This window comes from Chroicocephalus ridibundus, chromosome 2 (assembly GCF_963924245.1).
Source record: "Chroicocephalus ridibundus chromosome 2, bChrRid1.1, whole genome shotgun sequence".
Lineage (NCBI taxonomy): Eukaryota > Metazoa > Chordata > Aves > Charadriiformes > Laridae > Chroicocephalus > Chroicocephalus ridibundus.
In genome coordinates, this window is record NC_086285.1 from 31,133,448 (window position 1) to 31,277,626 (window position 144,179).

At 38.9% G+C, this 144,179-nt stretch overlaps 1 long non-coding RNA gene across 1 annotated transcript; it reads left to right on the forward strand.

Moving 5' to 3' along the window:
* Window positions 1-29,530: 29,530 nt before the first annotated feature.
* LOC134510919 (uncharacterized) lies at window positions 29,531-115,773 on the forward strand. The gene is made up of 3 exons (XR_010069755.1): window positions 29,531-29,663; window positions 113,503-113,547; window positions 115,660-115,773. It is a non-coding gene; the product is annotated as an uncharacterized LOC134510919 (long non-coding RNA).
* The last annotated feature ends 28,406 nt before the right edge of the window (window positions 115,774-144,179 follow it).

Here is a 144,179-nt window from a genome sequence, read left to right on the forward strand (position 1 = left end):
AACCTGAAGGTCTGGGAAATGGCTTAGGTTGAATTCTTAACCCCGTGGCCTTATATTTGCCAGTGGAAATAAGGCCCAAGAGCAGGTTTTGCAGTAAAAAGAAAGTATTTAATATAGTTTGTTTTAGAAGTAACTATAAAGACCATGCTGTTCTTCTGAAGGGAGACCATTTTGACAGAAAATAACTTCTATTTTCTCAACATGCATAAATATTTAAGTTTTCTAGCATGAAATTTTAACGATGGGAAGAAAAAAGATACTATCTCAGTTTTGGTTTGGGTTTTTTTTGGCCATAAATGAGAAGCAAAAAAGAGAGTTTAAATAATTCAACTCATTCTATTAAAACAATTACAACTGTGTCTTCATGTCTGATAAGTATTTTATGTATCCTTATGTATCATATGTAGGGGTAAGAACTATGAGCTGAGCAGGTTTCATTCTACCTTGTTGGAAATATTTCTGATCAAGGATTGCTGAACAATCCTTGCAAGGGTGAATACATGATAGACTGCTGGATCTGGCAGTCCTTAGAGATACGTTATGTACTGTTTTAGGCTGTAACTTGCCATTAAAATTCCTTGTATGAGAGTTGAATGATGATGACTATGTCATGACTGGGAATAAATGCCCAGGGGAACCGAAGGGGGCTACAGTCCCCTTAGCCTTTCCTCCCTGGCAATCCAAGAGAGGAGTGCATTTCTGGTTAATCTTGACCTGAAAATTAGGAAATTAATTTTTCAGGGATGGCTCAGTCATTTTTTTCTGATGACTGTGAAAAGCATATAAAATGCATATACTGTTCTAGGAATAAAGGTTGGCCGGGAGCCTCCCTTCTTCTGGATGAGCGTCTTATGACAATTTACAGAATTAGTCTGCTCCTCTTGGTCCCATGAATCTTGTTTTTATGTTTTTTGTTTTTTTGTTTTTTTTTTTTTTTTAATTTTTTTTTTATTTTTCTGAATGACAGGATAGCTTCACCAGGCCTGTTAGAAAAGCAGTCTCCTGAGAAACAGGTACATGGGTGTTAGCTCTTCTGATTACCTTTCATGTTGTCATGCAAGTACCTGACTTAATGTGTCAAATACAAGAACCTCAAGGTTCCCTAAATAAAACATCTGCATCTTCATTTTTTTTTTAAGGAAACTTGATTCTGTCAAAAAGAGATAAATGTGCTCTGAAATTATATACCAGGCCAGGTGTCTTGGGAGTTTATGCGGAGGTGTTGCAGACCCCTGTGCAGCCTGGCTGGGAGCCTGGTATTTGGTGGCTCAGCCCCCAGAGGTCCTGCACCTGGGCAGGATCAGCATGTGGAGCACCTGGTGAGGTCAGGTAGGGTTACGGTCTGGTTTACAGCTTTGGATTTTAAGTATTTCTTTTCCACCTAGGTTCTTTATTTGATTTAGCCCAATATCTCTGAAGATGTCTTCAGAAGTATTTTGCAGATTAAGGTGACAGCTGTGTATCTACCTTCATTTAAACAAATATAAATTTCATGCTACAAGTCATTGTCTCATTTTTTAGTTCAAAATTCAGACTGGTGTTTTTTAAATCTTTATCCTGATTCTGTTAATATGTTTTACCCAATGCTTCTAAACTACTGAAATTCCAGTTTTCTGAGTTCCCTTGACTAATGCGAGTAGAATTGCACTTTTTCTAATTTTTTTTTCCAAATTTCTAAATGTTACACTTCCACAGACAGACTAATTTTCAAAGGCTCTCCAAGTTTGTTTTGTTTTGTTTTTATTAAATAATATTCTTGTTATTAAACTAATTTGTTTTCTGCCTCAAGTATTTCCCTACTGCTATTCCCTAGCTACTAGAGACTACAGCTAGCTGGAAGGAAATCAGGTACAGTTTAAAATCCCTTCGTGAATTATTTTGTCACATCAGTGACAAGAATAACCTGATAAGTAGTGGCAGTTTGTTTGTCAAATGAAATCCAGAATGAAGCTTTCTAGATAAATACAATGAACACTTAAAGCCTGAACAGTTGACCATAAAGATACTCTATTTTTAAAATATATAGGTCTAATAGCAATGCCCAAGCTTCAAGGCTCTTTGTGCTGAGTAGCAGCTCTTTAAGGAAACCCAGGTTCACCTTTTCCCAGGCTCCTCACCTGGTTATCAAGTGCTAGTTGCCTTCCCACACCATTAAGATGTTGAAGAAAGCCATAACCAACCTCTAACGATGGAAGCCCTATCTTTAAAACTTTAAATAATGCAGACAATTGTTTTCCTTATTACAAGGAGGAAGAACCATGGATTGTTTTGTAAGAAAGTACTTCAGACTGAGTTATTATAAAGTGCTTAAGGACAGATCTCTCCTGATGTGATCAGTGCTAAGGAATTTGTTTGTGGTACTTTCAGGATGAACTGTAGCTCTAGTTCGCTGGAACAGGGTGGAGTTATTTTAATGAAACTGAGAGCAACCTGTCGTGGTGTAATACCCGGGGACTACGTGCTGTTCCTCAGAAACGCTCGCAGGCTCTACCAGTGCTAAAGGAAAAATTTCCTAGTGTAATCCCACTGAAAAACATTGAAGTTGACCATCTCCCACTTCCCAGTCGCCCCCAGAAGATCAGAATCCATTTGGTAAGAAACTCTGGCTGGCATTTCCTTGCCATAGGAGCTCCATGGGAAAGACTGTCATATCAGAAAGCTTACTTTAGAAAGAACAAGAAAAGCCAGCTATCCCTAAAATATTTTACCCACGTTGTACAGGTGGCGATTCAAAGATTTGAACAAAAATCTGATCGTTTTGTTCTGAAAAATAGATCCTCGAAGGCACTTCGATTTTCTGAGATCATCTGAAAGTTTTTGTGAAATGCTTTTGTGAGAAAGCAGAAGAAAATTTGAAATTCGTTGCAAACCAGGAGCGTTCTCATGTTGGTCATACCAGTAACATATTGCCGCAGCTTTGGACAGGCCTAAGTCATTAAGAAAGGTATATGGCAGTAGAAATGTACATCCTCAGTGCAAGCTGCAATTTCATGTAATAGCTTAGATGGCAAAAGTTCTTTAAGCAAGTTTCTGGCCAATCCTAACTATTGCTTTCCTAACCCCAAACCACATTTCTCTATCGGTTGCACCGGTACAATTGGTTGTGGATCAATAAACATCACCTGATGCACATCATGGCCTCACAGGTGGTTCTGCCAGAGTGTTGAGGGGTGAAAGGCTGTGGTACAGAGCGGGGAGGAGCAGAGGGGTTAGTTCTGTGCTTCAGCTGGGCCACTGACGCTGGCGTTGAGTGTAAAACTGCTGCCGTAGACCAGCAAAACTTGAATCTCAGCCAAAGTAAATCGTAGGCGAAGCTGAAAATGGCAGTGCTGTGTAGACTTAGATTGTTCAGGGTTTGGCTCATTGATTCCTCTCCTCTCATTTGACCCCTCTTGTCTATTTCCTATAGAAGTGGTGCGCGTTGGGCTGATGTGGGTGGCTGGTACCTCTGTTCCAAGCAATTTACTGCTTCATAGGGCAAATTTGAGAAGGAAAAAAAAAAAAGTCATCTGCTGTTGTGTCTTCTAGCCTTCCATGCTGCACTCAGTCTGCTCTTCAGTTTTGTGCCCCCTGGACAATTTGAGCATTGAGGATGTTTATTTCAAAAGGCTTTTCAGGTGCAACAGAATGATTTTAAGTAAATGTGACTCTTGGAGTGAAGGCAGCCTAGTTTTGCTCTGCTTGAAAACAAGCAAAACAATGATGCTTTGACAAATGTTTCTCTTGGCTATGAAAGTGGGGAGATGGGAAAAATACTTGGCTAGTCTAGGAAACACCTGCATTATAGCTGTTGATGTATACATGGATCTTGCACGTACTCTTATATCAAAGTGGCACTAGAAACATTGAAGCATAACTAATTTTAACAGAAAGAGGTAGCCTTATTTCCAGTGTAATTTCTACACTAGCAGATTACCTTCCCACCTGTCATGCAAACAGGGCACCATACAAGAAGCTTTAGTTGGACGAGCATGGGTGTGTCTCTAAATATTTTAGAAGCGTGGAAATGTCTTCTAAGTGAGTATCTATTTAATATTTGCTAGGGCGACTGTGTTGCAGGTGTACGCACCACAGCTGCTGACGGTGTATGCATAAGCAAAAAGACTGCCCTCCTTTCTGATGGAATGGGGTGACGATACGCACGTTAAGCCAGTTCAGTGGCTGTCCCTGAAAGGTTGTCCTTGCTTCTTCCCCATTTTTTTTTGCTTGTCCCCTGCTCCCATTGCTCTGCTTTGCCCTTGCTCTGGGGCTTATCAGACTGGTTGGTGCTTAAATCCACTACCCTAACGAAAAGCTGTTCATGGGGTTGGGGTTTTTTTCGTTATTTTTTTTCACTGAACTAGTGAGTTGAAAGAGTTTGTTGTGTGTATTTGGGTGTATTTGTTCCAGTGCAGGCGCAAGGGAGACCATGGAACGTGTAGCTGGAAGTGAGGGGAAGGAGATGTGGAGGGAGGGCATCTGTCTTTCTGCAGCCTTGAGATATTAGACTTGTTCAGTCCAGTATTGTGTAACTGCCATAGGATGCCCTAGGACAAAAATAACTGACTAATGCTTAGTTTCAGCTTTAGACAGAAAAAAATGAGGAGATCATAGAAGGATCACCTATTATCTCTTGCTTCATGGGTTTAATTTCTTTCCTGCCTATAATTCACCCTCTGTCTTATAAATAGCATCTGGTAGTTGCTGCAGAAAGCATTAGCCAATAAATTTCATGTAAATTGAATTTGTTCCATGAGTAATCATAGTGATCAGATTAGTTCTCAGTATAATTTGTTATTTAATAAAGGGTTGTCAATAAATCTGGTTGTGAAAATTCTGGTCAATATACCACAGCATGCAGGTATTTGCACAAACTTATATATAGGCACAAGTGCTTGGACTAAAATTGTTTAAGTCACATTCCTGAAATCTTTTGAACTTGAAAGTAATAGAAAGTAGTGGAACAAAACTGCTTCTCTCTTGTGGTCATTCAGTAGCTAATATAAAAAATAATGTTAGTGATGAATATTTAGTGAATAATCTACTAGCTGAAACATGTTTGTCTTTATTAAAAGGCTGGCTTAAGGAAAAAGATAGAAACAGCAGAAGGCTTGTAAATTAGCGTGAACTCTACAAAGATTCCTGGCTTGGATAAATCAGTGTCGCTTCAAGTGTTTGAAGGGAGCTAAGCCCGTTTATATCAACTGAATGTCTTCCATTTTCACTGGGGACTAATATTTGACCAGCTGTAGCTCTAATAATTGTATAACTTATTCACATTCTACAAAATTATGTATTCGAATGGTGTTTGACCAGTTTGGTAAATAGCAAATTAATGTGAGCAATTCCGAGTATGTTCACAGAATTCACACACGTTGGGGGAAAAAGAAAGCACTTTCCACAAGTCTGGATTTTAGCCATGTTCAGCAATATTAGGTAGCCTGCTTTTTGCTTCCCTGTACAGGCTGGCTTGTCCTTCAAGTTAAACTGTTCAAAAGCAGCCTTTGGGTTTTCCCAGTGAATTAGCACAATCCTTTCTCCCCTCACTCTGAAAAGGCTGGTTGGAGGTTGCTCACAGGCTCTTTGGCTGTCCCTTGTTCCCATTGCAAAAGTAAAAGCAGGTTAAAGCTTTGGCCAGATCAGGGTTATGAAAGCATTTAGATTGACATATGGAGCATTGTTAGCTGACGTGTTTGAGGTAAGACGCTATTAGGCAGTGGAGGGTGGGGAGGGAGTTTCCTTGATCAGCGTGGTTTCACCTGAAGCCTACAGAGAAGTAATAAATACTGCTTAGTCCTATCTTAATCTCTAGTCTGTCTAGTCTAGTTTCTGTCTTTCCATCAGCTGCTTCGTACCATGATGTGAATATTTTAGTAGGGGTCTCTGAGGCTCGGTCTCTGATGAGTATTTACCTGTAGCAGTGGAAGACGTGACTCCTTTTCCCGGGGAAGTTTAACACAGGGGGAAGGAGAGGGTACACGTGGCTTCTGCAGGTCACAGCCTGGCTGATAGCCCTGGGCTGCCGATGAAGACAGCGTTGTAGCAAGTGACAAGTTGTGAACAGAGATCCAAGCAACGTGTCCTTTTTTGTCTGCTCCCCCCAGCAAGCAATACGCTCTGGAGAAAGTCCAGGGCCACCCTTCATCACGTTCATCTTTCCCTCTAGTTACTGCCTCAGGTTACGATTATCAGTTTAAGGCCTAGCAGGATAGACTTCAAGCATCATTTAATAACTCTGTGGGTCCCAAACTCAACACAAAATAGAAATGAAACGTAACTTGAAATATAGTCTCACCAAGTAGTGCTATATTGGACAACCTTCAGGAAAACCCTGCTATTTCTTCTTGTTGGCACATTGTTCATTTCCTTTGCTGGCAGCATTCTTACAGGTTCTGTGATGGAGAGGATGTAAAACATGTGTGATTAAAGGTGTAATTTTTTTGAGTTTTACTGTTAACATTTTTTTTTTTTTTTCCCCCAGTTAATCATCTGCCTCTCTGTGGAGAAGAAAGACCAAAAAAAGTTTCAAATATGAGGTTATTTCTAGTGCTGAATTATTTTTATTGTTTGAATGGGTAGTGTTAAAAATTGTGGGCAACTGAGAAGATCAGACCATAGCTCACCTAGGCCTTTGTTTGCTACAAGAATGTACTGATGTATTGCAAGAAGTGTACTTGTGTGTGTTTGCATTTGTTTTTTTTTTTCCCTTTTTTTTTTTTTTTTTTAAATACAAGCACCTGCCCTTATATCCATTGAGCAAAATGAAAAAGGCTGCAAACTCAGGTCTGAGGGCAGAAAGTTTCTGGTGAGATTTGAATTAGGTTTAATGCTGTTGATGGGGGTGCTTGAAGGTACTTGGCCCTTTGAGGCAGTTAAATTGAGCAGTACTGAGACAGGAAGGCATCTTAAATTGGCTCTTCCTCATGCTCCGATTCCTCCAGTTCCTCATTAGCAGCACAGCCTTGTTTGCAGTCCGGGCTGGTTTCTCGTACCACGCTCATGTGCTCGCTGTGCGTGTACCTCTGGCTATCAGTGCTCCACTGGTACTGGAGGCACGCTAATCTCTCCCTACCAATAATAACTCTGCTTATAAGATTGCCTTCTCGTTGAAATAGTAGCCCTTGGGTTTCTGCTGGAGAAATCTTACGATGTACTTCATTGGAATCTGTTAATTAGCGTGGCTTAAAAAGAAAGGAAAAAAAAAAAGCTGAAACTGTTCAGCAGTAAAACTGAACGATGCACAGCTGTGGGGCTGGGACCGATAAGGATATGATTGCTGTGTTTGCTCTGAATTTTCGCGGGTACAAACAGCTTTGAGGTGGAAAGGCAGAGTTCAGGAGCAGCTAGCTGTGTGTAAGCCCAGACCTTCCGAGGTTAAGGGAATGCATTAAACCCTCTGGGTAAGCTAGTTGTGTGCAGGGAGATAGGCACATTTAGAAAAAAACTTAGAAAAAACCCAATCAACCTTGCCCTCCTCCTCCCTGGAGCGTATCTACAGATAAGAACCTCTCCTCAAAAATGGGGGTTAATAGCAAGCCAGAGGGATGGGTAATATTATAAACTGTCTGTTTTTCAGAAAACAAGAGCATGTTGTGTACTTGCTGCTTTTTGTGCTTGTTCTCTGTGAGTACTGGAGTTCTCAGGCTCAACCCCTTTTTCAGGAAAAGTGCATTTTAAACACATGCTCTTGATCAGTGGAGTTGCAAGTTGTGCCTTTGTGTTGTGAGACCACTTGATAAAGTAGAAAGGTTCACCAGAAATCTTTTCCAGAGATTCAGTACAAATCTTCTAAAATGATCCAGGAAATGTAACTGTCTCCACTAAGGCTGGGCATGGGAGGAAGCGTATTTAAACTTTGCATTCAGATAATGGATTTTCCAGAAATGTAAATTAAAATTATCTTTCCCCATTTATGCTGTACTACTACTTTCCTTTAACTGGTCTTGCCTAATCTGTGATAAGCAGCTGCAGCTTCTGGATTGTAACCAGAGGAAAGAATTACCCGAGTGATTGCCTTATGTGTTTTTAGCGAAATGAGTGATGTCTGTGCAATATAAATGAATTGCCATTCCTATTGAGCATTCTTTGCTACTCTGTTTTGGGATAATCATCTAAATGGGAATAAAATGTTGACCCTGTCTAACGAAACATTTGCTACCACGTTCTGGCTGGTTACTTGGGGAACAAGGGCGGTTCTTCCCCTTTCCTTCTGAGTGTTAGAGGAAGAATAGATAAAGATCAAGAACTGAAGGACCTGTGGCTTATAGGTTTTTTACTACTGCTGGATGCAGGTTGCAGGAGCCCTGCTCCTGCATAAAGTCGGGCGTTTTGAACTTCCATTAACATTAGGAGTTATTTAAAGTGGGACTTGGTAGGATAAAATCAGTGGTCCTCTTGGAGGTGGTAATATATTTTCATCTCGTGGTGTTTGTCCAAGCTCAAATTAGTACCTCCCATATGGAGGAGAGGGCAGGAGAAAAAGGAAAAAAAAAAAAAAAAAAAAGGAGCTATTACAAATATTTAAATCGCAAAAAAAAAAAAGCTTTTCTAAAAGTGATAATAATGTGCTTTAAGCTATGAATATTCACTAGTGAGGCACTGAGTATATGCTAAAAATGTACATCTCTTCTTTGCAAGAGAAAATAATGACATCACTTTGTGAAAATTCCTGAGTGTCTGAAAAGTATTTCCATTCTTTCTGTCTTTATAATTCTCTCTCTCCTGTATTTAACAGGAGAAAAAACGTAACCAAACCCAAGAGTGAGTTTCCCAATGCGGCTCATTGCATGGCTGCCTGAATGCTAGTGCTGCATGGAGGGAAGGGGTGAGCAAAGGACTGAACAGCCAAGACACCAAGGGGTGGGAGCACTGGTTTTGGCATCAACACACAAAACCCCACAACCCACTCATTTTAAATGATTATGGAACTGAAGATACAGCTTTAGGATAGCGCTAAGGAGACGTAACCACAGGCTACTGCTGAAAGAGGCAGTCCTGCTGCTCTGCTCGTTCCTGCTCTGCCGTGTGCTCAGCTGCTTCCCTTGTTCCATCCAGCACTAGCACTCAGCTGACCCCACTGCAGACCTGTTCAGGCATCTCACTCGCCAAAGGCATGTAACATCTGCAAGAAAATGAATGGTCTTTCTCTTTGATTTCCTGAACCAGTGTGTTATGGGTGCAGGGCAAAGCAGGGAGTACGGACACACAGCACAGAACACATGGATTAATTATGGACAGTGGAAAACTGTGAAAGACTTAGCTGTGGAGTGAAAAGCAGGCAGAAGGACTAGCTCTGTGGATTTGAGTCAAAGCAAGAAATTGAATTTGGGTGTCCTACTTGCCGTTAATGAGCGCAGCTTTCTAACTATTGGCTAATTTGAGGAGTAAGTTGGTATGCATGTGGGTGACAACTAGGAAAAAAAAATAACTTGGTTTTAACTTTGCTATGTTTTTGACAGAGGTTGAATCTCTGTTATATAAAATGTCACACTTAAGTGGTTATGGTGTTTTATTATTCATATCCCTCCTTCTTGATACACAGCTTCTTTTTATGGACTTGCATTTACGCATGCTGCATGTGTAGGACTTTGAAGATGCTCACACACATTATTTCAGTACATGCTCTAGTCTCAGGCTAATTTGTATTTCTAAGAGTTTCCTAGCTCTCCCTCTAGCTACTACGGTTAAAATGGAAAAGATGTTAGATTTGAGGTTCAAATTCTGTAGTTCACAGTGGATCCTGAACCATTTTTCTATTTTTTTTTTTTTTTTTTGTTACTACTAGACACAAAAACGTTAGGGACTTCATATTAGCGTTGTGCTGGAATTCCTTTGTACGGACTTCTTGCTTTGGCTTGTTTTGTACAGCAAAAGTTTTTGCTGGACGTGTGGTCTTCAGCATGTAGTGTAAGGTTTTCTCTTTAGAGATTATTAGCACCTTTTTACACTCTGTCTGTATTAACTGGACAAGCAGATGGACAGTTTTGTATAATTGTCTTTAATTTAGCCTAAGTTTGGTTTCTGGCCAAGTACTCATCACCTGTGGATCAGACTTGGCAGCCCTTTTGTTTCTCGGCCAGATATTTTGTTCACAGGATTATTTCCTTTTGAAAGGCCACACCAAAGTATAGCTGAAAAGCATATAAAACACACACTACTGGATTTCAAATAACAAAGAACTGCTGAACACATAATTTCTCTTGTTTTGGTCCTTTTAGGATCATTATTCAGTGCTTTTATTGGCACAACTGCCAAAAAGTAGGACATAAACAATTAGCTGGAAATCATCCTTTTTTTTTTTATTTTTTCTTTTCCCCCTGCATACAGGAAGTTTAGCACAGAACATCCCGTTCTCTTAGGATGGACTTCTGCTTTGCTTATTGTTCTTCATTTTCTTTAATAATAATAATTAGTACGTCACAGGCTAGTAACAGTTGTACGGGATGAAAACATTGTTGTAGTACAGTCAATAGTACAAGCTTGTTTTTTTTTTTTTTGTAAAACACCCTGGATTGGATCCAACTCCACCGCTTCTTACAGCAGTCTAATTTCATTGGAGTGACGTCCCCTATCTCTTGTTTACAAACACTGAAGCTGTGTGAGAGGTCTCATATTTTCCAGTACAATCGTCCCTGAGGGTGTTTTGCTCTCCCTGTCCACTGCAGGGCAGCTGCCAGTGCATCTGGAAGAGATGGTTAGGAAATAGAGACAACCCAACGGAGCATTCGCTCATCTAAATCACAGCTATGCTGGCTGATGTGACCGCTTTGTGTCATAAGGAGATCACTCGATGCTAGTCTGAATCTCAAGGGTCCTGTCACACTTGTGTTAGATCACTCAGTCTGGGTGACACAGTATAAATGGATCAGCAATAAAATATGGTCTATCCTTCTCCATTGAACTGTAATAAGAAGCTTTTTCAAAACCACACACGTACCTTTGTGTAGCAAAAATGATGTGGTGACTGTGTGTTGGTTCAAGGAAAGTTCCAGGAGACTTAGTACGTTGAGGTGCACCCCAAACCCAAGTATTCTTCCAGCGGCACAAACTGCATGTAGTTAGAGATGTAACTTTTGGAAACTTGCAATGGAAAGGGTCACTCTAGTTGAAGATGTCTCTGCTTACTGCAGGGGGGTTGGACTAGATGACCTTTAAAGGTCCCTTCCAACCCAACATATTCTATGATTCTATGAAATGTAGAAGCGGATCTGGGCCTAACACTGAAAAGGCGATTGGTTATTGATATCTATTTGAACAATGGGGTAAACATGCTAGGTAGCTCCGCGATATGCAGCAAGACAGGGACAGAGAACTAACTCCAAATTTCTCTAAAGAAAATAATTGGTTCAGGTGTCATTATTAATTATATTACCTGAAATAGGCCTTATGCAGGAACAATTTAAACAAGTAAAGGATATTCTAGTTTTTTCTTTAATATTCCTAGCTTATAACTTAGAATATTAAAGATATAAGAAGTCTAAATGTGACTCATACCTATCATAGTGGTGGCATTAAACTCATAAAATGATCTTTTGCCCATTTGTCTTGGGAAATCTTTTGTCTACTTAAGTCACAACACTGGAAAGCAAGATGTCATATATAGCTTTTCTAGCCAACAGTTCCTACAGATGGTACTAAACAAATCTTCCATCCAGGAACACATTTTATAAGGCAGCTTTTATACTGGTCAGTAGGATGCACTTTAGTAACAGGTTTGTGCATTTCACTCCTTTTTGACGCAGACCTGATAAAATTCATTATGCTCCTCATCTCACTATGCGTAACCCTTTCTACCTGTCACTGATCTTTTACTTTGCCCCACTATTTCGGGTCTCCTTGCCCCTCTTTTATTACACTCTTGTGACTCAGCGTACCTCTCTGGAGTCTACCTTTCCCTGGCCTGGCAGAAGCACTGCCATTACGCGTCTGACTTGGGTATGGCTTGCTCCTCCTTGCTTTGCCTGGCTCTGACAACAGGTTAACAAACCTTTTTATCCATCTCTGAACCAGGCTACGCAGCACTCTGTTTTCCCAGAATCACAGCAAATGTGGCTAGAAGGGACCTCTTGAAGCTCAACCTTTCCTTCAAAGAGGGATTATTGCCACTGCTAGTTCTGATTTTGAAAACTACCAAGGATGTAGATTTCACAGTTCCTCTGTGTCACCTGCCTCAGTGCTGCATAGCCCTCTTGGGTTTTGTGGTTGTGGTGTTTTTTGCAGGTTTGTTGTTTTTTGTGGCTTTTTTTTGTTGTTTTTTTCCTTGTGTCCTAATGCTCAGCTTGTGGCTCTTGTCCATGTTTAGCTTGCTTACCACTACCCACAAGAGTTTGACTTTGTTGTCATCTGTAACTGCCCTTCAAGCAGTAATAGAAGCTCAATATGCAGCCATTGACAATGGCTCTTCATGCAGCATGCAAAGGTATAGCTAACTCACTTATTTGATTTATGTATTTCAGCTGAGACGTGTTCGTGCCTCTACTCTAAGACGTCTCGTCTATGTAGTACAAACAATGCTTCTAAATTTTCAATTCTTCTAGCTCGCTTACAGCCCAACAATGACCATGGACCATTCGAGACCTGTCTTTGCTATAGAAAACAAACATTTCTGGCTATGGGAACGTTAGTCAGGAATATTTAAGATAAATATATTCAGATGAAGGAGCCTCAGGCAGATAAAACTATTTTGTCAAAACCGTTGTTTTTGTGGCTGTGGTTTCTTGCCCAGGAAAGAAGCCTTGAAAAGGCAGGATTAGCCACCGTACAGAGCAACTGGAGCGGGGCTGCGGGTTTCTGGTATGAGCTGCATTTGCACTGAGATGCTTGGAGTTATACAACAGTATCACTGGCGAAATGGTCCTGCTATAGTCCTAGTCTCAAGGTTTATAAATCCTTCCTTTCACTAACTTGTGCATTTACTCTTACCAACAAAGGGCCACTTTTTGACAGAGTGTTCCTTGCTTTGCTGTGGTTCCTCTGCCGCTGGGGTCAATGACTTTGATTATCTGGGAAAGAAGCGAGGTACGTTGAGTGCTGTCCTGAGTCCCTTCCATTGCAGAAGCACCAGTACATAGTAACTGTCAGAAAAACCCACTGTAACTTAAAAAGCTTCTCTGATTAGTCAGTCTTTTCTCCATTTATCCCGGAAGATGGAATTAGCCACAATGGAAGAGAAAGCCTGAAATGGGTCAGTTATTTACAGTGCATTCAGCTTTCTTTTGTGTCTGAAAAGATTTCTATTTAGTTTTTATATGATTAAAATAAAAGACAGAGGAAGCTGCCAGGGGGAAGAACCCAGGATTTTGGGTAACTGCTTTTAGCAATGTAAAAATAGTAGTGAAGCAAGGCTACCGGATATTTAAGTCTTGCTGGAACAAACCCAATTTTAAAAGACATTTCTAAGCTGTTTAATAGTCCACTCTTTCCCCAGATTCCTGTTTTCACACCTCCTTATTGACATAAGGATATGGCTGGGGTCAGTAGCAATTTGGGAAAGAAAGCAGAACAAATTTCCTGATCGCCATGTGATAGTACATCTGTCGTTTCAATTTAAGCCAGCATCTGAAGCTACTGCATTTGTAGGCATTTGGCCAGATTCTGATCTAACTGGCGTCAGTTTTAGACTTGTGCAACTACTCTGTAAACCAGGGTAACTCCAGTGTAGTCAGCTGTATCAGAGGAGAGTAAGGCCTATTTTTACCAGGTCAGCCTTTTTTGTATAATGTTTTGTAGAGTCTCAGCAATTCAGCTTAGTCTTATAGTTGCCTCTTATCTGTTGCAGTTAATCTGCTTGAACTCTCTCTGCGGTGTCCCAGTTTACTCAAATCTTGGGCGTAGAAGACAGGACGCTATCACTTGTGATCTGTATCTTGAGGCACCATTATAATCTGTTATGTTTTGAAGGTTGTCTTTATGGGGTCCGAGCAAAATTTTAAATGTAAGAAGGCCTTAGCGCAAGTGATTAAGAGCTGTGGATAAAATGTCCATATGCAGCAAGAGAAGTGCTCTAATATATGGCCTAATCATAAGTCTAATTCAAACAAGTAGTTGGGGTGTGTAGACCCCCCCCCCCCCCAAGTCTGTCAACTGCCTGTGATCCAGGATGTCTGTTCTGACTAGGACTGAGGGGGGAGGCAAAAAAAACAGTGTTAATTTATCTGGTTATAGGGAAGTATGTGTCGTGACATTGTTCCGAACAGGAGACTAAGAATCAGGGTTTCTATATTGAAACTCAAGTAAATCCAGTTGTGGAGGTGAAATATAGTGTGGATGTGGTAGAAATAAACTAGATTCTGTCTGAATAACCAATATGGGATAATTTACCTAATTCCAAACAATTTGGTTCAATAGGTCTGAATAATGCAATAAATAAGAAAGTAGAACTCATTTGGAAGGGAAATAGTTGAGAATAAACAGAGTTATAATGCCACAAAATATCCCAAAGTGGTTAGCGCTCCTGTTTATTAGATTTACTTGGGAGAACTTGGACCAATAGCCCTTGTAGAGCTATTGACCAGGTCAATGACATTGCTTGTGCTGATCAATACACTATGAACACTATTACAGGCAGCCCTTAAGTGGCACAACTGTCTGAATCTTAAATGTCAAATGATAAAAAATGGCAAAATCTGATAATAGGAATGTTTCTAAAGGCACAAAACTGCACATGAAAGAAACTGTCATGTCAGAAGATGGTAAATCACAGAGTGGTCCACTGTCATCTTTCAGTGTGACATCCTTTCAGTTTAATCTTGATTTAGGCTTTTTTTTTTTTTTCCTCCTCAGTGAATGTTTATACTTTTCTGTAGCTAGAAGGGACCCATGTAAATCTCTGAGAGTTTTGCTAGGGCTCTGTGCAGATGCAGCTGCTTGTCATGCGTTGAAGTGAACAGCAGATATCACAGGGACTAATTGTTTTCACTGATCACCGTGTTATCTCCTCACTGTATTTTATACTCGCTTATTTTATCACTCCTAAAAAGTAATTTTATAAGTTCTTAGGGTAAGCAACATAGCTAATGAGACTTTAAATTAATCCAGAGATTTTCCTTCCAGGTTATTCTGTGTTCTATTAGTGCTATAACACTTTCTGTGTTTTGCATAGTCTTCTAAACAGAGATAATCATAGTCTTAATTGTGGGTTTTTTTTAGGGAATAGGAAAGCCACGTGATCATCTTCATTATCACTGATACTACATATTAAAAATATCTCGAGATAGTTGCCAAAGGGTGAAGGTATCTTGTTTCTTTCATTTTTTATTTTTTTTTGTTGTTACTCTTAGTTTCAGAGTTATTTGCTTTCTAGTTTCTGAGCATTTAATAGCTGAAATCTTTAATCTTTTCTCTGCAGTCAAGTAACTAGTGTGTATCTGTTGAAAACAAAAGCTAAACTTTTCATATCGTCTCATCTGTTCAGGAGCTGGTACTCTAATTAAGAAGTGCAGTCCAAAGTCTCAATATTTGACATTCACATTTGTCTGTAGTCAGTTTCACTTTTTTTATTCTTGATTTTCATTTAAACATGGGCACATGAAGACTACTCACAGCAAAATTATATTTAATTTTGAATGTAATTTTGAATTCAATTTTGACAATGAAATAATGCTTTGAGTGCACGTATTCAGAAATTGAACTGTTCTCTGTCCATTTAAATTATATGTTTCTTGCCTTTCATCTTTTAACTGTCTCATCTGGATTACACTAATAATGTAATTACTAATTAGTGATTACTAATAGTTAGCTCCAAAGAGTATACCAGATAAAATGAAACAGGTGGTCTTAAGGGTGTCATAGTCTTAAAAATACATATGTCTTGGAGACTTTAATCTTGCTCTAGGTAAGAGCTTGACTATCTGTGTGGTAACCTGCAGGCAGAATGTAGATGTGTGCAGAAAATATTTTAATGATATGGAAGAAATCCTGCCAGTGGAAGGGGAAGAGCATGTGATCCTCCCCTCCTGTATTTTGTAATCACGAAGGGAGTAGCTTGGGTCATTTCCTGAAACACAGTGATCAGTGTTGATAGCCGTGGGCCTTTTCAATAAAAGGTCCAAAGCTAATCCTGTAAGGAATCAGTAGCAAATGTTCCACTGGACGTGCTTTCCCCATGTGCAGGGCCCTAGGTCCATTCCACACAGATCAATTTTGAATCCAGGGCATTTCAGCAGGTTTTCTGAGTGTCTTTAGAATGCAACAGACTTCTGCAGTCTTTGGACACTTACAACAGGAGGATGGAAATATTTGGATGAATTCTAGGATGTGAGTTTACTGTTTTGGCAGATCAAGATCAAAGGGATGAGAACCAGTATCCTCTCGTCCTTTTGGTGGCTCTGAGGACAACAACAAGAAGACTACACACTTTGGAAGCAGATTTTTTTTTTTCCTACATTTTGTAAATAAACAATATTGAAACGAAGATATCTTTATAATTTGGTAGTGTTTTTTTTTTCTTCATCTGAAACAATTATAGAACCCTGATTTTTTCTTTCTGTGTTCAGAGAAAGTTAATTTGTAGTAGCAGGAAAACTATAAATGAAAAGATCACTCAAATAGGAAAAAAACCCAACTTTTAGTTTTTCTTTCATAAAATTAACAAAAAATTTACTTCTGTGGGGCTAGTGGAAATCTTCTTGGTGCCATCATTTTCCAGCTTCGTGATGTGTGACTGAGACATAAAACTTCATTAAAACGACTAAAAAAGGAAGAAAACAAAAACTGCTACTCATGATTGGAAATGTATTTGTCTCAAAGTGTGAAGTTGATAGTTGAAGTCTGCCTGACAATGAAATTGGTAAAATTCAGTGGAGAAGAACAAGCAATTTTTGATTCTCTAGTTCTTAGGTATCTTGCCTTTTGACAACTCACATTTATTTTTTTAATAATATTCTTGAATCAAATCACTTGTATGTGAACAGCGGTCATAATGGTTTCAGTTTGCTAAGTTGAGAAGGTTAACAGTACCTCAGTCTATAGCGTGTGACCACTAATTTGTTATTTCACCATTGTGGTTAAAAAAACTTGTGAGGTTCAGTGTTTTCTTTTTATAAATGTACTCTATAGTCATGATACAACTTAATGGAGAAGGGCCTTTTGTCAGTGACTCCTCATGGTGCCGTTCATGTCTGAGTTGGTCCATAGATCTGGATTCCACAAAGATCCATCCAAAATGCTTTTGAAGTGAGTAGAAGTCTTGTTAGCGGCAAAGGCCCATTTCTCAGCCTGAATAGTTCAGGTTGTAGCGAGGAGATGACAAAGAAGAAGACAGAGAAATAATCCTTCTGTAGGGCTGCAGCTGAGTCATCCTACAAGCACTTGCTTCAGCCCTGTGCCCAGGAACACCTCCACAGATGTTGCACAGATGATGACAGCAGCAGCTCTACTGAAGGAAAATGAAAGTTGACCCTTAATAAATTAAAAAAAATATGTTCTCCTTAGCTCTTTCTTCTCTGTTGTGCAGCTGAGCACTTTGAGAGGTTACCTTGCCTTTCACAAACTGACTTCTCTTGCGTGGTAGAAGAGCTAATCTTATGCCCGGGGTCCCTGCTGTCTGCACATCTGGGAGCAGACAGCAAATATGTTATTTCTCTATGACTTTTGACGCTGCATTTTCTCTTCTTTAGAGTCAACTCTTTCCTGTGAGAATACAGGTATTATCTAATAATACTGAAACATTCAAAATGTTTAGCAATATTCAAGACTGTTTCCTTTAGACATCTATAATTTACTCTTGTTCTTCTCCAGCCCGGGTGGGCCTTGCTGCCCTACAGCTTTGTAGATTCTCTTAGTCTGGGATGAAAAACTAATACACAAATTCTCAGCAGCCATGGCACATCATCCACGTGGTAGGAAGGATCAGCCTTGTAGTAGAATGAGGGTGAGTGAGTCATGCTGAAATACGTATCAGTATCCTGAAAGTCGATGACAATCTTAAAAAAAAAAAAAAAAAAAAAAAAAGTTGAATGAATGAAGAACATTGTTAAATGTTTAGCTTGGTGTACAAAGATTTAGTCTCAGGGAGGAATGCATTTCAAAAGACTTGAAAGTTGAGTTCAGTTAAAAAAATGCAGTATCTTTAAAAACTTCCACAGGCCCTAGGCATGCAAAATTTGGTTAAAATTATTTAGAAAGGGTCTTTCTTTGTTTTATTATAATTTCTGTTCTGATTCAGAAAGAACAATGGAAATAGGAAAACATATTCTTTCAGATATTTCAGGCCTTCAAAAACTTTCAAAGGAATGACAAATCTTTTGTCTAGCTTAAACTAATTTTCTGTCTCTCAAATTGCTTTAATGAAAAACTAAACTAGGAATTAAGGTTTCAATTCTTCAGAAAACATGAGCTTTGGTCCAAATCAGAACTGAATTCTGAAGTTTCAGATTTCCATTAGAATGAAGAAATACTGATTTAGAACAACTAAAAAAAAATCCCTTTGAGAAGGTAGAAAGTTGTATCTTCACCATGTTCATAGATCAAAACCAATCTTAAAATAGTTAGGTGTTACATACAGAAGTCACAATAAAAAAACAAATTGTAAACAAAACCCTAACTATTTTTACAGACATCTAAATTGATAGATTTTTTTTTTTTTTTTTTTACTAAGCTGTTAGCAAATAGGAATAAAACTGAGTCTCCCTTATTTTCATTTGTGCTCCAGTTTTTGGCTAACCTTAGTTTTCAAATATATTTTGTCGCCCTGCTATCATTCAGAGAACAAATGGATGTTTTACATGGAACTTTGATTTGTCACTTTTCTTTCTCCTTTGTGTAGTTATTTTTAGGACCCCTTGTGCATTTGCTCAAGTACAGAATGAAACCCACTTCTGTTAGACAAAATAATTTATTCTGCTGCATTTGTCCAGCCCCAATAATAAATTACTAATCATTATGTAGCATATGTTTTGTATAGGGTTAGGACTTACTCATATGTCTCATTTCTGAGTGGAGGACGTTGCCTTGTTTGTGTTCAGGCATTTAAACTGTTTTTTTGATACTTGTGTTTTCAGAAGGCAGAGAGAAAGCAACTCATATCTGGTTATGTCCAGCTGGGGAGACATGAAATTATTTTAGGATTTTTCCATGCTTTTTGGAGTCACTGATTCAGGCTGTGAATGAAGGTATATGAAGTATAAAGTTCAAAGAAGAGAAAGAGGTGCTATATGGGCAGTGTAGTTACTCATGCTCATACTTTACATAGAACAAATTAAAAAAAAATAGTCTTTTCTGAGAACTTGTTAGAAGGTAGAACTCACAGCTCAGAGAAATATGAGGTGCTGTGTTCCTTTTCAGTATTGTGAGTTTGAAATGTAAATAAATCTTTAAAATACTAGAATAAAAAACAGTGGGAAGAGGTTTTCAGGCTTTCTCTGCTTAGTAAATGCAAACAGCATTTATGTCTATTTGGAAATTCTTGGAAAATGTGCTTTTTTAACAGAATAAAACTATTTCTGACACTATCAATTACTTCAGATACATCTTAGACTTAGTTGAGAAAACATAGAAAATATTAATGAGAAAAATTATACAGGGAGTTATCCAGGGATATCCCCTGGATACCCAGAATTATCCAGAGGTTCCCTCTGGGAGATGTAATGTTGCTTTTGGATGTAAGTTATACAGTCAGTTTTTAATTCTGGCCTTGTCCTTGTTCCTGATACTTGGATTAAATGAATCTGGAGTGTTTGGAATACTTCAGTTCCCCTGGATTTGTGGTCAAAACCTTAGGAATTGCTGACTTTTATAAGTTTTCCATTTACAAACCATAAATAACAAATGCTCGTGTGAAACTCTGTCCAGACACAGGTAATGGCTGTTTCAACAAACCTAGTAGAGCTATAAGGGAGGAGCGAAACCTCCAAAAAAATCATTATACTTGTTTTAGTTCTTTTGTACATTTTCATCCTGTTTATGCATCACTTGAAATAATACCATAAAACTCATGCATCTCCACTTTCCCCATGAAAAATGTAATGGAGAATATTTTACTTAGCCATTTTAGCTAATGTTTTTCAGAATATTCCCATTACGTGATGCTCCTTCTGTTCCTCTCCTTGATTCTCAGCTCTGTTGGTCCCACTAGTTTGCCTCCCTAAAGATTTCCAGATCCTTCTTTGATCTGCTTTACCTTTGCAAAAGAGCAGCAAAAATACCTAGTTGTTTGGTGTGTTTTTTTTTTTTTTTTCTTTTTTTGGTGTTTCTGTGTTTGTTTGTTTGTTGGGGTTTTTTTGCTGTGGCATTTTCTACCTTTTTAACAACGATGGCCAAAACCCCAGTTCTCAAAGATAGCCTGATGAGCTGATACAAAGTAAGTGGTGGAGAAGAGAAAGGTGGGAAGCGACAGGAGGAACTGTACCTTTCGGTGGTGGTGGTGAGCTGTTACACTACACAGCGAGACCCCAGGCTTCTGTATTTGAGCTTCCTTTATGTTTGGGGAGTATTTACAGGCCACCAGGTCCCTGGTTATGAATACAGGCGGTGCATAGTGAAGTCTATGGTCTAGTGCTGGTACTAGTCAAATTAAATTCTCTCCCTTGTTGCTGCAGTCGCATTTGGGACTGCAGTGAAGACATAACTTTTGCCTGGTGGTATCCAAAGACTTCTTAAGCCATGGCATGTGTAGCTGCTAATCTAAGATAAGCGTATAGGAATGCAGTTGTTACAGCCTGTGGCTGCATGCAATAGGAGATAAAGAGAGGTTAATAACAAAACTGGAATTTGGCTGACGGGTTTTGATAATATTAAAAACTTTGAGAGAAGTGTGCACAATGATCGTAGTATGATTGAATTACATCATTAGTGGTCTTGCAACCCATTCGAGCCTATATCCTTTAATAATTGGAGAAGCAAGGAAAGTGCCTGCATCCTGAAAACTGCTTTCAGGGACCTTGGTTTAAGGGGAAAAAAACCCCAACAAAACAAAACCAAAAAAGAAAATACATAACTACAAGTATTTCAGAGTATGCAAATGACATCATGTTGATGCTAATGGGCATGTTTTTCTTCCTTATCTTTTTAAATGCCTTGCTTTCTGTATCTGACTATTAAAGGAACTGTTTTATATTCTTGTGATTTTTTCCATATGTGACAATGTCATCCTTGAGAAACTAACCATAACTCTAATAGATTTGTTCTCATTAATGCCTCAATAAATATCTTTACTGAAAAAACTGCAGACCTTTCTCAGCTTCTGCTTCAAAGAACCAGTGTGAGGTATAAGGTTTCTCACTCTTAGCCCAGGCCGGGTTCTGTTCCCTGTATTAATTTCACCATTAATGTCATATGCAAGCGCATCAGCTAACCCTTGACTTCATAATTTTAATGAAAACAGTGTAGAAACAAAGCAAATATATCATTATTGATTGTTGTTTGTGAAGTACTTTGAGATGCCATATTTGGATGAAAGCCAAGCATACAGACAAACTTGTCTATTGACAGGAGGAGATTAAATATCTTTATCCTTTTCTGCTTTCCGTTAGTGAAATAATTGGAAGGAATTCTCAAAAGAATACGATATGTTATTGTTCGGATAAGCAACCAAATGTTTGGCTTGCTATCTGCTTACATGAACTAACCAAAGTTTTGTATTGAAAATTGGCTACAAATCTCACAGGAGCTGGCAAGCCATTGAAGTTTCTGGTATTCTATGTTGGCAGGAAGACGAAAATAAAAGAAAAGGCTTATCCAAAAATGTCTGTCTTCCAAAAATAATTCCGTTTAGTTCTGCAACCTGTTCTTGGTTTGGAACATGCAAAATTCTGCCAATCGTAGCCCTGCCAAACAAGACCATTGCTGGACTCTGATGCTGATTTTAATAGGTAGACTCCCCAGCAAAAGTGTTATGCATTGCAAAGGGACTGATAAAATAACATCTGTTTTCTAAAGGTAACTCATCAACTATTTCAGACCATGACATATCCTGCAATACTGGTGGTTTATTGAAACCACAGTGCTGAGTGAAAGTGCTGAGAAGCATAACTGATGCCTGCCATGGGATATGGCATTTACACCACATTGGGTTTTGCCAACAAAGGGAGAAGGTTCAGTATAGCCATGGCATTTATAAGTTCAAGTTATTTTGTAACATTAGCATCTACTTTTCTTGCTTAGAAACAGTCAAAATATTTATTTTAATTAGTTATAGGGTTTGAACAGCTTTTCCTTTCTTTATAGGTGAGAAAATCTTGAAAACAATTTTGAAATATCGGTGACACCAGTCAGGTTCATTTTCTTGTGAAAATGTACCAGAAAGTTTATTCGAATAATTTCAGGATTGAAAATGAAGCAGATGAGATGACATTTTTATTTATTTACTTCAAAAAAATAAATCTGAAAGTGGCAAAACACCAGTGCAAGAAATCACTTGAGACGGGACTTTTTTTTCTAAGGCCACGGCTTACGTCTCAGAGACGTACATCTAAAGCACCTGATGTCTTCTCAAAAGCGCCAGCATCCCTCAGCCCAATTTCCGTCAAGATCTTCAGGTACCTTAGAGGGGTTCTGAAACGCTGCTTTATTCATTCTCATTACAACAAGATGCCAGACATTGGTGAATCTGGCTTATCTTCTCTTTATGCCTTAGTGCTCATGAAATGACGTGTATCCAACGCTTCTCATTACCTGCACCTCCGCAGTATCCCAAGACACCATTCAGCAGGCAATAATCTAGGGAACCACTGTAACACTGCACTGATTTATAAAGGTCAAGACCTGGTGCTGTCTGTCCACAGAACAAGTAATTGCCACGCAAATTGGGACAGATTGAGTGATCTGAACTTTAGATGGCACCGTTAATTTAGGTAAGCGTTGCTCATCAAATTAATTAAGCATAATTGCTTTTTTTTCTTTGAGCGTGGAACACCATGGCCATTATTCCGATGCTAACCTTTGAAGAGTCTTTACTCTTCGTAGAAATTTAAAATATTTTTTTTTTTAATAATTTTTTATCACACTGCTGATGAAGGACAGATCTGAATATAATTGGGTGCTTTTCTCAGTTGGAAATGAAGATTATTATGGCCAAATGCAGGGAAAAAATCATGACAGCTCATTTTGTACATCATGAAAGGCACTTCTTAACTTGATGGTTACTTAGTGAGGCTGCTTGACCTTATAAAAATAATCAGGTAGTTAATGTACCAGCACTGCCTCAGTTTTAGGATGTGAAGCTATTACTGTCTATACTGCTTGAAACTGGACAGCTTCACTTGGACTACAGTGTCTGGGGCAAAATGGGTCCATCTGTGCAGACCTTTAGTATGTGTATCTTTAAAAGGATCTTTAAATTCTTCAGTGCCTGATGGCAATTCTGTGTTTCATAGATGTTCCAACTGCTTCTAACCAATGTCGGAGACTCAAGACCAGAAACTGGATTTATTTAGGATTAAAAGTTTACCCAGGTAATGGGAAGCAACTTTTGAACAAAATCCCTTGTCCCAGGTTCTGCATCCCACAGTCTTTTTTTACACTAGAGTCCAGGAGGCAAGACGTGTATAGTTTATGCTTATCCCTGGTGTCAGTTGTTTGCATAGACATCCACGTTGACAGCAAATTCCTTGATACAGCGTACAGAATTTCTTTAAGGATCCTTAAAAGAAGAATTCTTGAGAACAGTGTTCCAGCTAAAATGTAAGAAAATGTTGGAGCATGATGAATTTTCTACAAGGATGTTACTTCATTCACAAATGGTTTTGTCTCCCCGGATTACCAAGTTCAAAATGTGTTCAATCAAGCAAAAGGAAGCTTAGGCTATTTTCCCCAAGACAGTAGCACAGCATTCACAAGCACTTCCTCACGTCTCAGGTATCCAGACATCCTTACAGCAGCGTAAGGTAGCGTGAACTGTCTTGGACTGGAAATGGAAATACTGCTTAAAATTTACATGAGATCAGGTTTGTCTGAATTTGGACTGGGATTCAGTAAGTGCCCAAACAGCTGGCCATTGGTGCCCAATGGAAGTGAGAGGGAAAAAAAGTAAAAACCAAAACAAAGTGTGTGTTAGCTTATAATTTTTCTGTTTCCTTTGTTCTTTGAAACCAAAAATTAACAGCCTGGAGGTCACGTGATCTTTTTGTTTCCTAGAGATGTTTCTCCAGCACAGAAAAAAATAAGTTGGCAAATTAGTGAGGAAAATGTACATTATTAAATTTGTGTGCTCTGTGGGTAAGTGGGAGATTCGTTACCAAGTCTTCATGATAAGACGATTTGATTTATTTAAAATTTAGATCTGATTTTTTTTTTTAAACACTTTTTTTGGGAATGTGGCTGTGAAGTTCAGAAAGTATTTTAGTCAGCTCTGCTTGATATTACTTTTATTAAATATGATTATGTAGGTGGAACAGGTTGCCCAGAGAGGTGGTAGATGCTCCATCCCTGGAAACACTCCAGGTCAGGTTGGAGGGGGCTCCAAGCAACCGGATCTAGTTGAAGATGTCCCTGTTTGTTTCAGGGGGGTAGGACTAGATGACCTTTAAAGGTCCCTTCCAAACAAAACTATTCTATGATTCTGATTATAAAAAGGTACAACTTTAGCAGTTGGACGAGGTTTGTAGTGCTTTCTGGGTGTACTCTTCTATTTCGACTGTTCAGTGCACTGAGATTCTCCTATGTGTATATTTACAACAGAGCAAAATTTTACTTAAACTCGTTGCTTTCAACACTTTTGTAAATAATTGCTTTAGAATACGTGAACATGGCCAGACACGGACAGGAATGGACTCTCCCAAGCCTGGAAGCCCTCTGCCTATGATAGTGCACAAACGTTATACGTCGAAGTGTTAAGCCCTGGCTCTTGGAGGTTATCAGCCTGTCCCAGGGGTTGCTGGTCTGATTACAGTGCTGTGCTAACAGCTTCTGTACCAGTTTGGCTGGTGTCCATCCAGCATGGAGCATCAGAACAACATGTCCGTATCTTTTTGTGATGGTCCTTGTAAATACACGCTTAGATTTTCTGGAAGGCTTTGGATTTGCTGGAAGACACGGTGATTTCTAGCTCTGATATTTCTGATATGAGATTATCTCAAATAAACATATATGTAAAAACATATATTTATAAAACTATACAAATATGCATGTGTGATAGAGATAGGATGTGATAAATTGCAAGATTAGAATATTATTTGTTGAATCACGAATACGATGTATGGAAACCTTACTATTTTAAAAAGGAGCAGCTGCAATGATTTTTGTTAACAGATGCACCCCATGCTAGTAGGAGTTTTTCCATCAGAATAACGTGTCAAGAAGAGGGAAGAAACACCCTATCTGTACTAGTATTTTTTTTTTCTTATTTCTGTTTACTATAATTTAGCTGGGTAAGAGCAGAAAAGCAACTTAAAGCAGTGTATAAAGGAGGGTAGGTTGTTCCCCAGAAGAAATTTTAGGGATACAACTCTAGCTTTCTGCATGTGTATCACGTCTCCAGCTTCAAATTTAATAGAAGTTAAACTGACTTTGATAGTGAGGATTTGATCAGCGTGTTAGTGCTGCTACATAAGCATATAGGGATTTTTGACTTTGGGTAACAGTCAGCACCGCTCTTTAGATTAAGTCCCCCGGAGCTGATTCCTTGTTTAAAATACTTCTAAAGGTATTTAGGGGCTGTGCGGTTCCCAGTATTTCTATTACAGGCTATTTTCAGGAGAAATGTCCTACTGTTTAAGTTGTGTCTAATCTATATTCATGTTAACAGCTAGCTTGGTACAACACGTGTGGATCTGTACCGCAAACCAGTTGGTTGTGTGGAACTGATGTCCACACGATGCTTTTTTTTTTTTTTTTTTTTTTTTTATGGCTTGCTTTTGGGTAGTTTAGCCTGGTCCCTTAGGCTGAATATCTAGTAGAGGATGAAGCATGTTGGGTGCCCTCCTGGAGAGCATCTTCCAGTTTATTTTCTCAGAAAGAAATCAAATTCATGAGATGGTTTTGCAATGCAAAAGAAAATGCAGGAAACAGGCGTGATTGGGAGATCTGCTTCTATAGTGCAGTCCCGATTTGAGTAACAAATGTGGACGTATCTGCACCCCTACTTAACTCTGTCTCCCTGTTGCAAATGCGATCTGTGTGATAATGGCTCTTTTAAGTTTTTTGTATTTTTATTTTCCCTTTTCAAAACACACCAGAGAAGCTGGGCAGGAAGTGGTTTCTCATTCTACAAAGTACTTTGTGATTGCAGTTTTCCTGTTTCACCACCCAGGATAAGGTTGGCAGCTTTTAAATGTCTTCATGAAAAACTAGGTTAAGGGAGAGAGACTCTCTGAAAACTGCTAGCAGCGTATTTTCTTCTGAGAAAGGTGGGTCTCCAGAGAAAACTTTCAGTTCCAGTGAACGAATTTGGCAATTTCGACAAAAATGCTTTATCAGCTTAAGTTTCCATTGCAGATTAATGATGTTGATAAATGGACTTTGTGAACCAAAGTTGTTGAGCTTCTGTTACAATTCTGGTTCTTACTTTACAAATAAAATCCAAAGGAACACAAAGCAGCGAGAGAGAGAGAACGTTGTTTCAGTAAATACAGATGTAAAGATATAAGCCAGTTGCCTACAGTACTCTCTCATCTGGTGTTATAGAAAGATGCACAGACCTGAAAATGGAAAGGAACATGAAATACTAATGTAATTCCCATTTGCTTGTAATAAAACATGTTACTGAAATCTATTATCCATAGAAATAGTGTTAGCACTGACGTAAATTGTCATCCATTTACTAAATATTTAATATATAATCATGATTAAACATTTAATATATAACCATTAATATATAACCATATAGTATTACCATCACTGACGAGTATGAAGACTTTCATTAAGAAATGGATGTCTCTAAACAGTAATAAACTTGTTTGTAAATTTTCTCCTGAAGAATATATAATGAAATAGAACCAGAAGAGAACACCTATGCTATCTGGATGATCTCTGAAAAGGGTTCTGCCGTTTTTGCTTGTCTTCATATAGATCTTTTCCTAGTACATACAGTGTGTTTTACATTTGTTAGGTGGAATGACTGGTAATTCTTTAGCTCATTATATATGAGAATCAATAAATGTAGAGCTGAACATCTGCAATAAGGAAGTTAATTAAATACTGTTAGATCTTGTTGGTTATTTGTTTTTTGCTGTTTGGTTGGCGCTTTTTCCCCCTCTTAATTACTGGTGTTAATGATACTCACCATTGAAGACAACTTGTTTAGTAGTTTGATTACTAAGGGCCTTTTCTATAAATAAAAGTGTTAATTCACAGGACTAGCTGCTCCCTTATAGAGGAAAAGAGTTGAAGATTTTATGGTTGGAATTTTATTATTTCTCATTCTGGGCTTCTGTCTGTGCTTACCACGGAGCTCACCAGAGACATCTGCTATTAAGGATTACTTCAAAGGAAGTGGGAATACAAGGGGAGTGCTCCACATGTATTTGAACTCACTGTTAAAGCTACAAGTGCATGTTTTCTGGACTGATCTTCCTCCATATATTTGCCCTGGCAATAAAGAAAGCAAACAAAAAAATGTTCTCTGTTCCTTTGAGATGTTAATGAGTACTCTTGACCCATCATTTCAGCAGGCGCATGTACTGTACAGGTAGTGAAGAGATGGTGCTCATACTCTTTTCTGTTACAAGACCATATATATATTTAAACATATATGCAATATTTAAATAGCATTGCCTTGAGCCTTAATCAACAAGGAATTACACCTTGGCTTTGAAGTGCTTTATCACGCCATGTTTGAGTATCTGATCTTCTGTATCTGTGGTGTCTCCTGAGGTCTCCAGTATGGCACAATGGATTGGTGGTCCCTGCTTCTCATAAAGTGCAAATGCTGATGGAGTTTGCTACATGTCTAGAATAAGAGGCATGCATACGCATGCTATCAACCAGGATTATTCTGTGTTTGATACCTTTTGATTCAGGAGTTGTTTAGCCTTTTCAGAGCAGATGTCCAGGTGCTGATCTGAAAGAGAGGTCTAAAACATAGCGTCTTTGAGTTAGAAAATGGCAGTCTCTTCTTTCCCAGTAGATATGGCAACAGCTGAGGATTTATGGAGGAGGAATTTCATTCCAAAAGTTTCAAAACAGCCACAGACTGCGTGTTTGCATTTTTCTCACAAGTTTCTTCTATGTTGCACTGCAGAAAATGCATTGTTACAGGATGGAACTGAAAGCTTCTGGTAATATGTCTTATTTTAAGACAGTTTTGTTGTATTGGCTTGGAATGAACTGATAAGACACATGCTAGAAACTGCACCGGTTTAGATTGTTTGGAATAAGAATCCAGCTAAAATAAACAGAAAAGATCCAGTTCTTTGAGGGACTTACATGGTTTCTTTTGCTAATGAGATTTGTGTACTCAGACAAGTCCACTGATGTGTTTGGAGCCTCAGGGTTTTAATTTGGCCAGGCCCTTTGTAGCAGCACAAACTGAAATCAATCTCAATACAGCAGGGGAAGTTGACAAGAGTGCTATTAAGTAGGGTATTGATTCAGTGAACATCTTTCGGGCATATCAGAATGACCATAGGAAACTTTGGTTACTTGCTTGCGGTTATCTTTAGGCCAACCTTGTTTAGGAGAAAAAATTCTTTTTCTTCCCTTGGTTTTCATTGGTTCATCAGTGTATCTCCTGTCCTTGCTCCCCCCGTTAGCACCCGTGCTGTGAAGTGATTACTGTAGGTGACGAGATTAAAATCTTACTTGTTAGGTTTCAAGTGCATCCTCACACTTCAGAAATCTTTTTAATTAAATCCTCTGAAAAATGTATTTACTCTTTAAATTCAACACTTAGCAGCTGTCATGAGGAGCAGGCCCCTTCACAGGAGAACGGCTGAACTACGTGAGAGAGGACAGAGCTTTGAAAAGATTACATATGTCCAAAGAGGGCAAGGGCTAATTTGCTACTGATGGAGCTTTCTAAAGCAGTAGAGGCCACTTAGCTGCTTTAGTTTTAACGGCCTTGATGTGACTAAATTTCCTGTACTGCTGTGGCAACAATCAGTGACTTGCGACTTCCAATGTCCTTGTTATGGCACAGTCAGTGGAGAAGACATTCCATTCAGACATACAGCGGTGATGTGGATCAGCTCTTGTATCAAGGTGATTAGTTCCTAAAAGGCAGAACAGATGACTCAAAAATGCACTGGAAGGTTATGTGAGACCCTGCCTGAACTTGCTGCATTTAAGCTACCAGCACGTGAGTGGTACCACCTACACCCTTTACATGAATAGATAAAATTTCTGTCATCTGCAGTGCACGAGGGACATTTTCTCTCTGTTCTGAGCTGAGATAAACTGCATTAGTATAGAAGGCAGTTTTTAGAAATCTGATATGCTTGTATTGAGGCTGCAAATTAGCTATTAATTGGCACTATATTTACATTCTTGCTATAGAGAAGTCCTGGAGCATATCTAAACGAAGGCAGTAATGCCCATGCTCTACTTCAGTGTTACCTTATCTTAAGAGCAGGGGTCACGTTACAGAGTGCATTGACAACAGGAAGAGGACGGCAAGTGAGAGCAGTGAAAACAGTGTCACACATCGGTACTCCTCCACCTCCTCCGCTTCTCTGTGTGTGGTGCAGACTTTCAGAGGCAGGATAACGTGATTTCTGGAGTTTCAGGAAACGGTGCCCTCTGTGAACTGTTTTTCAGCGTATTGTGGAGAAATGTGTCTGTTGCCTCTGTGCACGTGGCATGCGCCAGATAACCTGGTGGGTAAATCTGTTCCAGAGTGGCATATGTTGGACTGTTGCCTGGTAGTTTTAGGGTAGCATGCAAACTACGTGTAAAATTGAAGTAAAGAGACAGCTGGTGCAGTTTTTCATGGCTGAGGGAAATCTCCATTGTTGACCAGCATGTATTGCATCTGTCATGTTATTTTTTGATTCTAGAGAATAAAAAGACACTGCAGTGTGTCTCTAGCCACGCTACTGTTTTATTTATAATAAACCAAAGGGCTTTGTGGCATTTATTATTAACACACAAATCAGCCTGTTTACAAAAATTCATTTCCACTCTTTTCTTGCTGTAGTGGTCCACACTTCACTGTCTTCATAATCCATACCAAATCCTCTTATAAATATGTATTTTTTTGTCAATTGATAGAGTTTTTGAAGGAAAAAAAAAAGAAGTCTGCTCGGTTCCTTAAAATACGTTACTCTCAAATTAAAAAAAAACAAAGCAGTTCTCTGAATTATCATCTAACCTCATCCAAGGATAGGAAGAATTTCCTTATGTAAAACGTACTCCATCAGAATTGGCTGTCAGTGACAAAAGTGAAACTACGATATATCTTTCTATATGACATTCAGAGCAGCTTCTTTTTGGCAGTTACTACCTTACAACCACACGGTTTCATACACTTGCTGACACATCATTAAAAATCTATCATTGTTAGCAATCCGTCATCATAGAAATCAAGGGATGAGATTTACTGATCCTGTGTTTATCCTGCAGAGCAAGAGCATATAACAAAACAATAAGGAAAAAAATAGATGCATTGTGCTGCATAATTATTAATTCTAAAGCAGATTGCTGGAGCAAAAATTGCAAGTTAGAAATGAAGCTGGTAGAGTGTACAATCTGAATTCTGAAATGTTCTTGTTTTAAAATATCAGGACTGCATGACATAGGAAATTCTTTAACTGTTTGAATAAGGTGTTTGCTCTTGGTGTTCATTTAAACTAAAGATATTCTAAATACTAGCTGTGGTCTGTGATTTGTTGGGGTGAAGATTCTTCTGAGCGCACCATTTAAAAACTATGGTTCAGGATGTTATTCTGCAAATTTCTTTTGTTCCATGGAAGAATAATCTTTACCTTTGCATAAATTACTGGCTTCGTCATAATTTATTGTATCTCCTGACATATAGCCACTGAAAATATGTTTTCTCCCCAGTATGAAGGCAAAATAAGAAACAACTCCAATATACGAATTTATACATGTAATTTATATGTGTAAGTTACTAAAGATGTAAGAGGAGGAAATGGAATAATACAGTAGAAATTAGAGCAGTTATGCAGCTATCAAAAATTTATAGAAAGGACCTGCTTTATACAGCTGGTAATACCAAGAACACAAATCATCTCCTTGAAAAAAGGTCCCAGGGCTTTTCCAGAGAAAAGATGTTGACTAGTCTATGTCTTTTCCTTACTGTACTTAATCTGAGACAGTTGCTTATTACTACATGCTAGAAATCAGAAACCTGCTAATATCTGATTTACTAGCGTTTATTCTGGGCTTTTCAGTTGCTTCACTCTAAGAAATAGTGTCTCTTTCAATACCAAAGCAAAAACCAATGGGCAAGGATAGAGCAGCAAGCCATAGGTAATATAATAAAGCCCATCGTTTTTTGTGAAGGGATGAAGTGCATCTCCTGTGAAGTTTTGACACTGCAGAGCGCCCAGGAAAAGGAGAGGAAATCTGCTGGGGTTAGTTTCGTTTGTGGCAGAGCAGTGGGATCTAAAGTATTTGGAAACCTAATTTACCTTCTGCTGGCCTTTAGACAGACTTATTATATGATGGTAAGTAGTAACAGAGCTGATCTTTTCCCTCTGTCCTTTTGCATTTTTAGTATCAATGTGGACTCCAGGACAAGAAATGTATCTCATTTTACTTTCCAAAGCCTTCCATATTGAGGTCCAGATATTACTTAGCTTCTGCAAGAATCTCACTTGCAGTTCCTCACCGTGAGTACCACACAGAAAGCCATTAGCGTAGCGTAGGGCACGGGACTGGCCACTCCTTTTTGGTCAGGCATCATGTTGGAACAAATTAGACAATTCCTGCCCAAGTCTCTGGAAATAGGGAAGCTGAGATTTTCAAATATCAGAAAACCGTGCAGAGACCTTGCTACAGAGGGGTGGTGCAGGAATCTCAAGTCTATGGGGGAATTAAAAGAGTTGGTAGATTAATTGAGTGTGATATTTTCTGCATCTGTGTACTGCTGTCCTCAGTTCTTCCCTGCAGAGGGTCGGCATAGCCAGCTTACATTTCCATAGCAGTGGGACAGTTATCTCCTATACTGACTGTGCCCGACTTTGAGATGTGCTGTACCTGGGGATTCTACTTTAGCTGTGCATATATAAGACTTTAAGACACCTTCAGACCAAGTACCAAGCGTCTTAGTGGAGATTAGGCTGCTCAAATTTGAAAATGCTGGTTAACCGGAATCGCATCCATATAATAACCTAGTTCAATTTCTACTTCGATATTTGAAGGTGAAAAAAAAGCTGCCACAAAAGGTAAGTGAAATATCTCTAATGTCTTCTAGTTTATGGATTGACCTTAAAATATAACAACTCAAAGCAGAACTTTTTAATCAGAAAATAAATGGCAATCACTTAAAAAGAGACACGAAGCAAGAAAGAAAACGAATATTTAGCCCTGTAATCAGACACAGACTTACAGTGTACGTTAGCTGGGTGTTACACTTTCTGTATTTCCATTTACTCATGTATCTGTTTTTTTCTCAAAAGTATAAGAAATAAAAAGCTACTTATTCCCCAGTAAAACTGCTCTATCTCCTTAAGAGATAACGTGGGATAGGTGATCTGTCCCAGCTCTCCAAATTGAAGTTAGTGAAGGAAATAAATAGGAGAGAAAAGTAGACTTGGGAGAAGGAAGAAAATATAGTAAACAACTAAAGAACATGCAACGTGAAAATAAAAATTGGCAAGGATGGTGAGAAGAGTAAAGAAGGGAAGGACAAGTGAGAATATTAATGAAAGTTGAAAAGGGCAATTTAAAACAATTGGAGACATAAAAATGTCTAGACAAGTGAGAAAAACAGTAAGGAAGTAAAAGAAAAGTAAAAGCAGTATGCCCCAAAGGTGAGATTTTCAAAGGGAAGATGTGTAATTAACTAGAGTTAATAAAAGTTGGACTATTAGCTGTTTTCTGAGTCTCTTAACATCTCCCTCATCTTTGTCATGGTGGTTGTTTCATCATAAGAGAAAGAGCTTGTTAGGAATTCTCTGGTTAAAGTTGTACTGGTTTTGACACATGTTAATTTGTTAAAGTATTTTATTGAAAAGGATAAACTCTGACAAAATATTGTTTGGAATTGGGGATAGGAAAGAGAGTGGGAAGCCCATAGCTGTAAGGTGAGAGTACGCCCCACTGGCATGTCAGGACCCATCCTGCAGAATGGGAATTTAAAATTGTCTACCACAAACTGAGCGTGTCTCTCAACTGCTGGGCTGGCGGTTTTTCTGGGAATGGCCTTTTTGCTTGGCTTTGTTTTGTGCTATTTTGCCTTTTGCAAAAAACATTTGGAAAGGGCAGATCCAAAGTGAGCTCCCAAATCTGTATTGGGTTTTTTGTTTTTGCTGTGTTTTGGTTTTGTTGTGCGCGCACGAATGAGAACTCCCATTGTTTCATCAGTTGTATGTAGAGCATCACCAGGTTATGTTTTTGGGTATGTATTCTTTGCTACAATTTAACTCTAGACGTGGTTTGTTTATGTGCTCTGTTTGAAAACCCTGGGGTACTTCACACTCTGGGGTTGGTTGGTTAACTAGCACCCTGGCTTTGGAAGCAGTGTTTGGAAAACATCCTGTTTTCCTCTCCTTTAAAGATAACCTTTTGATTTCAAGCTACTCTGTATTTATATGTAATTCATTACATTGGTCCTGCTCTAGTTTTTGCCTCGCCTTCGATATTGAGCTCTGTTTCTCATTGTCACTCCCTTTTTCTAGTCCAAAGTGTCTTTTCTTTTTATACAACTCCTTTTTCTCCAGACAACACCCTTTCTCTAGGCCTTTATTTTGATTGTAGCAAACACTTCAGATTAATTCTCCGCCTTCAACAGGTGCCTGCAGGACAGGAGACTGGGGAAATGAATGCTCCTCATTATCCCTTTTGTGCGCTTGCCAACCACTGTCTTTGGTCACAAACTTTTTGTCTCAGCCTTTTTTTGTTGTCTGAAAGGGCAATTTCTGTGTGTATGCACATATATATATATGTCTATATAGGTGTATACACACGTACACACACAAATATGTATACATACGTATTTGTGAATTTAAATATCTCTCTAGTTCGCAGTTAATAGTCTGCTCACTTAATAGTCTGCAGTATTTGTTTTTTTGGAGAGCGAAGTGAACGCTTTGAACTTGTTTTGCTTTCACTGGAGTTGCTAGAAGGGTCACATACGAATTTGGCTGGCCTTCAAAACATTGCCAAACCCCTTCTAATTACTGTCATCGTGTCACCACCTCTGGGGCGCTGCCTTCTGGCAGAGTGGGTGTGCCAGGGTTAGCCTTTGTTTTAATGCTATTAATAGGGAAAGCACAGAAAGAGATGAGCATGTATGAACTCTTGAGTGTGGTACACGTAGCTGGGAGTGCCCGAAGTTTCCCAGTGTCAGACCCATTGCTCCCCAAGCAGCGCCATTTGTTTATAATTGCAATAATAAGCACGTTTTGGCAGTCCTCCATGTGAGGAACATGTGTAAGAACCAAGTGTTAAGCCAAATGCTAGTGTTACTTGAAGCCTCAAATTAGACTTGAATATGCAGTTATAAAAGGGTGTTTTGAAACATCCTTTGTCCCAATGAAGTCTTTTAGTCTCAATAGCTCAAAGAGCTGACGATCAGGGTTTTGCAGACTCTGATGTTATTGCATTATTTTTCTGTACGTTTCAAGAGCATCTTTCATTCAAAACTAGAATTGCGAGGTATTACTTTGACATTGTGTTGACAAAAATTTGCTTTTTTGGGGTGAAACCCATAACTTTGTTCCCTTGAGTAATAATAATAATAAAAAAATGCTGGGCATTTAGCTTGTTCTACCTCAACCTGGAGCTGCTTCATTTTCAAGGCTTCTGGTGGCTGTGAGAGGGAGGCTGTCAGGAGGAGAAGCCCTACAAACCTTTGGCCTTTTGAACTGGGTTGCAGAAACCTTGCATCAAATCGCAGTGCTCTTGCGTGGTGTTGTTGAGTAACTAGGTGACAATGTTGCATGGCGAAGGGGAGCTACATGAGCGGAGTAATATCCAGCTACCAGGGAAATGGTCAGCAACTGGATGTTGAGTTTGAAGGAGGTGGGTTGCTTCCTCTTATCATACAGGAGGACTCCGGGTTTACTCTGCACTCATCACTTGTATAGTTCTAATTTCTTTTATTACTTAGCTTCTTAAGTACTGTAGTACCCCACTGAATGAAACAGTTTCTTAAGGATTGATCCTGCTTGAATTGAGGTAGGGGCATTCAGGAAGAGAAAGTTGATAAAGGCAAAAGGCTGAGATACACAAAAGAAAAAGGCAAGTGTAACAGAGTTCCTGAACCTTTTAAACTCTTACAATGCATAAACAGAGCCAGTTGCAATATAGTTTATAAAGACTCTCACTGAAACTTATAATTAGAGGTTACACAAGGGCAGGTAACATTTCAGAAACAGGTAAGACATCTGACCCAACATGCCTGCTGACTGAAATGGAACGGCCTTAGGCTCCCCTGAGATCATCGCAGAGCAACTCCTCAGATTTCGATTAAAGGACTTTCCTTAACCTCTGTGCAGGTTTGTCCTTTAAGAAAAGGAAATATTGTGTCAGTCTTCAAACTTCTGATTTTCTGCAAGCGCCATTATTTAAAATGTTTTAAAAACTGGCAAAATCGCTTCCCAGGCTTGTGAAAAAAAAAAAATAAAATCCCTTCTGCATTTGGCCTTTACTAGTTGGTGTGCTTATTTAGCATTCGTGTTCTCACACCGTGTTCTCTCGGTGGCAGCACTTCCCCCCACCTCAGCTGATAAAATTTAGCTGCATGCTTTTCCTTTATGCTTTTCAGCAGCTGCTGTAGAGGCTTTACAACTGGAGGCATTTGAAATTGCCTGCCAGCCTTTCACATTGCTGGGTTTTAAATCAGTCTGATACTAGAATACTTGCACCTTGCCACCCCTTTGATGGCTCTGAGATCTCAGAACACTGTGTACAAGTTTGAATTTAGCATCACAATCCCATGTTGTCGAGAGGTAAACTAGGTGACCCATCTGCCCAAGCTGATAGCATGTCACCTGCGGAATTCCTGATCTAACTTAAACTGATTGAAACAGATAAAAACGTTGTTCTCATTCACTTCTAATCTTTTCAGTCTTTTAATCTCTTTTTGGATAACTGGTGAACCCATCAGACCAGTTTCCTTGGCTACTGTCACCACTTTTTTTTTTCCCCACATGAGTGAAGCACTGAATTCCTTCAGCACAGACGAGAGGGAGGGAGAGGAAGGCAGCTTCATCTGAGGATGACAGTTTGGGAGCAGGCTGCTGCCCTTCTCCCCAGCGGACAGAGAGCAAGAGAGCGTGCCCTTGGCACCCGCTGGAGAGGCGCAGGTGACAGAGGGTGCTAAACCCTGGGTAGAGCCGAGCTTACATCCTGGCTTTAAGCCCATCTTATTGATTGCACACATTTAAAACTCAGTCACCAAACTTGGCAGTGCAAGGTGAGGGGCCTGTAAAGCCACATAAATCTCTCAGAGACTACGCAGAAGCGGGAATGCCAGGGTGGAGAATCTGCTTCTCCTTTGTGTTTTAGAATACTATCCGAACCAACCATTAGATTTTGCAAGTGTGTCAGAAATAGACGCTCAGGGTGAGATTTTACATGCCAGTTGCCCTGATCTAACACAAATCTGTCATTCTTCTTGTTACTTAGTCTTCCACCAGGTTAGTGAGCTAAACCATCTCCAAGCTACTGAAAACAGTGGGGCTGCATCGTCAGGGGCGGGAGGAGAGTGAGATCACCCTGTTTGGCTGGCAGCAAGCCATTCCATCTGTGAAATGCCACTCCCATTCCTGAGCTCTGGAAAGGGGCAATAAGCAGTATTCCAAGATGTATGCACTTATTTCAGTGATGTACCTTGTCTTAAGGAAATCCTGTGCACGCTGAGAGTCTCCCCCACCCATAACCTCCAGCTGTGTGTTACCTCCTGCATAGCATCCCTGAAGTTGTGTCAGTTCGACTGTTTATGAGGATGTGAAGGAAATGGACCAAGGAATCAACCTGGCTGGAAACAATCCCATAAAAAATGTTATGCTTAAACTCGATTGGTTCTAGGTTAAAAATTAGGTTTACTATAGTTACCTTCATTATTCCTGCACAATAATATTCAATTTTTGGGTCGTCTTCTGCCTTTCCTTGCTTTTACAAAACTGTAGGGATCCAATTATCTTTCCTTTGTTTAAAGCGTTGAGAATTCTGTTAGGTCTGTGACCCAGAAAATAACAGATTTAGAACCATTCAGCTCCCCCTTCCAGAGGTGTCCATTCAGGGCTGGGCTGCATGGTCACTGGCGTGGGGACAGACCGAGGCAATGCCTGACCTTCAGTAACCGTGTAGGAGAAATTTTTTGTGCGGCATTTGTATGTCCCTATTTAGATTCACCCCTTTGCTGGGGAGGCTCGTTATTTCCCCGCCATCTGAAGGTCCCAATCCGAAAGGAGTGTCATGTAGTTTGGGTGATAGGCCCAGAAATGTGTGATGTGAATAATCTAGTTGCTTTCTGATATGAATAATAATGCTATAGGAAAAATGTATGGGTAGCAACAAGGACTGGGAGTGCGGAGGTGCTTAAATGAAAAATAATGCAGGAAATACATATCTGCACACAAGGTAATATACTTCTTACTGGTTTTTCTCCTAGAGTTATTCCAGTTTGAAGGAGGCGACTTGTATTTTTTTAGCACTATTTGATGGGTATGTTTCAAAAGATTACTGTGGGTTTCAGAGCAATTCTACCCTTTGTGTCAAAACATGGTGATGTTTGACACATTGCTGTGACCTTGCACTAAAATTTTCTTTGATTTCACATCCATGTTTTTCATATTATCATGTTTCACACTAACACAGATTCTACAGCCTGTGAAAGGCAGGATTGTCCTAGTAGATGTGTTCAAAGAAGGGACAGTCTTTCTAGATGGGCTTCTTATTTTTTCCCCAGCATAAATGCAATCCTGTTCTTCTTTTATGCTCCTTATACTATTCTAGAAGGTGATCCTATCTTAAATCTACACTAACACAAAAATGGCAAAGTTTTGTAGCAGGTTTGCTAATCGTGCTCATTTAACTCTCAGGATAAAGCTGCTTTTAGATGTCAAGGCTGTTCCACATAGCCTACTGTTAATATGTGGAATACTCTGCCATGAGCAGTACTAAAGCTGAATATTTTTAAGCATCATAACCAAGTAGCTTTTGACTCTTTATAATGTACCAAATCTTAGATCTCTATTCTATGAAAATATGTCTTCATACTCCTGTTGATGTAGGGATACCGATATGCCATAGTTATGCGCGCACTCTGCTCATTCTCTATGGGGATTTTTCGCTCAGGCAGAGTCAGGAATTTTGTACATTGTCTGGAATTTCTAGATACATGACTGAGCTACAACCAGGCAGAAATCCATATACACTGACTGAAGGTGCACAGCTAGGTTTCTAGGTTCCTGTTCTAGAACAATCCTGTTCTAGAAGAACAGGATTGCATTTATGCTGGGGAAAAAATAAGAAGCCCATCTAGAAAGACTGTCACTTCTTTGAACACATCTACTAGGACAATCCTGCCTTTCAGGATATTATTCTAATTAATTTGTGCTTCTGCATGGTGTCAGATCTGCTCTGTGTGCCTAAGTTTGTATGTGCCTCAGAGAGCTCAGACTTGCAGTGCTGTACAGAGCACGTGTCCGTGTTTAATTCTGTGAAATCCCAGAGAAAAACTATCACAATTCTATGTTTACCTGAGCTACTTACCTTAAATGAAGGGAAATGGAAATTTTAGCTTACAAGATAAAGATATGTTGAACACTGAATGCAGTCTTCCAAAGGCTGAAGTGTTCTCTGAAATGCTGAGGTCTTGGTTTTTTGCTGTTACTCTTATTTGAAACAGATCTCTTTTGTTCCAGGATGCTGTATATTGTAGTGACTGATCCAACTCAGTTACTTTGAAATGAGTATGTAATTATCCACACCCCTACTAAGAGTGGGATGAGCCTTTGACAGCCACCTTTTTTTTTTTTTTTTTTTTTTTAAAAAAAAAGCCATGTAACAATAACAAATTATTTCTCAAGCAATCTACTTGGAGTCTAAATTTAGGAAATGTTTCTCAAGCCAGCTGTTCTCAGTACAATTGACAAATGGAGTCGATTTAGTGGTCTGGTGACCAAGAGTAAAGACTTCCTAAATGTTAAATATTGCAGTGTTTGAAAACTAAATTTCACTCCCAAGCAGTCCAGCCTTGCTCAGAAATAAGAGTGATAAAACATCTGTAGAGGGGAATGACAAAAAAAAAATAATCTAAGGTTGAAAGTAGGAAGGACAATTCAAGTTAATTTCTGGAAATTTTTCTCTCCAAGAAGTGCTTAGATTGGGTAGAAACAGTATTTTGAATTACTACTATGAAAACTATAATCACTCACTAAAGGTGATTATCCTTTAAAGAAACTACAGTCTTTGCCGTTTAAATGATGCAGGGCAATTCTGAAATGAGTTTTTATGCCAGCATGGCTTTCTGTGGTTTATTTTTCCTGGCAAGAATAGAATATGAACTTACGTGGCATATAGTACATACGCAATTGCGTTCAAGTGTATTTGCAGAAGACAGGCTTCTTCCAACATTTAGTACGTTAAATGGATATGTAAGCAGTGATTGCTTTATTTTCTGGAGACTCTGTAGCACATACAGCTATAACACGAAATCCTAAAGCAAGTGTTTTCCAACTTGGTTTGCTACTGTATTGGCACCACCGTAGTAGTAATCAGCTATGGAGACGGATTTGTGCAAGGGAGGAGGACCAGCTGCTCGGGAAGCATTGTATACCAGTTTCAACTCCTTGCGCCAGTTTTGTGACTAAGAGAAGGGCATGGAACCGTGCTCAGGTTCTCAAACCACAAGTGTGCTGCTTGTAGCAGAAACTGGAATAGCCTGAGACTCCTGCAGAGGTACTCTTGGGTAACAAGCTTGCAAATAGCCATACTTCAGCAAAGAGGTGTGAGGGGGTTCTTTTGTTTGTTGGTTTGGTTTTTTTGTTTGTTTGTTTGTTTTGGGATTTTGATTTTTATCTTTTTGGTTTTTTGTTGTTTTTTTTTTTGTTTTTTTTTTTTTTAAACCTTGCTATCTCTGAACGAGGGGCATAGGTTTAGTGTGGCAGACTTCACACCACAGACACCTTGCTGCAGAAAGGGAAAATCACCATCTGTGGAAGTCTAAGAGGAGTCCTGCCCCGCCGCAGCTGTATGTAAGGTTGAGAGCGGGGCAGGGTGCCTAAACCTCTGCCTTACAAAAGTGCTATTCTAGACCACTGTTGTGACCTATGTTTATTTTATTTGTGTGTTTGTGTTTAATTAGACCGGTCCTACAGCAGTCTAAACACCTATTAAGGCTGTCCTGATGCCTGGTATTTTCAATCTTGCATTTGCTTACAATGCAGTGAGATTAAAAGGAAAACCAAAAGTATTTGTAGGCCTATTTTCAAAGGACTTGTACGTAAGAATGAGGTATCCGTTCTCATTACTTTAGCAATATTAGCAGGAAATAAATTAAAGAAGAATGGATTATTGAGTTTTTCTCTTTTAAATCTGTTTCCTAGTCCTATTTCCCTTTCAACCACAAAATCTTGCAAAATGAACCATATTGCATAGTTTTAAACAACTGTTCCCCATTTTACACCTCACGATGATTTTCTTTTGCTTATTGAAGATAACACAACACCAAGTAAAAGCTCTGTCCCTGCAAGGCATTTCTAGTCCTGCAGTGTTAATGAAGAGAAGTTGAAATAATTGGAATCTGTACAGCTGAAGTACCTGTGTTGTATTGAGTTCACCACTCTTGTCTCTGTTACTTACCCCTACAATAAATATTAGAGATGTGGGCTGTACAGACAAGGCCATGAAGTATCTACAGCTATATTGGAAATAACTTGGTATGGTAATTGCTGATAATCTACAGGTAAACAAAGAATCATTGGGAGTGGGCGTGTAATGTGGTCATGATCCAATTCTTTACGTACTCATAGTGTATCCTGTAATAATAGCATACAATGCTGTGAGACACTCTAATCCCCTCTAAGCCGTATGGAGTCATGCTGCTCCATGTTGAGAGCATGGATCTAGTGCCAAACACGGATGGCCAGCTCCACCACATTCCTCCAAAATAGTACTTAGTAGATGTGTCTTTTCCTAGGTTTGTTTGTGGTTTGGTTTTGTTATGTTTTTGGTTTTGTTTTTGTTTTTTTAATTTTATGTAGCCAGTCTGGAATTACTGATTGAAATTGTGAAGCATGTGATAGAACCAGACAATTGACTTTTATTTTCTTTTAAAGTCATACCACTAAATGAAACCTATCAGCTAGATCAATACTGCATTTCAAAGGCAAGCTTAAAGTCACCCTGCATGAGTTCCATCTCTAAATTTTAGATGACTATACAGGAGGTGTCTGCAGTTGAACTGACCATCTGATCTCTCAGCATCCGTGTAATATGTCTATAAGGAGGGCAAGAAGGGGTTGCCTGGTGTTGCCTTCGTACAGCAAGGATGTTGTGCACTGACCTGCCTGTACCTTAGCTTTGTGGCCAGGCAGAGCCACTGCAGGCAAAGCGCCGGGTGCTGACTTGGTTCCTGGCCTGGCCACTAGTGATACAGTATAAATTACAGTTAACTTTGAGCCTGGGTTGCAAAATTCCCCTTTCTAGGTCTTGACTGTCTGTACATGAAATCTGTCAATGAAAGTCAGCAGAACATAAATTATGCTAGCTGATCACAGCGCTGAAAGGCCACTGACTTCATCGTCCTTTTGTTCCAGCAGCAACTTCTATTCTGGCAGCTGTGAGGGACCTATTGTTCATTATTACTCTTTCAATCTGCTGAACAGAATCCTTCTGTTCTAGTACCAGGTATTCTGCCAGCTGTCCATCACCAAGTGGCCATGATATACTGGAGTTCTGGTTTATTTTCTTTCCCGTTTCCATCTGTAACATAACTTAATTGCTCTCGGTGAAGGGTAAAATACTGAAAAAGCAAACCTTCCTTAGCTGCTGCTGTTAGGATACTGTGGAATGGGGTTCCAAAACTTACCTACTTGATTTTGGTTGGAAAAATGAGTTATTTTCTTTTTTCATTGAGTATTTACTCTTTCTATAACAGGCTTCTAGAAGGTTATGATGCTGTATTGGCGAAACATGAAAAAGAATAAATGCAATTATAGTATTTTTTTTATTGATTGCAATCTGACATTCATAAGCTTGTGAAATGAGCACTTTCCCTCCTCCTGCTCTTTCTTGGTCTCTGCAGTGCAAGAATTCAAGCTCCTTCTTCTCCTGTCTTCCTTTGAAAGACATTTATGTTACTATGGTGAGGAAAGCATGTAGCACTTAGAGCTGCAGACTAAATTTAGCTATTTTCATAATCCATTTTAAGTATTATGCCAATAATTTGCTGGATTAATTCATATTACAGCAAGCGCAATCTAGTTGCCCTAAGCATTATGCACATACAGGTGCTTAACTAACATCCTAGGAGATCGCGAAGGGAAACCAGCCCTGGCTTGAAACCAGCACCCACTTCTCCTGAATCCAGAACCAGCCAAGTCTAAAATAGCAACCTTTTCTTTCCCAGAAGCGCTTTTCTGATAAAAGTAAGGGAGAGGAGAGATGTTTCTAGGCTTTCACAATTTCTTCATTCTAGTCACTTTCTTTGCTTTCTTTTCGTAGTGGGTATATGCACGCTAACTAGCATGACTTACTTGATCGGTGTTATAACATAAAACAAATCTAAAAGCAGAAAATAGTGATATTAAATCCGGAAAAAACAGTAAATTTAAAGAATAATTGGGACTCCATAGGAACAAAGTGCTGAATTGTATATTATCATAGTTTAACAACAATAATTTATTGAGGGTCAGTCACTCATGCAGCTCCAAAATAAAACTGGAAATAGGCTTTCCATTTTTCCAACTGGTTTGCTTGTGTTATATTAGAAGATACAGCTGGATAATTGTGCTGGAATTGTTTTCTGGTATGTATTTATAAATACTGGCCATAGTATACATAGATTATTTGGATGGATGATCCCTTAAGTTACAACCGTATTCATAAATAAACTAACAAATGACCTTCTCAGTTAATGGCCACTAAAGATCTTAATGCATTAAATAGAGCCTCTGAATAATTCACCCTTTCCTTTTTCCTAGTATGGCTAATCAGTGTACTGTGAACTCAGAAATGTTCTTTCCAAGAGAATGGTCAAGGGTAGGCTCAGGGGCGCTCAGCTGATCTATTTGCATGCTCGGTCAAGTACATTGAGAGTATCTGAAGGATCTGCGTCCTTAGATGGTGTATAATATCACTTAGGAAAGGCTGGAGGAAAAATTCACGACTGCGTTACCGCATTTTGTGCAAAGGTTTCCTGAGAAATTATCCTGTCAAAAGTCCGCAGCATCCTGGTGGTGAATCAGACCTTCAGTTTCTGGACAGATCTGGTGCAAAAGCCCCAGCCATGTGTAGTTTGGTGTCGGTGGCTGCTGAGGCGTGGGCACCCCCACCTCGGAGAGGCACTGAGGGCTACTGAGCTGTGAGGTGGCTGCTGAGGAAAGGGTGTCTGAGCTGGGAGCTCTGGCTGGTGGGATGAGGCTGCAGCTCCTGGGGCGAGCTCAGGCAGGGGCTGGGAACTGCGCCGTGCACCTGCACAAGCTGGAGAGGAAAGTCCCACTGATGGCTCTGGCTCACTGCGTTAGGTTTTTCATGTGGTAGATATATGATGTTGGAAAACTTTCAGCTCTGTTCATTGTATCATCCACTCAAGCCAGGCACCTAAAAAATGGGATGTGCATGATTAGCAACCATATTTGAGGAATTGTCTGAATGATCTCTTTCTCATCACGCATGAGATGAGTGGGACAGAACCTGAGTCTAGAGAGGGTCATTCAGTCACCCCAGCCACAAGTCTGTCCCTTGTCTTCTTTCCTTCCTCAGGCACAGCACACCTTCTGTCTTCAGTGTTAAATGATTTACGAGTCCTACGCGCACCTTAGCCTCCTGATCTCCCTGGTCTTGCTTCATCCCCTACCAAAAGGAACTTGAATGAAACTGTGGCATTTATGCAGTGTGACCTTACACTTGAGTTGATCTCATGGGAAGTGACACTGGTAAGGGCCAGCTGCTCATCATCCCATGCAACAGGTGACCTACCATCCATGGATCCACAGATCTTGCAGACTGTCTTCGGGGTGAGACAGCTGTGTGCAAAATCAAAGAGAAGATACGCTTTTTTTTTTTTTTAGTAGGGTTAATTTTCTCCTTAAATATTTATTTGCATATTCAGGGTCCCTTAATTTAATGGAAGGGAAGTGGCAGGAGAACCGTGTCCTGGCAGAGACAGAAAAGTAGAGTGGCAATTTCAAGTAGAGTGGCAATTTCAGCAGTGTGTGCTTTATGCCGGCTTAGCCCTCACGTTGGACCTTGTGTCTTGGCTGTGACCAGAGTGCTCTGCAACCGTCTCGTGTGCTGTATGATGTGGGTGTGTTTGCTAAACACTGAGAAAATAAATAGGTATGATAAAGCTGGATTTCAGGACCTTCTCATTAATCAGGAAAACCTGTGGCAAAGCTCTGACAAACTAAAATTGTGGTGCTATGAAGGCAAGATCGTTTCCATTCAGCATACTCCAGTAGTCTCCATTGTGGGCAATCTTGTTTGCAGAATTCCACCCTAGCTGGAGCTTTGGTAGGCTGTTAGGCATTGCTCATTTAATTTGATTTTTTTTTTTTGAGCGATATCTGAAATACGAAACAGCGTTTTCTACTTACACTTCTGAAGTTCCCACCAGCAAGTCAATCTTTCTAGTTTGCCTGTACTTAAACCCTGGGAAGGTTGGTGAAGATTGCGTTAGTGAAAGCCACTCAGACTAACAAAGCCAAGAAACAAGTACAGATTGTATTATTGGACAGTAGGCATGGCAGCGCTTGTCAGTGAGATAACAAAAGGGAAAAATAAATAAGAATGACCTGCTTTTTAAAATAGAGCGTTTTCCTCTTCTCGTCAACACGACTTGATCTATACCTGTGATTTTGGCAGTGTAAAATGAAGGAATATTTAAAGGTTGCTAAAAAATTCCTAAATTTAATAAATCTGTTATCAAAGGAAACCAATAGTCTGCCTGGCTTTAGACAGTGCATCAAAACTCTAATTCTACTGATACTTTTATAACAGTGTTTTGACCATGAATTTCAGCGAGCTAAGAAAAAAAAATTGTAGCTGTTTTGTGAGCTCTGTGAGCTCCTCATTACTAACTGTCGACTATTTGTAAATGTTGTACTGCGGCATTCCCATTTCATTTATGTCCTAACTCATTGCTCTTAAATGTTTCATGACTGCATTGTATTTACTGATAATACAAATACACCTGTAAGCGAAAGTTTAATTTTGTTTTTCCCTTTCAGAAATATGTAAGCCTGGCATCAAAACCAGGATATTCGAATTCATTATTCTGTGGCTATGCTGCATGCAAAACTGAGTTGAAAAGTGTTCTCGTGCAAGCAGCTTTATGCTTTCATTTGGTCAAACCCACTGGGAATAATGATTGAATCGAGAATAACAAAAGAAATACGAATATGCTAGCAATGCATATCAAAACAGCACTTTATTTGCATAAAGATGTTTCTCCATATCAGATACTGGCTGTATTTTTATGTTTGTAGGCATGCAGCTAAGACGAAGTAATTACGGTATAATGGTAAAGTTCCAGACTTTGATCGTAATTTAACTGAAGTCAGTGGAAGACTCACAAAGGGATGTAACCCTTTAAGCCCGTTAACTTTTGAGTAATCAGAAACTGCTAAATTGGGTGTCTCATAAAAAAAAAAACCACCTTATATTTTCTAAAATTAGTGATCTGACAGCATATAAAAAAAGTTTGCCTTGACCAGCTAAATGTGAATTGTGAGCATTACCCTGTGTTATTTGCAAGGGAAAAACAATCGGTTAGGGTTAGGTTGCTGTTTCGGGAGCAACTGAGCTGATCCGGTGTAGCATTTCTGTTGTGAAGGGGATGTGTTGCTCCACCTCTTCTTTTGCCTTTTTCCTGCAGGTTGACCCCTGCGCCCCACTCCCTCGTGGCTCTGGCACTCACACTGGCCTTTGTGGAGCTCTTCCACTCAATAGCTCCATAGAAAACTCTCCAGTTGTTTTTGCTGGGTTACTTTCCTGCCAGGTTAGCAAATGGATTTAATTCACAAAAGGGATCCGAGAAACAGCAGAACGGATGTGAAGGAGGCCAGGGCAGCGTGTGGACATGAGTGAGGAGAGCTTTGTGGGGGGAAGTTTTCCCCTTCAGTGGCTGCAAACAGTGAAATTGCCCAAGCTAGCCAGTGAAAGCTCACTCCTTGGCTGGCACTTGCTGGCTAAAATGTCACTCAACCACTGTTCTCTGATCAGGGCAAATCCTTTAGAGCAACAAGTTTTGGGGTGTTCATTACTGAAATGTAGTTTTGGGTAGTGGGAGGTGATGGCTGAAAGGCAGGAATGAGCTTTTACCAAAAAAAGATTTTAATGTGGTTCTCAAAGAGCTGGAGCTGCCTTTCTGGGCAGTTGCTGGCTGGTGGTTTAAACACAGCTGCTCTCTGCAGTTCTGCGAGATGTAAACTTTGCAGCTGTGTTGTCTGTTGGGTATCAGTTCCTGCTTTAAAGAGCTTTCAGCTCTTTAAATCAGCTTTCATACCCATGCAATTTTTAGAGATTTTTTTTTTCTTTTTCTTTTTAATATTAGCTAAAGGAAATCTGTGCTCTTCCAAAGTCTTTTGTGGAGGGAGAACAAAAAAAAACAAACAGCCAGATTCTCTCTAGTGTTATCAAAACTGCAATCAACCTACGGTTAGAGAACTCCTGTAGTGTGCTTGGACCCCAGAACCCAATATTTTCTGTTCTTTTAATTTTTCTTTAAGTCCTTGCCTACATCAGGCAGGAGGACTTCATGTTATTTCCCTATATTGCACATAGGAGCCGTAAACAACTAGAATATTGCTTAATTCAATGTTAGAGGATGTCTGATGATGTGCTTTTGGCCAAATAGTTCTCCAACGGGACTAGTAAGCCTACCTAGTGCCTAGAGATCTAACATAAACAGGTACGCACCTCCACAAAAAAACATCCTTAAGATGTTATTTTTATTACCGTTTTCCCCATTTTTGTTCAGAAAATTACCAACCATGTGTAGCATTGTCTTCCTTATTTTAACACTAACATGAAATATGGATGTAAGGGTGAACATTCTGAAGCCATGTTTACTTTTTAGTTGCAAAGAGACAAGATATTTCTGGAAAATGGTTATTATTTTCCTGTACACTTGAGTAAACAGATTTTAAATATAATTTAGAGTATATAAGACCCGCACATCTTTACTAATTTTTTTGCTGCTGTGAAATGCCTTCCTGTCTTCAGGGTAACAAATAGTACTGCATTATTTGCAGGTAATTTATATATTTGTTTATTAGCATGTCTGAAAGGTTACATTGGGATGATCCTATGATTAAGATAAAGTCTGAAAGTGTGGGGACTACCCTCCAGCTCTGCTATAGTTTTCCTTTATCACTAGTTAATCTCTTTATCAGGCTAACTTGACTTTCGGTTTTTTTTTTTTTTTTCTTTCCATGTGAAAACTTTAGATTTTCAACCAGAAAACCCTAACCACAGTCTGGTTTTCATAATGTTTTAATGCAAACCTTCAGGCTCATGAAAAACTTATAAACTTGAAGTATTTCAGACAAAAGATCACGAATATCAGGCCCTTTCTTCAAAAACCTTTTTCACTGAAAAGCAGTTAAGATGAGACATTGCCAGTCAACCCCGTTCTTTGTGCCTTAAGTTTCTAACCTGTAAGTCAGAGTAGTGCTGTCTCAAAGGTTTGTCTGTGTGAGATGTGGCTGGTGGAGTTGCGTGACCTGAGGCTGGAGGTGGGAGGTATAGTTCCTCTTTTTCAGACAGAAGAAACTTGGTAAGAAAACTAGTTATGCATGAAACTTTCCAGGATTTCTCGCAGAGGGCATGTGGCACCAGAGCCTGCAGAGACTCAAGTGGAAGTCCATAAGGCTGTCAAGGAGAAACAGAAGAGGAAGTGACAATGTGTGTGGTCATCGAGCTGCACAATTTTGTCAGCTTGGGGAAAGACACTGGGTAAGCAGTGCAGTGCTTCCTGACTGCAACCTTGAATAAAAATGCGGATGGGGTTCCTCAAAATCCAGGTGAGGGTCCTGGAAGGAACTAAAAGAACAGCGCGAGGTGTTTTGCCCCAAGCAGGTAAAGTGCAGCCTAGCCCTTTAGTGAAGAGACAGAGCCTTTCCTAATTAAGCAGAAAGACTTAAACGTGGATCTGAGAAAAAAGTTTTGGCTCAAGTTATATTTTTTTATACTGAAACTGTTTTACCTGGCAAAATGGTTGTTTGTTATGGGGGAGATCTAAGGAATTTCAAATATCCAGCTACCCGTGAGCTGTCCCAGTAAGCTTCTTGGAAACCTTCCTCGCAAAGCATGCTTTGAGGTGTAACAGACTATCGGGTTTTGAAGTGTTTGAAACTCCTGGGGGAGGTAAGAAGTAATAACACTTAGGTATTGTGGTTCCTTCATCTTACTGTTTATTTTTACAATCAGAATTAGTCTCGTTAAAAAACCTTGTTTAGCTTCAAAGCACAGATATGTCTCCTTCTCACTATAAACACTTTGACTGTGGGAACGAAAAAGCTGTAAGAACTTTCTGCCAGAAGCAAGACAAGTTGCCTTGACAAGACTCAATTTATAATTATGATTTTCCCCCTTTGTGACATTTAAGCATATCTATCTAGAAGACAGAATGTTTTATAGGTTAATCAGAACTGAAGATGTCTTAATATACACTTATGAAACGTTGAAATGGTTTGGAATAGAAGCTGGGATTCTTCTTGTTCCTCTGTCCCAGGAATCCCTGGTTGTCCCTGTAACAGGAGCAGAAAGGGGACTGTGCAGAAGTGGCCTGGAGAGATAAGAAGTATAAAATGGGTTTCTTGTGCTGACACGTGAGGTGTTCTTAATTTATTTAGTGTCCTTAATACACGCTCTTTGTGTGCTGACTTGTGCGTCCTTTTCATACACATTTAAAGATTAATGGCTTCTACTGGAGAGGGAAGTGAATATGCAAAGACAGATATTCTCATTAATTATCTGCATTTCTGTTTCTGACTCAGTAGCCTCACAGCAAAGCTTTGCATTTAATGTTTAATTTATATTGCTACATATTTCCTTTGGAAACAATAGCACAGAATAGCATTTGTTTTTTATAAAACCCCTAATTTTACAGTCATTTCAGGAACGCATCTAATGACTGGGAAGACAAAGACTTGGCCTTTAAACACTCTGCAGTGTCTCCAGTTTAGAATTTTTTATACGTAGGAGGGCAGAGGAACGGGAAAAATGTGCAGACTTAATACCACATTTAGCTTTTGTTTTGACAGAGGTGTTACTAGTATTTTTCTAGGTGTCGTGTATATGCTAGACCTATGCAATACTGAAACATCAAGTCATATCCATAGCTGATAGCCTCATTGATCAATATTTACGTGGAACATAAGGAAATCACATGAGCAATATGTATGAGGTGCAGATATGAAATTTAAGTCTCAAACAGTGGAAGGTGAGTTCAAGGACAAAAGCAGTCAGTGCAGTGAGGCAGCCTGGCCAATAAGAGTGGGAGAGAAATTTTTGGGTGAATAACGTCTTGTCAGTGGTTCTGTCCTGAAAACAGTAAACTCCCCCCACCCACTCTGATGGCATATATTATGTATCAGACAGCATTGCTAATCTGAGTATTGACCAAGGACGTGAAAGTTAGCCGAAGTCTGACCAGACTTGGCAAAAGAAAAAAAAAAAAGTTAATTATTTTTTTTTTCTCTCCTGAGCTTTTTGATGATGGTTTTTCATTTACTGGTTAAGACACACCGTGGCTACTGAAGGTCTGTAAATGTGGAAGATCAGTGTGTACAAACGTACGACTAAGAAAGAGAGGGAAGGGGGGGTTCATGGAGAATGTGAACTAGGCTCGTGAACTGGCTCGTGGATTAGGTAGTTGTAGAGAACAGAATCATTCTTATGAAATGATCTCACAGTTCTTGTTTCAGGATTATCACCACTGCTTTTCTAGGAGTTTGCTCATACAATATGGTGCTTTGTCCCAAAAGCAGAAAAACAGGGTAGAAGAGCCAAACACCAGTGATTATTCTCTGTCTTCGTTTAATCTTTGAACAGAGATACTACAACTGTTGCTGCTGTGTCAGCTCCCGACTTCAGATGTTTGTGCATCTTTCTTATTGTGGCCAACAGAAGTGACACAAACAACCAAGGGGAAGCCACGACTTCCATCCCTCGCATGTTAAAATCGAGGTGGAAAGAACTGTTGGATCAAATACTGCTTTCTCAGGCGCTTGGTGTGTTTATGAGGCAAAAGACCTTTGGGTCTGGCAGGTGGCCGTGCTGCTTTGGTGGCACACGGACGGCAGAGCTGCCTGGCAGATGAAGGTGTCATTCACATTGCCCATTGCCTTGTTATAACATGCCACCACAGCTCTATGCCTATGGCCAAAATTGCTGTGCTGCTGATTCCTCCCCCACTTTGGGGGAAATGTTGTGCCTTCCAGGAAAAATGGTGGGAAATAATCTCTCCGCTGTTATCAGAAAAAAGATCTTTGCAGGCTCTTTGCCCCTCAGCCTCTCTTGCCCATGGACCTGCCGGAACAGGAGACCTGTGCATCGGCTGGTCAGGAGTATGGCTCGCTGCCCGTGAAGCAAAGAGTATATGCACAGCAGTTCTGAAGCTGAAGCACAGGTGTGACTTTGTTTGTGAGGCCAAATTACCTTTTTGGGTAGTGGCCCCTGGCTACTGGCTTGTGTCGGCAAGTTTGTGTGTGCACTGGGAGGACAAAGGAAAAAGAGTGGGATGAGAGATGGGGACTGAAGGAGGAGTGATGGTGCGACGTGGTGCAGGCTGCTCTGTCCATGCAGGCAGACGAGGTTCCAGGGGGGTTGACGCTGTGCTGGGAGTGAATCCCGTGAGGGGTTCAGTAGGACTGTGCTTGCCTGGGAGTCACCCACCTTGAAAAAAACAATGAGGGGAAGCCTAAAAGAACGAGCCTAAAAGAAGCTTTTGGAGGTGGCTAGTCATGAGCCCCTGTTGGGTGGTTCTTCCCTTTGACTGTGGAAACAGGATTTCATATGTTCTCTTTTGAACAGATCTACTTATTTGCAAAGACATTATTCCATCAAGTCACCCCTGCAGGCAGGACCGCACTGAAAAGATTAATTGGTTAGGGCCAAAAGGGAAAGCGATACTTCTTGATGAAGTTTGTCTTGGAGTCTTTACTGCCAGGAAAACACATAGAAAGAATTGGTCATGCCAGCTGGGGATAAGCAGTTTTCTTTTTCTTCAAGTGGTCTCTTAAAATACAGTAGCACATGTTTCAAAAATGCTGCGTCTCTGAGGGTAATAGATCTTCTATGAGAAGGGCTCTCAGAGTGAATGTCAGCATTACAGGAAAGCATTTCAACACTCCTTTTATATGAAAAGTGATTAGATGTTCTTTATTCCTTCAAGTGCATGTGTTTGTTGAATTTTAGTTCTACCCATATATACACAACTCCTCTCTGCATGGTGGTCTGGGCTTGTAAAATAGGTCTCTCAAGTACTCTGAAAGGCTATTCAAAAAGAGCGTTGTAGCATGTGCTGTTTTACTAGTGGCGATGTCTGAATAGAGTCTATAAATAACAAAATGCTGTGATGTTTCAGTAATGGCTATTTTGTTTCTATTCATATGGCATCTGGATTTTGGATAATGTCATTCAGCCCTTACTCATTTTTCTGATGCAGAATGTTATTCGCACGTGGGGAAAGATGCAGAAATAAAAAGGCAACGTTTTTGGTTCCTACCCTGACATAGGCAGAGAAAAATACTCTATGCAAAATTAAATTGTAAAACTTTGTTGTGGGTTTTGTGCATTAACTTTAGTTTAGTGATTTGGAACAATCTGGGCCTTACTGAAAAAAAATTCCTTTGGAGTAACTGGCAGGAGTTTTTTATTTCTCTTGAACTTGTATTTTGGGGAATGGGGGCTATTTACTGAAAAATATAACCAGGTGAATGAGCAATAATACATTTTCAATGGGCTAACCTTTTGTTTTGGCTTTGTGTACAATTCTCAAACCTCTTGAGTTGACTGACTGCTTTGTACCTCTTTGTACTAGAACACACGCGCACAGACGTACTGGTGTGGCTGTGGACTAACGTCTGTGCACACGGGCGCTTGTGTTAAAGTGTTGAACCCCAGAAACATCTTATTTTAACTTTGCGTAACAGTGACCACAGATTGTAGCACCTTCTAAGTGGCAGACGGGCTGAGAGCTAACATTAGCAGACCTACAAAAAGTGTGGCGTTTATTTTTGCTCATGAAATACAGGAAAATGTTCAAAATAAAGTAACAGGAATGTGTCTAGCTTTGCACTGTATTAAAATATTCATTATGAAATATTTAGTGCAGATATAAATGTTTAACATCAAGTGTGCACTTATGGGGTTTTCCACGTTTCTGTTAAATTTTAGATACAAGTTGTTAGATGGTGGCAAATGAAAAGGATGCAAAACATCATAGTCTTTGTAGCTTTGACCCAACGTTTGAATTCTTCCATAGTGTTGAGAAGCATTCCACTTTCTGGTCTGTAGAACTAAATGTTGTCCAAATTAGCCATTATGCGTGTGAAATTTCTGCATTGATAAGATGTTTCTCAGATGAAGGAAGTACAGTATATGGCATATGGAGCCACTCTGCAGAGTAGGAAGCAGGATTTTCTGCTCACCTTTTGATCTCTCGGAAATAAGTAAGTGACAGAGATGCATTTAGCTACAGTAAATCCTCAGGGAAGACTAAGAAAAATTTAACCACATTTAGTAAGCGTCTCATTTGCAAATTGTCCCTGCAGATTTTATCTAGTATTGTGAATTCATAATGAATAGTTCTTATAAAAAAAATTATCTTTATTGTGCTGTATCGGAGCCCTTACAATACACTGCAGAGTGTGTGCTGATAAGCAGGTGCTTTTTAAAGATTGTGGAACGCTGAAGGAAGGGTGAAATTTTGGAGACTGTAAAAATCTGTGCACTCCGTGACAGAGCTTCCCTCGCCTGCGCTGCTGATTTATGTTGTGTTACTAAACGTTATCTGTCAAACATAAGCACATTATCTTCCTCTAAAAAATGCTCTTTTTAATATGAAGTAGATTAGGAATTCATTATGAGAAAAGTGCTGTTGCATGCATGTATTTGCACCCTGAACTCTGTGGAAGGAAGGACGGACCACGGGGCGTTACGTGATCACTCAGTGTTCTGAGTGCACCTACTGGGTGACTGGTGTCACCCAATAATTTCAAACATACAGATTTTGGGTATTCATCAGAAGAATGGATGGAATGCCCTTTTGGTGAAGACTAGTGCTGTGCTGTGGTTTATTGAGTACAATGGACCCAGTATGGATATGCACCATTATCATCTATAACTATGAATTGAAGTGCTGGGTGTTGGTTTTTGTTTGTTTGGTGTGGTAGGTTGTTCTATTGTGTGTTTTTTTTCTTTTCTTTTCTTTTTTCTTCTTTTTAACCTAATGCCATGTCATCTAAATCAGGCAGCAAACTGTTTCTCTGGAGATCTACAAACGGATCCAAAAGGACCTGCTGGAAAGGCTTTGTGCCATGCATTGTTGACAAGAGTTGCATTCGTCTTTGTTTAGTTTGATGAATTAAAAAGCATTTAGTAGACATTTCATTGATCTGTAAAAGCAATGCCTGTATCTGCGCTGCCTTGGTGGGGTTGCTGTAACATCTGCACGTGTACTTCTCTGTCTTTAAGTGGATTATTTTGGAAATCTGTTAGGATGACTATTCTAGTTTATAAATCAAAGCCATGCTAAAGCTGAAGATACAATCTGGAACATGAGAAGCTCCCAAGTTGCCCTAGTTATGATCAATACCTTTGGCAGGCTGTGTTTTAATATAACTGTTTGAAATTTAATCTAAAACTTGGTGTTGCGTTGGTTTTCAAGCTGCACCATTAAACTGTATTTTTTGAAAGGAAAATATTTTGATATACCAAGCTTACAAAACTGAGTTATTTTCATTCTCTTAGCTCAAACTGAGTTTTGTAGCATGTAGTGGCACAGTGTGCAGCAAATTTATTACTTGGGGCAGTATTAGACTATCCATAACTTTGTCACTGGGAAAGAGACAGCTGGATTTTCCCTGTGTATTTGCAGGACTGTGCAAGTTTTGACAGTCTTGCGTCTTTCTTACTCATTTTCTCTCATTCCTTCAGGCATGTAGATTCTGTTGGTGGATTATAATGTTTTAATGTGAAATCATAGTCATCGTGAATTGCATTTCTTGTAGAAAGCAGTGGATGGGAGAAACACTTATGCACAGCACCTATAAAGCTAAGGATGGGATAGATGCTTCTAATACCTGTTGATTTCTATGAAGCTATAGCTGCCATCCCATCTCCAGCGCATCTCCGCTTACTCTTGAAGGCTTGTTCTTGGACTTAATGACACTTTTTCTTAAAAGTACAGCTAGATTAGAGAGATTAAAAACTTTTTACAATCTCAACTGATCGAATGGGAGGATAGTTAAAGACAAAAAAACAAAACACCGTTGTTTACCATTTACTTAAAACTCAGTTGGACTTTAGGCAATGAAGTATTGCAGAAGCAGGCCGCATCCCAGAACCAAGCTAACACTTTGAACGTGGTCTGATACTCAGCTCTCTCTTGGGAACAGATGATCTGCACTTTTTGGGAGACTGATGCACCTACATTTTCTGGCTTGTTGGCTCAACTTCATGGAATGTGCTGTTGTGATGGGTGGGCAGGGCTGGGGAGCCAAGCTTTTTGCCTTGTGCTTCCATGGGACAGGAAGGTTTGGGTGGTGATCTTTTGTGATGACACTTTTATGCTTTTGAATGCCTGCTTTGGAATTGTCCTTAAAGCAGAGTAGTGTTTGAGGTGCTTCAGTAGGACTGCCCCAGAAACCTCCATTCCCTGCTTCTTTTTTCAAACTGGTGGCACACCAACAGCGAGCAGGGCTGGTGCAGTAATTAGGTCCGAAGTTATTTAATTCCACGGGACCGGGAGCAGACTGAATGAAGTTTTAAATGAAGTGGTGACTAGCTTGACCAAACGTACAGAAAACACAGCTGAAATACTGGGAAAGGATGTGGTCTATCACCTAACTACTCCCATACAAAATGAGTGACAGAGGTATTCTGTGGAGGTAAATGCACGTGTGAATGATTACCTGGAGTCTTGAATGAACCCTCTACTTCAGTGTCAGCTTGCACATGGCAGCACAGAGGCCTCCCAAAGTGGAACAGACATTACACACAATGCTGCAAAGCTGAAAAAGGGGCAGACTTCTGAAAGTAGCTCAGCTCATGCTGTGTCTTTTGCATACAGAAAAGCCTTCTGCTAATTCTGGCATCTCATTAGAAAACATTGCCCTACTTTTCTGTAACCTGCAGCTCAAAGTGCTCTCAAACTGACAGGCCTTCTGCGTGAAATTGGAGGGCAAGCAGCGATAGTAGTCGGAGATCCTATGTTTTGGAAACAAAACTCGAGCCCTACATTAGTATCCAGGGAAGTTTGCATGGCTGCAAACAAGCTTGGTAAGTAGAGTGCTGCAACTGTTTCTGCAGGAGAAAGAAAAAAATGAGAAAGGGAAATATGATGTATGATTCCAGAGAGAGTCCCTTGAAAGCACATGATTCCAAATCTTGTTCCACAGCCAGTCATTTGTTGGATTTAGCTTTTTTGTAGCTACCTGTTTTCCTCTGTTTTTTCTCATTTTCCTTTCCTGTCCCATCCAATCTAATCTCCATGGATTAATATCCATGATGGCCAATGTACATTGCCATATCCTACTATTTCTGTTGTAAACTTAAAAATTAGGCGGTTGTCTTTTGCAATGTTTTACCTAGGCAAGCCAGTATTCCCATTTTCATTTATTTCTCCTTTCCACATATAGAAGCTGGAAGGATATATTTGAAATGCTTTAACAGATTCATCCCTACACAGTGCGTACTTGGTCATCAAGGTCAGTTAGTGCTGTCCACAAAGAGAAAGACACAGCTTTTAGCTTGTAAAGTGGGAGACGGAGAAAGAAATACAGTGTTTTAGACAGAGAGCCAGATGCAGGTGAGAAGGTAAAATGGAAGATCCTGGAGGATCCGTAAGGGGTTCTCACATGGCCACTGAGAGTTCTCAAGAATGAGGAGGCCAGGAAATGTATGTTGGCGTTTTTCTCTTGGCTGTTAATACTTATGGCGTTAGCTAAAGTATGCAGCAGTTCACAATACTTTTATGAAACACGAGCATCTTTTTGCTACCACTGTTACAGGTCCATGGGAGTAGGTGATCTGAGAGTGCAGCAGGAACACAGTACTTAAGAAACATTGAGTAAAAGCTGAGAGAGATTGGGAAGAGATTGGGAAGTGGTGTCAGGGAATTGCATTGCTCCTGAAATTGCATACAGCAACTGCAAGTCCCCTTTCTTAAAAAGATAAGGAAGTATGATAGCAATGCTAAAATAAGTACTGTAGTTTGCTTAGCTGAAGGCCACCTTTTGAGCCCAGAGCCCTGGATTAGGAGAACCCAATGAATTAGCTTGCTGAGCTTCCTGCTGGCAAAAATATACCTGCGTGATGTGACTACAGGATTTAATTTTGGTGAAAGGTGAATGTTTTGGCAAACAAGTGAGTAGAGCTAATGAAAAAAAAAAATGATTGGCAGATTATATTATGATCCCAGTCCTATAATTTTAGGGACACGTTCAGACCTTCAGGAGCAGTGTGGATTTTGAGCATGATTCGTTCCAAACAAAACAAAATTCCAAAAAAACACATCCAGTTTTTAGACAGCCAGACTTAAGTTTCTTCTCTGGTCATTGGAGAGTAACAGCCTTCTCTCATGTTGGAAAAAGGGTGTTAGGCTTCGTTCTACAGTGGTCTTGAACAGGAAGGTTGAAATCACCTCCAGAACATTGTATTGTCCTCCACTGACAACAGAGAGAGATGATGTGACTAGTGTAGACTAGATGCCACACATTTACACAATAAACTTTAGGCAAGAGGAATTGTCTTTGATTCAGCAGTTCTCCATTTCTCCAGCGGTGCTGCTGACACTGTTGACCAGAAGTAATGCGCTTAAAAGAATTTACTCAGATGTGTTCAGGGAAGATGGCATCCTGATCTTCTATAAACTTCATGTTCTCCACAAGATAGCAGTGGTGCCACTTCTTTGCAGTATTCCATGGAAAGAATTCTGGTTTTGGGGATGTTTCTTTTAATAGACTGTATTAGAACTGTCTCTGTTTTTCTGCCATATATCGGTCATAGGAAAGACTAAAATGAAAGTAGCAGACTTGAGCAGAATAAAATCAGAAGGCTTTTGCAGTTTTCTGACAGAAATGCATTTTGGCATTGGGAAATGGGGGGAAAAAAAAAAAAAGAAGCTTGGATTTACTTCACTCAGCAGTCAAGCTTCAAAGGCTCACAAGGCAGAGAAAAATCTGCATGACTGGCTGTCTGGCATAAAGGGAAGATATTAAAGGTTGATACAATAAAAGTGCTTTGTATAGCATCTTAGTACGTCTGCATGGCAAGAAGTTTATAAATGGTTGAGACGTCTTCCTAGACTTCTGTAGTCATCTTCATATATTGTGTAATATTTATTCTATCAGGTGCTCTGTATTAATTTTTCTCTCTCACAATTCAGTGTACACGTTTGGAAACACTTCAAAGTACCCCCGATTACAGTAATTCTCCAAGACAACAAGGCTAGTTTGATTAAAGATTCATGGGTTTTATTGCAGAGAAGAAAGTTAAAAAGCAGCTCTCCTGCTATTTTACTGATGTTTAACATTGACCCTTCTACTGGCCAGTATCTAAAGATCACATACCCCCTGCTTGGTCACATTTAATATTCTGTCCTAGCTTATTTGTACACTGTATATCTGTAGTTCATGAATATATGTGGCGGGTTGACCCTGTCTGGTAGCTAAGCCCCCACCCTGCAGGGGAATATGGGCAAGAATCAGAAAAGCACAAGCAAGAAAAACTCATAGGTCAAGTAAAATGCAGGTTAATAAAGTGAAGGGGAAAACAACCCAATACGAAGTGATGCAAAGGCTATCACCTCCCACCAGCTGAGTGATGCCCAGCCAGTCCCCAAGCAATGGTTAGTTTGGAAACTCTCCCCCAGGTTTTATTGCTGAGAGTGCCATTATACGGTATGTATTATCCTTTTTGGCCAACTGGCGTTGGCTGTTCTGGCTGTCCCCTCTCCCAACCTCTTGCCCATCCCCAGACTACTTGCTCTGGGGGGTACAGTGAAAAAACAGAGAAGGTCTTGGGGCTGCATAAGCACTGTTCAGCCAGAGCGAGAACATTGGTGTGTTGTTAACGCTGATTTGTTCACAAATCTAAAGCACGGCACCATACAGGCTGCAGTGACTCCATTAACTCCAATTAACTCCATCCCAGTCAGTCCCAGTCCAATATACCATCTCGGCTAATGCTGCAATCATTTTAGCAGCAGTCTGTTAGCAGCTAACAGCAATCATTTTTAACAGTTAGAAAAAGATACAGTTACTTGAACTAATTTCACAACTTCCTATAGAGCTTTATCAGAAAAGTTAGGGAAGTTTAGTCACCTTGATATTCATTCTTGTCAGTCTTCAATTATCCAAAAGAAGTCTGCTAGAAAGTCAACTTCTCCCATAGCCCTCAAGTCTGGTACTGTATTTTAGATCACATGTGCCCAAACTCTAAAAGGTATAAGGGGAATCCTGAAAAAATACAGTATTCATTATCAGTAGAAATCTTGATTTGTTAGGTTTCAGTGTTTTGTGCAGACTAGCTGAACATTCAGCATTGATTAAATCTGCTGGTTCACAAATAAATTTTATACAAAATTCCTCGTTATTTGGTGGGAATCAGAAAAAGGACATTTATCTGCAGTACCTGAAGTGATTTTTAAAAATGTGACAGACAATAAGTACATAAGCACCTTGCAAGAAGCTGTAGCTGCTCCATTTATTTATTTTTTGTTCTTTGACAGGAGCTACTAAAACAAATCACCAGTGTCCAAGTGGTAATTACAGTTAGACTTTGTTCTCGGTTAAAAGTGATTTGTCATTAAACAGAATCAAAGGCTGCCATTTAGTTCAAGTGCAGACAAAATGTGCTTGTACAATAAGCTGTACTCCCTCATATTTTAGGTTGTCTTTAATCATGTTGTGAAATCTAGATTTATAAAAGCACACACATTAATAGAGACTTGGAGTATTAGCATTCTTTGTTCTTAAATTTCAATTATATACTATTATTTCCTTTTGATTCAAGAGAAGTAATTAAGACTATCGTACCGGTGGTCAGTCCCCAGACACAGCTTGTGCTGCTACTTACTTCAGAAATGCATTTTACAACAGGCTTTGGTAGCTATAAAGAAACAAAAATCATCAGTCAATTATTACAACGGAAAAACCTTGGCATAGGGGCACGAAGGGCTGAATTATGTTTACACAGGTGTACACCTTGATAATGCTGTTTGCTTTGGTTGAATGAGCCTAGGTTTTCATTGGTGGAGCAAAAAGAAAAGGTTAGCCTCAACGGGACAAACGCACGATGATTAAATTTGTTCTAGATGTGTTCCAAGGAAACCGAGGAACACCAGTGAGAAGTGCAATGTGCAAGCTTGAAGGAAATTCCAAACTCATATTACTTCAGAAGCCTAATAAGCCATAGCCCATCTGCATAAACATGCATATGCCTAACTGAAATACATTGAGTCTCATAATCATTGCAGGACTTTGTGCTTTGAACTCAAGACTTTCACACTTTCCCTGCTTCACTGCTATTTGAAAATAATGGTTGAAACTTAGGTTTCAGATTCTCAAATGTCATAAACTGGAGTAGGTTTATGACTTCAGAGGAATGGAGAATTTACATAGGCCCTTATTTATCTTTTGTACCTGTTCTTGCGACAGTTTAATACAATCATTGCTTTCTATAGTTCTGGACACCTAAGAAAACTAAGAAAACCATTTTGTTGCCCCAGGCATCTCATAAAAGTTGAATTTACTGTGAATTCTCCCAAGAATGATGAACAAAAGTCAGTATTTGGGAAAAACATAAAGCAACGTACCGAGAATGTACAAAATGCACAGCTCAGTTGGAAAGGTGTTATTTGAAGGCAATTTATCCAATGAAAGAACATACTTTGTTTGAAATGTAAAGTTCACAGGGAAATAGCCTCAGTACTGTGTGATGGGCAGACATGCCTCCTTGAGTGTGCTGCCTTTTTCCCTCATTAGCTCATGTATGAGACTACCTCAGGAGCAGCTTTTTGAAAAAAAAAAAAAAAAAAAAAAAAAAAAAGCCTGACTGTTCCTGAATTGCACAAAAACTTTCAAAGGGGTGGTTAGGCACCAAATAAACATAAAGCAAACAAACAAAAATCCTTCAAAAGTGTGGCAGCCCGTAAACGTTCCCTAGGAAACCAAGTCAGTGTGCTACTGCTGACTGGTAATGTGGTAGGGGTTTCCAAAATGTATAAACTTCTCTGTCTTCTCCATCTGATCAGTGTATGAAGAAAGTGAACAAGTATTAAAATGTCCCTAACCAAATCTAATTTGAACTCTTGGGAAAATGTTTATTGTTTTGATGTAGATGTTATTATATTGATGTAAAAATTTAGGAAAGAATTATTCTGGTTGCATAGTGTCTTCTCTGTTGTTTTGACGTTTTTTCGAACTGAGCTACAGTAATACAATATTTTTTCTGAGGCTTCAAAGTAATTGTTGTACTGTACTTTCATTCTGTCTATGATCGTGGACGGGTTATTGAATTTTTCTTCATAGACTTGAGCTTCATGGTGTCTTGTAATATGTCCTCCGTTAATATCATGGGGTAAATCTGATTTAAATATGGCACATAATGCTATAATGTCACAGTATTATATTATGCTATTCTTTTCCTACTAAAATTCAGGGGAAATAAACAAATAAAAAAATTCAGATATACATTTGACATCAAAATCAGCTGAAATCTAACCTTTATGATATTTGTGTGGGTTTTTTTGTTTTGGTTTTTCTAACATATTAAAATTAATACTTTGAGGTTTTCAATGTCTGTAAACAGAGGGGGAGGAGATACTGTTCTAGTGTCTTTCAGTTATGTTTTTTGTAGCCTATTTTAGAGGTATATAACTAAGGATGGATTATTAAAGATATTTTTGAACTTAAAGGTGAAAGCAGGTCCCTAGTAGACTAGAATCTCTCAGTTTTATCTCAGGTTTTATGTGAGTTTAATGGGGCTTTTGAAAAATGTAATTTCTCCCTCTGTTGAACTATTCCTGTCCTTCCTTCTTTCTTCTGTCCGTTACATGTCTGGGCAATAAGCAAGGATTTTGGGACAGGGGCTCATGTAGAATTTCATTTAATGGTACCATTTAGCTGGGAAGTGTCTGCTGCATCATGGCATAATTTAAACAAGACAGTCATATGAAGAAGGCTAATTTCTAGTTAGAATACAGTCTAGAACTATTGTAGCAAGTATGAAGACTTTTTTACTTATTGGTTGAAGATCAGTAGCTGTGGTCTGTGAACCATTACGTGTTTAAAATGCAAGCAGATGTTCCTGGAGCCTGGACGGTTCCTAGGGATAGGGTTGGTAGTAGGAGCTTTTTGGCAAGAAAATCCATCAGAGGCACATCATACCTAACAATCTCCCCTGGTTTGCTCAGGCCTGTAAGAGAATATCTAAGGACTCATCTTATTTTTTTCAAAAAATAAAAGAGAAAGTGGAAGAACAGGCTCCTGTTACAACATCCCAATCAGCTTAAGCTGGGACTGCTGCTAAAAAAGATGGTACTGATCTTCCCTCTTCCTGGTTGCTTGTTTTCTCCTCCTCCTTTATGCCGGTGCAGCAATTTCCATGGCTCTGCAGTGATCCAGAGTGGGGAACTGGTCCTGAAATGGTTACTACTCAAACACACGTTCCCAGAAGTGCTGGTTCAGTTCCCTGGTACCAGCTCAGCATGGGTCAGGCGCAGGAGGGAGGGAGGACGGGAGGGAGGACGGGTGGCAGTGCGTGTCCGTGCATGGAGGGAGGGCAGGACCTGTCCTTGTAGCCGGGGCAGTGCTCACCCGGCCTTGAACTGCTCAGCAGACTGGGGTGCCAGAAAAGCCCTTGAGATTTGTTTGGGTCCATTCAAAAGGAGATTAGAGGGAGGTGTTGAAGAGTGCTTGAACAGCTGTAATGCTCAAACCCTGTTATACCAGAAAGTCTTTCTAGAGCTGGGATTGCTGTCTCACATTTAGTCATAAAGTAAACAGCTCTAGTAAAGTAAATGACCTTGTTATATACTTGCTGAATTTTACCCCATGTGAGAGAAATATCTCTCAATATGTTTGGTTTTTTTCTTCTACTGTCCCTTTACTTTAAGGCCTTTCCTCTCCAGGAGATGAAGCTTTGTGTTTGTGTTTGGGCTTCCCTTTCCCGCTACTGGACTCATCTCCCCTCCCTTCAAGCTTTGAAAAATATTAATTGCAGATTGACTGTCTGTCTGAATTTCAGCCATGAGCAGCGGGGAGAGATTGGCCATCATTTGCCCTGACATTCATTTTTCCAAGCTGCCATAAATGGTTGCCAGGTCCCTGGCTGCAGTTCCATGGGCTTGGGAGCTGTGTCAACATGTACAAGCTGAAGAGCTCTCTGTATGTATTGGTACAAAAATACCTGACTATTGTAAAAATCTGCCTTTCACAATGGTTATGGTTTTAAGGTTTTTTTTTCCTAGGAAATTAGTTGGCTTTTTACTAGATTATCTTTGGACAGGTTTTGCAAGGAGAACTTAATGGCAATAATAGTTTTAAAAACACTGTAAGATTAACAGTAACGTTTTCTATCCAAATAAATTCATTAAAAAAGATCAAAATGATCAAAACAACACATCTAAGCCCTACCCATAAACAAAATGTTCTCTGGAGTTGAAAAAACTCTTAACTTTAACTAGTGTATGTTCTTTCTTAGGCCATTTCAATCAGCCTTTCTAGGGAATCTCAGCATGCTCTTCTAGACATATAGGTATTCACTACTACTATCAACACCTCGATATTCTCATTGCTTGCATATTTAGGATTCTGGGTTTTGATGACTACAAGGTAAAGACTGTATTTGCAAATCAAAGCCATGTATAAATTTTTAAAAGCCACACCTATGCATGGGTACCAGAACATAGAGTTCAAGAAAAAAAGGAGTAAACCATCCTTAAGGACTTCCAGCATCATTAAATATTTCACCAGGATTTTTTTCACCAGTATTTTAAAAAATGTAGTACGTACCAAACAGTGATCCCAATTCAACTTTTTTTTTTCTTGTTAATGAATATTAAGAAGCTCAGGACTTTCAGTAGTTTTGAAAAAACAAACAAACATTTCTTCCTCTCAAAGCTGTGAGCATGAGATTTTTTTACTGCTAGAGGGTTTTCCTTCTGTGGCAGATGATGAGGGTAGTGTTTCTCTGGGGGTTCACTGCACAGAGACTTGCATTTTCTTACCATCAGAAAGTGCAGTGTCGTTATTGTTATTTTAATTTAAGTCAAGTAGTTGTAACCATGGTTAGAAATAGTGTTAAAGCTACTCCATGTAGATAGCTTTATACCCTTTGTGTAATGGACTGACTTAATTTCAATATGTCTTTAATGAAAGAATTTAATTATGGATACAAAACAATTTATTCAACTTCCAATGCAATTAAATTCTTTGGGGTAGGGGAAATGGCAAACCCAGCAGTCCCTTTAAATATCTACACACAGCTTCCAGTATGTCACAGGTTATGAGGATGTTGTGCTTAGACTATCAGTAATTTAAATAGTAAATGTGATATTAGGACTACTGTTTCTCATTAATTCTATGTAGTATTATAAACAGCATAAATATGTGTCCCTGAGCTGGTAATGGACCTATTCTACAAGGAAATTGTGGTGTTAAATATATAAAATCCATTGTTTTATTACAGCATCAACTGTGCTCCTGTTGAAGCAATTACACCATTTCCTAATGACCTAAAAGGGAGCCAAATAAAATCTCTATTGTTCTGCTGATTTTTTCTTACTTAGACTTTCGTACGCGCTTGCAGCCACATGATAGGAAACTGGTCCAAAGAGAAAAGCTGTGCCTCAGCAGCGAGAGCTGTACCTTGAAAGGGCTGTCATCTGCAATGGCGTGAATAAAGCCTAACTGCCTTGTGAGGGTAGCGCGGGACTCGGAAGCACAGCTGTGAAATAAGCATGACTGGAATTCAGCAAACTTCTTATTAAAGGCTGCTACAGCTGCTAGTTGGTTCCTAAAGCTAAAACACAAAAAGGAGCACACGCCTAGGATCTAAATATACAAACAGCATAACTTATTTTGGTATCTGCCTTGTAGAAAAAGCACAGTGCCTATAAACTTCTTAACCCTGCCAGTGCAGGGTGGAATAGTGGCAATTTTAAGATTACAGCAGTGCTTCTAGTCTGGTGTGTTTAATAGATTGTGAGTGCAAAGTACTTACCTGATTTCCCGTATAAATTACTGTCTCATTTTGCCTGTTCGTGCAAGCACAGGACAGTACAAGGTGAGTAATGAGCCGTTTGGGCAGGACAGGTTCCGCATCGAGCTCTGCTCAGTGCATTTCTGCCTGGCAAAAATACATGGGACGTTGCTGTGCTTGTGTCGAACTGAGTCCTCCTTGCACGGTGAATGCTTTGAGGACCTGTGTGTTTAAAGAAACTTCAGGTACGTTTATCTGTATTGGCCAAAGCTTCCAGTTAATAACAGTCCAAAAGAGGCCATTCTCTCTCATAATTAGATACGTACACAATTTTTCAAAATTACAGTACATACCAAACGTTGACCCTAACTCAGCTTTTGATGTTCTTGCTAATACAGTAGAAATCCCAGGAGCATATTTTTTTCTACTTTTTAAAGACAGTCATATCTCCTTTCAAATGGAAGAGCAGTGAACTTTGCAAATTGCATCTGCACTGCAAGCGCGATTTACTTACTAAATGTATTAACTGGACAGTGTAGGAAAATCTTGCTGTTTGCTACTGCAGAAAACCCAGAAGTAACCTCTACAGAAATGTTTCCACGAAGGATGGTCTGTGGGTTAGATTTCAGTCCTCTGTATATGAAACAGGTTTGTGATTCTTTCTTTATGCTGTCACAAAGTGTAAAATTGCTTAGAAGGTATTTCTAGTTATTTTTCTTTTTTCTCATATATGAAGTTATTTTCTCTTCTATCTCTTGGCTCATTTTCTTTTTTACTGGATTGATTTTCTACCATTTAAATCAATAGTGCAGAAGACAGAGTGTAGAATGTGATTCCCTGGGCTGATCAGAAGTACCTGCCAGTCCAGATATTCTTGTCCCAAAGGACACACTGCAATATTCTTCTTAATATCCCTTTGCATGCGACCTGAAAACATAGTCTTTTGTCATGGCATGCGTATGTGTGCATTTGTAAGTGCCTAGCCCTGTATATGTTTAAAGAGAGGAGGGGACAAATCAGCATGTTTACGATGCAGCCTCCTTTGAATGTGTCATTCGAGGAGGATGTCATGGAATGGAGGTAGGTTTTGTTAGGCATTAAGTTGTCATCTGCACTTACCAAAACCCTCTACTTAGCTCCAAAATAAACTTAGCTCTCGGTTAGGACTGTCCTTGCAGAGCGTGCTTTCTGGTGTGTAGTAGGTTCTGTCTCTGTGCTAATTGAAGTCAACAGCTGAGTTCTGTGGGGTAGGGTTAGAGATCTACTTATTAGGGCATCCTAGCAAATGCTGATGTGTTACTACCCAAGAGTTCATAATAGACAGTTAAAGACTCTCTAAAGCCTGATTCAAGTGGCTGACCATAGGAATTGGTGCTGCAGAATGGTAAGGGCAGGGAGCAGAAACCTGGTGTCCCATTTCCAGGCTGCTCATGTGAACAGTGGCATCTGTCCTCAGATGTCCCTCTGCTGATGTTAGGTCACTCATTTTTTTAAGTCCCGATGTCACTTACACATCTCCAAAAAGTGGGTCCTGCGTATTGAAAGCCATGCGTTTATAAATAAATTGATTATGAGTTACAGACTGCTTTGGAAAATGTGTTTTAAGGTAATGACACAGTTAACTTATAAGTACTAAGACTAAAGGCTATTTGGAGGCTTTTTAAAAAATTTGATGCTTGTTGCCTTTATCTGCTTATAATGTCATAACAGCTATTGGGTGATTGCAGGCATTCAATGAGGTGCATTGTTAAGTTGCTTATGTGCCAAGCAGACCTGCCTCTTAGGTAACAAGATTAATAGTTTAAGTACAGGTGCTAACTAGGACTTGCTTGATTTGACCAGTTATTCCATTTCTTTCTTTCTAAAGAATAGAGAAGCAATGATGACTCACAAAACTCAATGTCTTTGTCCAGGACACAGCAGGAACAAGCAACATGACGAAACTGGTGAAATGCCAAGGTAGAAATGTTCTCTCCCACTGGCTAGCAAAGAGGAAGAGTTTTAGTTTGCTCTCCCTGTACCGCTGCTGTCAGAGAGGCCAGTAATCACTGTACTCTTGCCTTGAGAAATTTCTGTGTTTTCCTGTACAAGGACTGCAGTTTTTCCAAGCCCTCACGAGGAGAATAAACAAACGAGGCATGCAGACATTATTGGCAAATACCCTGTTCATTGGAGTTTTGCCCAGGACAGATGCGTCAGTGACTGTTATACACACTCACTGGTATGTCTTTAGTGCTTTGTCTTTGAAGCCTCTAATCAACACATTTTTCCTGACTTGAAATCACCTGAGATCAGTATTATACCCGACTCGGTGCACCAGCCACTGATATCATGGCAAATGAAAACTGTGCCCAGCAAGACTGGTTTTGTCTCTAGAGATGAAGCAGGTGCTACCTCATGACCAGGTGGAATTTGTAGACCAAGTCATTATTTATATGGATTAAAATATTTTAGAGAAAAGCAGAGTTCAAAACAGAGAATTTAACGAATCAGATAACACTCTTAAGTTTAACTTCCTATGGGTTAGAGGGCGACTTCTATCTCAGCCTAGGTATCTCTTAGATTTGATAACAGGTTACTCTTGTCCCATGAAGGATCTCAAACTGTCCAGTACTCAATAAGTCCCAAAATTTCTAGATTTGGCAACTTAGGTCATCCATTATAATGTTTTCTTTGTTCATTTGTTGGGGTTTTGGGGGGGTGGTGGACGGGAAACAGTTCAGACAGATGAAATTAATTTTTATTTTTTCCCCCCCCACACAAACCTTTTCAGTTCAGAAAGTACTGATTTTTATATATTTAGCAGCTTCAGTGGGAATATACTTATACTCAGTAAGGTTCTTCGCAGAAGGAAGGAAATTTGGCCAGCTTGTGTTTCATTTCCTTGTGTAGCTGACAAAGCATATATACTCCTTACATCTGGTAACCCTTTCCACTTTCAAACTTCAGGTTCAGTCTTGGCTAAAGTGTAGGCAATCCCCGATCTGTGTAGATCGTAGATCCTTGCAAATCATTTATTTGGTTGTCCTTTAAGGTTTTTTTTAAGGAAAAAAGTGGAAATTCACCAGTAACTCAAGCTAAAATGTTTCTGTTTGAAATAAGATTTTTATTTTTCCTTTTAAATTTTTCAGTAACTGGAGATCAGAAATGTGTATAAAGAAAAACAGACTTGGGGATTTTTCACCATGCTAATCGGGACTATGGCACTGAACTCCTTGGCAGATGCAGAAACATGCAGGGACATGGCCAAACTAGTACGAAGAGATTTGGGGGATTTTGCCTGTGAGAGCCTCACAACAGCAGCTGCTGCTGAAACATGTGGCGTGGTTTGGAGTCTGCTGGCCGGAGAAGCATTCCTTCCAGGGCAAAAAGTGGATGCTACATGATTCCCTGCAGTTTGAGAAAGCTCGTGTGCTTCCTAAATTAGATAGCCATTGCTGCGTGTTTCTTTATATTTCGGTTTGCTTGTATGGCTGCAGAATAGCTCAGATGACAAAGATGACAAGTCTTACATATTTAGCATATTACTTTACAGTTAACTGCACCACAGTGATGTGCTGCCACAGTGAGCTATGGAGCAAGAAATAAATGAATCACAGAATCATAGAATGGTTTGGGTTGTAAAGGACTTTAAAGATCATCTAGTTCCAGCCCCCCTGCCATGGGCAGGGACACCTCCCACTAGACCAGGCTGCTCAAAGCCCCATCCAGCCTGGCCTCGAACACTTCCAGGGATGGGGCATCCACAGCTTCTCTGGGCAACCTGTTCCAGTGCCTCACCACCCTCGCAGTAAAGAATTTCTTCGTAATATCTAACATAAATCTACCCTCTTTCAGCTTAAAACTGTTACCCCTCATCCTGTTGCTACACTCCCTGATAGAGTCCCTCTCCAGCTCCCCTGTAGGCCCCCTTTAGGTACTGAAAGGCCACTATAAGGTCCCTCCGGAGCCTTCTCTTCTCCAGGCTGAACAACCCCAACTCTCTGACCTTGGAGAGGTGCTCCAGCCCTCTTATCTTTGTGGCCCTTCTCTGGACCTGCTCCAACAGGTCCATGTCCTTCTTGTGTTGGGGGCTCCAGAGCATGGGCTCAGTACTCCAGGTGGGGGCTCATGAGAGCGGAGTAGAAAGTCTCATTCACGTGCTTAGTCCTACTGAGCTAATGACTATATGGGCAAAGAGAAGAAAAGGAATCACTTGCCCGAAATGCTTTCCAATCTAGAGGTAAAGAGAAAAGGGCTGTATACAGCAAGCATGAGGTAGCAGGCAGAGAGCAGTGGCATATTTATGCTTAATGTAATGGGCACTGATCATACATGCCAGTTACTTCAACTTTCTCAAGCGTTAGATGTCAGCTTGGAGATCTAAAAGTTGAATCTTTGGGAGGCAGTGAAAGGAAGGCAGTGCATGGGGCCTGTCCAGAGAAGAAGGGAGATGAGAGAATGAGAAGGAGAAACATACCTGTGCTTGAAGAAATATTTTCTCTGGTGTGCAAAAGAATCTAAGAGCTGCCATACTCAGTCAGATAAAAGGCTTGTCTGTTCCTGTGTAATGTTTGCCAGATTTCAACAACCAGTAACTTAAGCAGTAACTCTTATAACACTAATTTAGCAGAAGCATATGAATATTCTTGAGAGTGAATAAGATAGATACGCTACAGAGGGAGCAAAATTGAAGATGGTAGGATGGATAGAAAAGGAAGGACAAAAGGAAGTGAGTGACATGACTGCAATAGTGTTTGTTGCTAATGTGCAAAAAATTGGACTCTAAAAATTGCGAGAAATCATAAAAAGGACTTTTTCTTTTTTTATAATCCTCTTGTAAATTTTCACCTTATCTAACATATTTCTGAGTTTTTCTGCAGCCAGAAAAAGTCAAGCCTTACCAAGGTCAAAGAAAGATGTGTTAAAAATTCACACTGTGTGTGGGTGTGCTCAAGTCAGTTTTGAGCGTTGTTGATTTCAGCTGGTTTCAAAGAGATTGTCAAGGTCTCAAATGTAATTTAGGTCCTTCAAAGTTTTGGAAAAACACGCCTGTAGAAAGAATAGATAACTCAGTCACAGAGAAGCTTAATTGAGGCTTGCCTCTCTTCAGTGGCTAAATCGGCCATCTGTGAGTGGCAAATCCACAGTGAACCAGTCTTGCTTGTATCTAGGCTTCAGTCTGGTCTCACAGAACTTCTCATTTAACCAGATGACCTTATTTATGGCTTCTATGCTGGTTATGAGGATAAATCAATAATAATAATTGCAGGTATTTCTTTTATATAGTCCTTCTTAGCTTGCAAAAGACGGGCAATCTCATATTTGACTGAACACATCAGGAATCAAAGAATAAAAGACCATTTTTCTTAGCATTCTCACCTAGCCCAGTAGTACTTTCCTCATACTTCTTAGACCACCAGCTTCCCTTGAGCGTTGCTGCTGCTCTTACTGCAATTCCCGTGTTTTTTCCTCAAGGACATGCAGTGCCATTAGCCAGTGTTTTGTGCACATGGTTTAAGCGCCTGCTCAGTCTGCCTGTGCTTTGGGCCATTCTGGATTTTTTTTCTTGGTTTTCAGCAATCTTGTTTCATAAAAAGAGTTTAAGGCTTCCTTATTTTTCTATCCACAAATGTTTGCAAGGCTTGATGTAAGTAATTTTAAACTGATAAGTTTGTTGGGATAATAAGTTGTGCTTAACTTGTTGGAAGTGTATGGAAAATTCCTACTGCTGGCAGATCTGAGGTTGGAACTATTTCAGTAATTACGAAAAATCAAAAAATATTTTTTTCAGATTGCTTTATTAGTACTTAGATTTTAATTATTACTGGCTAAGCATTAAAATTACAGTGTGAGTTCCATTATATTTAATTAATAGCTATCATCTCACTGGATAGTTCTGTATTCTGAAAAATATTCTTAGACTCACAGGTTCCCTACAGTTCTCCTTTCTCTGAATCTATTGTAATAAATGATTCTTGTGCTGATATATCATCTTTTTCTCAGTGGCCTTTGTTGTGGCATCAAGATTAAAACAATGAGACTTGAAGAGAACTAAGAGAATAATTCATGGATATTATTGCCACACATCTATACCACACGTTCTCAATCAGCTCTGTATAGCTTGCTATGAAAGGTTCACGCCAATTAATGCAACAATAACACAGTTTTTAATTAAATACTAGTGAATAATAAATGTTCTGGTGTTTATTAATTTGAAACGTATCTTGACTGTGCAGTTGATTATGATACTCTGTAGAGATTGTGCAACCATCTATTCATAAATAAGTGGAGATGTATGTATCCTTATATGCGCACCAAGAGACTTCTAAATCTGATATTCTGTATGTGTATTTTCTTTCTATTCTTTTAAAGTGGAGAAAGACCAGTTTGTAAAGAGAAGTTTATGGGTATTTTGCCAGATACTGTAAGAAATTCATGCCCTTTCACAGGACAGTGGCACTCCTCTTAAACTGGTCAAGTTTTCCATTTACCTAAACGCCATTAGATGATGTTCTGCAGCTTCAATGGAAAAATATGCCATCTTTGGGCCTAGTTGTAAATATATGTTCCAGGCACAGGTTCTACAGTTTATATATAGTATAGGAATGTACATGATATTCACGTCCTGACTGAAGAATGACAGACTTCTTTAGAAAAGATATCAGAAAGTAACCGCAGACCCAAGGAAAATCCTAACTAAGTCTTCAATGACATGAAAAATGCAGTCTGTTTTCCACTTTAAATCAGAAATAGAAAGAGATGAGCTGTATCAAAGTGTTTCACTGTTAGTTCACCCATCTGCTTATGTTTTAGGGAAGCTGGGGAGTTTATGTATTTCTCTAAGAGCTGATACTGTCTGCTAAGAAAAAAGGACATTTCGTGGACTGGGAGTCCATGCTGGCGATCTCATCCTTATCAGTGCTTGATGAACTTCTCAGTAGTTTCAATTATATTTGGTGCATTATTGCTAATTATTAATTTCTACCTCTTAAATAGATGGTAGTGTTTGAATTACATGAGATGTATCCATATATAGATGGTCCAATCAAAATATAGTTTATCCTTCTAACATTTATTTAATTGTTTAAAGTGGTTAGTGAAGAGTCAGAATCACATTAATGTCAGTATCATGAACAAATCTTTGGGGGGGGGGGGTGGGGGTGGGGGTGGGGTGTGTGGGGGAGTCTGCATTCATAGTCCTGATCTGATCAGGGAAAGAGGAGCCCCATTTCAAAGGAACATCAAAGGATGGAAGACCTGTGCTGTAAGGTAGCTGGACAGTTTAAGGTCAATCCTGGATATAGAAGCAGTAGATGAGTTTGACTTAGGAGGAAAATGCAGATTTTGTACTTGGCAAGTAATACTTAGCCTTAATATGTAGTCAAAATCTGCAGAACAAGCCTCAGATATTTCTGCACATAGCTTTAAGTATTGAAAACTCTTTCTACCATCCCTTTATCTCAAAAAATATCCAGCGAGTTTCAGCCTTGTCTTCATCTCCTTTGTCTTCCTTTTCTTCTGTGTTTTCAAGTGTTCAGAAATGATGTCAAAGGTTCAGTTACTGGACAGGGCTGAAGTGCCCATGACTACATGATCTGATTTCAAAAGATACCTATGTAGGCACAGACCCAAGAGAATAACACAGATACAAAAGGCTAGAAGAGTGAATTTGAATGTTAGCCAGCAATTGTCTGTGTGACCGAGAGCATTTGCACCATGTGATGTCATGTGGCCTACAGTCTGGCTAGCAATACTTTCTAGGTATAGAGAGAAAGTTACTTTAGAGTGTCTCGGCTTTGTATGTACTCCATAAGTACATAAAGCCCAAAAGAGCAGCATTCTTGGTCAGGCAGTCTGTGCAATGGCTTTTGGATGGCAGCACTGTAATATTTCCACGTTTGGAAGTGTCACAATTGGAAAAATGCCTAAGGTGTTGAAAAATGCTTATGCTTATCTTTGCCCTGATTTTGTCCTTGTGATTTTCTCAAGTGCTTGAAAGCAACGTGATGTCAAATAAGCTAGTCTTTCTCTCGCGCTCTTTGGTAAAGGCTTCCTTCCCTGGTGCACATGGTGTCTAACTCACTTCCTTGGCGTTCACAGCAACTAACTCCTTGAATCTGGGGTATTTTGTGAGCAGCAAGTGAGTATCCACTGGCTACGCAATGGCATTTTGTGGGACTGCTACTAGAAATAGTAGCTTTTTAGTACTGTACTGTCTAGTTTTATGAAACTAGATCAATTGTAGCACAGCTGCATGTTGATTTGATCCAATTTAAGATGGGCCTATAATAATATCTGTCAAGTCCTACCTTCAAGCTGCTGAAGTATCCTGAAAGTAGACCTCCCTGGAACTGTTAGCTGAACTACTGAGACTTAACATTGAGGTGGGTGGGGGTGAGGGAAAGCAAGCAAACTTTTACCTAGAAGACAAGCTCTGGACTTAGTCTTTGAAACACGGGCCACCGGTTGGTTTGTCGATGTATAGCACTTAGTCCGGGTGTGTGTCCAGGGCTGCTGGATGTTGCTGCAACGCGTATGACAAGCATTTAAGACATGAGAGCAATGCAGGCAGATGAGTGCACTGGGTTTGCAAATGTTAAATCACACCCACAAACTACTTTCCTTTGTGCACTGCCTGACCCTGTGGCACATTCCAAAGGAGAAGTAAATGGAGATGCCTGAGCTGACCTGTCTCACGTACTGAGTGCATATTAGTTTTGCTAGGAAAAGAACAATGCATATTGCATAATTTTATTCAGACCTATATGATGCTGAATAATGTATTTTTTTTTTGTGTAGAGGAAACAAAATTATTAAGTGCATGAATGTAAAAATAATTAGTGAAATTATTAGCAGCAGAAGTAGTTTTGGGTCTAATTTATGTTTAGCATCAAAGCGAAAGTATGCCCTATACCCCTTTCTAATGATAGCTCAATGTGTGTTTTAGAAATATTACCATAATTTTCTACCAGTCCCTGCACACTTCTATGTTGTTGTAGTGTGTAAAATTCCCAGTGCACAAATAAATATATTTATAAATATATATAGATAAATATTAAAAATATATAAAAATAAATACATATAAATGTATAAATATATTCCGTAGTTGGCTGATCTATAAAATATTTTTGTGGGATTTTTTTGGGTGTTTGTTTTTTTTTTTTTTTAGTTTATGAGTTGAGGAAGACATAGGAAACAGAATTTTTTTAGTGCTTTTGTTCAGTCTAATCGTTAATGAGAGTGAAAAAGAAAGTTAAAAATATTTGAAAGGCACTGCCTTGAAATGTCTTCCCTTCTTAACAGGCAGCAAAACTATTTGTTCCCTGCCGCTTTATCAAAAGCAAAGGTGTAGTTTCATATGAAGTCACTATTCTGACATAGCACATATTTTTGGGTATTTGTATAACCATACATTTAGCTTGGACACGCTCATGCTTCCCATCACGCACGCAGCAAGCCAGATCTCTCCAGCTGTGCATCTGATACAGCCATTTACAGCTGTTTGCACTGGGGGTGTAAAGCCTGCTGCAGGGGAGGCAGAACTGCGTACCTGGTAGCCGCTCGCTTAGGAAGGAATAAACTGCTTTTAGGACAAGGGCTGTGGAGAATGCAGCTCTGTGGCTATAGGGAGGAGATTTCTGGTCTGAGTGCGCTTTCAGGGAGCGGGGCAGAGGGATTTTTTTGTTTGACCTGGAAGCTACTTAAATACCAAGCTACATTACAGAGGTAATTCTGCTGATCTTTTGTAAGGGATTTTCAGAATTCTGTCAACCAGTGACTAAGTAAAAAAACCGCAAACATTTTGTTATTCAAGTTGGCACAGTGAACTGTGCCAGCAAGCTTCCGTGTATTATTCTGAATAGCCTTATTCATTTAAGGCTATTAAAATGTGTATGTTCCTGCAGAAATAACTTTCCAAGAATTCTGTCAAAACTGAGATGAGAGAGTGGTAATTCACAGGTGAAAATGATTAAAATAATGCTAAAACACAACTTAATAATCACTGTTACAGGAAACTAAACATCGGAAAGCATAAACATGAGCAGTTTAAATATCAAGCTACTTTTCAAGGGCCTAGTGAACCTTGCTGACGTACGAGAAAGCATCAAAGCATCAGGATAATCATCAGTGCTGACGCTCCGCCTTATGAGCCATCAAACTAGACTCATTCAGGACTACCAAAGCATAAAGTTTCTAGTAAAGATAATCTGCCAGGTTGCCTTGGCTGGAGTAGGTGTGGTCTTCGTAAGACTCCAGCTTCCAAGCCATGTGCAACGAAGAAAAGAGCTGCTGTGATTGAAGCTGTTACCTCCCTTGTGCAGGAAGTTACTGCCCTCCTTGTGGGATGTAACATGTGCCATGGACTTAACCACTTCTTTGCAGGGCTGGGCAGTGTTTCCTTCAGAGGGGTGGCATCGGTAGCAGAGGGCTAACAGAGCACTCCTTAAACCTTGCCAGGAAGATCTTTCAGAGCCTGCCTGTCCAGAAGCCTAAGACTTGATGGAGAAAGGGGTTAAATAGTCCTCTGGGAGCAAAGTTAAATATGTCTTCATTTTACAAAAAAACCCTGAAGTTTTGACATTGTGTTTTCAACCCCTGTGTTATAATTTGGGTGTATCTAATTTCTCAGGGTCTACTTCTAAAGCTGATTTATGACAACATACCATAAATATGTTGATGCCAGGAGAATCACCCCTAAAATCTTGCTATTTTTCAAAACAACCTGATATGGCTGTGTACCCAATTTTTGTCAGTATGTTATGCTCTCTGGGCACTATTTCTCTTGAGTCCTTTATTGTTGCTAGGCTGTGTTTCTATTGCTGTGATCCAGCTGCTAGGTGGTTAACATAACATGATATGAACATAGATGTTTCCTTTTCTTTTGGGAAGAATAACACTCTTAATTGCATCTGGAGAACCAGAAATATTGCCCATTATCAGCAGCTCTCAGAGAGGTAGACAGATTAGAAGAGCTAGAGCTTGTTGCTAATAATTCAGACTGGCAAGAAATAAAGAAAAAAATAAAAGTGTTTCATCCAGCAGTACAATTACTCTTACACAGACATTCTTAAAATTTCTTTTTTATTTGAAGTTTTTTTTTCCCCCCAAACACTGGCCTAATAAAAATGAGAGTCTTTTTATTTCTGAGATGGAAACATTGGTCTAAAAATAAGATCTCACAAACAGTGCCAAACCCACTTTGATACATTGAGGCTGTAAATATCTCACTGTACGCTTTTTTGTTTGTCATCAGTCAGCCATGGAAGCATGACTTCTCAAGCTTTATTTTCCTCCACTAGTCCCCAGACTTGGACAGATGTGCCTGTGGTCTGCAAAACACTGAATAGTATTTCTCTTCTAAGGACCCCAGTGAATTCTCAATGAAGCTTACCGTCAAACATAAGATTTTCATAACAGCCCTTTTTTTATCGACTTTTTGACCTAGTAACCAAGAGCATAAACTGTGCAGAATGAGTTTCTATTTGCATAGTGATCTCAGAGAAAACATTGCAGATGCAGCCTGAGATGCTTAAGCAAAGTTGCTGAGGCAGGTCTCTTCTTGCTTCTCTGTGTGGTACAGGACTGGTTTTTTTACTTAAAACATTTTTCCATAACACATTTTTTTTAATGTAAGGCCTTTAATTAAATTTGCTAAAGAAGCCATATTTTTTACCTCGGTTTGCCTAACGCTGTGAGTCATCTCACGACGAGGTGCTTTAGCTGTGCTGTGAGAGACACTTGCTGAGGTCTATCCCAGGCAGAGCCGCACGCTGCAATTTTACCTCAACGTAAGGTGTCTTGTGTTCCCTATGCTTTAAAGTTAGGATGGGTGTGCATGTTGCTCTCCCAACCTAGTTCTTATGGGACTCTTCTTTTGTAAGGTTAAACTCACGGTAATATCAGGCACAAAAAGTCTGTTCTCTTCATTCTGCTGTGAAATAAAATAGATGCACAGTGAACATTTCTTATTTCTATTTAAAGGATGAGAAAGCTGCCCCTTAGAAAACAGCTGTTTTTCAAATTTCTGTTCAGATTGGTTAGCCATTGGTAATAGTTAAGCAACCTGGTCTAGTTTGCAGGTTGGATCCAACTTAAAATTTGGCCCTGCTCTGAGCGTGGGCCTGCGGGAGAGATTCCTTCCAGACTACGCTATTCCAGGAGTATATGAACAATCAAGCTGATTCAATCATTCGACCAAGAATTTAAAAAAAAAAAATAAAAAAATTTGAAAACTCATTTCTGCCTTTGCAGAACTGTTATTCTGCATTTTTAATATTCCATTTGTCATAGGGCTTTCCTTTACCATAGTTTTTACTTCGTAAAATGTTTGCTAGCTAACCAGAAATACTGCAAACCTGCAGTGCTTTACATCAGCACAAGCCGGTAGGCACATTTCTTTCATTCGATCAAAATTTGTTCCTTGTGAAGTTCAGTGCAGAACTTCCCCCCCTCCTCAGGGCTCCTATTTTCTCTCTGCCAGATCTCTTTACGGAGGTTCCTGTGCAAGCTCTCCTTAAGCCACTTGAGTTACAACTTATCTTTAAGCTTAAGCTCTTTAAATATTAGGTCGTGGCTAACCTTTGTCCTGTGAAGCCGAAGCCAGTTACAGGGCCTCACCCAGGGCATTCCTCCAGCAGGTCTGCAGAGCAATGATAGCGCACAGCTGGGGGTGGGTGTTGGTTTCTTGTGCCCACAGAGCTCTTAGCCCAGTGGTCTTCCACCTTCATCCTTCACCCTGCCGCCGTGCTTCCTGTTACTGCTGTCTCTGCTGATTTCCTTCCACATCTGCCCTTGAGCAGCAGTAGCAGGATCATGCTCAGGTCTCTGCTGCTGACGCCGCCGTTCACACAAGAGCTTAAACTACCCACAAAGGTCAGTTTTTGCGAGTGGCTGAGCTGTGGGCAGGTATTTTGCCTTTAGCAGTCCCAAGCAGAGAGACAGAGGAGACAGCAGTGGGTGAGGTAGTATCTCCAGCCTCTGCAGCTATGTGCTTCTGTAGGCATGTCCCAGACTCTCGGGATGAAACCTGAGGAGCAACTGCGTTACTGTAATTTTTTAAGAACCTTTATTTCATTCTGGTCTAAACACAAAAATGAATCTGTAGCTTCTTATCTATAAGACAAAACTCCAGGGAAGAGACTGTACTTTGTAATAACTATAGTCATTGCTTTCTGCATTATAAACTTTATTAATCCTAACTATAGTAAGAAATATGGTGATTGGGTGGATGCATTTCTACAAGTGATGTAAATCATAGGGGTTTTTTTGAAAGCAGTTATATTAACATATTATTTAATGTGAATGAAACCGTGTCAGCTTCAAGCTGTCTTTTCCTGAAATGATTCTTCCTTCAAAAAGCACCAGGTACTACATTCAAAGGAGATGTCATCACTGGATTTTCTTTGATGAGGAAGGGTTGTACACTTAGATATTCCAAGACTGTAGCTCCTGAGCCTGGATGCAGATCAGCTTCATGCTGAAACAAGACTTGAATTGTCTACCATTGCTCTTTCTGTGCCCTGCTTTTCTATGAAGAAATTTCAGACGTGGACAAGAGATGGTTTTGTCATCTGTCCCAGAGATTCCCCTGCCCCACCATATAAAATCAGGGGATATGAACTGCAGGGCATGTCTTTGAGAGAAACAAGCCATAGTTACCCACCTTCTTGTTCTTCCTTTCTTCACAAGATTTTGCTGTGCAAAACCTGGCACATGTTTTAGATGTGTTGCCCAAGTACTACAAAGTTTCCAGGTAGGAACATGCTAGCATCTGCATCCGTTATCTCTTGATAGTGGAAAAGTACAAGAATTGCAAGCTCTGATTTTTCAACAAATCTTGTCTTAACAAGAAAGATTTGATTTTGCAGACTGAACACAAGAGTCCCACACAACAAGGCCTGCCAGGGGTTTACTTTAAGCTTGAAGTCCTCAGCAGATGAGGCAGATTCAGGCTAGATATTCACTGAAGCACAAAGCAAAACTCACTCATAGGCAGAAGTCAAAGAAAACAGTGCTTTTCCATGAACAAGACAAATGAAAGAGCAATCTCCTTGCTACTGCACTGACTTTAAATCTGAAAGAGCTACGGAACAAAGCTTTTTAATCGTTCTGGAAAATGTAGCAGGGCAGGGCAGCAAAGAGTGAGGGTCAGGAGTCACATAACAGGCGGTGCGATGACAGTCTTGTTTTCAGCATTGCTGAGCAATTGCTCGTATTGAACCAAGAAAGCAGGGCTTCTGTCTCCTCTCTTTAACTAGAGTTGGCCAGTTGCTTTTGAAGTCCCAGCTCTGAGAGGAACTCCGTAGGTGTTTGTATTTACAATAGATTGAACAAAATCCCCAGGCTGCATTACACAGCATGTTTAATTGATCTAGAAGTTGATTTTGGCCCAGAACCAACTTTTCCATCTCCCGTTTGCTGCTAAATTGACTGCCAGATTTCTATTCAGAAAACCTAGTAAGTCTAGCAGAAATGAGGCCAGACTTCACCAGGCTGGAAATCATAGATCCCCTGCACACGTGGTGCTGGCCACCCTGCAGCACTTAGGTCCTCTCCCCTCACACTCTGTCTAGCAGCTCGTGGGGAAAGCAAGTGCTAACTTGTTAAAAATGATTTTTTTTAATCATTAATTTTCAGAGTCCAGTTTTTTTTTTTAATCATTAATTTCCAGAGTCCAGCAAATGAATAGTTAATCAAGTATTTTAGAAAGTGCAGAAGCAGGAACTGTAGCAATCTCTGTGTGATAGAAAAATCATAAAAGAGATTTTTAACTGAACTTGCTTCTTGCACACAGCTCACCTTCCTCTTCTGGCTTACTAGCTGTGGTTTCAGTCAACCCACGTACAGAGGAAGTGGTGCCACAGTATAAAGCTGCCTCTATTATCAGTTCACTGTACAAATACAAAAATCTTTATTAGGTGCAGCCAAAGCATTCTTTTGGATTGAGCTTGTGTTGGGAGCCTGCGATTTTGAAAGTGAACTTGTGTCCTAATTTCTAGATGGTTTTGAACCAGGCTTGCCAAGCTCAGTGGACAAGTTTTCATGATCACATTTCTCTCTTCAAAATGGGAAACCCAGAGGCACATTTAATATCTTTGTAGACTGCCCACTATGTATTAATGAGAGACAAGAGAAAAGGCATAAATTACCACTGAGTTTGGAAACCCCCCCTTCCCCTTTCTTATATACTTCCTTTTTCAAAGTAACATTACTGAAGCCATTTTATTTCAGAGGATAGATAAATCATGAAATTGAATCAAATATAGATGATGTAAAACTTTGTCAAGGTTACTGACCAGGCCTTCACAGTGCTTCCTTTGTATTTCACTTGAATCGTTGATTGTCTTCCTGTTCCAATGCCATTCTCTTTCCTTCTATTCAGGAGTTTTCTATTACCTTCCAAACTATTGTATGACTACGCAAGTAACACAAAGTTCTTTGTATGGTAGAAATCAGGCACAAAATAAACACACCTTTATCCTGTGCTCTCAAAAACCTTCCTCCTTTCTGCACATAAATACAGTTCCTATTAAAAAAAATCAGAGCTCTATGAACCCGATGTTGCAGTCTTGGCCAACTGGCAAACTCTTAAAAAGCACTGGAAGCTTTCTTCCATGAAGTCCACTGCCCCCGTGACAAAGCTCTGCTGCTGCTAACAGTTGCCCAGTAATGCGGCTGTTCCAGTTTCCTATACTGACAGTCACGGTACTGACTTTGGCCTCTGTAGAAAAAGGAAACGATATAGAGACACATGTAGTGGGGAGTCTGGGCCTCTTAATGACACCAAGCTTTGGAATTTTATTCTTTGCATGTGTTTACTCAGCCCTTTCCTATTCTTGTATCCTGCATAATAAAATCATTTATTCAAGTGCTGTTTTTTACCTTTTGGTTCTGCATGGCTGTGCAAGGGAGGAAAGAGGAGGAAAGAGCTTTTTCCTTTGTGCAGGTTGCAGGCCTTCCAGTCTCTCCTGCCTGGTGTCAGCAGAGGCCCTTCACAGGGAAAGGCAGGGGTCCCAGCGCCCGTCAGCAGCCACTGAACATGTGAAGAAGGAGCTGTGATTTTTCCCTGCTCATTCTGACTCATGTCACCGGGTTAGTGGGTATGGTCCTACCACATAGAACTACTTAAAACACCAGTCTGGCCTCAAACATTTGCAGGTTTTTTTGTTTTTTCCTTGTCCTTTCTCTTGGAACAGGTATAATTTTTCTTTCTCTCCCTTCCCTCCCCCATTCCTTGCACCTATTTCCCACAGATTTATGAACAACTTGTCCATGCTTGACATAATTTAACACACTAATGAGTCAGCAAGGAATTAGACTGTGTTTTTATATAACTTGTCTCATGTTCTGTACTCTCTAAAATTATTAGAGTACCCTGCGTGGTTGCCTTAAGGATTCCTGAGGGTGTCTTTCTCACTGATTACACGATTTGGGTTCAGGGATTTTCCCACTGCAACTGCCAGAATTGTCTTGTGATGCTGGTCAAGGGAGATGATTCTGCCTCTCTACTCCACTCTGGTGAGACCCCACCTGGAGTACTGCATCCATCTCTGGAGCCTCCAACATAAGAAGCACCCTGCTGTTGGAGCGGGTCCAGAGGAGGGCCACGAAAATGATCAGGGGGGTTGGAGCTCCTCTCCTTTAAGGACAGGCTGAGAGAGTTGGGGTTGTTCAGCCTGGAGAAGAGAAGGCTCCGGAGGGACCTTATAGCGGCCTTCTAGTACCTAAAGGGGACCTACAGAAAAGATGTGGAGGGACTCTTACTGAGGGAATGTAGCGATAGGATGAGGGGTAGCGGTTTTAAACTGAAAGAGGGTAGATTTATGTTAGATATTAGGAAGTAATTCTTTACTGTGAGGGTGGAGAGACATTGGAACAGGTTGCCCAGAAATGCTGTGGATGCCTCATCCCTGGAAGTGCTCAAGGCCAGGTTGGATGGGGATCAAGTAACTCAAGTAACCTGGTCTAGTGGGAGGTGTCCCTGCCCATGGCAGGGGGGCTGGAACTGGATGATCTTCAAGGTCCTTTACAACCGAAACCATTCTATGATTCTCTAAGTCAACCGTGCCTCTGTTAGGCAACCTCTGCCATGTCAAGGACCTTCTTCTCTTTTCTGTGTACTATTTGAAGCTAAGGAGAAACATGGGATGCACCTATTGTACATGTAACACCAGCAAAAAGTTATCAATTTGTTACTGTACCCCTGCTCTCCTGCCATGGGAATGGGAAAGTAGATTTTTATTTTACGATAGTGATTAAGTGTTAGCTTGGCAAAAGTCTTCTCTCTCTTGCGTTGATTGGTGATTTCAGTCTGGTAAACAGCATTTGCTGTTCAGATGCTTTGTTGGGAGTTATAAAATGCTGTGACTGAAGTAACCAGAAACAAGTGGCATTTAGTGTATTTGCTTTGCATGTGTTCTTAAAGATTTGCATGTGTTCTAAAGATATCAGTGTTGCTTTGTTAAGGAGAAGCTTCCTTTTGGGTGAAACGCCAGGGTTTCCATTTAGAAGAATTTAGCAGGGGCACTGTTGTAGATTAGAGTGGTGGAAAATTGTGAACTGATGACATGGGTGGCAGGGGTTTATATTCAAGAAAAATGCATTCTTCTAAGAGCAAAGTAAAATAGAAATGGTTTATTTTAAAAAGCGATTGAAAAGAGTTACCCAAGCAGATTTGGTAGTGTGTTTGGAGGGGTTCTAACCAGAGGTGAAACCTTGAAGCTGAAAGTGAGTCCTGTGGAAAGGAGTTCTAATGGCTGAGTACATGATTAGACCCACATTGTGGTTTTGCTTTGATCCCCAATACAGGAGAAAAATCTGTGTGTCATGTATTCCTAGTACCCATCCAATACAGTCCAGAACAAATAGTGTTTATCTGGGATGTAAAATCACCTCTTAATTAACCTTTGCACCAGCATACACATTCCTTTCGCTTGTTCGAGTGTAAATTAATGTAGCTCAGGCTGGGATTTTCAAAGGAGCTTTGGTGAATTAGTTATCCAAATCCCATAAAAATTAGTTCTGGACAGCATTTAGTTATTGCGGGCTTGTTTGAACTCACCGTTAAGTAAAATGTAATTTTGCAATTTTATTTCAGTTACAGCTTATGCTGACTATTCAAAATGATTCGGACAATGAATTGGGGCAGTAACAACCTCTAATTATTTTCTGTAGTTCCCTTTCTGTCTGTAGATTTTCCGTTAAGATATCTGTCAGCTTTGGTTAACTGTATTTTGTTGCTATATTTCAAAAACTAAAAATAGTATCTTATCTGGAACACTCCACATGGACAACAGTAGAGGAAAAATGTGTGTTATAATTTTTCATCAATAAAATAATCGAAATAAGAAATAAGATTAAGGATAATAGCTAATTCATAAGGGAAAGGCTAGATCTTCTATTAATGCCTTGTAAAAAATGAGATTGCAAAAGGTCTGTTTGTCACTGACAGTGTAGAATTTAGAACATTTTTTGAGAACTTATGTATTAGGTTGGAGTCCAACTAAGAATATAATGAAGATGGAGAGGATGGGAATGGTTCATTGGAGACATCAGGGAGAATGCTTCGTTAGAGGCTAGGTTAGTGCCTGTCAGAGGGGAGCAGGAAGTTTTACGAAACAAGGTTATGTCAGCCATAAGATGGTTAATCATAACAAAGAGAAGGTTTTCTAGTGCCTAGGGGTCGTGGCAAGTGAGCCTTTGCAGGCTTAGAAAAGGAGTATGAGGTAGTCATGATAACCGTGACTTAAAAGTTCCCGAAAAAAAATCTGGATTTAAAGTTCAGAATTATACTTGAGTTTTGACACAGGGTTCAGCAGGAAATATCTGTTCTTCCATACCAAGACCAATGTTATCTCTGTGTTGTGATAATAGCAGATGTTTGGGATCTTTCAAGACAGCTTCACAACCAGAGAAAACAAAAGTGTGCAACTATAATATGTGTTACGAATCACATAGTCAACACATCCACTTGCACAAGGTTTGTAACAAAGGAGTTCAAGCACATGCAGTCTTCCCCTCTCCCCCTCCCCCCCCCCCCCATTTTTTCTAGTTACATTTGTGAGTTTAGTTTCCAGAGAGCAGCTTCAGCTACTACTGTCTCTGAATCAGAGACTAAGGAAAAAAAGCAAAAACTGGTTCTGCAGACTCTTTCAATAGAAGCAACTAACAACAAAATATATACTCCCAAGATTCAACACTTTTTCATGTTACAAATAGGACAGAAAATGTTCTTGTAACACTGACATCAGCTCCAGTATTCTCTTTGGAGCCGGCCGAACTGAGACACCAAAAACCTGGAAATAAATCACATACATCCAGCTACGAAATCCTGAAGTCTGGATTTCACAATAGGGGTTCTGGGGAGACGGATTTGCTTAAAAGTAAGTGTCTGGAGTTTTGTTTTGACTCAGCATATTTATCCAGACAGAACATCCAGGCAGGACTTCCAGACCTTTGAAATTTTGCCAGGCACGCTTTAAAGCCAGGAAAATGGTGTTTTATTGTACATAACATTTAGTGTTATTGTTATTTATTATTTGCTTAAAACTGATAGTGTGTTCAATGCTGCACAAGACAGATATCATGCTATCTAGCTTGAAGAGTTCATAACATAGAGACCAAAATAAACAGCTCGAGGGATTCCCGGGCTTTAAATTAAAGAACAAAATTAAACGAAGGTTCTCTATGGCACAGGAATTCATTTAAATTCACACATGCGGAGAGAAAATGTCCACATTCTAGCTGCATTTAGTTACAAATATCAGGTTGGAGAAATTCATCGATGAATAATATTTGGCTTTTAATAAAAGTCTCCGTTCTGCACAACCGTCTCATTCCTTCCTCGGCTGCCTCACACACCCACAAAGGTGAGAATGGTTACTACAGCTCATCCCCTGTTAAAATCACATACTTTCCTGCTGAGGGGAAAACAAGTGCTGTAGAAACTATTAACAATGTTCTGAATTTATCACAAAAGTTTTAAACAGTGCCAGGGTAGAAGGGGTAGCGTGCAAGGAAGAGAGTGCCTAATAAAAAACTCCATTTGTCTAAGGAGACTGTTTTCCATGCCTATGCTAGAAACACAGTGAAAGTGGGAAAATGCATTTAAATCATATGTGTTATGAAACGTTACATACTATAGAAGCTGCAGATTTCAAACAACATGCATCCCTATAATCATATTAGCATCTATATTCAAATCATGTTTACTGTCTTTTTACATCTCTAGCATGGTAGTAGGGAATAGAAACAGGGTTTGCAGAAGTTACATATCCCAGTACTTCTATGATGGATATTTTCTTTCCTGGTGTATTGCTGCCAAATGAAAAGGGAATGGAATTTTTATTCAAAAACTGGAACCACCTGATCAGATGAGAATTAAATGGATAAACATCAAAAAAATCCTTCGGCATTAGATCTAAACAGTATGCACAAAGACCAAATCCCTTTCCTTTTTTTCTCCTTGGGCTTACTGGATAACTTCAGTGTGCTCCGCTTGAAAATCTGTGCAAAATCACCACACGGTATAAAAAAGCAGTGTAAAAGAATGCTGTGACCCTCAATATCTATGGTTGTGCATAGAAACATTTCTTCCACCGTGTGAATAGCAAAAAATCCCAGGCTTTATTCTAAGCTTATACTTCTTCCCATCCTGTAAGAATACATGGAGGGGTCTTTCCAGTGTGTATCAGAGAATTACCTGTGTTTTTATCTATTAGTTGTGCCCATCACCTGGGCACAGAAAGAGGTCAGCCTCTCCCCCCCTTGCCCTGGGCTTCCGCCAGCCCTGGAAGAGGAGTATTCGTTTTGGGTGAAATTGGGGTCAAGCATATGGAATCAGTCTGTGGAGGCCACCCTAACTGAGAGGAGTTTGTGAGTATAATTAAAGGATGTTTGGTGACACTCCCAGACCTGTAGCTGGTTGGGCCTGCAGTGTACAAAATTCACCTCCAGAAACCACAATCCTTTCTCATCTTCTGTTCAACCTTTTGGAGAAGTGCAGCACAGCTCACATCCAAATGCTTGGGCAGCGAGGGAGGATTTTACTCTGAGTTTTACCTGTTTCTTAAAGCAATTAAGAAACTAAGACCAAAGTAGAATTGTCTAGCCTTAAAAAGGAGTAACTACCCTTGACATTCCCGTCCTGAAATATTGTTAGATGCAGAACTTCAAGCAGAGTATTTTGCCAGCAGCATAGAATTTTGTCAGAGAGGGGTTAGGAAAACCTTCCCTATGCCTCTGCCTCTTCCTCTTCCCTTTTGAAAAGGTTTTAATTTTTCTTTTCTGTTTTCTTGATTTATGAATGTCAGTCTCTTGATGCTTCTCCTCAATAATAGAAAAAATATTACGTTCCATGATAATAAGCATTAACGAGTCCATGTTAAAACACCTGTTAATAATTGATTTGGCCATGGTCAGTAACTGAAGATGTCTGATCCTGTTCATGCTGTTTGTCTCCATCCATTTACTTGTCTTTCAATTGTGGGAAAGGCAATGCTCTGACGAGTGTAGAGGCTGGGAAGCAGGACTCTTGGGTTGTTTCCAGACCTGCAGTGCTTTTTACGGGTAACCTTGTGGGAAGGTATGTGCAGGTACTGAATGCTTGTAATTCCAATTCGTTGGGACCAGTGGGTACCCAGCCTCTGCAGAGGCTAGGGCTCAATATTTGGTGAACCTCAGTTTCCTCAGCTATATAATTTGCGCCACAAAGTGCGTGCGCCTCACAGAATGAGTAATTTAATGTTTGCAAAACATGCAGAGAGCCTCTGGTAAAAAATACTGGGAATGTGCAAGCAAACCATTGTTCGTGTTGGTGTGCATTCCTCCTGGATTCCAGCTTCCTAACTGAGCAAGATCAAGCATAACAGAAAGTTACGACGGTTTTCAAAGTGCACAAACTCCGAGGAAAAACGTAAAACGAGACACTGGAAATATTACATCCATGCGGCAGCTGACTGAAGAAAGCTTCACTAATGGAGCACTTCGTGACCCTCCTATTTTTTCTATACTGTAAGCTATTCATTGAAAGCAGCAGCCTTACTGCACAAAAACAAATCTGTAGCTTTCCATAGCTGAAGTATGCCAGAAGCTGAAGAGAAAAAACCAAGAAGACAAAGCCGCATACCATCAGAACAGAGAGAAAAAAAAATGAAAGCACCTCAAGCTCCATAGCTAATGGAAGGAGTGCTTGAGATGGCAAAGTGCTTAGCTGCAAGCCCAGGGGCATAGGGGGATTGTAGGATAGAGACTCACCATGCTTGAGTTATAACATGTGGATCTTAGCTAATATACTGTTAACATAGTGCTCAGGGCCAAATTCACTCTCAGTAGTACAATTTGAGCTGAACAGTGCCCTGAGGACGCAGAGGTGGAAGGGGCAATAGTCCAGCACATTTCTGAAGTGTTATGAAAGTAGGGGAGTGCTGCTCATGTTGGGAACGGCTCTCCAGAGAAGATTATACAAATATAAAAAATGAGATGTAGAGCTCTCCCAGAGCACGTAATTAGAAACTGCAAATCATATCTGGCTCTTAGGGGTGTCTTTGTACTACAGATCGAAATGCTTTCATAATGCAAGTGTTACAAGAAATTCAGAAGCCTTTTTCTCTGCTTTCTGCTCACAGAAGATCTGATCTGGGACTCAAAGAAATGAACATATAGGCTACCACTGGATTTAATGGATTTTCGATTAAAATCCTAGTGTCGGGAAGAACTGCACAGAACAAACCTTGTAAGAGCAATGTACTTCAGCAGAAAAGCAGGCCGTGGAAAAATGTGTTTAAGTAACATTGAAAACTGTTCCTGGTAAATATGCAAGTGCTTCTCCTGTGGCCATCCATTCTCACAATAAATTTCTTTGTGCCTTGTAGATTGTGCAGATTTATCTTTATGTTTGTTTTAGCTCTCTTTGCAATTGTATTTCAAAACAGAAAAAAATAATCTGGAATATTCAATAAAACTCAGGCAATTTTTACCATGACTGATATTTTAGATTCAACAGAAAATATAGATTAATTTTTTGTTTCAACTGTTAGAATTCAGATAAACATTTTATTTGCTCTTTAATGACCTGCTAAAGTGCCTGATAAATGATCTGCCTTTTTCCACCTACCTCATGATATATGAATGAAAAAATATCTTTTTTCCTTATCTGTTGTAAAAAACATTTTTATTATATAGAAGAACCTGAAGAACAAGAAGGAAGAGAGAAAAGGCCATAGAGAGCACAGGAAAATATGTTGACTGTGTCACATTTGTGATCACTTCACAGCACAGTGAATCATAACTCACACCACCTGTGTTTTTTGCCAGGGAAACACAACTCTGAACTAGTCCTTGCACAGGATGGAGTCTGGCCTCGTACAAAGACTATAATCATTTTGGCCTTATATTCCTGCATGGGAACATCCCTTCCTCCAAAACAGAAGAGGTTTTTGAAGGAACAGTAAGGGTGGTCCAGGGTCATTACCTGATGAGCCACACCTGCCTAGGAAAATGAATATTACTCAGTTTTTTCCAAGACATCTTTAAATGATGCCCTGGGGAGAGTTAGCACAGGATCAAGTTTCTGGAAGTAGGTAATTCTTGACATTTGAATCTAGTGATAAATAAATACTGCGTGCAGTAAGATCTAGTTTTGGGCTAGTTAGACAAATACAGAAAAGGACTCATATTTTTAAAACTTTAGGTAAAAAATCATTAGGATGGTGACATAGACTTTCACGCTTTACGTCGAGGTTTGGTGTTTTTCTAAAGGATACAATCAGCTTCAAACTGAACTTGGTGCTGCATTGAGGCTCTATGGGCATGTCTTAAGTCCGAGCTCAGACATGAGAGTTGTAGCAATGCTTTATGGTCCTAAAATACATGAAACAATAAAACAAATTAAAATACATTACTCTCTATGTTTGTTTCAGTGGAGTTATACTGAAAGATAACATGGCCGTCATCAGTTTGATCTGATTTAGGACATGTTTTTTTGTGGTATGTTATTTTAAAAAAAACATTTACTTCCGATTTACTGTTCTAACTCAGTAAAATGTATTTATATCAAGCTCATTAAGAACTTCTTCAATTGTTGCTAGTGAAATGAAGTTACAATCAGAAACGGCATGTCCCAGAAATGGAATTTACCCTTTCACCTGCCATATTCCACTGGGCTTTTACATATAAGTTTTATTTGTTCTAAACAAAAAACAGACTTTCTGGCAATATTTCATGACAAAATTCCCAGAAGTTCATCTCTTAGGAAACAAATCTTGCTATATTTCTGTATAAAAGGCATGATTTCCTTTCCCATTTGCCTGTTAACCTGGAACAGAACTGCAGTACAGTACATAGATTATTACAGTACATACTAACATTCAGAGAATATTCATCCAGATTTCTGGCAAGGACTTCAATGATAAGAGCGAATCCTTGTAAGAGATCTCATTAGAACCATCATGGGAATAAAAGAAGGAAAAAGTCATACAACCATTTCTTTTTTTTATATTTTATTTTAAATTTAATACTGGAAAAGCTCAGACAATTTCAGTTTCCTAGGAAACCTATCTATTGAGATGATTTGTCACTGCTTGCTATTTTGTCGTCATTCACGGCAGTGCAAAGTGAGTTAAATGCTACTAGCCTTGCGTAAGCATGAACATAATCTAAATAGGAGTTTTGCAGAAGTGCACATCAGTGAATGAACCAGTTTTAGGAAAAAAAATTGTTGCGTTGATGCTTATACAGACTCATCGGAAACACAGACAATAAAGCTTGAGTGTTCTGTTTTTGAGACCTGTGTTGAATCCTTGCAGGGCCTTAGTCGCAGGATGGCAAGAATTAACTTTTAGGCTTCCTGCCTCTTAGTTTGAATCCTAAGTTGTAAATTAGTCATCAAGCTTATATTCATGAAGTTTATGGGAAAACATATATAACAGCAGGTATTAAGTCAGCTACGGGTAAGGTAGGTTACCTAATCTATTTCTGACCAGATGCCTAAGGTGGCCCCAGCTTTAAAGAAGATCACGTGATAGTATACTCCTAAAAGGCTTTTAAAGAATATTAGGTACCCTAACTCAAAAAGCCAATTTTAATTCAAAGAAAACAAGCAACAGAACCTTTTATAGTTGAAAACTCAAAGTAGCTCAGGGGAATAACAGAGATAAAGGTCTTATCTTACACTCACCGTAGGGGAGTAAAAATTAGGGAAAAATTGTAAAGCAAACAAACAAGCAAATCCTATTATACCTGTCACTGAAGTTCACAGTTTGGTTAGTCATCGAGTCTGTCTCATGAAAGAAATGAAAACGGAAGGTTGAGTTGTGGTGTCTTTTTCTTCTAAAGCATAACAGTTATAGTTCAGTCATTTGCTTCCTGTATCCTTTCTGTTCTACCAAACCAGGAAAAGTGATACTAAACATGGTTTCTCATCTTTCAGATAACTCTTTTATCCTTTTATTGCAAAGTTCCTTGGTACCTCTGGATAGGTGGGTTTATGCAGCTACGCTGACAGAGTCATAGCAAGCGACATGGGAATGCAGAGCGTATTTTCAATGCTATTGGGGCAGGATGCTTTCTGTTAGGTGATTTGTTACCTCATCTATTATGTGCAGTGTAGAAAACTATAGGGATTAAGCCATAAGGCTTTCTCACTCTTCTGTAATCTACTGCCATTCACTCGAATTTTGCCAAATCAAAACTTTGCCTTGCTTTTGGCTTTTCACAGTGCTGATTGAAAGACGTTTTCAATGAGAATCACTAATCCCAACAATCTTGGCTGTAGTCCTAATGTAATGCTTTTGCTGAAGTCACTCAGCAGGCGAATCCCTTTAACAGATATTGAATGTCAGCCTAGGAGACAAGTAGCCCCTGCGGAAATCAATATCCACTAGCATAGCAGCCATTTAGTGGTTATTCATTAAAACAGCAGGCTGCTTCTCCCACAGAATTAAAGACAAAATTCTTATAAGTTGATCACTCTATATTCTCTGCCTTGGAATTTTTAAAATGTTAAAGCAGTTTTATTAAGAATCTAGCTTTTTTGTCAAAAAAATGACTGTATGGTTATAAAAGTTCATAATAGGGGTATGCCTGTGTAACATGATGAAAGTGTGTAAATCCATCAAAAGGCTTAGCATACCCATGTATTAATAAGCTGTGTTTGCATTGAAAGCAAGTGGAAAATGACCACGAAATTCTACCCCATTTACAAAAATAACAACAGCTGACCTCCCAGTGATTTGAAGAAAGTATAAATGATGTGTTCTGAAGGTTCTGATTTTATGCGTGTATTATTTTAGTGGAATAAGTGTTATTTCAGTGTACATTCCAAATGGATGTTCGATATGTAAGAATGAGGTATTATTATTAACAATAATAAGTAGAAGGTGAAAAGATAACCGTTCCTGTTTTCATTAGTTCAAATCACCCCAGGAGGTTAGAACTGTGGGAGATTAAAAAGAAAGTCAGTGACATTTGTAGGTGAATTAACAGGGAAAAAACCACCAATGTTTGCTAATACCTGTCACAAAATGGTTCCATTTTTCCTAATTTAAATGGGAAATAATTTTATTTAGGATGTTGATAAGTATTTGAGTGTTTCTTTTTTAAAGAAACACATAATTTGGCCTTTATCTGATAACTAACCAAGGAAAAGCAGCAGAAATACTACAGGAAAAAAAAAAGTTTTGTGATTACAGGTTGCTTAATCAGGATTATGATCTCAGACGGGTCGTCTTTTACGTTCGTGAGCTGGACTGAATAGGCAGGCTTTTGTTTTTTGTCACAGAGCGTATCTTGGTTTAAGTATGTCAAATGATGAAGAATCCAGCACATTTTTAGTCAGTATCCCTATAACTACAGTATATCTTTTCATAGTGTGGACTTCTAGACTACTAATTAATTAATAATTTCTAACAGTAATATCTTTTTAACAATAACATTTCAAGTGGATTTTGGAATTTCTGTATTACTTAGCTTAGCATATTTTCCATTACAAAGGAAAAAAGGCCAAACAAACAAGCTTCTTTTATGAAAGAACACGGTTGAAATTCTGCAAGACGGTTTGCAGGCTTCAGTAGTCCTGAAAGTTTTTCACCAGCTGCAGGTATGTGATGGCTTTCTGCTTATAATGGGAGTGGTACAAAAAAGGCAGAGCGACTATCTCAACTTCTTTGTATGAGGCCTGTAGGGCATAGTATGACTTTCTCTCTTAAGCTTTGGAAACATAATTAGTGTCTTGAACAAAACAAAGGTAAGCCAAGCATAGGTTGGGAAAATAACCTGTTTTAAGCAACTAGCACAGCTATGATTTAGAAAGACACAGGTAGGAAAAGGAAATATCAACAGGCAAAGATAACTCTTGTTTTCTATGATTTTGGGAAACTCTAATTAACAGACGGTTAGAGACTGAGGTGGCCTCCCTTGCACCTGGCTTGTGGGTGATGTTCTGCAGGAGGGATTACAGCTGGAGTTTTCTTTGATCTTCTGTCACCAGAGTCCTTTAATTATGAAAACAGTCTCTAACAACTGTAGCGTTGTTTTAACGTTTGGTGGTTAAAGCGTAACAAACCCCGTATCTCTGTTGTGTAGGAACCTTGAATAAACCCATTGACATATGGTGTCTCAGTAAAAGTGGCATGATTTTTCTGACAATCTTTCTAAGGTAAGTAGGAGTCATGGATGTTAAACAGTATCAAAATTTAAGCCAATTTTCTGTAGAAGCCGGAATATGGATATATATGGTATTACACTGGTCTGAAAAAATTTGCATTAATGGATGATATCTGCCTTTAACCCTTTATATCGAAGAAATGTTCCTCACTACTAACATTACATGCAAAAGATTTATGAGAAGTACCGAAGTATAGGAAGACTGAAATGAAGCTAACAGGATAATTCTACATCAGATTACAAATTTGGGACAAAATTTGTAATTATAATTTTGTCCCAAACACTTGTGTTTGCATTCATGAGAGAAAACACTTATTTAAGTGATAACTTTAGTTCCTTGAGTTCAGTAAAACTGTGATTAGAAATCTTTGAGTTCAGGCTTCTTTGCTGGATGAAATTTTAAACAAGTTTGTTTTTTTTTTTTAAAAGTTAAAAGAAAGTAATTTGACCCATCTACTTTTCCTTCTCACACATCTTAGTTTAATTTTAAAGAAAAATGACTGTGGTTTAACTAAAGCGAATCTAGTGAAATAATTATGACTGAATACTTCAAATGATAGTTAGAAAAGCAATTAGAAGTCATTGAATGAATGCATGCTATTCAATAGCTGACATGTCTGGGCAGTTTGTAGTCTGACGTTAGAAAAGGGCTAATGAGTAAGACCTATCTGCTTGTCACACTGGCCTCATTAATAGTGGTCAATATTGGTTTTCCCAAATTGTGAGTATGACAGAGTAAAAGCACATCCACACAACAGTCAGTCAGAGAAATGTTGCATAATTGTTGGAAGTACTTAAAGAGATATTTAAAAATAATTCTTCCCTTCCTGAGTCAATTTAGCATAAGAATTCATTAATAACTGAATCATTAGACTGATTCTGACTAATAAAAGGCACATAAGGATAGACTTATAACTGGTCACCAGGGAAGAATTAAAAAAAACTTCCAAACTCAAACAAAATGACCCCAGAAAAACCCACCAAAGTATGAGGAATCTGGGCCCAGATTTCACCTTGAAGAACTAATTTCATTAAGAACAGGCTGTATTCTGCTGACATACATGTTTTGTGTCAAAAGACATTAGACAGTTATTAAGATCTCATGTTTTTTTGACCAGTGGAAATGTTCCCAATACTGTTACAGTAGTCTGAAAACGTTATCATAGCATGAGAAATCATTGGAAAGTAAGGTAAAGTAAATGTGACACATTTATACAGATAGATTTCTAGAGGAGACAGTCTCATAGTTGTTCTTCCTACAGGAAGAAATTATCATGTTTTTCCCCTGTTATTCAACATCTGACTTTGTTAAATCTAGCTGAATTTGCCAAAGCACAGATCATCTATCGATGGGCTGTTTTCCTCCCAAGTCAAAGGTAATCCAATGACAGGACATTGTGTCGCAGCAGAAGGTTAAAATGTCCAGTTTTTAGAGGATTGCAGTTATCATTCAAAGCACCAACCCCACCTACTAGCCACATGAAATGAGAAAGATTTATAACAAAGCAGAAATAAAATGGTACAAAAGGAATCTATATTCTTCTCTCAACAGTACCTAAAACCACCCAGGACAGACCACGTTCAGGAAGAAAAAGTGAAACATTTTACTCACTCATAGGGCCAAACTTGCTTAATGCCTGCCAAGCCTTCACCAAGAAAGGAATTGCCAACAGCCATTGGAGTTACAATGGTAGAGATACAATGTTCGTGTTGCTTGAATGCTTTGTTATTGTTAAGGAGGTAGGAATGAGCATTACAAAATAAATAATCAAAATCATAATTTAAAAAATCAAAATGAGCACTGCAGAGTATGTGATAACAGTGAGATTAGAAGAGGAAGGCAAACCAGTAGCAGCATGCAAGCAGAACTGTATTGGCAAAAATAAGACCCCAGAACCGATGCTGACATGCAAACCCAAAAAGGTGGTGGTGGTACATGCCGCTTGCTGTCTGCTGTCTTTCTCCATCCCTTTGTTGAAGTAAATTGAGTGTTCACAGTCATGGAAGCAGAAGACATAAAACAAACTTCTTCATCCCGTTGGTTAGGACAAGTGCTGGGAATGTTATGTCATTTTACTTTTGGACTGTCCTATGGACAAAGCCTCCGTTCCCTAAATCCAGTTATGTTACGACAGCTGACCATACCATGGGTGAATGATTTAAGTGCAGGCTGGACAAAATGTGGGGTACATCTTAATTATGCTGCTTTTCTTGATAGAACATGTATGTACTGAAAAACCAACGCCTTTGCTCATATGCTAATTGTTCATCACCATGTATTTCCTCTTGGACTCTACACATTGTCTGCATAATGTATTCCAGTGATTGGGAATAAAACAATAATCTGGCTTTTGAAACAAATGCATTTTAATGTCTACATGTGTGTTACACGTATATATGCATGCGTATATATAAACATATGTATACTTATGCATGTATATGAAAATATAGGGTTTTTTTTAACAATGTTTTAGAACGTTGTATGTTCCTACATAAAACTAGCAACTTCACTTTTTCTGTTACTGGGAGGTGAATATTCAACGAGGTAGCTTTTATTTTATTTTTTTCTCCAATTCACTGAGAGAGATTTTGACAACAAGAATTAGGACCAATTTCAGTCTTAACTGATTCACATCACTTCTGCATTTGGTCCCCAGTGTATAAAAACAGAAAATACAATAGGATTAGATTGCTGCATTTCCCTGTTTATTAGCCATTATTTCTCGTTGTGTTGTTTGTTTCGTTTGTTTTGCTTTTTGCTTCCTGACAAGGCCATTGAAGACTGCCTACGGAGAAACCACTTACTCAAATTGCTCCTTGTGGAGGGAAGGCAGAGTTTTAGAAATGAAGCTTGAGCTAAACAGCAGATTCTGCCTTCTTTTCTATGTGGAGAACCTTAAGTGACTTTCTTGCCTGTTCTGTAAACAACTGGGGATGAATTCAGTACGTCTGTGCAAATTTCAGGTTGTGAACAAATAGAAGATGATGGTTTTAAATCAGGATTTTTTTTTTTATTATTAATGTTACTTGAGCACAAACCTGGTTTATCCTAATACTCTATACAAATTATATCCCTTGTTCTATCAGAAGATTTGAGTGAGCAGTGGAAAATGCAGGGAGGCAGCAGAGATAGCAGCTGTGGTGGCTGAGAGAGGACTAACAGGAGAATGCTAGTGATGCCATCCCCACCTTGCTGCTGAAGTGCTTGACCAAGCACTGAGGCTAAAGCTAGAATCCTGCAAAATGCCAGGCAAACAAGATCACTCTTATCCTGTGGAAAAACCATTATTTTCTCCTATTGATGCAGTGTAAAAGCCTAAAAGTTCAGGCTCCTAAGGTATCTTGAGTGTCTAAATAAGTTAGGAAAGTTTTCCTGAGCTGCTCTCCTGAGTATGCAAACAGCATTTTAGGTTCCTGAGTGCTTGGTTAAGTGCCTGCGCTTTGAGCTGTGATGAAATTAGACCAAGAGGTTACAGAAAGCTTTGCTTTACAGTTGCTCACTTGTCAGCAAAGAGGACTCAGCAACTAAAAGGCAAAAACGTTCACCAATAATTGAAAGAAACTGCCATGTTTTTCTAAGTGCAGGGAAAAGGCTCCGTGTGTGGTCTTTTAATTATTCTACTTATGAAATCAAGCAGCAATCAGTGGAAGCATGCTTCCTGTTTCTCAGTACTGTCAAATCCAGCTTCAGAAACTTGACATCCCTATTCCCTTTTTTTGCAGAAATAGCATTGGACTATCTCTGGATCCAAATTCCTGGCATTGAAACATGATGAGTGGAAATTTTATATCTGGAAGAATGGATATCTGACTCCTGAAAATTTAGCCATATTTGTCCCAGATAAATCTTAGGAAAAAGCAGTTCTTGTCTCCCTATGTGTTAGAGGGCACCTTCTGCTAGCTCAATATCCAACATTTTACCAGACAACTCAGTTATATAACTAAAACCAGGTACTGTACTTTACTTTTGATCACATTTTTATATACAGAACATCATGTTTAATTACAGAATATGAATAATTTTGCTCAGTGTCTCTGAAAACCTGATCTCTGTACGTTAGCAGTTTTATCTAAAATCTTATTTCTGTCATCTATGCCTTGTTTACATGTTCTCTGGTTCGTTTAGCTGGTGCAGAAGGGCTACTGCCTCTGAGCTGCTTCTCCTTTCCTTGTTATCAGGTATAGTTTGAACAAACCCCAACAGAATTCAGGACGTCTAGGTAACTGTATAGTCATAATTGCATGATGGAGTTTATTTTTTTAATAAGGTAATCCTACATTCATCAAACAGTTACATGAAAACTAAAATGCAGGCTTTATTATTTATGGATCAAGTAAAGATTTAATAAATTTGGCTCTCTCCGTCACCTTCTTCAAATGTCTTTTCCTGTCAACAGTCGTGTGCTGAATTGTTATTTTTCCCGAGACAGTTGTTCATTAGGAGAAGGACAATATATTATGTGGTAACCCAAAGGTGAGAAGTGGAACAATCTTCTGTGACGGAGCTGGTGTGGTGCAGGAACCCATGCACTGGCTGTCACTAATCAACTGTGGTCTTAACAATCAAAAACATAGGATATTTTGTAGCTCTTCAGGATATTATTTGAATTTCTAGTCACTGCTGTACCAAATCAGATGAGTTGTCTCTATAGTTTAGAATAGTGTCTTGAAAAGTTGCCAGTGAGGAAGAGGCAAGCAAACAGGCAATAGTGGAGTAATATTATCAGAGACAGGGATTCTCATTAACCTCCACTAGAGATTGTTTTGTGCCCTGCAGCATGTGAGTCGTTACGCCTGTAACAGATCACCCCCTGATGGAAGTCAGCGGCTTTATGCCATTTTGTTTTAGATGAGAATCTGATATTTGGCAGAAGGGAATAGAGTCTCTTTGTTTTCAGTCCATTTTAACCTTCCTGAGATGTACTCTTTGCTTTAAATAAACATCCAATACTTTCTCTGAATCCTATTACATGATTGGTTTCTACAGTCTATCAAGACAATGAATATTAGAAGTTAATTATGTGCAATATGTAATTATGTTAGCAGCCAGACTTAAATGTAATATACTTTGATATCACTGAATCCTTCCGTGTTGTTTTTTTCTATCAAAATATAAGCAGAAGTTTCTGACCTACCTCCTGTCTATATCACACTACGTTTTCTGTGCTGCTATCATAGCTCATCTTAATTGGGAGTATTCATATCATCTATGTTTGCGATTAAATTAGCCACCGGGGCTAATCTGTGTATATTCAACTATTGATGTAAAACAGAGAGTACTCCTGTTCCAGAGAGGTGGCTTTTTTTTGTTCTTAGCACATACAGAAGTGTTCTTCATGTCTGCTCATTGTTACACTCAAAATCTTGTTTACAGGCACAGAAGAAACACCCCCTCTATATGATAAAGTCAAGAACGCGTTGTTAGTATAATTGAAAATTTAACAGTCTAATTCAAGAACCACTATTAGTCTAGTTCCAATTCTTACAGAAAAAGGAAGAAAAAATAATAACACAGCTAAAATTGTTATACGCACACTTCCTAGTTCCTACCCAATCTGCTGGTGTTAGGCTTATGTCTCCACTGCTCCTCTGGGTGTTGAGCTTGAGGGTTTCATGTGGGTGGTACTGCTGGGGTGTTACAGTGAACTTTCAGCATCTTGAGTCCTTTGCCATGAGAAATATAATGTTTGTGTTGAGGGTTTCTTCTTGTTCACTCTAGGATTGATTAGGAGTGATTTTTATACATTTGCTAACTTGCTTTTATACCTTTGCTCTGTCTTCATTGGTCCGCAGTTCCCCATTACACCTGAATGTACTATATATGGTGCTTTTCCCTATGATAGGTATTTTGTTTTCATAGCGTCGTAGACTGGTGGGAGTTGGAAGGGACCTTAAAGGTCATCCAGTTCCAACCGCCCTGCCATGGTCAGGGACACCTTCCACTAAACCCAATTCTGTCCAGCTCCAGGTCTGCATTTCTTTACCTGACCTATAACCACGGGGTCTCCAGTGCCAGCCTGTCCCCCTTCCTTCAGCATCCTGTCCTTGTGGCCCTCGTCACCGCATCCTGTCTTCACTGCTCAAGGGCTCTGCCGTTGTACCGGGCCTGCGTTTTTCTGCACTGCATCATCATGTTAGAGTCATAAATACCTTATCCGCATAGTTACTGCTTTCTATATAAAAGCATATAAAGTTGCACTATACAAAGGTAAACAAAAGTAAAATAAATTAGCCATAGACACATGGTTAATATGAGAAATTGCTGTCACAGCTAAACTAAGTAAAACAAAGCTGGAGGCAGGTCAAGAAAAGTTCAGACAGAGCAAGCCTGACAAGCCTTAGTCCCGAGGGCTCATAATTCTGTACGAAGCTGATGGCCTGTTACTAGCAATGGCAATACCGTATTACATGGTTACCTGGTTACAGCATCTTTTGTTTACTCCTCTTTCTGTTGCATCTTGCCTGAGAGAGCAAAGGGAGAGATGAACATTCATATAATGTTATTATAAGGAATTGGGTCATTATTCTGGGCAGAGTTCTCAGTAATTCAGTTGCTGAGTAACAGCTCTTGAAAAGCCTACAGTTTAAGCTCATCACTAGCATAACCCGCCTCTGATCACTCTGCGTGTTATTACTGTTTTTCTTTTGGCTACACTACTATGACCAGGAAACCACTCTTTTTTTGATAGCACATTCTCTTCCCCAACTCCATGAGTCCCAAATGTCCTTACTGGAACCAGTAAGAGTAGATAAAGCTAAAATATGTGCCAGAAGTGGGTTCGCAATGGCGGGAAAACCTGTGTTTTTCCAAGTGTTTCTCAGTGCAGCACACATTGACACCAGCCTCCTGACTGCATTCAGACAGTAAACTGTGCATGACAGCACAGTGACACCCATGTGATGTGCTGCTTCCTCCGTTGAACATGTTGTCCTTTGGGGGCAAATGGACCAATCTTTCTCTTTGCAAATATTTCAGAAACCAGCTTGGCCATAAGAGATATGAACATAACTTGATGTCAAATGCATGGCGGTAAGTGAAGGAAGAAAAACTTTGGTGATTATAATTGAGTTACTTTTAGCAGAATCCAAATGCTGTTAATTCTAGCCCAGGGGTGAGTCGGCTGAGATTTGTAACTGAGAACGGTGCTGCCAAGGCAGCTGCATGCAGCTCTGAAGGGGGAACTGCTTTGTGCTGTTTCTTTACCTCAATCAATGAGTGCACCTATTTCAAACTTACCGTAGTAAACCCAGACGAATTTAAGCTAGTTGTGTTAGGTATTGGTAAGAATATAGTCACAGCTGCCTGAAGCTGAGCTCTCGCTGTGAAGTGTGCCTGGGCTCTTCTTCTGCTACAGTAATGCTATTGCTGGTGTCTGAGCCAGCTACTGTACTGATAACTTGTCTGGGTTTTGACTGTGCTGTAGGTACTGCACAGTACTGTAAAGGACAATGGGAAAGGATTTCTATCCCATTTGTTGGAATACAAGGATGATTAGCTTTAATTTGGTCTCTGTAAGTAAGAGCTGTTTCTAAATGAGTAAAGACAGGAAAAGATAAATTTAGGACTTTACCTCAATGAAGAAAAAAACCCCATATTCAGATCTAGAGAACACTTTTTACATAGCTAACACAGATTGAAATGAGGACTTTGATGCCTGTGGTGCATCCAGTTCCAGCTGGCTACCTTCTTCAACCTAGGTGAACATTTTTCTCCTCATGAAGACCTGAACTATTTTTTCCCCCATGTGGCGTCATGTCTGGATGAACGAAATTCTGACAGGAAAAGTTCATACACTTTTTTGTCCCAATGGGTAAGTCAAAGCATTACTTCAGTTCTAGTAAATCTGTCTCTTAGATTTTCTTCATGTTTTTCATTGTTTTCTGGATGACATGTTTGGCTTGATATTTGTGGCCTGTAGGAGATCTGAAAGCAGTATTAATTCCCTGCAGTTCTAGAGGGGAGAAAAGATCTCTTTAGATGCCTCCAGAGCTGTTACATAAATTTTTGAGTTACCATACAGGGCTCCAAATTACCTGTATTAACTCAGGAAATGGGCCTGTCTGCTTTGGAGTATAGCTGGATGAAGAGTCTGGTTTAACGAGCAGCAGTTGTACAAAATGGAAACAAGATGTTACGGTAATAAAGAATAGGATGGGGAGTAGTAAGGAATACGGTATAAAGCTGCTATCCCAATAAATCAACAATCTGATCTCAGCAACGATACTGTAACTCTTACTCCATCTCAGAAAGGATATTGAAAGACTATGGAGAGGTCAGATAGAGGTGACAAGATGTGGTACAGGGAGAAACACTTTAACCTGAAGGCAGTTTTAAAACCTAGCTATGTTTACTTTGGAAAGCTGCAAATAATAGTGAACTCAAAGTTGAATAGTTTAGTAATTCAGATTGTCTCTTTTATCTCTTTTTTATGACACAAAGCAAAAGGAACTGTTGCTTTGAGAGTGACGAGTCCTTGAATCGATGGATTTAGCAAAGTTCAAGGAGGAACTGAACAAGACTATTGGAATAATTAGTACCAACAAAAAATATTACAAGGAGTACAAAACTTTGTAAATCAGGATTTGATCCTTCTCCAGCAACTGAAGATCGGAACAAGTTTCTTTGGGAGGTGAAATTATCCCAACCCCCATTCCTCAGCACTGGAGCTGATCTCAGGCCAGATCCAGGACTCCTTAGTCCTCTGGTATGGGAATTTAAGAAATTCTTATGCTGTCAGTGAGCATACACTTGTAATGTCTCAAAAGATCTTCCATTTAGTTAATATTATGAACTTTCGATATATATATTCTAATAATTTCTTCTCTTGTGCCATGACTCCTTCTGCATCTGCTATATCTTTCATGAGATAGAGCAACATATTTGAAGAAATTATGCTTGTTATCTCAGTTTGTAGTACTACAGATTTTCAAAATTATTTCCAAGTCTAGATTTTTAAGCAAGAATTTTTAAACTACGTTTTTTTGAAACCAACTCCAACAACATGTAGGAGTAATTTAAATTATTATGCCTCTTGCCTCCTTAAATCTGGTAGTTCTGTACTACAGCTTGTTACTTAGATACTGTTTCTGCTACTAATTAGAAACTGCAAATCAAAGCCTAATTATGCATCTCAGCTATGAAAACTGTGCAATACCAAAGAGTAGGTGTATTAAACTCTTTAATACTTGACGCAGGCTGTAGAATAAAAAATAGAACAGTGAAAGCATGTTCCCAGGAATTGTGAAAATAAGGTTCAGCTGGTACAAGCTGGAAATTTTTATTATGCTATTTAGGCAATGCTGTTCTGGTTTTTTATGCTACCTTTTCCATAGTCTCCTTTTTAGACATACAGATTTCCACAGTTGGCTATGCTATCTAAGAGCCACGTATCACTTTTTTTTTCTACAACTACTAGTCCTGTTAGTGTATACCATGCTGAAGTTTTACCAATGTATTTTCGTATTGGTTAGAAGGAATTTGATTTAGTCTGTCCATGAGGTTGCACTCTGTGCAATCTTGCCATGTGTTGATTTAACCTGAGATGAAAATGACTTAAAAAATATCTATGAAGTGTGAACTGAATTATAGAAGACAAATTTATCACATCGCTTGTCTTGTGGAGTTGAAATCGCACCTTTAATTAAACTAGAGCAGGTTTGACTAGAGAGAAAACCTTTAACTTCAGATGTAGTATGTACCATCATGCAATCTGTTAAAGAGAGCTAATGTGTTGAACTCAGTGGCTCCAAGCAGAATTTGTAGAAATTTCACTATCAGATCACGAAAACATGACATATAGGCATTAAGATTTTCTTTGAGGCTGCATGACTAAACTGTGTTTTAGACAAACATTTATACACAAATGATTTCCCAGGTAATAGGGAATAACCAGGAAAAAGATGGTTCCTGATACAGAATCCCCTTTCTAAATCTAAATTTCTCTGATTATTAGTTTTCTTTTTCCAAGTTAACTTAAATTTGAAGAAATTGTTGAAGTTGTTTCCACTTTTCATTTTCTAGCCTACTCTAAAGCACGCAATCTGCAGCATTTAGAACTGCTAACATTAGTTGAACGCTACACAGCCTTTCCACAGATATGCAAAATTTTGAATGGTTTTACTTGGTTCATGAACTTTTTGCTAGTGGATCCCATGGAAAAGCAAATTTTAGCTACCCTAAAATGTGGAAAGCAAATTTTAAATTTATATTGTTTGTTCTGCATGCCAGCAATATAATTCCATGATTCCCAGCGTTGGCACGTAGACTTATCGTGTTATCACTGAATTCAACACAGACAGCTCCAATTACAAATATGACATTCTCCAATCAACTCCTTATAAAATGCTTTCCAACTGATAAATATCCTATAAAAAACCCCAAATAAATTGTTATCGCTTTGTGGATCAAAGGGAAAAATTAGAATTTAAAAAATTATTCTTTATGATGTATTCATGGCAAAATTTTGACCACTCCTGGGTTGAACTGTGCATTTCACCTTCCCCTCTGCATCCAAAATAATGTATGAACTGATGATTAGGAGACTTTTCTAAAAAGTTTTGACTTTCAGGCCAGGAACCAGTCAGCAACTGTCCTGCCTGACCTTTTTGCTATTAGAATGAATCCAGAAAGATTTGGTCTCTAGGAGATCACAAATAATTCTTAGTTGATTCATGTAAATGTCCTACGCTTTTATTTGCTTAAAGCATATACAGGAAGTAATACATGGTTTTCAAAACAGTCAGCCGCCTGAGTTGAATGAAATTCAGCTAAAAGGTGCATATAGCTAGTATAATCCATGACAAGCAGTCACTAAATCTAAAGAAGTATTTTGTTGCCCCAAGAAACAATAGCTGTTATTATCACTGTCTCTGTGACATGGAACACCAACAACACTGGCACTGTGAGAGACATTTATCAAGTCATTGCCAAATTTCAGTGTCTCTGTTGACAGATGGGGACTCTGCAATTATGGCAGGGAATGCCAGGTAAAGCAAAACAATCTAATCGTACCATTAAAAAATGTAGTTCTTTCCCATGTGGCTTATAAGCATGGGAAGGGGATCTGTCTTTTTCAGTGCACAATTAAAAACAAATGCAGTTTTCACTTTTGTCCTTTTTTTTGTTTCTAATAACAGTGTTGAAAGCTGCGCATGTTGAAAGGATGCATAGACTCAGCAGTCAGATAGAAGGCAAATAAAAAGGATATATGTAGACAGAAGACAATGGAAAGGAAGGCAGTAACATCTCTGTTTTCTACTATAGTAACTGGCAAAATATGCAGCTATTCTTCTATTCTTCCAGGATTTCTATTAGTTAATTATGCAGTGAAATTATTATTTTAATGGGAAAAAATCCATTAAGAAGTACAAATTCTCTTTTGTTCCTATTGCTGGTAAAGCAGCCTTTAGAGGCCTTCACAGATTATTTGCTCAATTTGAACAATTTTTTCCACTCCTAGTTTGAATGTGATCCAAAGAAATGTCTGTGCCTAGTGCTAATTAACTAACTTTCTATCGATATGGACTTTATACTTGAACTAAATAATATTTGATGGTTTGATAGGCTCTTGCCTTCTGCTTTGATAACATCTAGTGAATATTTTCATTTGCATTTATTTTTATTCTTAGACCACTACTAAAAGTATCAGAGAGCTAACTTTGGTTTAGCACCAAATCTTATCTCTATAGTACCCTTCCTTTTCACACTAAAACAATGGTTCTACTTGATGTGTGGAGAGATAAAAATTGCTGCTGATAACCCTGAACATTAAGTAAAACAGTGTATCTTGACTATAGAGAGACTATTTTTACAGCAGCCTTGCCTTTCCTAAATTGCTTTTCAAATATGTTATCCTGACTTGCTCTTTGAATGTTCTTTCTGCTTCTCAATTAAGAGAGTAAAGTCTTCTCTTTCTTTAATAGTAACTGAGGTTGGTGGAGTTCCAAATTCATCTTTGGTGAGTTCTTTTAGTCAAAGTTTCAGTCCTTTTCTTCTGAGCTTATTGGTTCCAGTGAGACTGTATGTCTGGCTCTTCCGTCATTTTGGTTTTTTTCCAAATTCATTATTCTGTCTGTGCCAGTCACAGAAAATGTTATTTGAATCTTTCCTCCTGCTGATATCAAAAAAGCATCCTGACACCACTGGAAAACATAGCATTATTAGACCTTTTGGGCAACAAGTGAGTTTGGGGGCAGCCACAGTTTGGGCCTTCTCTTTCCCTTTCTGATCCTCAGTCAGTCCCACCTCTGTAGGCTGTGTCCTTCACTCATGTTTGCACTAGAAGCACCAAACAAATGGTCCTGTTGTTCACCACTCCACCAAAGGGCACAGAATTTCCTTGCCCAACACAAAGCCCTCTGCATGGGCACCCACTTATCACCGCAGTTCCCCTGTACCCAGCAGTTCTGAGCAGCGGTGGAACAGACTGATGTGGACAGGGACACAAAGTGTCACAGATACACAACAGTGTTGATGCTTAGTAAGGCCGATATCTTTCAGTACTGTGCGCACATGGAAACACATTTTCTCTCTTTGACCTCATGCGTCTCCTGTTCAATGTAAAATCCTAACGTATATTTCTGTCACCAATTTGTGAATGTCCAGACATCATCTTAGAGAAAGCTCATCACTATTCCAAGGTCTGTTCCTCCCTTCTCTAGTTACTATGGACAGTATCAGCCATCTGTCACTTAGACCTAAAACCTGGAGATAATGTTTAGCTCAGACCACCACTAGCTTGTATCTTAAATCCTCCCGATCCAATTTGTATAATCTCTTTAGGATATGATTTATTTCTTCTTGAAATGAAATATTTCTTGATTTCTTTTCCATTATGCCCTCTTGACATGAACCTAGTATGTGTTCTACCGCCTGAGACCTCTGAGACACTCAGTTCATCTAATATCTTCAGAGCAGACATAGCAGCAAACTGTAGTACTCTCCTTAGGAAGAGCACCAATCATTTGTTTCTGAACTGTAGCAAAAGAAAAATGTGTCCTTTTGTACCCTAAGCGGGTGGTCAGAGAATCTCACTGGCTCTGAATTCAGACATGCACCCAAGTCCCACACTGTCCTGAGGAGGTTCACAGCTAGATCTCTCATGTTTCAGGAGCACCTTACTCACGAGGATGTTGGCTAAGCTGGTATTTTCTACTCCTTCACAGCAGAAACACAGCAACAGTACAGAATAGAAAGCCAGCCCCATAGGCTGGAGAAGGATGACCAAATGGAGATAGATCAGTAAATTCAATTAAGAAGTATTGTTCATTTATTGATATTAAACTGCAGAACCAATTTATGCAACAGAGTCCAAAACCTAGGACTCTCCCACCTTATTAAGTACACTAACAACCATGGAGTCATAATCCTTTATAAGGGAATGAAAATGGGAACTGAATATAGGAGAAATACAGAAGCGTCACCAAGGCATGCTGGCATGTCATTAGGAGGCCAAAGCTCAGATAAAAAGAAAGGCTTCTACAGGTACATTGGCAGCAACAGCGAGACTGAAGAAAATGTGGGTTTGAGCTGTGCCATCAGGCTGAAGACTTTATGATGAAAAGTGTGGAAAAATCACCTACTCAGCAGCTTCTTTGCTTCAGTCTTTAGTGGCAAGGTCTGTTGTTTCAGGGAGAGAAGTGCTACACATGGTAGAGGAGGATCAAATTATGGACTATTTAAGAAAACTGGATAGACACAGGTCTGCAACCAGGTTGGGTGCCTGCAAGTGTGCACTATCCAACATTGCAAGGCCACAGTTCCTATTGTCTTTGAAAGCTCGTGACAATTGTGGGAAGTCCCCATTGGCCAAGGAAAGGAAATGTTACGCCCATCTAAAAGGCAAGAAAAGGGATCTGGAGCCTGGTAAGCATCATTTCTGTGCCTAGGAAAAGTATGGAGCATGTTCTTCTAGAAGACTTTTTCATAGTGAAAGACAAGGAGGATGAATAGTTAGCACAGGTTTATCAAAGGCAGATTGTGCCTGACCAGCTTCAGTTCCTTCTGTGTTCAAATGACTGACTCATTGGATACAGAGAGTGCAGTAGATATCATTTAACTTAACGTTAGCAAGACTTTTGTCATAGCTTCCCATGGTATCTTCTTAGTCAAATTGAGAGATATGGACTGGACAGATAAAGCATTAGGTGGGTGGAGAAATGGCTAGACCAATGGGCAATGTGATCAAAGTCCATTCCAAGAAATTTCAAAGGGCACATCTCAGTGGCTGATAATGGGGACAGTTGTGTTGAGGGAAATGCATTTGTTTAGCCTGGTAAAGGGAAGAGCTGATTGATGTCTTCCAGTACCTAACGGAGAGCTATAGACAAGATAAAGACTCTTCTCAGAGGTACGTGATGAAAGGACAAGAAAAAACAGTACAAAACTGGACTTAAAGAAATAAAAGTGCACTCACTGTGGATAACCAAGCAGTGTAACAGGCTGTGGAATCTCCAACATTGGACATTCTCAAAACTTGTCTGGACAAAGCCCCGTGTGAAGTGTCAAGTTAGATCAGGTTGCTCTGAAATTAGATCAGATTACTTTGAACAGGAGGTTGCACTAGACTGCCTCCAGAAGTCCTTTACAACTTAAAATTTTCTATGATTCTAGGCTTTTTCTGCATGTAGAATCTTCCATACTTTTCTGCACAGTATCAAAGCTTCAATGGACAGGGTGTAAGGTGGCTTCACCCTTCTGTGAAATGGAAGAGGTGGGTTTTTTAACCTTTTCAGTCTTCCCAAGACATGAAGCTTTCAAGGAGGAGGGTTCTAGCTACTATCTCCCATAGAAAATCTATGTACAAAGAAAAGCAAGAGCCTTTCTTTAACGGGATATTTTGAATAGATCCCTTTATTTCAGAAAAGAATTTCTAAGCTGTGGATCCCAGGTAAATAAGGGTGCTTATGCTCCTGTGTTTCACATTTCCTACGTGGTAGTTTTTGGCACTGTGCTTTCTGCTTAGCCAGAACATTTCTCTGGGTTTCTACTATGAGCTAATGGCTCTCCTTGGCAGTGGATACCACCTAAAGCTCAGGCATCAGGCTCTGCATTATGGAAGAAATAATTATTGGCTCTAGATTCAAGCCACTATGCATTATGTGTAACACTGGTAGTAATAGGGTCAAAAGTGCACAGCAGAACATTCTTCTGAAGTTTATCTTGCAGGTAGTCTGCGTCTTTGTTTTTAATCTCTTTTGCTGGCATGGTTTTTGGCTAGTTTTGTATATTAGAATTCATGAACCAGAGTCCTACTCATATGCAAACCTTCTGCAAATGACTTTTGATATAATTAAAGTATACTGTTTGTTAGTTTTGGTTGATTTGGATACAAATGAAGACTGATCATATTCTTCCTGCGTCAATTAGTGAATTAGCTGTTTGATCTACTAATTAAAGAACAGTGGTTTCTGAAGACACTTTGTTAAGACTGCATTTGATAAATTATTTATTTGACTTGAGTCTATTCCAAGCTATCTTAGCTTGTGGCTTAGGCTTTAGTATTACAAGCAAAATATGTCTGTTACCTACCTCAACCATGAATACATTATATAAGTGTGAAATGAACTTTTCCCCTTCAGTTTGCTGATGTGAGAGGGTAGGATAGGAAATTCTCACAGCTGGCAGACAAAGAATTACTGTAGTTGCAAAGTGGTTGGAAACACAAATGTTGATTATTTCAATGAAAGAATTTAATTAGGGTTCCTAAAGAACAGGATATTACTGACATCATTGATTGGCAAAATGAGCAAAGTAATACAGCGCTTACCATTGCAATAGCTCTCTCTTAATGATGCCATTATTAGAATTTGGCTGGCATCCTGAAATGTGTACAATAGCTTGGCAATCGAATAACGATTTGGAAATTGCAGATGTAAGGCAATGATGTGAAAGGCAAAGGTTCACTGAAAAGAAGTCCAGACCAAGCATTTTTAGTGCCTCTCAAATTCATGGATCTGTAACGGACTGACTCTTCCTCAAAAATACTGCAATGTATAGGATAATTTAAAAAAAAAAAAAAAAAGAAATAACTGGCTTTTCTTAGTCTCACTTTCCCACAGGCAAGCTTTCATTCCTTTTTAGCTTTACTCCCTCCATTATTAGAAATGTTCTTCTATCTTACGCTATCCCTCTAATCAAGATTTAACAGGTTTTCTGAGGAGCTTCACTATTAGATCTGCACTGATGTTCCATTAAGGGAAAGAAACAAGGGATAGGGACTTCCTTAGGCTCCTGTTATAGATCATCTTATGGATATTCAGTTTTCAGATGGGGTGCATTCACTGACCTAGAGCAGTTTCTGGATTGCTCTAAATTGCAACACTCTTGCAATATCCTCAGTAAAGCCACACCAGGGAAGACTCCTTTCTTGCTCTAATACACTCCATTCTTCTCTGACACACCTGGCACACAGACTGGTAGTGGAGAGACATAGCTGAGATAGCCATAAAACCTGGCACTATTTGTACCTATGACAAATCTTTGGTTGCTGCCTATAGTCACATCGCATCCTTTCTGCAGTATTTAAGCAGTTTAAAAGTGCATTAGATCTGGTTCATATAATGTGGACTAAATAGTGCAAACATAAAGTAGGTATTGATCATGAATTCATGGAATAAATGTTTTCACACTGAAAAAATAATGATGATTTTTGAGAGTTGTGAGAGTTGACGGGTTTCTTGCCCAGGAAGGGCTGATTTCTTCTTACGAAAAAAAAATATTGGCAATCGTAAAAACAACTTAATTTATCATAATATGTTAAAGAATAGGTCAAAATCAAAATGCAGTTTTCAAAAATAATTCTGGTTGGATCAAGCCTTTTTTTTGTTAATTGATTTATTGAGCTTTTAAACTCTCTGAATTTGGATAGCCAAAAGCAATACTAAGCACTTTTATTTTCAATTCTTTTTAAAATACTTATGGAGAGGATATAGAGGATTGAATTAAAAAAGAGAAAAATATTTAGATGAATGGTATGTGGAATGAAAGAATGAAGAAGGCATATCTAATCTATAGTTGGAGCTTATAAATTCTCTCCTCTCCTCATACTCCCTTTCTTTCTCTTCCCCAGTAGAGATGTGGGTTGGTATGTTGGTATTTGAAACAACTGCCTTTAACAGAACCGTTTATAGGAGAGATTGAATTTAGGATACTGTTTTAAGAAAAAAATACTTGAAATGGAATTACATTTGATATTCACGTGCAGCTAATATTAGTCCTGGTAACTAGGAAAGGAGAAATATTTTGAAAAACTTCTTGTGGTATGAATATCCCCAAATACTTTGGATTGCACTTTACATTGAGTAGATCCCAATGATTCTTCAAATTTGATTTCCATCTAATAATAAATTGCAGTGAATTCCTCCCAAACCCCTCATTGCTGAACATACAGTAATAGCAGACAACAAAGTTCTTTTGGTTCTGTGTGCAGCCACTTTCAACTCCAAATTCCTTCACATGTTTTCAGTTGCTGAGATTATCTAGACTCTGATTACATTCTGACTTTGCTCTGTTTGAGCCTGCAGCTTCTATTTTAAAAATGGAGCAGAGCTGTTCCCTTCATTCATTTGCCTGCATGTAGTATTTCCCTATTCCTGCCAGGTCAGCAAGGCTGTGCCTTTTCTCCCCCACCACCCAGCCCCAAATGTGAAATAGGTTACCTTCCAGGTGATTCTGACTAACTTCTTCCCAATATTATTGTCTACCTGTAGGTAGTTCCTGGTAAATCAGTGAAATATTAGAAGCTGGCTTTCTAACTATTTATAAACCTCTTGTATAACAATTAACCAGCTGTTAGCACTGCACAGTCACTGCAAAAATTGTTTAATAATAAATTATTTCCCAAACTTCATGTAAACAAATTTGGTTTTGCTCTCAAAAACAGATACACTGTTCTTGCTGAGATGGAGATATATATAAGAAAGAGTTTGGGACAAAGTCTGTTTAACATCTGAATATACCTGAAGTAATGACTAGAAGTCTTCATGACTTTATTTCTTTTTCCAGTGGAAGAAGTGGGTAGGATTTGTATATTCTTTAGATCTACAAGCATCTGAATATGTTATTCCCCAGGGGAAACACAGAGGTCTGTAGGACTTTCAGCATTGACACTGGCTATGCTGGTATTTGTATCCCCTCAGGTGCGGCTTACTTTCTCTTTCTCTGGCAGCTGATTTAGAGGTCTAATCAACAGTACTACTCTCACCTATCAAGTGAGTGTAATCCTGGAAGCTTTTTTTGACAAAAAAGAGTTTCAGAAAACTTCAAAGCCTTGTTTAGCTTTTTGGTGACAGTACAGTGCTTTGCCGTGAACAAGCCCAGACAGTTTTAGGAGGACAAAACTTAAGGGTTTTGCTAAGACACAGCTGAGTTACTATATGCATTATAGTAGCAGCATCTGGAAATGCAAAAAAAAAAAAAAGTGGAAATATTTCTAGAGACAAATAAAATAAATAAAGTCTGTAGTAATGTTTTGGGTTTTTTTGTTTGGTTTTTTTTTTTTTTTCCCTAAGAAAAAGGTATGGCCATGAATCACAATTTACTTATTATTTTACTTTTGTAACCAGCAAAGTAACTTGAGTGCTCAGTACAATAAATTGTTAAATTCTTGCTTATAACAATAGCCCTTGCCATGTGAAGGCCAATTTTTTTGTGACTTCAATTATTGCTGTTCATACCCTGAACTTGTAACGGTCTTTTCAGTATGGTTATCTGGGAAAGCTTTGGTAATATCCACATGCTTCACAGACACGTAAAAGCTGTGTGGCTGACTACTGAGGACAATCATTGTCATTCCACTAAACTTTAATGATTATTTCAGTTGCCTTTGTTGCCTCCCCAGGGCAAATTTTCTTAATAATTTATGGCAGTACAGTAACCAACAGGCCTAGAACTCAGTGCTGCCATTATGAGCATCTTTTCCTGCTATCTATAAATTCTGATCAGGTCTTCAGGTGATTCATTCTTAACTCTTCTTGTCTGGGTTCTGAGGTCCAAATCTATTTCTAAATGATTCTCTACTGAAGAGATATGTACTGCAGCTCTTATGTTATTTGTTTGAATGATTTTTGTAAGGTATAGTGACAAATTTTTCCAAATGAATAAAGCTATTTATGTGATATCTGTAGCAAGATGGTTTATCTGGAGGATAAGTGATTGTTCTTAAGATATGGCAAAGCTTAAAATAACTAAGCCTTTATGATACTTTCTTTGCTCAGAGTCATATCTCAATGACTGAATGGGGAAAAGAAAACATGATGTGACTGTCATTTGATGTATTGAAGAACTACTGATTTAAAGCAGAGTCTCCAAAGAAATCTTGTTATACAGCAAGCTTATGGCTTAGATTTTATTCAATGAACTTTTAAAACTTGAATTAATGTGCAGTAGTACTTGAAAAAATGTGATTATAAGAGGCCATACTTTAAAAGGACATAACCTTAGAACAGCTTTTTGTTTTCTAGGAGTTCTACATCCTGGGCTGTACCTGGAGAATTACTTAGCATTTTTAATAGTGATGATGCTAGATGATGTTGACTTAGAGTGCAACCACAGCAGGGGTAACAGCTCTTATGATTTATAAATGTTATTTTCTCTTTTGGATTGCAAACTAAGAAAATCAGAAAATAGAGCTATTTCTGCGAGCTGTCGTTCCACACCTGAGGCTCACTTGTCTCAAGACTTTCCATGAAGTTTTCAACCTCTTCTTGGCTGGAAATGATTTATGTGTGAAGTGAATTGATCCCACCAATGGAGAAAAGGGCAAAGAGTTTAATCATAATTTCATGTGTACAGCTTTCCAGTTATTCTCTCCTTGATTCAAATTTTCCACTGCTGTCAGCCAGCTGATATCTGGTGTGATACATAACATCATTGTCTTCCTTCTTCCTCATGGGAATCCTATTATGATCGGCCCATGGAGGTATACCTCTGAGTTTGTAACCTCACCTTTCATTTAATTTCATGCAGATGTTCAGTTAGAAACCAGATTGTCCCATCATCTTTGGTTTTACAAACTGTTTGTAAGCCCTATAGCAGCTGAGCAGTTTTGAAGTAAGTAAGATTGACTTGGGTAATTCTACTTGGACATATGTGTGTACAAGCTTAGGTATGTGGTGGAAGATTAGAAGTGTCTCCTGAGTGAGACAGGAGGGAAGGAAAGGGAGATACTATGTCAAGCAAAGCTTTCCAGAGACTCTGTGTTGGGGCACAGTGAGGGTCAGCAGTTTGCTGTGGACCAGGGGCCATGGGGGCTCCTGGGAACTGTGGGGCAGGACCTTGCAGCCAGGGCACATCCCACCAACAGTTTTGGGGGCAGCTGAGGGCAGTCTCAGCCCCGGCCATCTGGCAGCTCCCTGGGGACAGGGAAAGGCCAAGGCTGGGCCAGGATGTCATCCCAGAGGCCTGGTGAGGGGAACCGGGGTCAGACACAGGCTCCAGATGGGCGAGCAGGTCCCTGGGACAAGGCTGGGCTGAGGCCAGGCCAGGCCGCCTGCCTGCGAGCTGGGGCCAGGCTGTGGCTCAGCAGGGCCTGCAGCAGGCCCAGGCCAGCTGCGACATGGTGCCCAAGGCAGGGGCCCGGCGGGGCCTCAGCTGAGAGCAGCTCTCATGGGCCGGGGATCAGCTCTGTCCATGGCCTCCTTGCCACGTCTGGGAGCCTCTGCCCAGGGTCACAGCAGGCAGGACGGGGGACAGCTCTGACCTGCCCCTGCCCTGCAGCACAGCCCCAGGATGGGAGCTGCCCATCGGACCCAGACTCCCTGGTTCATTCTTCTTCTACACCACGCCTATTGAAGCTCGTGAAGCCAAAGGCCGCAAATTACTTGTAAAGTGTATGCTTTTAAGAATGCAGTGTGTTTCGTACAATTTTCAGAGTAATTGAGTCAGGGTGTGACACTCAGGTTCTGTCTGCTGAGGAGAGATAACATGGTGGTGTCACTGCGGCCTGGTTCTGGAGGCAGCAAATCTGCTAACTGACACTTTATCAGAAGTTATCAAATATAAATAACAGATCAGAACCTTTTGATTTGTAAGGAAGATGATATATCTAATTTTTATTAGTATGGGACGAATTCTTCTAACCACAAATGTATAAAGGTTGGGCATTATCTAATAAAACCCAGACATCACTAAGACAGTAATAGATCAGACATACCCCTTGTTAGTTTGTTGCTGATGGTACATTATTCAATAATATCAACAACTTGATTTTTCTTTCACCTTAATGTACATAATAAATCTAAAATCGCCTTTTAAGAATGTCTTTAAAATTATATTTTCTCTAGTAAGCGTGTCTGAGGAAGATTCCAGATGTGGAGACTTGAACCCAGGTTACAGTTTAATTTTTTTTAATATTTCAACTTTGCTTGTCACAATCCAATATACATTTTATTAATTAGCTTAATAACTCTGACACTGTGCTGTATACTCTTTGCTTTGCCATGGAAATTAATTTGTAGAACTAGGAGAAGTTTGAACATATTCTGTCAGGACCTAATTAATATCTTTATTTACGTCAGCGGCGTGCAGCTTTTTCTTCCTGAGGGCCAATTATTTAATTTCAAAAAGGTCAAGGGGACACAAATCAATATTCAGACTGTTTTTCCAGGCTCAATTAGATTGAGTAAGTTTTTGATCATTTTCTCCCTCAGGCTGCCTTAGTTCAGATGGAAGTGCAAAGTGCCTGTCACTGTGAAGAGCAGCCCCCTCGCAGGACCACAGTCCCCAGGGGACCAGTGGAAACTGTTGAGGTCCTGCAGACAGAAGGAGTGCTAGAGTCTCTTTCAGAGAGAGAGTAGGCTCTGCCTATTTCTGAAGATTCAGCATGACCCCCCCCCCGCCCCGCTTCCTCATTTGATGAAACATCTGATAGAAAGCTTTGAATGACTTATTGACTCTATTAGGACTCACAGGTCTAAAATTACATAGATGGACACATCAGCTTTTACTTTAATGGTTACCATCGATGGAGGTGCACACACAGAGATCAGTTCTTCTTACTTATACTGTGAAACTAAGGTTGGAGCCCTGGCTGGCACTGATGGTGCAGAGTTGGCTTGCATATGTGTTGTAAGTCTAGTGCATCCTACATTTGTTAGCTTTGCTGTATGTGTGTATTGGTCACACCTGGCAGGGTGTGGGACTATGGCCACGCTGGGACAGGGACACCCCTGAGAGACTGCGTGGTCAATGCACACCAGGTGAGGGACTGCAATCCATGGGAGATCCACACTGGGGCATAGGAAGCCCAGTTAGACACATGGAGGAGCAGCAGAGAGAAACTGCTAGGTGCATAACGTCCTCCTGTGCTGCCCATTCCCTCTCCAAAGGGAGAAGGACGGACTGACTGTAACCTGCAGTGGAAACAAGTTGAAATGAGGAAGAGGGAAGTATGGATATTCGGCTTAAGTTGAGCCTGGAGAAGAGGGAGGAAAGGCTTACTTAAATTTCTGTTTGATTGTTTGTCTTCTTTTTTTCCCAGTACCTGAATCGGTAACCAGAAGTTGATGTTAACTGGCAATGAATTAAATTAAGTAAAAAATCCCCTAGTTAAGACTATTTTGCCCATGGCAGGTGTTCAGACTATGTGCATATACCAGCTGTCCTATAGTCTGGGAGGTTTACCTAAATCCGATTCAATAATCAAATGGGATTTGTGGTCGCTTGCTGATGATAATTGTTTACCAGAAGCAAAAAATCAGGAGATAGAATATTTTGCAGATGTGTAAATAATGGTTTTGTTTGAGGTTTCAATCTGAAGCACAATAATGCTATGCTGATTTTATGCTTTTGATGGAGAAAATACAATATAAAGCAACTTAAAAATTAGAAACTAACACAGCTGTGATTTATAACATACACAAATTGTCTTTCCCTGAAACCATCTGGTCAGAATTAATCCAGACAGCAACAAAAAATGTAATAGGTGAATATTAAGCAAAATATCCATGCTCATGCAGAAATATAAGGGGCATAGAGTAAAATCACCTCTACACAGTGTATAAGCCTATCTTTACTGGTAAGCATGTTTCATTTTTGGTCTCCTATGAGAAACTTTATAGCAGATGGAATTAGCGGTGATGTGTGTGTGTGTTTGCATGCATCCTTACCTACCATCCTAATCTATAACTGAATATTACAGTAAACTATTTTTTCCCCCAAATTCTTGATAAGGAAATTGTAAGTTATTAAATCATCTTGAAAAACATTGTTTTGTCTTCAACTATGGTGATCTGGGTCAAAGACCCTTCTTTGGGAAGGAGAAAAGTATTTATCTTATTTAAGTAGTTCTAGCAAAGAAGAGTTCATGGATTAATGCTATGAATATCCATCTTGACAAACAAAATTATAACCTTTTCTAATGAATAGAGTTTCTGGTTCCCTGGAAAATGATGCCAGAGAGGTACCATTTTTAACTTTTCTATCTTTTGTCTTTTCCTTAGGACTGTGACAGCACTTTATGCATGTAAAAGACCCAGAGTTCATGGTTTACCGAGCAGAAACCAGCGATCTCTTCTTGCCTCTACCTCTGCTTCTACTTTTGATGTGCTTTTCTGTGCTGTGGAAACTTGTGCAGAATTGTTATGCCAGTAGGACAGAATTTTATAACCAAAAGTAAGTCTTTCATTTAATAATCCATTAAGTCTAGAATCCTGGATGTTATCTGTCTTGGTGTACCCATTGGATATGTAGGGCTGGACTTCAAAGTACCACCAATTATGTCTATATGCAAAATATATTTAAGGGACTTATCCATGTTTCATTTCAGGGGATTGGAGTCCAGCTATTGATTTGATCACATACCACCTTACCTAAAGATAAATAGTTACCAGTGGTAACTCTGTCTGTGCAAGAGACTATTGAAGTTACAGTACTTAAACAAGACTTTGGAACAAAAGGATCAGAAGTACAAAAGAAACTTACCTGTGTGTGATTGCAAATAAAATTTCATATTAAAAGATTCATAGCTATTGAGAAGAAGCCCCTTTTGATCATGGTTCATAGTCTTTTACGTAAAAAAGGAAAAGTCTATAAGCCAGGCTCTCGGATAGCTAATCCCAAGAGTAGCCTGAATTTTGACATGCACCCCAAACTTGTGTCCTAAGATCCTCTGAATCTTGTAAAAGACATGAAGTCACCGCGAATTTCAGATACCTATGAACACCATGTAAACATGGGACAGGCCCTTCTTAGAAAGGAATATAGGACATTTTTTCTGTCTAATGTCAATGAGTTTGTTGCCTAATGAGTGGCCCCCTAGTTGGTCAGACAAGATAACTAGAGATAGGCAAGACAAAGGATATGTTTACACCAGGTAAATTTACTTTTGATGCTCTAAAGTGCAAAATGCATCTAAAAATTTTCCTCCTATGAGCACAGCTGTCTCAGCCAAGCCTGTATCTAAGGTGCCCTGACTATAGAGGGGCTGTGTATTTGGCCTAGAGCCTATCCTTAGGACTGCTTGTAAAACACAGAATAGATATAATGACTATTCTGAAACTTCTTTTGGGCAAAGTAGAATGACCACATTTTTACACAATAAACTTAAATTTTAGTACAAAGACCATTTACACAGCCAGGTGATCTGCTCAACTGGTAGTGCCATTTTTCTGAAACAAAGGCCAACTTGTGGTGCCCTTTGTGTTGAGCACAGTTCAGGTTTCTTTACAGTGGCTGTGGTCACCCCCTATATTTATGAGCATATTGCCTGTGTCCACCTCCTCTTAGCCTTCTTCTAAAGAGTTTTTCATGGTTTAGGCTAGGTTGGCCATTAAACGAATGACAGATGCTCTCTTTAAACTCTCTCTTCCCTCCCAGAAGAGAAGGAGAGAGAGAGAGAATAAGGAGGCTTATGGGTTGAAAAGAAACTAAACTACTTTAATGAAATATTAATAATAAAAAGAAAATATAATAATATTACTAAGAAAATAATAAAATACATACAAGATATACAAACACAGTATCGAGCTCCCAGGATGATGATCATGTCACTGGCAGGCACTGGGAAAGTCCCAGACTGGACTCAGCAATGGACAGGAACTGGATTCCATATCTGGATTCAGGAACATACAGATCAGGATCAAAGACAGATGAACAAACAGAGTTTTCCTTGGATGCTGGCCATTGAAGAAAGGCTGACCCCTTTGATCTCTCATATTTTATACTAAGCATGATGCAGATGTGAGGGAATATCTTGCTGGTCAGTTTTGGGTCACCTGTCCTGTCTGCTCTTCTCCACAGGTGCAACCCATTTACACTTTTCTGCTTCTGACCCTCCAACTTGGTACATAAAGTTAGCTGACCTTGGTTGTTATAGCAATAAGTATAATCAGAAGCCTTTCTGCATACCATTCCTTGGTATTAACTATAAACATCAGACATTATCTGTTAGAAGCAGACACTGTCTAAAAAATATGCTGTTAATTTCAGGGAGTGCAGTTGGTTAGAAGACACTTAAGCGAAAAGTAAAATTACTGAAAAGAAAATTGGTTCTGTTTTACCTCAAACCAGGACACTGGGCTTGCGTTGGCCACTGGTTTTCCAGCCCCTGGCTCAGACCAGCATTAGTGATTACTGGTGTTGCACAGTGACATTAATACATTAGTCATATGAATGACTAGCCCTCTTGCCTGTGTACAGTAACAGTAAGAACGTATACCAATAGGGGATACTGGTGGGTCCACCTCCACACGTTCATCCCTGTTGTTTGGCATTATGGGCTCCACATCATCATCATTTACACAGGCACTGCCATCAGAGATGGCAGATCACCACAGATGATGTCCCTCTTCTTAAACCGCTGCCTTTCCCTGCCAAGCTTGCCCAGTGCTTCTTCCACATGCCACCCAAAGGACAGAAACCGCTTTCTTCTTCTTGTCTGGATCCTCCTTGCTCCAGGTCTCTTTGGTGCTACAGGGAGAAGGAGGTCAGACCTTAGGAGAAGGTCAGAGCTTGTCAGCCCTGTAGCGCCAGTGAGACTTGGTAATCTCTCCAACATGCCTGAGAAGGCAGGAGGGCTCCATGTTTTAATAACGAATGTACTTATTTCAAGATATTTGATGTTATGTGGGATTCCCAAAACTGACATCTCCATGCTCCACCATCAGGAAGAGGGATATTTTGTCCTGCTTAGAGAGGTCCCAAAAAATAGATTGAACAAAAAATAGTCTGGAAATCTTTAGATAACCTGCATAGTGAAGCATTACTGGTATTTATTACCTTATTAGGTAATAATTTTTTGCATTCTCCTGCTTAATTTCTGAGAGTGGATGTTGTATTTTTTTCCCCAGTTGTTAAATTACAGCTCTCATCTTATCCAGTACTTCTGAAGGATGAATCTTGTACTTCCTTGAAATCAAGCCTTGAAAGTCATCAGGGAGAAGATGAGAGATTGTGTAACGTTGGGAGTTATTTGGAGACTCAGAAACAAGGTCTCCAGGGTAATTGTGCATGACGTTTCATCTGAGATCCGTATGCATCAGGAAGATGTGTCAGAATTCTTATTTCAGTGACTCTGCTGTAATCTCTCATAGGTGTTTAGGATTATGTGTGTTTCCTGATTAAGGTAGTAAAAGGAGATCAGATTGTTAAAAATAATCTTAAGTCTTGATGAATCGTAAGAAAAGTTTATTACCCTAAGAAATTCAGAATGCTTTGAGAGGAAAATAGTAGTCCATATTTGAAAATAAAAAAAATATAATTTAGGGAATTATCTTCATGACTTTTTCTTGAGTAATACCTGACATTTTTAGTAAGGTTGTATATGGTGGTGTTTACCTGCTTTCATTGGACTTTCATATTTAGTTTTTGACACGTATAACTTAAAAATATTAGGTCAAGTATATTCAGTCCTTTCGGCTTCCTTGAAATTGAGTAACAGAAAATGCAGTGTGAAGGGAAAATCGAGAGAAATCCTTTCTGAGCAAAAGTTACTTAATTTTATTCAGATTACCTAGTTCCAAAAAAGCGGTATATGTTTGAATTCAGCACTGTGCAGTACTGTCGAACATACATTATGAACTATGATCTGGGCTTGCTTGCACTAGAAGTCCCTCCCCTGTCTGTAGCAAGTCAGAACAAATTTTTCAGGTGCATACTGTTGTGGGATGTTTTCATCCATGTTCAACATTGAGAAAAAAGAGATTCACATGGACTCTAAGTCTGTTTTCTGTGTTGTTGGGTTTTTTTTGGTTTGGGTTTTTTTTTGTTTGTTTAGTTGGTTTTTCTTTTTTTTTCTTTTTTTTCGTTTTTTAATCTGGTGTATTGTGGAGAGTAGGAGCTGAGGTTGAGGAGCCGGTTGACTGCAACAATTTATCTTCTGCAACAATTTATAGGTCTTAGCACTAGCAATCACTTTGATGTGAAATTCCTTGTTTCTTCTTTTCCTTTGCAATCAAATGTGCAGCAGGGTTTTGCATGAAAGATGGGAACAATACTGTTTGTTTAAAAATATTTCAGCTACTGGAAGAATGTGAAACTTAAAAGAGCAGAATTAAGTTCACAGGTTGATTTTTGCCAAGTAGTTTCCAAGTAATTTCATGTGTAGTCCAATAAGATTAATGAGTGACAATCCTGCAATAGATCTTAAAAGACTCAGAATGACAAGGCAAAATATGTTTTCCTACAGGCCGTTTATTTCACAGATGTCTATAGTTTGCTTTCTTGAATTTTCTTTTTATGTACCTGATACAGAACACTGTCTGGCAGACTGGGGCAATGGTCTGATTGGGTGGATCCTGATTTGCCATAACAAGTGCTAACTTCTCTCTATCTGCTGTGTTCCCCTCTGGTAACCCTTTGGGGCTTCCATGGCACTGGATAAAATGAAATTGGGACAAAAGCTACCAGAACTCTTTCTTATTATTTTTATAAGCTGGAAAATTAAAACTAAAATGTTTCTTATTCAGAACTATGATTTTAACGCCTCATTAGTCTATGAACCCAAGTGTTTTTGGGCTTTTTACCTTCTCACTGCTCATACTCCATTTGTTCTGTTTATTTCATTTCATCTTAAGTTACCTAATACTTTGATCTCTTGATTTCAGAGGCTGAATTTGTCTATGGTTTGGAAAACTCCCAGAAAAAATGAGTCTGGGAACCATCAAGTGCTACTGCAGTGCAAGAAATGGATGATTGGGCTAAGGTCAGGTTAGTGGCTTACTCCTGATCAAAAGAGGATTTCATGTCCCCTTCAATGATATGTAGCACACTTTAGTCAATAAATAGCATTTTTCTGTTCATGCTCACAGGAAATAATATATGATGCTGCAAGTATTGATCAGAGAGCTATATTTTGTTAATCCATTTTCTTGAAGAAATGTTAAATAGTTACAGGTTCTCTTTTAGTATCCTGAAGAGTGTTTTAGCCCTGAAAAAGATGCTCAGCCTTTCTGCTTTATGTAGGTTTCACAAATATTTTATTCTTTTTCTTCTTTTTTTTCAAACATACATCATGACAAAGCATTATACTGTGTTTGCCCTGACAACATTTAATGCTTTATTACATTAGTATGCTGTGACTGTGTACATTGATTGGAATGATTCAGAATTAAAGAGGAGAACATCTCAGAGATAAAATCCATCAGTGCCTCATCTCAAAGTGTCTGACTTATACTAGGACAAAGAGGGGATAACACTGTGTAATGTGTTGCTGTGTTGTGAGAAGGAAGATAACAAAGTAGACATATTCATACCAAGTTTATTTACCCAAATATTAATGAGATATCTGGAAAATATCTGAGCATGAAAAGTTGAGTTATTTCCCCCTTATTTTGCACATCTGTATTCTCATCAAGAAGTCTTTTGCAGGTTTATGGCAGAAGATACTTTAGTCTTTCTGTCTCCTGTACGTGTTCATTGACCTCATATAAATGTAATAGTTTATCCTCAATTTTTATACTAATGTACTGAAGGCAGACTTGATATTGTCAGAGGTGCTGTGCAATAAGCTCCAGGAAACTTTCGTTCCAGTGGTGAGGTGACAAATGAAAAAGAAAATAAAAATGGATTTTGCAATTTAAAAACATATTGTGCTCAGCAAAGAATGCATAGCCAGCTGTAAAGTGATCTGATTCATTTCTATATATGCAAGGAAGGATTTTACACAAAGGTTTTATGGGAGATGTACAGGATATTTAAAGCAATGTGAAGACTATTCTGTGTAATGATGCTTATTTAATCTATCAAGAGCTAGAAGAAATGTTTCAATAGTTGTGTTTACCCACTTATCTTTCAGTAAGATGTCACATTATGCCTTGTTCCATTACCTATTTAATCATCCTTTAAACCTGGTTATGTGTTTAGAGGGGAAGGTTGGCAAAGAGAGAAAAGCAAAATGCACACATGCTTCGTTCGCTAAATCCCTGAAGAACTTGTTGTTACTTCAGAAAGAAATTATGTTTTAGATATATATGAAGCTGATGTAAAAGCAGTCAGTTCTTTAAGTTGAAAATTTTGTTTGGCTTTGGTGGATTTCTACTTCCTTTAGATATTTTGCAATGAATGACATGTGGATTTTAATGGTTTGAGCAGCTGCTGTTGCTGCTTGGGGAAGATCTGGGGCCGTGTTTTGTTCAAAGTTCAGGTTTCATCTAAGCACAAACGTAAATATCCAGCTTCTCAGAACCTTAAAGTCTGTAGCCCTAAATATCAGCTTGGGTATTAGAAGAGACAGAGCGCTTTTAAAAATTGCACTTTAAAAAAACAAACACGGAGAAAACAAGGGGAAATGAGTACAAATTGCACTGGGAGAGATTTCATCTTGACAAGAGAAAGAAGTTTTTCACAGTAAGAACAATCATTCACCGAAACAGCCTCTCCAGGGACGTAATAGAGTCCCGTCGCTGGAGGTTTTGAAGACAAGATTGGACAGAATGCTAGAAAATCTCATCTAGGCTCTCTTTCCTATAAAGGTTGGACGAGATGATCTTCTGATGTCCCTTCCAACCTGGGATATTCCATGAAAAACCTAATCTTCATCTAGGTTATTTTGGTGGGGTGGAAGCTGTATGAAAACCTGGACATTACTGGTGACAGGGCTTGGGAGACTTGTGTGGCTGATAGGGCCATGGAGTGTTAAATAATGACTGCATTTGCCTCTTTCTTGTCCCATGACTGAGGACACTCAGCTTGCGTTTAAGGACAAGCACAGCAATGCTCTCTTGTTTTCTCTGTCAGTCCTTCTCCGTAGATTAAGAAATCTGGTTTTAGTTAGCAGTATTCAGCGTATGCTTTCCGAATATCAGTTATTTTAGCTTCCTTCAGTTTCTTTATAAGAGGAAAATATACCAGTTTCCACTGAAAAGAGATCGAACCATGGATAAAGTGAGGAGATGGGTAGGAGCACTTGGTACCTTTTGCACTCAGCATCCTGCTCAGACGAGTTGACTTGGCCTTCCAAAGACTCCTGCAAAATGCGTGGAAAACTGAAGCCCCTAAATTTTGCCCACTAAACTGCGAAGACAGTTGCAATGTAGTCAGCGTGTAAATCTGCCAGCGTTACTATGTAAGGCCAGACAGAAACAGAAGGTAGATCTCCAGGTTTCTAAACCTGGCCCATAATTTTGACACCAGAACAAATGTTTGAAATCCTCCCAATCTCTACTGACTGGCTTTCAAAATGGAGTATAAGTCTTGGTATTAGTGAGAACTGATTTTAGTTTAAGTGGTTGGGCCCTGTGCTTTTTGGATCATTTCTGCTTAAAATGTATTTCACTGATGTTTTATTGGGGTGATTTTACTTGTGGCAGACAGCTGTATCTGGTTATATGATTTATGGTTTTGTATTAAGTTCTTGAGCTGATTTTTCATCATCTATATGTAAATAAATTGCACTGCCAAAGTTGGGAATTGACCTCCCAAGGTCAATTTTGTCTAGCAGTCATGACCAGATGTATCCTCAGGTGAGTTGACTGAATTGTTAAGACTAATGACTTCACACTCTTCATGCAGGACGGGAAGTTCACACTTATGGGAGGTGCAACCCCTTGTGTCCGTTATAAACTCTCATAGGTATACATCAGCCAAGAAGGGCAGCAGTGAGTGAGAAAAGCTGCCTTTTGTCTGTATACAATGGTGCTTTTTATTATGCAAATGATCAACAAAAGATTTAGAGCTTGAAATATTTCCTGAATTTTTCCCTTAATATTTCATACTGTCGCATGAGGAAGTGGCCTCTTTTGTAGCTTTTAAGCCAGTGTGGCCTGGGAGAGGTGGTTTTGTGTCTATGGTGAGTGGTTGCATGCTTTCTGGGTAATTCATGTTAATATTTTGATTATAGTGCTAAGTTACAGGGGATGAGCTACAGAAACTCCAGTGATGTTTCACTGGAATTTACTAATTTAGATGAAGAAAAGAGCTTTTATCTAATTACACAGCTTTGAGGCAAAGCGAATTGCATAAACAGATACTCTTTAAAGCAAACTTTTTACTCTGTATTATGGTGTTGTTTTCAGATGATGGTCTAATCTTGGTGTCCTTCAGAGTTTGCTGTGTTTTATAGCAGTTATGAGCAAGGGAGGTTTGTATGAAATGCTAGGATGGGCTCAGTGATGATAAGGGATGAACCCTTATGAGGCGCTAGGTTTCCCTTATATTTCTGTCATGTATTGGGATAATATACTTGATCCTAGACAGCACACAAATGAAAACTCATAAAGAAAGTGGGGCAGGCGGGGCAGTAATGCTGCATGGATGAAAGCACTTTGCATTATAACCAGCTTGGTTCTGCTGCTTCACCACCACCAGGAGACAAAAGACAAGAGCAGGTACTCTGGTGTTAAGCCTAAGTGTTATGTTATGATTCTTTTCTGCCAAGAGCACTTCAGACTAAGTGCACAGCTATACATTAGGCTCAGGGCTCTCTGCAGTTTTTATGCTTTGGTGCATCTATACACTGACTCTGTGCTGGATGACAGTAGTTGCTGCTCTTTTCTGGACAATGTACAAAGCTTGCATGATCTGGATCTAAATCCAATGAATTCAGTGTTCCTTTAAAAAGCAATGACAAGTAAAACCCTGGACCTGTCTTTGGCTTTCAGTGAACTGTACACAGCTTGAAATAAATCTACTCAGTCACACAGGACAAATTCACCTTCCTTGAGCATGATTTTTAAGACTCTTATCTACCCTGGGGATCTTTGTTGCTTATTCCCTGCCCCTTCTGTGCCCCTTCATTGATCTCAGAAGGCTGTCTGCACTAGACACAGTCAGGATAGACAGCAGAGACCTGTGGTACAGATAAGAGAGGCACAGCACTGGTTGGAGAGAAAATATGCATCAAAAGATTGCCCACTATGAACACATAGTTAGCTTTTTACACAGAGAGTGTAATCGAGCTAAGTTTATGTACAGTCTAGTTTCTATTTCATGCCATTTTCAAGCTTTGTACATTTACGCCTCTGTGAATGCTCCGGGTCCCCCTCTGCTTCCTTGATGTGCAGGTTCTTTGTTTAGCATTTGCTGATAATTATCTGTGGCTAAAAAGCATATAGGTATATAGTACAGTGTATGGTATTTGATGTGGAGGGGGAAAGGAATATGCTGTATGTGCTTTAATATTTATGAAAAGCTTTTCTTTTCTGGAGGGACTATCTTCTGAAGGTATCAGGTGCTGGATTGACTTCTAGCTACTGTATACTCTTGCATTGTCCCAATACTGCCGTGTGGAAGCTTGTACAATCAGCTCTGCAACACTATTATAAGCACAAATAAATGAGAATAAAGCTGTTTAATTTGTAAACTGGAGAAGAATAAATAGTGCTCTGCATTATTTCAGCCAGATTGTCCCTCTCATATTATGCGATGACTGATGTGTTTTTATTTGTTTATTTTACCTTGGGGGTCAGCTTTAGGGAAGAAGCCATTCTCTTTCTGTTGTCCTTTCTTTCCATGCACGCAAAACTTTAATAAAGCAAGTCACAGGAGCTGTTAGGGATCTCTTTCTTGTTTTGGTGTTAGTCTCCCATTCTTCTTTCATATAGACTACAGTTCTCATTAGGCTCTTTTTTTTTCAATTTAAATTATTTTTATCTCACGTTGCCAACAAATCAATCACAACCCATCCCTATGAATACAGAACATCCATGTAAGCAAATATTGATCTCTCCTTAGCTGTTTCTTATTATACAATTCCCTGGTGTGAGGAATACACTAAACAGAAGCTAATAGACATTACATCTCACAGGCGTTTTCACATTCTGACAAATACAGTTTTAGGATTTTTTTCCCCCATTAAGAGTGTAGCTGTTCTTGCTTGGAAAAGGTTTAAATACATTTCTCCTATTCTCTTTTTCAGCGCTGGAAAGTAGAAACTTGCACAGGTATTGGGAGTCATTATTCACTCTGCTCAACAGAGTGTGGTTGCTTTGCAATGATTACTTGCATGGTAGAAATATTTATATTTCCTGCTGTGTTAATTGGTGTTACTAGTGCAGTTTGGAAGACAGGTATTTCTCAGCTACCATGAAGTCACTTGCTAGCCAGTCAGATTAGTAAAGAGAGTGAAGGCCAGCCAAATTATTTTAATAGGTTTTGTACATTTTCCAGGAAAAAAGACTGCAGAAACAAAAATAGACCATTTAGAATCCTGCCACTTTCCCTACAGCAGACACTCTGCTGTCTGCTGTACACAAGCGTCTGAACTACACAAGCTCGATGGTCAGCATTGCCAAAGGTAGCTGCATGAAAATGAGGAATTGGAAAAATATAAAAATATAAGAATAAGTGAATAAGAAAAGCAAGGATCAGGCTTGTCTGAAGAAGATATGAACTGAGCCCGGGATGACAATCTCTTTTGTAGGTTAAGGAAATTGATCAAAGGTGAGGTTCCCTTCTCTGTTTTGCACGGTAAAAAAGGCTGTAAAGAATCCTTCACCCTGAACTGTCATTCACATCCATCCATCAGCATGTCAGAAATAAAACCCTTTAAGCTAAAGGATAAATTAATCGAACAGTAGCGTAACTGAAACAAAGAAGGGAATGTCCTTATATGCAAGCAGCTTTGTGTGATATGAAAGAGAACTGATACACATGCATACACACATTCTCACTAGCACATAGATACACCCATGTGTGCGTGTACACACATATATATTTAATGTATAAAATCATTCATTTTCATTTTGGCTTCAGAAAAAGAATTATTTGCCTTAGGACCACTTGACACAATACTGGCAGCATGAAGTGCCCGTAGCATTGAGAGAAATCAATGACATCAACTCCTTTTGTGTCATCAACAAGCAGCCAAGAAATTCAGTCTTTCTTAATCAGATTCACTAACTTCCATATGTAAAGTACTATTTCCTACTTTCATAGATGTTTTATAATTTGTCTGTCCTTTTTTCTTGTCTTTCTTACCTATTTTAACATGATCAGTATATTGTATTAAGTATTTGCCGTCTTTACAGTGTTGTCAGCCAGAAAGATTAGAAAAGATCAAATTTCACTCCATTTTGGTGAACCTCTATGAATAGCAGTTATAATTTCCAGGCTCAAGAGACTGACTTTAGTGACCAGACTGAAAGTAGAAGCCTACATCCCACTACATCACCTGGTCTCCTCTTACAGTTAGCAGAGAGAAATGGATGCTTTCAGTTGGTGATTCGTCTTATCCTGGAACAGGCATCTAAAGTTGGGTAGATGCATCAAGTCATAGGTACGCTTTTTTTCCCCCCCCACCTTAATTGATTATGGAGGAATCTCAGGAGAATGAGCTGACGTGTAGAGGTCTATATTGCACATATCTGACTTGATGTGAAAGGAATCCCCCCACCCAAAAAAGTAAAAGGTCAGTAACATGGGGGGAACTTGCTTGGAAACCATGCAGCTGATGTCAAAGGCAATTTTCATTCTTGGTGTGGCTCCGCCATTTGCTCTTTGTATGCTTAGTTCCTTGTGCTGTATTTTATCTGCTTCTTCAGAGAGAACATCTACGCTGAGCAGGGTTTCACCCAGTGAATATATATACAAACTTTATAGTAAACGCAATATTGCTAGGTCCAAAATGTAATGTGGCACTAACATCTCAGACGTTACGTGACATGTTAAAATTTAACTTCAGCAGTTGTCCTTGGTGAAACCTGCTTTGTTTATTTTATTTAGGTAGAGTCCAGCAGAAGCAGGTAGTCATCATTTCTGTAGAAATTGTTGTAGCCATTGTTTAGAGAAATCAGTCTGCGAGGCCTCCACCATGCACTATACAGATAACAAACTCATGGATTTTACATATTAGTAAGTATTGGTTTAGTGTTCAAAGAGTGTTTCTCTTAATTTTTTTTTTCTAATTGTAAAGAGCAAGTTTAACAGCAGCATTATTTTTGCCAGGTTTCTTAAAAATTGTTTGGAAAAGTAGTTACCTGTCAGTGAGAAAGAAAAGTAACCAGTTCAATTTTCAGGCTAAAAACTGAGTGCTGTAGAATTTAAGGAACTGCTTGAATTACGTGTGGCACAACACAATCTTTCATTAGGGACTTAGCTGTAATGAATATCTCTTACAGCTCATTTTGAGCGAGTGATGAGACTCCCCCGTTTCCTCCCTCAGAAAACCGGTGAGCAGATGAGCATGCTGAGTGTAGTCTAATATCACAAGTTATAACGAAATATGTGTAACACAGCATGCTTTGCTTGAGGTTGGTAGTTTTTCAGCAACAAACATTATTTACTTTGTGCAATGTACAAAAAATCCTTGGACTGAATTGTAATGTAGCGAGATGGTAATAGTGTTTGATTCACCAGATGTCATACTGTACATAGTTCCTGTTACCATTTTCAAATCAGTAAAATACTGGGTTAGAACACTTACAAGATATGCGAAAACAGTAAGGAATGTCCAGGATTATTATTACCCATGCAAATTTTCTCTGTTTAAAGTAGAAAACCAAAAAAGTATTTAGTGGCATGGCTTAAAACACAAAAGACAAGAGGAAGGTAGCTGACAGCCCTGTGTTTAAGGAAACTTGATTTTTGAACTACTTACAGATACAGCAAAACATGAAATTTATGGACTCCAGAGAAATCTGGATCTATCCCAGACTCATTGTTCTCTCACGGATCCCAGATGTATGCTAAAAGCAAAAATAAGCACCTACATAGAATTTCTTGTTGTTAATATCTTTGCAAATTTAGCAATCTTGCTGCAATGTGGTCAATTTAGAGCAGTTAGAAAAAGAGCACAAAATGTTTATATGAAATATCTGTTATTTTCAATTCATTTATTTGCAAATATGCTATTCAAAGGCTGTATGCATTTCTCATTATATTGTCTCCCTAATTTAAATTGTGTGCTCCTTGTGGCATAGATATTATCATGGTACTTTCCAAGGCAATATGTGCACACTACTACCACTTCTAGTAATAATTCAACAATTACCTACTGAGTCTTTTCTTATTTGTATGATTCATACTGTAGAGATGTGACACAATTAGTAGTTGGCTTTGAATCACTCTGAACATTGGTGCTGTTAGGATATGTATTGACATGCGACTTAAGTCCTTGAATGTGTGAGCAGTACTTTGCTTTTGTTGTTTCCTGAGAAACACGGGGAATGGCAGACATTTCTTTGCTCAAGTTTAATATTAGAGTAAGTCCCAAAGTTCCAAAAAATGGAGATACTGTTTTTTGAAATGTTTCATAGCTTAAAAATTTTGTTCCATAAGATGGGAAAACCCACACAATTTCGTTCTTTCCATATCTAAGAAGCTCTAAAACATGATATATATCATACACATGAAAATGAAATGTTTTAATGAAAACATTGAGAATAATTAAAATAAATGTCTTAGGTGAAAATGCTGAGAAAAAGGACTCAAAAAGAGAGTGTCAACAGCAGCAATGCTGAATTTCAGCTGCTTTGATCTAATTTTCGTTTTGTCACTCAAAGTTGGAGACAAAGTTAGCTATCCCTAGACAAGGACACATATCACAGAATTCAGAAAGAGTTGACAGTACCTAAAAGAAGATCTGATCTTTTTTGATTTAAAATGGAGAAGGAAACTTTTAAGTAGAAAACTTATTTCAGAAATCATATGTTTTGGAAATGAGACTAGTACGGGCAAATATCCTAATTTGCATTCCCGATTCCTTGCTCATTTTCAGTCCTTCACTTACATCCTTACTAAACAAGGAGAAAAGAATTGAAATGCCAACTATTTGAAATCAGGAATGGTGAAATTGTTGTACAAGTTACCTTATGCACATTTTATTTTAAAAATACAAATTATAACAGGAACAGCAGATGCTAATATGAAAATTCATTCTTTAACAGTGATTTCAACCAAGTAAAGAAAATATAGTCACAACTGTGCTTGGTGGATTTGCATAATTGCACATCTGAAAGACATAAGTGGCAATAACCATTGATAAATTACTTTGTAATAAGATTTTTTAAAAATTCAAACTGAAGTTTCTACAATTACTAATTGAAGGGAATTAACTAGGCATGACTATTAAAAACAAACAAAACCTGTTGTCAAACTGATCTTAAAAGTGAAATAATGATTTTCTTTGTTTAGCTTTGTTGGCTTTTCACTTGCTAACATTTCCATATTGTTTTTGGGGTCAATATTTGTGTGTTCATATTGATCTTCAGAAAAGCCACATAGGCTTTGATATGAAGAGCTGATGGGATCTAGAGTTCATAAGATGCAAACCATTTTCATCCCATAAAAATGGGATTGGAAATGAAGATTGCTTTGTGGTTATTTTACAGCATGCTTCCTACTAGCAGACTGAATAAAACCATGGGATGCTCTTATATAGACTGAGCAGGAACACTTTGCAACATGTGATAGTCCTGTTGATCTGAAAGTATATTTTACTCAGTATACTTCCTTAATTTTGAAGTAACTGGCAAGACTGCACTAAAACAAAAGGTAGGCCTAGAGGAAGGAGCCGTGCATGGTGTCACCATGCCCGAATCATCTTTCAAAGGCCTGACACAGTAAATTGGAATATCCTTCCCTGGAGTAGATTTTATGTAATTTTCCTGGGATTGTGTATTACAATAATTTAAGTGAGGGCAAATAACCGAGACTATTTCTGCTGGTGGGTCATTAAGATCCTTGTCACGAGAGCCTCTTCTTATAAATCGACACAACCTACTGCAAATAATAGTGTTCAGATAGATCAGAAACCATAGCAATTACATTATATACAGAGAGGAAGTCTAGATAGAAAGAAGGAAGTCATTGCTGAAAGAAGAGAAAGGGCTCCAAAGAAACAAGGAGAAACCTGCAATGAAAAACGTCAGCAAGAAGCCTTAAGGGAAAGCTGGTAAACAAGCCAGTGTGAGAAGTGATCTAAATTGCATTTGGGTTTGGCATGGAAGAGTGTTCAGAGTTGGGTTAACGTTCTGCATTATACTTGAGCAGAGGGAAGGTCTGGGATTCTATATGGGGCCAACTAGGGAGCTAGAGATACTTATACAAATCCCAAAGATAGTATTTTTCTCACTATTACATATAGAGGGAGGCTTAGTATACATACAGTTCAGACGGGTGAAATTAGGTGAGATGATTACCATTTTCAGTGAAATAGTATGTTTGCATTTCTGTAAGGAGAGAAAAGAAAATCAAAAAATAAATAGTTTATAAGGGAGCAAAACATTTGTTTTAATGGAGTGTGAAGGAAGAGAAAAGGTAGACTATTTGGCTTTTGTTTTATTACTCTTTTTTTTAACCAAAGAGTCAAATTAAGAGTATACTAAAATCATAGTTCTAGCCTGAGAAAGAGAAATTGAGAGAGTAGGTTTCTGCATATACAAACACCACTCATAACTGTATCCAAGAGAAGGACCTTCCCCTTATGGCAATCAAAAATATAATATTCATATTTGCCAGAAATACTACATTAACTTTCTGAAAAGTATCCTGAGAAAAACACAAGGACAAAATAGTATTGTATGAGAAACTGCATAGAATTTCTGACAATACCTTTTGGTAAAATACTTCAGAGATTTGAGACGCTTATGCTCTGTTTCAGAAAGCAAAACATTACTTCAGAAATGGTAAGATTATATTCCCTTACCTGCCCAGGGATGAGTCAATGAAGTCAGAGATGTTTCAGCAATAGCCACAAGGCTGAGTTCTATAAAGAGGAGGAAAAACTGGATTTCTCTCTTCAGTTTACTGCCAAAATTTTAGCAATATACAGTTCCCTTTAGCACATCAAAACCAACAACATTGATACTGTTCTGTGGGAATTTCCTTAGCCTTGTATGTGCATAAAACATTTGAAATGTAGTTTTATTTTTGAATGTATTGCTAAACAATAGAACAAATGTATATTATCCTTTGTGTTGACATACCAAGCTGAAAATCATCAAGACCCACCCAGGCATCTTGAAATAAAAACAAGTTAATGGAGACATTCAAGTACTTCGAATTCCACTATGATTTCATTATTCAAAGATTGCTAGAATATTTTAGTGTTTAAAAACATATCTTAGGTGAAGTACATGTCTACTAGAAACGTATTGTCAGTGGCAAATATATTTTTTCCCTGCCCATCATGCGTTTTTTTTAAGAAGCGTTTTGTTTGTACAATTGCAAAACATGTAAGAGAGAAAGGAGAAAAAAAAATCAGTGCTGTCTTCTGAAAGCAGACTAATTTTACCTATTTAGAGAGAAAAAAAAAATCCTTCTTATCTTTGAAAAACAGCTGCACTCATCCAGAACGTATATTTTGGTGGCTTGTGTATGTGGGCAAGTGCAAAGTCCTGCTGGTTTGCAAAAAATAACAACTGGGAGTATTTTCTTTAGGTCTATATTCAGGAGCTTCTCCCCATTGCTCACTCCCCAGCCATGTTTTGTAATGTGGTTTGCCTGTTTTCCAAGATATTCGTCATACTTCTGCTTAGAGTCATCATTTGGAAATAATGGCTTTTTTCATACATACATTTTGCTCAACAGAATGATTCTGAACTCCTGGCAGTAAGATCAAAGAGATCTTTCACAATTCATCTCTCTTGCTTAGCATGTAACAAGCTCACAGCACCTTCTGAAGGTTAACTGTTAGGTCTACCTGATACAAGTACAAACATGGAGAAAATGCTACTGTCAGTGAGAATATATTTTTTTTAAAATTATTTTCCTTTTTTCTGTGAGAAGGAGCTGCTAACAAAGTTGACAAAATTTGTTAATTCACCAGAAAGAGGGGTTGGCTAAAGAAATAAGTTTGCATTGACAACTATCTTTCTTCCCCTCCTTACCTTCCTTTATTTTGCTGGAGCAACACAAAATTGTGTTTTGTTATATCCGTCCCTGAAGTAATCTGCATTCTCATAACTATTTATCATCTGAGCAGATATGTTTGCAGTATTGTTCAGTCTGTTTAACTTTTGAGTTTTTATCAGTCCTTTATTTTATTCTGGTTGTGTTTAAGAGCTGAAGATAATTTCTATTGGCCTCTATGAGGTTGTCTATTAAATATTCTTTCTGATCAAATATGATGTACCTCTGCTACCAGCAATATCAAATCTTATTACCAATCTCAATAACCTAATGTAATTAGGAAGGCCTGTGTTACATGGAATCTGAGTGTTCGTGCTATGGAAGAGGAGTCTATTAAAAAAACTTCAAGCTTTTGAAGTTGACAGAGGTTCAAGTAACGTCCTAGTATGTCATTTAGCTATTGGACTCCATGAGTACTGACTTTTTATTGTACTGCATCTTGGAAAACCTTTGCACCTGTATGGCGTGAATGCCAAATATTATGAAATTGTTTTTAAGTGTGCACTTCTTTGTCTGATTTTGCACTATAGTATAGCCTAGTATGGCATAAATCCATGTCATCTTACAGAGTTCTGATCTTCTAAGCTACCACAATCCACAAAGGATAGGATACAAAAGGACTTGTGTTTAGCAGCATTTGGTTCTGATAATTATAGTTATTTGCTGACAAGAAAATGCTCATTATCAGTTCCTACTTGATAATAACAGGACAAGCCTGAACTGCAAATACAAGCTCATACAGTAGTTATAAATGTTCAAGGAAGCCTAGAATTCTCTTCCTCCTCAATTTTTTGCCCACTGCCCAAAGTGCTACCCACCATGTATATATATATCAGTTTGTATAAGCTATTTCTGTACTGTTGGATTTTTAATGAATGTTATTAGTTGAGTTATGATCCAGAATATGCAAGCAGCTGAAAAAAACCATTATTTCAATTAAGTTGAAAGATCTATCGTGCAATGGCACAACTTACATGCAAAATTATGATCAAGATCTAAATGTCTCAATCTGTATTGATCCCTTCTCAAAAGTTCTATGGATGATCATCCCTAGTAAGCAGAGCAAATTCACAAAGGATGAATTGCTGAGCAGTTGGAATTCAAAGGCCCACTGAGGTCTAATTGGCTTCCTGGATTGGAATAGCCAAAGCATTCTGATGTCACTCTGGGAGGAGTCCGTTGGCTCTTTGCTGAGCAACAGGTGCTGATTTTCTGCTGGACCAACTTGGGGGCTGCAGGTCTTGCTCAAGACTGCTAACTTGGGAACTTTATGTAGATACTTAAGTTGCTCTGCCACTGTATTTCCTATTTATTTATTATGATTAAGAAATTCCTCTTTATGTTTATCTCAGGTTTTTTATCATTATTCTTGGGCAATAGACCTAACCTAATTACTGCTTGCACAAGCTGACTCAAAGACTTTGATAAAAAAAATTACTATGATGGAATTGGCTTAAAGCTCTTCTTCCTACTAGTATGCCAAATGATGTGCTGGAGACACAGAAGATACAGCTACCTAATCTATTTTTGTGATAACCCACTTATCCTATTACAGATATAACCCCCCACACACTCTATTGCAATTTCAAGCAGCGTTCCATCAGTGAAAATCAGAGCATGACCACTGACTTCAATTAATCTACATTGACTTAGATCAGCTGAATGCCAGGTATAGTATAGACAACTTTTAGACATTTAATTCAAGCAATTCTGTGCTTCTGTTACATACAACTGATGTAAAAAACCTTGCAACTTGCTCATGAACATCCATTACATCCATCCATCCATTCTTTCTCCTTCCAAACTTCTTAAGGAGATTAAAGTTAGCTGACATTGTAGAAATCCTCATGCTACTGTCCAGTTATGGCCTCTGGACCTCAAAGCTTTCACAGTAAAGCAAATAAAATGGATACATTACCTTTTAATTCAACAGGGGCAGGAATGCTTTGTTTAAAAGCATTTAATCTTAGCAAAAGAGATTAGAAAAGGGAAGCAGCTGTGACTGAAATGTCTGTATTTATTCAGCAGTTATACCCTAATCACAGAGAACAAAGTATGCAGCTCAGCATGCCAATGTTTAGAATGTTGTATTCCTCTAACAGTGACATCTTTGGGAGGCATGTATTTTAGTGTTCCTGAGAGGATGCACTAAATATACCTCAAAAATATGGGTAACGTTGCAGTAGAATAGTAAGTAACTATGCGTTCCAATTACATTACATACTCCACAGCTTTTCTTCAGACACTTTTGATGCATGTGATTGTATTCAGCAATATCTCTATAGCTATGCTACATCATTACTTTATTCTTCATTTTTTCTCTGTGGTGGCTGTAGTCTGAAGCGTATTGGCATTCCTAGCAAGGAACCTCAGCCCCAGAAAGGAAGGCAGAGGTGAAGGGAGGAAGGATAACTCCTTTTCAAGTTCTGTCTCCCCAGGCAATATGGATGCAACTCGCTCTGCAGACTTTGACTTGAGCATAAGCACAGCTGCTAAAGGCAGTACAGATAAGCTCTTGCGAGTCTTGCACAGTGACAGCAACAAACTTGTAATGTTTGACTGGAATAATAATGATTTTTCTCTTTTCTGATTATTATTTTTAACAGTACATATCGGCCTACAAATTATGCTATTTGTTACCTAATTTTTTTTTTATGAAAGTAGTTTGCAAGGTTAAAAATTCATAGAAATATGTTTATAAATCATAGGAGAAGATGGTTTTTGATAGGGAAGTTTTGTCGCCAATGTAAGAACTGAAGAAGAATTATCAGCTATCTTCTAATAAGCACAACTGGAGTAAACCCACAAAAACCCAGTGCCAAAGAGAAAAGAACTGGCTAGTTACTTTTTATTTTGAGGCTGATATAACTATTTCTATGGTATTAATTTGAGCTAGTGCAATGAAAGTAAAAATTTCCTATGTTGCCCGCACGTTAATTATAATAGTCTGAAACACCATCCCTGTTTTAGTACTGGATTCAACTTAAGTATACTAGTCATATTACCCAGTGTAGTTATAGGGATTTTTTTGTGTTTTAAAGGGAAAAATAAGAAAGCTATTTAATTTGAAATACTTGCAATGCATAGAACTTTTGATCTTCTCCAAGAAATTTTGTCCTCTCTAAAAATGTGTGCCACACCTTAAAATTGTGATGACATTACTTTATTTCTCTTAACTCATGACAGAGGACAAGATTTGAATTTACTTTAGAAGACTTTCCTTCCTGAATAGGCTAGGTTAAGAGGGGATGTGAACAGAGAAATGTTGGCAGAGTGGGAAATGAGTTCAAATGTTTTGCCAGAGGATGTGCTGCTTGTCTCCTGTCTTAAGGAGAGGCAGTCCCACTGGGTGAGTAATTTAGCTGCACCATGGATCTTTGGTGATAAAGCTGTTTACCTTCCTCATTCATTTTGATGTCTTTGGTGCTGCATCATACAACTCCACAGATCACAGATTAGTAGCTTAAATCACTGCTGTGTAATATACTACTACATTTCCTGATACCAAAACTAGTTTCATAAACATACACTGGGACAAACAAAGAGTGCTTGGGTGTATGATGGAGACAGGGATGTAGGACTTGTGAAAGGCGGTAAAATAAAGCTCTTTGCAGTATTGTTTTTCAGAATAAGATTAAGATTCCCTACGGTTCAAGTTCATTTGGCAGATCCACTAGTTTTCCTAGAAGTGTTTTGATGTGACCATATTCAGTGACAATTTAATTTACTGGAATGCTTTTTTTTTTTTCCCCCTAACAGTTAATGGTGGACTAGGAGTAGACATATTTAGCAGTAGTAGGTATGCACCAGTATATTTACTTGACCATCAAAAACTAATCTGGGTGTACCTACCAAAATCAGTAGCAGGACTTGAAACCCAACACTGGAAGTTCTTTTAGCATTCCACAATAGTTATTCCAATGCCTTTCGTTTACAGAGGAATTGTTAGTAATGACTTAAAGTGAATAACAGACAATAGAAGAGCCATTACTGCTGCCACAAAATGTTGAACATTGTGATGAGAAGACTTGTGTAAAATGCTGCTCTGTTTCTGACTCTGTTCCTTTTGATCTCTGTGTAGCAGAAGACAGGTATGTGTTAGAGTGTTAGTTTTGTGTTTTCCTGTTTCCTTGAAGATGTTCAAACATTCTTTAACAACTGTTTTGTAAATGTGCCTGAGAAAATGATACAGAGGATATTATAACATATTTTTTTGTTTTCTTAAGTTGCATTTCCTTTAAAGATTTCCAATCTTTTAAGTATTTACATCTTGTTAAATATAAAGCAAGTTAGATCAGCAGAGAGATTCTGCTGAGAAAATGAAGCATTTTGTAGCTGTTTTAGCTTCTGCGTTTGAGCTTCTGAGTACTGCAGCCTAGCTGTTCTCTAGCACTTCAAATAACCTTATGGTTATGGTTTGTTATGCTTTGGGAGATTGTAAGAAAGAAAAAGCAAAGTACCATCAGCCAGTTCTTCCAGAATTCCTGAATTTTAAATAGTGGATCACCCACATAGTCAGGATAATCCATAAAGATAAATTTTTAATAGTCTTTAATGCAGCTGTTTGGCATAGAATACAACTGATTATTTACGACACCTGGCATTAACAGTTGTTAATGTTGTGGTAAAGAAATAAATAAAGACTTCCACATAGTCCTTGTCTCTTGATGAAAAAATGTCACCAATTGCAAAAGCTACTAAAAGAAAAGCCCTGATATTTTTCCAAATCCAGGTTTGCTTATATTATGATTAATTTCTAAGTGGTATTAGTCTAAACTCCAAGTCTAATTTTTATTTTTCAATGTCTCTGTCACCAGAAAATGTCAGTATTCAATAAGCTATTATTTATAGAGGAACATTGTATAGCGTGGATTAAGCACCATATTTTGAGAATGAGGATGGCATAAACTGTGGCCTCCATTAGGTAAGTCTGTAAAACTAGGCACAGTGATAAACAACTAGCATTGCCTGTGTTAAGAATATAGCTTGTCTTGTCCTGTAATATTGTAACAGAACCTTTGTGTGGATGTTCTGAGTTGCTTGCATGATATTGTATATAAAGGTTAGAAGGAGGTGGAGCATCAGTGCTGACAGATTCAAATAGATATAGCTGAGTCAAGAACTTATTTCTGACTATAGTTTTTTTGGGGGATGTTGCCCATCCATGTATTATAGACATCTAAAGCTCAAGCACCTAACTGAAACACAAGTACTAATTTAAACTTCTCCTTACAGTCTCCTAATAAAACTAGATAAAGTCTATCAACTTTTACATACCTAAATATTAGAAACTTGATCAAAGTTAGTCACGTAAGCTTCCTCTGTTGTTGTTGGAGAAACCTGCAGAGAGCTATCCACCTCAAGATGGTCTAAATTGCCATTTGGAGGTAATTGTAGCAGTGTCTAAACAGAGATTGATGTTGCTCTGAAGTGGGCTGGGCCCCTGATCTCCTGGTTGTCTAAATAGGTGGTCTTGTCATACCACGCTGTCTCTCCCTTTAGTTCCCCACACTTGGGTATATTTTCTGTGGAAACGGAGCACTCAAGGTGTAATAATACAGATACAGACCTTATCCTGATAAAGGGTTCATCCACTCGTACATTAGATATTTCTAGTCTCCCTCATGTATACTACTGTGGTTTAGACTAGAGGACTGATTTTTAAATCTTTAAAGTGATAGAAGATGGATATCATTCCAAACAGCAATCTCTTGGCATCTTTTTATTTGGGACATGGTTGGGATTTGGAGTTAGGATGTACATTTTACTATTTCTGCCCTCCTATCTTTAAGTCTGAGAAAAGCTCTCTTGAAGATCTGAGGTCTGCATTTAGATCTCAATATAAACAAAGTTGATTCAGAACTGATTATAGTGAATTCCACCTTTGGGCTTCTGCAACTGGAAAGCTTGGTCTCTGATTCATCTATCTGATTCATTCTATAATCACCTTATCTAGTTGCTTATGGTCCTTGCTTCTTTAGGTTATGCAATGTAAATGTTATGATTTTTATCTCTTATATGCTTAGCTTTTAAATATTTAGGTGTGTGGTGGCTTGATTAAGCATATTCCAAAGTAAACACCCACTTCTCAGTTGGTCATTTTCCTCCTTCAGAAACAACAGCTATGAAAATCCTCCAAAGCTTTATAAATGGGAAATCTAGAAATAATAGATCACACCTTTTCCTGACCTGATTTCTCTGTTTATTCTGTCTGCCAGTCCCTTTCTTTCATGTCCTAGTTTTGAGTATAATTATTTCAGATTTAAATTTCCATCTAGGCTATACAGAAAAAATTCCGTTCATTGCATGAAAAGATATGCCTTTTCTTTTATCCCCCGGATTCTGAAGAATGACCATTGTATCATTTTCTTCTCCAATAAGAAAGAATAACTCTCTTTTTAACTTTCTCCCTCCACAGTTTTCAACAGTTTTGTGTTGTCTGTTTACTGCTTCCTATGTTTCTCCTCATTTTACATCATATTTGGCACCCCTTTCATGCTGCATTACCCTAGATTTCCTTTCTGTTTACATGCCACCCATTGCAATTTCCTGAATTGTTCTGCCTCCTCTTCTCCAGGCACCCTACACTGAGGGTGCATTTGATTTTTGGGTCTGATTTTCATGTCTGTATACATTTGCTTATAAGATTCAAAGGCCACACATGCCAGTCTTGATGATGTAGCCTACATGTATATTGATTTTAGCAGTCATAGAATCATAGAATACCTTGAGTTGGAAGGGACCCATAAGGATCATTGAGTCATAAAGGTTTGTGTCTGGATAGCAAAAGCAAAGCTGTAGTATTGAAAGAATAAATCAGAAATTAATATGAATCCCTAAACATAGATGTCAGAGTTGGCAAAAATACCCTTATGGGTTATGATTTTTTTCTTGGCACAAGAAAACCCACAACCTGAAAATTACTTTGTGGGGAAAGTAGATACTTCATGTGTTAATTTAACAAATTTGTCCCTTGCAAGAAAAAATGTGACCTATACTACATTTTGTTTGCATTCTCTGGGGTAAATGGTAAGGAAAACCTTTCTACCTCCGTTTGTATATCCTTGTAATATAACTTCAATGGTGAAATGCATTTGGGCATTAAGAGAGTTTCCCTTGCATGATCAGGTGAAATTAGAATTAAAAAAAAGTTTGAATAACATACACTACAAAATGGCTATTCAGCTTCACTGCATATTGTTTCATCCAGTGATTTTAAATTCTTGTCCAATCTAACTATGAGATACGTCTGAATTTTTGTAAGTGGATTTTTTTATCCATGAGATACATAGATATGTTTGTATGCAAAAAGCTACAGCCTGTTGGAGGAAGGTAAGGTAGGGTGGATAGATGGACCCAAGATTGTATCAGAAAACCATGGGACAAGTAGATGGCTTTATACTGTATTTATGAAGGTATATTTTGGATAATGTTTTAACTTTGATAGGTTTTTTTTTTTTTATTGTTGTGACCTACATTCACCAACTTTGTCTTGTCAAGACAATTGAAACAGTTTTAAAAATCCTCACCTTCTGCTATAAATGGAACTTCATTAAATTTATTGTAAAATTCATGCTGGGATCATTGAAATCCGAGGCAGACCATTGCTGTGATACACCGAGTGTGAGTCAGGGTCTCAGATGTTCATAGCATATAAACCCTTCCAGAAAAAGAAAAATGAGAAATCACCTCTTACATTCTTTTTCTTCCTTATCCTCTAATGACTTGGCACAGGATCCTGTCCTCCTCTCTCACACTGAATTTGCTAAGCAGTCACTGCACCCTTGTTAAAAGATGAATGAAGCACGAAGTGACAGGCATAAAACCAGTTCTGCACACACCTTGCAGTCTGTCAAGAAACAGCAACGTTATGTTTTCACTAATAACTAGTCCTAGAATTTTTGACATGAGTCCAGGTGAATACCTTCTCATTATCCTGGCTTTGCTGCTCTCTTGGGATCAAGCTTTGCACCGTTTGGGCATTTGGTCCAAGGCATCCCAAAGGTATTTATTCAGCTAACTCCATTCACATCAACACTGTCACCATAAGGTGGGTTTTATTTTTTTTTTCTCTCTCTGTGTCTCATGCATAAAATGACTTTTTGCAGGTGAAAGAAAACTATCCATGCTGATTGCTGGAGTGGGCCTAAACTTACTTCTCAAGGAGAACTCAGAAATTGTGATTACACCTGGCACTCATGGGTGTAAGAGGAAATTCCTTAAACTAGCTTTCCCTTCCTGCTGTGTCATGCATAGCTAAGTGAAAGCAAAGAAAGCAGATCCATTTTCAGAAAATGAGATAGGTTCCTTTGAAACAAGGAGCCTCTGGGATAAATAGCCTTTTCATTGCTTTTATTTGGACATCCATAAAAAGAAAGAAGGATAAAGAAGAATCCTCACACAAATATGATCTGAAGTCATCCCTCCCTCACAAAAAAAAAAGAAAAATCAATTTCAGAACAGCTTTGAAAGAAGAATTTTCCTTGGTTCTCTTTCACTAGGCAGTAAGATTAAGTATTTGTTTACATTAAAATGTGAATTAAAAAGTCACATAAAATGCTACAAAATCCTGCTCAGTAGCAACTGATGTTATTCAGCACACTAGGAGATAGCAACATGTAGCACATAGAAATATGTTAAGGCTATTTATTTATCAGTTCTGTAGGAAGTCTTCTGAAATGTAGGCTTAAATGAGAACAGGGTTCTAGCAAAAAATGTATCTAAACAAGTGAATTATTATTCTGGGTATACATAAAGTCTTACTCAGAATCCAAACCCTCATCTTATACGGTGAATTTCTGTAGGAAGAATTCAAAGTATGTATGGGAGTGGTGCAAGTGTGTGAGGGTTTATGTTTATATATATACCATCTGTCTCGCTCAACCATCCATCTACACATGAACACTTGCACATATGTATTTCCAAATATGCTTATGACCAACCATTGAACTTCAGTGTGCATTTTTGCTAAATTAGTCATCATGTGAATTTATATCAGTACAAGCAATTTCTGAGTATGGAAGAGCTAGGGCCTGATTTCTAGAGGTACTTTTCTCTAATAATAAACATCTATAAACATATCCTGGGCTCACACAACACCTACTCTTTTCACTCCAGAGATCAGCCTTGCTTCTAGGTACACTGCTGATCTATATTGCACCTCATCTACTCCAGACTGCCAGCAGCTGTCTAACAAATATGCCATGGGATAGCAGGCTTGATGGAAGGGGGAATCATGCTGAGCTGCTGGCCAGTTTTGTGAGCCCTCTTCTGCTTACTGTAGTTAACATACTCCATATTCAGGTCTTAGGAGCATAATTTGCTCATTATGCTTAACAGCATATGAAGAAAGCAATGAAGAAAGGCTGAGGGATTTGGGTCTTTTAGTTTGGAAAGAAGATGACTGAGGGGGGATCTCATAAATGTTTATGAATACTTAAAGGGTGGGTGTCAGGAGGATGGGACCAGGCCCTTTTCTGTGGTTCCCGCCAAGAGGACAAGAGATAACAGGCACAAACCTGAGCATAGGAAGTTCCACCTAAACATGAGAAGGAACTTCTTTACTTTGAGGATGGCAAAGCCCTGGAACAGGCTGCCCAGAGAGGTGGTGGAGTCTCCGTCTCTGGAGACATTCAAAACCCGCCTGGACGCGTTCCTGTGCAACCTGCTCTAGGTGATCCTGCTCTGGCAGGGGGGTTGGACTAGATGATCTCCAGAGGTCCCTTCCAACCCCTACTATACTGTGATTCTGTGTAACAGTGAAAATCATTTGACAAGCAGAAGATACGGAAAGGCTAAGTGGGGAGGACTTCCATTTTCAAGAGCAGTTATTTTGAGAATCCACTAAATGAACAAGACCAAACGTACAAGGAATTTCAGAATGTGTTATGCGATTATGTATTTATACCCTTTGGTCACACTGTGTATTAAAATGTCTGTCAAAAAGACCTCTAGCTCCATGCAAGGCCTCCATTCTGAAAGTATTTCTGGAAAACACAAATATACTAAAATGTCACACCACTGTTTTTAACACTCAGGTATCTTAAATACTCTGCTATGGTAATATTCCATACCTGTCTATTTATAGTACCTAGAAATTGCATGAAGTTTCCACAACTTTGTCCCCCATACAAATCACATTTGGCTGGGTTTTTTTGGTGCCAACAAGATAAACCACTTCAAATCCCTTAGTACTTCTGGAAATCTTGCTTTTATGTTGCATGTTCTCTTATGAGTGAAACATATACATTTGTTTTTCTGCAGACCAGGATTTTTCTCTGGTTCAAACTGATCCAATCAAGAGATCGGTTTGTACCTTCCCTCAACCTGTGCCATTTCAAGGGCTAATATTCCTTACATTCACACTGGAACTGTGTGAGAATTACAGAAAATAGTTCTGTGGGAAAACAATGCTAAGAAAATAGTGAAAGTAGCCTCGTAATTAAATTTAATAGCTAGAAGTATAAAATGCGTGATCTGTATGACTTGCTGGCTCTGTTCTGAATAACATCTAATTGCTGTTTGGATCCCTAATGCCACAATACAGTCTCTTTTTCACCCCGTACTAATAGGAACAATAAGACACACTTCTCCTGCTTACTTACCCAGTTAGAGTTTAATTTCATGATGGAGAATACACAACAGAATTAATTTTCTGCATTTTGCTGATGCTTCTGAGCTATGCTTCAGTGGTTTACTATGCTCAGATCCCTGTAAGGAACTCACAGCTTCCCATTCATTTCTGTTACACTGAATGGAAAGCGAAAGACAATTGTTTTGTGTAAACTACTTCTCTTTCTCCATGTAATTCTGTATTGTTATCTATGTAAAGATGGATTTGAGATTTGTCTCTGAATAGAAACATGACCCCCAAATCCTAAAACAGAGCCTTGTGGATGTCTACTGCGTTTATGCAGAACTGCACTGAAATGCAGCAATTCTTTAGAGCATCAATATTTGAGGTGAAGAAAGCCCACCACCCTGCAGTCTCCTCTCTCATTCTCCACACTTCTTTACAGGCTCCTTGCTCTCTGTAATCGCTTAGAGGCAGTCTCTCACTCCCCATAGGTAACACTTTTTTTTTTTTTCTTGGAGCCCTTCAAACCTCTTTCTTATGTTTCTCTCTTTCTTTCTTTTTTTTTTTTTTAACATGTGATTTTGCTATGTCTTTTGAAAGTCTTGTATTATCGTGTCCCAGAATCTCAAAATTGTATTGTTTATCTCAGTGTACTCACAGAAGTAATGTTCTTTGTTGCCAAGCTAGGAATCGTAAATAGCAACCAGCCAGTGTTTCTCAGGTGGTCTCTTGGGATTCACCCACAATATTGTCTACTTCCTTTGCAGTACTCTGCTGAATGAAATCAGTTGGTTCTGAATACTGGACGCACGTAATAGTCATGGGGTATTGACTCAGGGAATTTGAAGGAGTCGGTCACTCGGAATAGATTTTGGTACACACACTTGCTGTGTGTTAAAGCAATTTAAAGTTAAAAAGGTTTGAGAGTCTCTAAAAGAATAAGTGTATATTCTGAATCAAACAATCCTGTCTTAGTCTTTTGCTAGACATTCCGTATAGATAATGCGGTCTAGTGAAGAACTGTATTGTTACATTGTTCCTTAGGAGAAGATCACACCCTGAGTTATCTGGTTATCTAGTTGAGCTGTAGTGGTCAATCAATATCTACCTAGACAATATTGAACATGCTTTTATTTAGACCGAAACATCCAGAAAGCCATT